Below are 144,179 nucleotides of genomic sequence, written 5' to 3'. Positions count from 1 at the left end.
ATATTTAGTCCTAATGTGTGTAAGTTCAGGTATTCAAGACCACTCAGGATGCATCACAAGAAAGACTGCGTATACAGGCAGTTGAGGCCTACAGGAGACGCAAAGGCTGGACATCAAGGCCCGGGGTTCAGCTTCCAGCTACTGCAATTTTGTCAGAACTTTCATAGTTCAATGCATACTTAATAATTCTCTTATTCTCTGTGCAAGCAAACACGTATGAACTATCTGTACCTCCTGTGAAAGGATGAAATATGTTTTACATGTTAGGGCCACCTTTACCAGATTAGATGGATGGTACCCTTTCAGTAGACATTTCCGAGTTTGGCTTTTTGTGGGAGGCATTGTCTGGTCCCTAACCGTTCATGTCAAGTACAGTGGCCATACCACACAAGTTGTGAGCTTGTTTCTTTGCTGTGCGTTCTTTTGCGAGGAAAATGCTTCACTTCTACTAAATTTTGTCTTGAACCTTTTATAGGATAAATACGAGTGAGTTAAGCAACCTTGTTTTGATTTTTTAGTTCTGAGCTTAAGAAGAACCGTCTTTTTCTTGTAATCTAGTGAATATGGGAAAGCAACAGAGACCACAAGATTTTGTTAGGCTTTCTTGGTCGGTTCACAATTTCAGGCTTTAAACCTGCGAGTCTTTGAGGTCTTCAGGAACATTAGTTTTTCAAGGAGCAGATTACAGAATGATGAACTTAACCTCCCGGATACAGCAATGTTCACAATTGGCACAGGAATGAATTAACTGCTACATGAAATCCAGAACGAACCATATTTCACACCCATCCCCAATATTTCCATCTGTTGCGATGTACCAGATGTGTTATGCTTCTTGCAAGTCATGGAGTAGAAACAGATCTTATACCAATAAAACATTTGTCCGTATTTTGCAAACTACTTGAAATTATTTCCACTTTCAAGCTTTCCCTTTCATCCAGGTAGTGCAAAGCCTGCGATCTAAAGGGAACAGATCTTTTGCAAGCTTTCATAGTTCTGACGCACAAACGTGGAGTTTTTGTCAATCGGAAGATTGACAATCTGACACACACACACACACACACATATAGTGGTCCTAGAAGCCATATCAGTGGAGTTTGTCGATTCCAATATTAACGATCTGAAGTATATCTGTCCTAGCAGCCTAATCTGTGGAAGGCACGAACATGTAGTCCCCCATCAATGTGAAGGTTAATCATTGTCCTATAGTTCACAGCCTTCCTCTCATCACCCAGTTTAAAGACGAAGAATCGCGATAGAACAGCAGCAAAGATCTTCATTTGCCTATAAGCAAATTCCTTTCCCAGACAAATTCGTGGGCCCGCCTGTTCATGATCAGATAACTGCTTCAGTTTTTCTATCTAAACTATAAGCTTGTTACTTCATGTTCAAAATGACTAGCCAATGGTTTTCACATCTGAATGTTCTGGAAGCTCCAATTTGAGGTCTACAAAATGGAATATGTTACAGAAGACGTGTAATCCATGAATGAACTTTAGCATACATGTTTGCAAGCAGTGGCTGTGAGAAAACAAAAATGAACTTAATGTCCTAAATATAACTGCTTTTAAAACATTATGTACAGTAGGAGAATTTGTTCCATGCTGCAAGGCTAACCTGGAAGGCTGTAAATTTAAATGGGCTCTCAGGCCGGAAGCAACCATTCACGTCAAGCCATCTCTCTGGTCTAAATTCTTTAGCATCATCACCCCATATGAATTTCATTCTCCCCATTGCATATGGTTGGAAAGCCACCATGTCTCCTTTCTTCACAGAGAAACCATCCGGCAGTATGTCATCTGACGAGCATATTTTTGCATCCTATCATGAAAACAGATGAAAGTTCCTAACTTGGTAAATCTTTCAAACTATGGACTGAATTGCCATCTGTAACAAAAGAATATGGGGGAATAGTAACAATATTAAGAGCTAGGATGATGCGAGATATCTAATGAAAAAGAAACCAGCATGTTATAGGAAACCACTTTAACACCACAAGGGCTTGGTCCTTGAACTAGAGGTCATAAAGCTTAGGAACCACTTTGTTCCTGCTGAGTGAGGTTTTACGTACAGAAACCAGATGTTACATATCATTTAATCCAGAAAAAGCCGAATAGTAGAATACCAAGGCATGCCTATATCTTAGAATAAGGGATGAACTTTAATGAGATCCAGTCCCAGTCAAATGAATCACACGAACATGTTTCCTACAGAACATAAAGGAAAGGACAGTGTAATACTTAGAGGACATGTTGTAAGAGAGATTTCAATACATTGAAGAATTATTTATTGGAGAACCTACTTCCAAATCAGATGGCACCAGAAAGACCAGGAAAATGTAGAAGATAAAGTTATCTTTTGGTCTTTTTTTTTCTGAGGTTGAGAAAGCAAAACATAGGTGTGGAAGTCAACAACTCATCAAATATAAACATGTCAGCAAGTATAGAGTGGCTTCTGTTTCATATGGAAAAATATTGATTACCACTGGAACTGCAGGATACAATCTTAAAGTCTCAGTCAATGCTGCATGAAGATAGTGCATCTTTTCTAGGGCTTCTTCACTCAATTCGGAAGTGTATTCTGCAATATCTGTCGTCTTACGACCATTAGTTTCTTCTTTTATTTCTCGTGCAACCTTCTCCTGTATATCTGGGTGCCTGCAAAGCATATAAATAAACCAGGAAAGAGTGGCTGCTGTCGTGTCTTTGCCTGCAATTATGAAATTTAGTATTATATCTCTCAAGTACTTTGAATCTGTTTCGGTCACTTGCAAGAATCTTGACAAAATGTCCTCCTTTTTCCACTGTCACAAGAAATAGAATAACATTACAAAGTGGAAACTTTACCCCAACAAAAAGGGGGGAAAAACCACACACAAACACACCCCAGAGGCATTGAACCATATACTTACAGAACAATCATCCGATGATTCGTGCATTTGCTCAGTCTTACTACGAATCAACTTATACACAAAATCATCAACCACTCTGATTTTTTCCTTCAACTTGGCCTCTGTTCCAATATTAAGCGCTTTTTTGATCTTCCAAAAGATATCAACATATCGTCTAAGACTCATAGCACTTGCATCATCAAATGCATTGCTAAACTTTTTGCCTTCTTCATTTGAACCACACATGCTGTCCAGCTCAACCCCAAATGCAACTCTGAATATAGAATCTAATGTTGCTTTCATGAAGAGATCCTGCATAAATCAATACAAGTTGTAAGGTACAGTCAAATAAATTTATCTGGTTTAGTTTTGTGGTGCACTTACTTGAATGTCAAATGTTTGATTAGAATTTGTAGCTTCACGGATTATGTTTGCTAGCTTTGCCACATTTCTTCTGAAGATGACACTGCTAAAATCCCTCAATACCCTTGTGGAGAATTCAAAGCTTGATATCTTTCTTTGTTCCCGCCATTTGTCACCATCAACTGTAAATATGCCATCTCCTAATAGGTCCTTCAATATGGTATAATTGTACAGTCCCTGTATTTTTTTGAAACACTTCAAATTTTAGTTCCCTTTAATATTATCATATAAGTAAGGTTGGAAAGAATATAATGAGACTTAAATTTTTTTTTAGTAACAGAAAATACAATCTGCATGCCAATATGAAGGGATCCAAAAATCACTACAAGTGAGAAGCATAAGAAGCAGAAGGTTCTACCTATGGCCCCAGCAGAAGGTACCTAAGATAACCAGCCTTTAAGTGACGTAGTTCAGGTCCACCATTGGTACAGATAATCATATTCTTTGAGAGAAAGGAAAACCAAAATAGCTCCTATTCTGGTCTCAAAGATGTCACCTTTAAAGGCAGAATATAAAGAAAAAAGGAGCATACATGATACGGAATATTAGCGCCAGTTGCTTCCTCAAATTTTCTTCCTCCTTTTCTATTCACGGTTAGGCCAGAGGCCTAATAAATTCTTGCCAAGGTTTGGATGTTCATGTCCGCAGGGAACTCGGAATTCATTCTTGGGCAAGGACATATTTATGATGCGAAGGACAGTAGAGATCACAGGGAAATACTCTCAAACAGGAGTTGCAGATTGGAGAAGACAACTCGAGAGAGAGAGAGAGAGAGAGAGAGAGAGATAGTATTATTGCAGAGATGAGAAAAGAGAATGGAAATGAATACAATTGGAAAGAATGTTCAGACTGTCTTTCCTCCCATCCCCCTAGCTCCTTTTATACACATTTGCTAACCGACTTCCAATTCAGGAACCTTTCTATTTCCGTAACAGACTTTCTGCACAGGCCTTCCATTTCCGGCTACTGACTAACTAACAGCATGGCTGACATGGCGTAACTAACCCAACCACCTGGCTGATGTGCCATAACAAACTCCTGACAGTACAACTCCAGCTGGCATCATTCCTTCCAGACGTAACAATTTACAGGAGAAGGAAAATGCTGAAACTAGCTATTCTACCTAGGCATGCCCTTATTTGACAATCCATTTTCGAAGAATCTGTGCCAATGTTATCTCAAAACCCTAAACCTCACATAACTTATAAAGATTCAATTTTTATTTAATGAAGAATACTGCACCGAAGCTAATCAAGAAAAACATGTAAAATTGAATACTTAAGCAGAATGTTTCAAGAATTATCGCTACATACCTTGCCATAATTTTCAAAGTTTGTTTTGAGGATATACTCAACATTAGCTGGATCAGAAGTATAAACTTCATTACGAAAAGGGCTGATCAATCTGTAAGTCTTGTACTTTGTAGCCAACTCAGTCATATAATGGTGCAACCTATTGAAATTAATCAGCTGGTTGAGCATGGTGCCACCAATTGGATGGTGCCTCCTCTTCTTCTTCTCAAGCTTTTCTGGAATTTTGCTAGTGATTATACGAACAGCAAAAGCAATAGTCGCAAGAAACAGAAAAGCGACAGCCACAGAAGCAGGACAACAACAGCGAGAATCCATAGATGTTGAGTTACTGACTAATGGCGAAGCTGCAACGTCTGTTCTGCAAAATGTACGGCTATTGGTTTTGGGGGTTTTGGGTGCCAAAGAGTAACACACCTTGCAAGTTGCTGCCCGAAGGCCCCGAATTAATTTTCTTTAGCTTCTTTTGTTCTTTTTTTTTTACCCGATCTTTTGTTCTTTTCCGACAGGGGTTTTTGTAAGGCAGCGCCATAGTTATTAAACCCATTATTAATCCCGGTCCGGGGAGTAACTTAACGAAGAAAGTGAATCAATGGATTACTGAGCAACTGATAGGTCATTAAATTATGGCAAACGTTGGTGATCAAGTGGGGTGGCAATCGGGTCGTTTCAGGTTGGCGGGTTGGGTTGAGACTCGGGTATAACAGAAAATTCGCTGACCCGAACCTAACCCGTCAATCCGAAACGGGTCAGAATACCTGACAGGAACCCGAAAATTTCGGGTTGGCGGGTCAATCCGAAACTTAATTTTAATTTATTAATTTATCACTGTAATTTCTAATAAAATCAATTTCATACAAGACTAATTACATAATCAAGTAATAAAAATTTAAATAAATAATCCCAAACCAAATCTAAAATAAATTAAAACACCGTAAAAGTATTTTATCCCAAAAAAAATATAAAATAAATTAAAACAGTATAAAAGTAAAAATAATATAATACATTATTTGTCCAAATATAATAATTTCAATTTCACACAAGTTAAATAAATTCATTTAGAATTAAGTGATTGATGCCTTTGGAAAAAAAGAATAACTTAGTTTAGTTAGATAAAATAATTTTTATATTTATTAAATTATTTTTAATTCGTAAACCGGTTATCGGGTTATATCAGGTCATCCACGAGTTGACCCATTTTCTTTTCGGGTCCATCGTGTTTGACCTGATTCTGACCCGAACTCACGAAATCTCAACCCAAACCCATTAATTTCGTTTTAGGTTCATATCGTGTTTTCAGGTCGTGTCGAAAATTGCCACCCCTATCTTCAATGACCCCTTAAACGACGTCATCCCTTAGAGCATCTCATGCAAGCACCACCAATCCACCGCGAAATCGTGACCTTTCCCAATTAAAATCTCGGGAGCCACGTATTCCTCCGTCCCCACGAATGAGTTGGACTTTTCTACAGAATCCGAATCCTGTCTCCCAGACTCACTGCTGAATTCAACCTGATGCACTGAGTCAGACTCAGTTATCCTCGATTTGCAGAAGCTTAAGAACTCTGGAAATCTATGCTTGTTTGGTTGGGTTAGAGAAAGGGAAGAAGATAGAGTTATTCACTTTTTGCTTAGAAGATGCGGACAAAAATGCCCTTCTTTAAAGCATACCACCATTCGTGTGATTTGGTTTTCCGGTTGCAAAACCGGATAAACTAGCCAAAAGGGTCACGGGTTCCCAATTTTACAAGTTCGAGGGCTAAAAGTTGATTACAAATAGTTAGAGGGCTTAATTTTACCTAAATTAAAAGTTCAAAGGCCAAATGGATAATTTGCCCTTTTTTTTTTAACCTGATCTTTTGTTCTTTTTCCGACAGGAGTTTTTGTAGGGCAGCGCCATAGTTATTAAACCCATTATTAAACCCGGTCCAGGGAGTAACTTAATGAAGAAAGTGAATCAATGGATTACTGAGCAACTGATAGGCCATTAAATATACTTAAATATTATGTCTCATAATTTTTTATATACTTGAAACTATAACAAATTACTAGGGAAGAAGTGCCCGCGTATCGCGTGGGTGTTTGGTGCATATGATTAAAGAGAATTTTTCATTGGACAAATAATAGTACATTCTGGAAAGAAATAGTCATCAAATATGACAGAACTAATACTAGTGCATTATAATTGCAACACACACTTGTACACCTTACTTTATCAATGCTTTTACAATTTTACCATTTTCAAAAGACCCTTACAGATGTCAGTTGAAAATCGTCCAAGAGCATATATAAGTTGTTTCAAACAAAAAAATATCCTCTAACGGTTGGTTATAGCAAAGTGTATTTGTGTTAATTACATAACAAAATTCACACTTCAATTAAATGTATTTAGAGCACTATTTCAATAATTACACCAACACATAAACTTATATAAGTTGTATTCGATACAAAAACTGTTGCAATATAATTTCATATTTTAGAAATACCCAAATATCTCCATAAATCAAAACTTTAAACGTACCAAAATGAGGGCATTTCAGTAAATATATTCAAACACATGTTGCCCTCAATTGTACAAAAAGTTTTAAAAAAACTACACAACATTTTATTTCCAAAAAACCCTTATCCATGCAGTTGAAATTCAAACTCATTCTTTGAATAAAACTCATTCTTATATAATATAAGGATACCATAGTAAATGTTTAGTTAGTCTAATTTATTATAAAATAATTAATTTGTTTAGTTAGTCTAATTTATTATAAAATAATTAATTCTTATAAGAATCAATAAAACCTAAATTTAATTAGAAATCTACCAAACGTCAAGTATAAAATTTTATCAAAGTGTAATTATCTAGTTTATTTACAAATTTTAAATACAAAAGGTTATTGAGAACAATATTTGCCTTTAAAATGATTTGTATAATATGTTATTTTTTAGATTCATTTCATAACTTATAGACTTTGAGGAATAATAAAATTTTATTAAAAGATTCCAAATAAATTTTGTTTTGAAGAAATAAAATAAGAATAAAAGTTTAATATATAATATAATGACTAAACAACCAACAAATGGACTATTGGTCTAATGGTGATTGTACTTTACTCCTATACATGAGATCTCATTTCCGAACCGTCGGTCTGTTGACAAGTCCATGAGTCTACTGCTTGAAATTTACTCGATCGATTGAACCGTTGGACTAGGCCGGGTTTTATACCACTAAGTTGCTTACGTGTTGAGGATAAGAAGTCAATATCGAAGCCAATATCAAGAATAAATATCGATTGAACCATTGGAGCATACGTGCTGAGGATAAGAAGTCAATACCGAAGCCAATATCAAGAATAAAGGCCAGAAAACTTGTACTCGTACATTAATTTGTACCTTACACGAGCCTATTTTAAATTCCTTTTTGTGGAGTTAAAGAAACTTTTAGCTTCATGGCTTCCCTGAAATGGAGGTGGGCAAGTTACATCAGCTCTGCTGTAGCATGCGAAGTAGCAACTAAAAATCCAAGGCGTAAAAAACCACAAAATTCTTCCTAGATGACCAACTAATCACCACGTATATTATTATCACGGTTAAATCATGACACATATATAAAATTTGAATTTTAAATTTAAATTTTACATAATTACTATAAATTCAATTATGATAAGATATCCAATGATGGTGTATACAAGATTGATATTTTTGTTTTGATTAATTCTTCCATTTTTTCCCAAGTCTTTGGAGAACTCTAAATCACACACTCTGGGATAGTATTTTGCTGGCGTCCCTTTTTTTTGTTGGGGAGGGAGGGGGGGTGTTTCTCACATATTCTGTTGTCGTTCAGAGTAAAGAGAATCAAATAGAATATGGATATTAAACGGTGTTGCGAGCGATTGAACCCCTATGTTACCAGCTCTAGAATTGCTTTTGATCATAATTTGCTGAAAGAGAAACTGTAATTGCCGATTCTTATGTGGTATTCAATTTCCACGATGAAAGTGCTTTTCATACGAAGCAATCCATTGCACGCCATCATCCAACTGCATTATACACATCGCCCCTGGTTCCTACATCATTTTCCCCCAACTTCTATGGCTAATTAAGATTTAAACTCCAACAATTCATGGCGTTTCAGATTCAGGGCCATGCACAACAAAAGCACTCAATGACTCGATAGAACTTACCTGTAGCTCTTTGGTATAACTTGTGTTCCGTTATTCAACTAGAGATTGCTCAAATAACAATCAACTTTTGTCTAAGACCACACAATCAAGTCTTATATATTGATGGAAGCTACATAAGTGCTTCATTGCCTCACGTACACTATGATTAATACTGTCAAACTGTACAACTTCATCATAGTATTTGGCTATAAGGTGCCTGCAATTATGTTTTCCTCAGGCCAGTTCTTGTAATAGCTTGAATATGAAGGCCTCCTTTGATGTGCAGTGTAAACATTGTTCTGTAAGTTACCCTTGCTGCATCATCACCTAATCTGAACTTGTAGTAGTAAAGAAGGGCCGCTGACAGTATCTTCATCTGGCGATAAGCAAAATCTTTGCCTAAACATGTTCGAGGTCCAGCCTGAGAAGGGAAATTTGGTAAGTTAGATGATCCACGATTGTTGATCAAACGACATGCCTAGAAAAATAAATTGTCAAAGGATGCTACATACATGGAAAGCTACGAATTTGTATGGCGATTCAGGTTGGAAGATTCCATTCTTGAGCCATCTTTCAGGTCGAAAATCCTCAGCATCTTCTCCCCAAATGTAAGGCATCCTGCCCATCGCATAGGACATGTAGTAAACACCATCCCCTTGTTTCACTTGAGAACCGTCAGGAAGAATGTCATCAGCATCTGCGCACCTTCCGTCCTGTAATTTACAGAATAGAGAGCTATCAACAGGACAGAGATGTCAATTCCAATGCAAGACTTCATGATGCAGTAGTACGAAGCGTCTGGATGGGAGAAGCATGTGTTAATCATGTTTCATCATATTGTGCAGGCAGTTGATGAGCTCAGGCAGAAATCTTCATAAACATTTGCATCTATTGACTGGATTTGTGTGTTGAAAATGTTTAAAGTGATTTTGTCATAGTTCATGAGCCTCTACCACTTTGCATCCCAGTTTCTATTCAAATTTCAAAGTCCTTTGTTTAGCAAACGGTTCAGAAAGTATCCGGCAGAAACACATTATAAGTGAAAAGAAACAATCATCCAATAGATTTCATGAAATTCAAAAGTAATTACCACTGGAACTCCAGGATATAGCCTCAAGGTCTCAGTCAGGGTTGCATGAAGATAATGCATCTTCTCTAGTATTTCGTCAGTAATACTTGCCATAAAATCATCAATACTATTTTCACTGCACTGATTGCCTGTAACATCTTTCACCTCCTCTGCAACTCTTTCCTGGATCAGAGGGTTCTTGCAAAGCATATAGAAAAACCATGAAAGAGTGTTTGCAGTAGCATCTTTTCCTGCAATCATGAAATTCAGAATAATGTCCCGTAGATATTGATCAGTCATCTTCTCTGGATCCTTCCTGCTTTCCACCAGAAACCTTGAGAGGATGTCCTCCTTATCATTCTTGAAGTAGAACATCAAGATGATAATCAGTTTCTAGCATGGTTCATCCTCAGCATATTCATTTCTCATGTAAATGTAACTACTTTACATGAATCCAATTCATGTAGTTACTAGATCTTTCCAATGTGAAATGTTGCCATCCCCCAGGGAAAGGAGTGGGGGGGACTTCAAAAAAAGCCTCCATCCTTAATGTTTTGCCTGTTTAAATCTAGTCAATATACTTCAGTTCTTTCTGACTGAAAAGCTAATGATTTACCAGTTCTTCCAGCATGAATGCATTTTGCTGAAAGGAAAAGGTTGATGTATTTTATGGTATTGACTGTTGGGATCCTGCATTAGAGGATGGTTGTCTACTGACAGTTTCCTTTTGTTGTGCTCACAATTTACAGCAAGTAATATATGAATTACAATGCGATTGCAGTATACTCACAAAATCATTTCGCAGCTCTAACAGTTTCCTCTTGGTCTTGATCAACTCATCTACGAAATGATAGATGACTTTGATGTTCTGTTTAAGGGACGCTTCACAGCCAACATTGAGGTACCGTTTGAGCTTCCAGAATGGATCGACATAGCGCCAGTATATTAGTTCATTTGCGTCATCAAAGGCCCTGATAAATTTGGTCACCTCGTCGCCTGATCCTTCAAGGCAATTCAGATCTACTCCAAATCCAACTTTGAATATTGAATCCAGCGTGCATCTCATTAGCAATTCCTGCAAGGAAGCAGCTCCACAGACAAGATTAAGTGAGAGGAAAAGTTAAAAGAAATTAAAAGGAAATGTGAATCTCAACAGAAGCTAACCATTTATTTTGGTTATTATCAAAATAATCAAAAATTTTTTGGTATATCTTACTCTTGACTAAAGAAACCAATCATTTCAGATTGGTTTGCATTTTTTAAATGAAGAAAAACGGAATAGCAGAGTCCTGAACATGTCATTCAGCATTAAAAAGTGAACACAGTCAGTGATTTGGAGTTTATCTTGATGGAGGAATTCCTTTAAATCTACAATGAAGTTTATGCAACAAAATGTTGAAGTGAGCAAAAATAACATGGATTTGCAAACATGTCATTGCTGGACAACTTTATAGGTTTTGATCACTGATCAGAAGCTCATTTAATATTCTCTTCAGGTAAGTACAGAAGGAAGTGTTGCCAGCTGCTAATCACGCAACCATATCAAGTAGCTAAAATATAAAGGCTCCAAAAAGAATCAAAGGCGAATTAACAACCAGATCATGCTAATTGTAAGGACCTTCGTAATCTACACTTCGTTGACTTACATGTATGTCAAAAATTTGGCTGGCCTGAGAAAGCTCACCAACTTTTGCAACCAATTTTGCTGCGTTTCTTCTGAAAACTGTGCAGCTGAAATCTCTCAAAACCCTTGTTGAGAACTCAAAGCTTGCTAGCTTCCTCTGCTGCCTCCACTTCTCACCATCTACAGCAAAGATTCCTTGGCCAAATAAGTCTGTTACTATATCTTGATTATTTGTGCCTATTGAATACTTATAAAAGTTGGTTTTAAGTATGTGCTCGACATTTCTCGAATCAGTTGTGTATATTTCACTCTGATCCGGGCCAAGGAATCTAACAGTGGGTTGTCTTTTTGCCAGTTCTGTTTGGTAATCGTAGAGTCTGTCTAAGTAAAAGAGTTCATGAAACACAGTTCCAACCACTGGCGGGTATTTCTTGTTTCTGATAAATTTTTCGATGAAAAATTTGAGTACCAAAGCTGCAACTGGTATCAATAGAACCAGCGTTAAGGTTAAAACGGTGATGAAGATTGAATAGAGGACATCCATATCTCTGCAGAAGGTCATCAAGAGGGGATAATGATACCTGAAAAGTCTACCAAGTACTAACAACTAACATTTTTATACAGAATTATGTGTCAAGACACGAAATAATCTATTTTGCCCACCAAGGACAAAGAGAACAAAGGATTTAGCGAGCAATGCCAAGTCTTAGGTTGCATCAGCAGGTAGTGAAAGGGACAATGACCCCAACTTTTTGTTACATAAAACAATCCAAAAAAACAAGGAAAAAAAGGGTAAAAAACTTGGGGAGTCCCTAAACTATTGTCGTTGTTTACATTTGGCCCTTTATCTAAATTTTATTTTCGATTGACCCTTAAACAATAAATATTATTAATAAACTAGTTGAAAATCACCAATTACAATTTGTCTGACAAAGTAATCTACGGCATAAAATAAATAGAATATATCACAAATATATCTTATCTGAAATCATTAGATTTAATAGAGTTACAGAATATGAAAGATTACATTGTGAATCACAAACTATCATATCTAACCAATTATAAAAACTGTTCCATAAATATCTATGCATACCTATTCCCTCAAATTTGCTATTTAACTGGTTCAGTCTCAAAACTGATGCTGAAATACAACATGTGAAAATCCGTTAACTAAGATAAAAAATAAATATTTTGCAAAAAAGTTTTTCCTTTAATTTCCATCTTCTGCTGGCTAACTAAGGGTTGAGCTTTTCCCACTTTATCTTGCTGCCGCCGGATGGTCTTACCTTAACACTACTACTTCCATTATTTTTATTTTTGATAGTTATAGCAGCAAAAAAAATTTCTTTATTATTTTGTTTAATGAATTTCTAAAAGTAAATCCTAAAAGTTATTTTTTAATACAATTTTATTTGGTAAGAATGCTTTTTAATCTTCTTAAAACAAGTTCAAAGTTAGTTTATTATCGTGAATAGAGGTCAGAAAGTCACGCAAAATAAAAAAAAAAAATTGTTAGAGACTATCACCAGGAAGCAGAAACCATGGTGTCCTCAACAATGAGAAAATTGAAAAAATTTAGTTGGATACTTGTAAAATTTTAATGCACGTTGCATTGCAAGATAACTTCCCAACATCCGACATCTTTAGCTTCCCTTTGTCTAAATTGTTATTAAAACAACAAAAGGATCATATTTTCTTTTGAATCGTTTAATTTTTCTTTCATTCTAGTCATTTTTTATTTGTTTTGTTTTTCTTTTTCTTCTGTTTTTCCACAATAGACAACTGTTTCTTCCTTGTAACATAGTTTTCATAAATTTAGTTTTCCAATTCATGTTTAGTTTCTAAATTATCCAACTAAAATCTCTTTCTTGCTTTTCACTAATTGTTGAACTATATTCATAAGATTCTATTCAAGATAAAAAATTTACTTCAATAAATTTATGTTCCTAGATAAAATTTAAAGGCCAGTTTTACATGAGTGGCCATAAAAAAGTTAAGAATAGAAAAGGATCCTGGAAACATAATGTAGTCATTAAAGGTATTAATATTAATCTAGAATAAATATATGCCAGCAATGTTCATCTTTGGACGTATCTTCTCGGATCAGTGAAAAAATATGGCCTTCAGGAGAGCCTTGAACTAGATCTTTGGCATCACACGCATAACAACTTGTTTCATCTTTCCCCTTTTTTTATATTGTTTTCGGGCCTCTTTTTAGTTAGAGAGCTTCTAAGTTTTAAAGCTGAAAACGAAGAAAAGAAGGATTTGAAATCAAAATAAAAAGTTGCCACTTAGTAATGTGACACCATATGCATTACACATTGTTTAATAATTTTTGGATAGATTTAATTAGTACCATTATCGAATCGAACTGTTCACGAGTAACTCAATCAAAAACTCAACTCGAATTCGAGTTGACCAAATTTGAGACGAGTTCAAATAACTTGATAGGCCTAACAAGTGGAGTTCAAGTATCCAGCAGCAAGGCTGGAAAACTCATGGAGCCTTATTGAGTTTTTTAATTTTAATTCTTCAATATATATTATTATTATAAAATTACTCTTGTGCTCAAAAGAGTGATTGAATTTATGAAATATTTCAGGTCATACGAAATTTTTTTGAAAGGCGATAATGTCTTTTCGCTAAAAAATTTTCAAGAAAAATAAAATTTCCAAATCTTCCTGATTCAAACCCGATAAGGCTCGCATTTACTTGAACCCATGCGAGTCGAGCTCGAATTCTATGAGCAATGCATTGAAATCGAGCTCCAATAATACTACTCGCTCGAGCTCGAGTATCCTTCTTGCATGTCGACTCAATTACATCCCTAGGTTCAATGTACAACAGTTGCATGGCAGGCTTTAAAATATCCCCCAAAACATTTGTTTTTGCTCATTTTATATCTTTAGCGTTTCTAATCTTGTGGATATATTGGCATCAATGGATCATCTTCTATGTCATCTAAGTAAGATGACTATTTTATTATATTAAACTCAATATGATTTAAGAAGATGCAAACCGAGTTGAGTTGAATCTAAAACATTAACAATGCAATTAGTAAACTAAAATCTGAAATAGAATGCCTACTCGGTAAACAACTCAAACACAAATTTTACCCAAGCACTATATTAGTAATGTGAACAGATGTGTGTATAAGATAAAGTACGTCATAATTAAACTCCCATAACTCCTCAATCGCACTTCAGTGAACTTGAACAATCTTTACCTTCTTGGTTGCCGGGCATGGGAGACTTCCCGGTTACGATGAAAGACCCTCTCAAGTCAAAACATCTTCATTTGGATTTTCTCCAAGGAAAATTTGATAAACTCAAAAATGCTCCTACATTCTTGGACATCAAGAAAGATTCTTGGACAAAGTAATCTACGGCATAAAATAAATAGAATATATCACAAATATATCTTATCTGAAATCATTAGATTTAATAGAGTTACAGAATATGAAAGATTACATTGTGAATCACAAACTATCATATCTAACCAATTATAAAAACTGTTCCATAAATATCTATGCATGCCTATTCCCTCAAATTTGCTATTTAACTGGTTCAGTCTCAAAACTGATGCTGAAAGACAACATGTGAAAATCCGTTAACTAAGATAAAAAATAAATATTTTGCAAAAAAGTTTTTCCTTTAATTTCCATCTTCTGCTGGCTAACTAAGGGTTGAGCTTTTCCCACATTATGCTGCCGCCGGATGGTCTTACCTTAACACTACTACTTCCATTATTTTTATTTTTGATAGTTATAGCAGCAAAAAAATTTCTTTATCATTTTGTTTAATGAATTTCTAAAAGTAAATCCTAAAAGTTATTTTTTAATACAATTTTATTTGGTAAGAATGCTTTTTAATCTTCTTAAAACAAGTTCAAAGTTAGTTTATTATCGTGAATAGAGGTCACAAAGTCACGCAAAATAAACAAAAAAAAAAAAATTGTTAGAGACTATCACCAGGAAGCAGATACCATGGTGTCCTCAACAATGAGAAAATTGAAAAAATTTAGTTGGATATTGTAAAATTTTTAAATGCACGTTACAATTGCAAAGATAACTTCCAACATACGAGCATCTTTAGCTTCCCTTGTCTTAAATTGTTATTAAAACAACAAAAGGATCATATTTTCTTTTGAATCGTTTAATTTTTCTTTCATTCTAGTCATTTTTTATTTGTTTTGTTTTTCTTTTTCTTCTGTTTTTCCACAATAGACAACTGTTTCTTCCTTGTAACATAGTTTTCATAAATTTAGTTTTCCAATTCATGTTTAGTTTCTAAATTATCCAACTAAAATCTCTTTCTTGCTTTTCACTAATTGATGAACTATATTCATAAGATTCTGTTCAAGATAAAAAATTTACTTCAATAAATTTATGGTCCTAGATAAAATTTAAAGACCAGTTTTACATGAGTGGCCATAAAAAAGTTAAGAATAGAAAAGGATCCTGGAAACATAATGTAGTCATTAAGGGTATTAATATTAACCTGGAATAAATATATGCCAGCAATGTTCATCTTTGGACGTATCTTCTCGGATCAGTGAAAAAATATGGCCTCAGGAGCGCCTTGAACTAGATCTTTGGCATCACACGCATAACAACTTGTTTCATCCTTCCCTTTTTTTTATATTGTTTTTGGGTCTCTTTTTAGTTAGAGTGCTTCTAAGTTTTAAAGCTGAAAACGAAGAAAAGAAGGATTTGAAATCAAAATAAAAAGTTGCAACTTAGTAATGTGACACCATATGCATTACACATTGTTTAATAATTTTTGGATAGATTTAATTAGTACCATAATCGAATCGAACTGTTCACGAGTAACTCAATCAAAAACTCAACTCGAACGAATCGAACTGTTCACGAGTAACTCAATCAAAAACTCAACTCGAATTCGAGTTGACCAAATTTGAGACGAGTTCAAATAACTTGATAGGCCTAACAAGTGGAGTCCAAGTATCCAGCAGCAAGGCTGGAAAACTCATGGAGCCTTATTGAGTTTTTTAATTTTAATTCTTCAATATATATTATTATTATAAAATTGCTCCTGTGCTCAAAAGAGTGATTGAATTTACGAAATATTTCAGGTCATATGAAATTTTTTTGAAGGGCGAAATGTCTTTTTGCTAAAAAATTTTCAAGAAAAATGAAATTTCCAAATCTTTCTGATTCAAACCCGATAAGGATCGCATTTACTTGAACCCATGCGAGTCGAGCTCGAATTCTATGAGCAATGCATTGAAATCGAGCTCCAATAATACTACTCGCTCGAGCTCGAGTATCCTTCTTGCATGTCGACTCAATTACATCCCTAGGTTCAATGTACAACAGTTGCATGGCAGGCTTTAAAATATCCCCCAAAACATTTGTAGTAGTGTTAAGGTAAGACCATCCGGCGGCAGCAAGATAATGTGGGAAAAGCTCAACCCTTAGTTAGCCAGCAGAAGATGGAAATTAAAGGAAAAACTTTTTTGCAAAATATTTATTTTTTATCTTAGTTAACGGATTTTCACATGTTGTCTTTCAGCATCAGTTTTGAGACTGAACCAGTTAAATAGCAAATTTGAGGGAATAGGCATGCATAGATATTTATGGAACAGTTTTTATAATTGGTTAGATATGATAGTTTGTGATTCACAATGTAATCTTTCATATTCTGTAACTCTATTAAATCTAATGATTTCAGATAAGATATATTTGTGATATATTCTATTTATTTTATGCCGTAGATTACTTTGTCCAAGAATCTTTCTTGATGTCCAAGAATGTAGGAGCATTTTTGAGTTTATCAACTTTTCCTTGGAGAAAATCCAAATGAAGATGTTTTGACTTGAGAGGGTCTTTCATCGTAACCGGGAAGTCTCCCATGCCCGGCAACCAAGAAGGTAAAGATTGTTCAAGTTCACTGAAGTGCGATTGAGGAGTTATGGGAGTTTAATTATGATGTACTTTATCTTATACACACATCTGTTCAGATTACTAATATAGTGCTTGGGTAAAATTTGTGTTTGAGTTGTTTACCGAGTAGGCATTCTATTTCAGATTTTAGTTTACTAATTGCATTGTTAATGTTTTAGATTCAACTCAACTCGGTTTGCATCTTCTTAAATCATATTGAGTTTCATGTAATAAAATAGTCATCTTACTTAGATGATATAGAAGATGATCCATTGATGCCAATATATCCACAAGATTAGAAATGCTAAAGATATAAAATGAGCAAAAACAAATGTTTTGGGGGATATTTTAAAGCCTGCCATGCAACTGTTGTACATTGAACCTAGGGATGTAATTGAGTCGACATGCAAGAAGGATACTCGAGCTCGAGCGAGTAGTATTATTGGAGCTCGATTTCAATGCATTGCTCATAGAATTCGAGCTCGACTCGCATGGGTTCAAGTAAATGCGAGCCTTATCGGGTTTGAATCAGGAAGATTTGGAAATTTCATTTTTCTTGAAAATTTTTTAGCGAAAAGACATTATCGCCCTTCAAAAAAATTTCATGTGACCTGAAATATTTCGTAAATTCAATCACTCTTTTGAGCACAGGAGCGATTTTATAATAATAATATATATTGAAGAATTAAAATTAAAAAACTCAATAAGGCTCCATGAGTTTTCCAGCCTTGCTGCTGGATACTCGGACTCCACTTGTTAGGCCTATCAAGTTATTTGAACTCGTCTCAAATTTGGTCAACTCGGATTCGAGTTGAGTTTTTGATTGAGTTACTCGTGAACAGTTCGATTCGATTATGGTACTAATTAAATCTATCCAAAAATTATTAAACAATGTGTAATGCATATGGTGTCACATTACTAAGTGGCAACTTTTTATTTTGATTTCAAATCCTTCTTTTCTTCGTTTTCAGCTTTAAAACTTAGAAGCTCTCTAACTAAAAAGAGACCCAAAAACAATATAAAAAAAAAGGGAAAGATGAAACAAGTTGTTATGCGTGTGATGCCAAAGATCTAGTTCAAGGCGCTCCCTGAGGCCATATTTTTTCACTGATCCGAGAAGATACGTCCAAAGATGAACATTGCTGGCATATATTTATTCCAGATTAATATTAATACCCTTAATGACTACATTATGTTTTCCAGGATCCTTTTCTATTCTTAACTTTTTTATGGCCACTCATGTAAAACTGGCCTTTAAATTTTATCTAGGAACATAAATTTATTGAAGTAAATTTTTTATCTTGAATAGAATCTTATGAATATAGTTCAACAATTAGTGAAAAGCAAGAAAGAGATTTTAGTTGGATAATTTAGAAACTAAACATGAATTGGAAAACTAAATTTATGAAAACTATGTTACAAGGAAGAAACAGTTGTCTATTGTGGAAAAACAGAAGAAAAACAAAAACAAAACAAATAAAAAATGACTAGAATGAAAGAAAAATTAAACGATTCAAAAGAAAATATGATCCTTTTGTTGTTTTAATAACAATTTAGACAAAGGGAAGCTAAAGATGTCGGATGTTGGGAAGTTATCTTGCAATGTAACGTGCATTAAAATTTTACAAGTATCCAACTAAATTTTTTCAATTTTCTCATTGTTGAGGACACCATGGTTTCTGCTTCCTGGTGATAGTCTCTAACAATTTTTTTTTTTTGTTTATTTTGCGTGACTTTGTGACCTCTATTCACGATAATAAACTAACTTTGAACTTGTTTTAAGAAGATTAAAAAGCATTCTTACCAAATAAAATTGTATTAAAAAATAACTTTTAGGAATTACTTTTAGAAATTCATTAAACAAAATAATAAAGAAATTTTTTTTGCTGCTATAACTATCAAAAATAAAAATAATGGAAGTAGTAGTGTTAAGGTAAGACCATCCGGCGGCAGCAAGATAATGTGGGAAAAGCTCAACCCTTAGTTAGCCAGCAGAAGATGGAAATTAAAGGAAAAACTTTTTTGCAAAATATTTATTTTTTATCTTAGTTAACGGATTTTCACATGTTGTCTTTCAGCATCAGTTTTGAGACTGAACCAGTTAAATAGCAAATTTGAGGGAATAGGCATGCATAGATATTTATGGAACAGTTTTTATAATTGGTTAGATATGATAGTTTGTGATTCACAATGTAATCTTTCATATTCTGTAACTCTATTAAATCTAATGATTTCAGATAAGATATATTTGTGATATATTCTATTTATTTTATGCCGTAGATTACTTTGTCCAAGAATCTTTCTTGATGTCCAAGAATGTAGGAGCATTTTTGAGTTTATCAACTTTTCCTTGGAGAAAATCCAAATGAAGATGTTTTGACTTGAGAGGGTCTTTCATCGTAACCGGGAAGTCTCCCATGCCCGGCAACCAAGAAGGTAAAGATTGTTCAAGTTCACTGAAGTGCGATTGAGGAGTTATGGGAGTTTAATTATGACGTACTTTATCTTATACACACATCTGTTCACATTACTAATATAGTGCTTGGGTAAAATTTGTGTTTGAGTTGTTTACCGAGTAGGCATTCTATTTCAGATTTTAGTTTACTAATTGCATTGTTAATGTTTTAGATTCAACTCAACTCGGTTTGCATCTTCTTAAATCATATTGAGTTTCATGTAATAAAATAGTCATCTTACTTAGATGATATAGAAGATGATCCATTGATGCCAATATATCCACAAGATTAGAAATGCTAAAGATATAAAATGAGCAAAAACAAATGTTTTGGGGGATATTTTAAAGCCTGCCATGCAACTGTTGTACATTGAACCTAGGGATGTAATTGAGTCGACATGCAAGAAGGATACAATCTTTACCTTCTTGGTTGCCGGGCATGGGAGACTTCCCGGTTACGATGAAAGACCCTCTCAAGTCAAAACTTCTTTATTTGGATTTTCTCCAAGGAAAAGTTGATAAACTCAAAAATGCTCCTACATTCTTGGACATCAAGAAAGATTTTAGGAGGGCGGTTGAACATCAAGAAGCCATTTGCAATCAATACCAGGCTCTGCAACATGAAGATGATGAGGATTATGTCAATATGGAGGAGCTTCATCAAAAGCTTGATGAGGCATGCGCTGCAACTCACCTACTAGAAATTGCGTACTCCCAGTTTAGCAGTGAACAAGATAATGTGCAGAGGGAAATTGAGGAGCTTAAAGACAGTGTAATGGCTGAGTTTGACCAGGAAATTAGGCAGGGAATGGTGCATTGCAGGGGGAGGGATGACGTGGTGGCTGTCAAAGCACTTTCTTCACTTGTAGGTTTTGCAGCCAAAGTGTGTGTATATGAAGGGCAAGACAACTATTTCGTTGAACTTGCAGCTGAAAATTTAAACTTAGGAGTGACATTGATTCATGCAAGCATGCAGTCTCGTGAGTGTATCCAGTATTTGGCTGACTTGGAAAAAGACGATGAATTGAGGATGAAACTGGAAAGAATGCTTAAAGAAAGTCCCTGGTAATTTACGCTTCTTTTTTTATTTTAACAAGAATTGGATTCTTGTTCTGTATTATTCTTTTCTTGATTTTAACAAGAATTTAATTCTTGTTGTGTATTAATTCTGCCCTGTGAGCATCATGCATGTTATATTATCTTTTGCCGTTATAACCTGCTGGACTCAGGAAAAGAAAAGTAGCGTTGCCATTCACCTCAGTGTAAAGACCAAGAATTTTGCTGGATTGGTGCATTGTTGCGGCATCTTTTCTGTTCTTGAGTCTCTTGTAGTGTTGTGGATTTCTGCCTTTTAGGATGTTTAGTATAATTTGATTATATCCTTGTCGATTTCATCATGGAACATCCTAGTCAAGGATCCGAACTGGAATGGAAAGAAACCTTTCTCTTTACCATTTCTGAAGGTGTTACTAAACTCAAAACCAAACTCATGGGCAGTGACAATCTCACTATTGACGATTTTGTTCGTGAATCAACGGGAGTAATGCCTTGAGTTTTTTTTTTTTTTTTGAGATTTTTGGAGTGAAAGTGATTAAGAATCAGCTGAGGACTACAAAATCCTGTCTTTGAATTGAAAAACAAAGTTCAGAAGAAGGTTGAAATCCAAAATTTGCAATTACTATTTTTTTTTTGACATTTATCTGTGGTTATGGTTATGAATGATGCTCTAGGTTTTAGATGCTAAGTTGATACCCCTGTATATCCACTTTTTTTATCGAGACTAATTTAGTCTGTTCAACAGAATCCCCTTGGGTGCTGTTCTTGCTGAAGGAAGTGACTTCCAATAGCTTCATACAATGTTATCAAGGACCATGAATATTGTGGAGAGATTCGAATTGGCCTTAATTTCACGCGTGAGGTATGGTACAAATTTATATTTTATGTACTCAAAGAACTTGTTCTTGGAAAGGCACATTAGATGTAAGATGAATTTAGTTTTACAGCAGAAGTTTACCAAACAATATACGACTAAACTGAAGAAAAATTTTCTTCTTTTGGCCATTGCAGGTAGGGAAATTATGGAGCAGATTAGCCAGAAAACAATTTTTTGAGGATTGTATGGCTCTGGAGAAAATTAACCAGAAAACAAGAAGCAACTTTTCAAATTAACCAGAAAACAAGAAGCAACTTTTCAAATTAACCAGAAAACAAGAAGCAACTTTTCAATGTTTTTTTTAACTGTTCAAGTATGTGTATGTGCACGATTTTTGAGGATTACTATGTGGAGGTCCATTGACGACTTTCTCTGTCTGAGCACAAGCAGAAAGCCATCAGCTAATTCTATAAGCAGACTCATCTAATGCAAGTAAATGGCAACGATGCTATGAAAGAAACTATAGGATTAGAACAAAAAATTGTTGTAGAGGTTTTTATTTGGGCCGTATAAGTTTTTTTTATCTGGTGTTTCACTTGTTGATGTTTTTTTTTGGGCGGTATAGTTCTTGGGAGATCGTGGCAGGTTTTCTCCATGTCGAAGTACTATTTCTTGCTCTCCGACAAGGACATATTATGGGGAGGGAGAGTGTTGATTGTCGCTTCTTTTTCTTTTGCTCTACATGAACATTGAGGGGGTTTTTTCAATGACAACCCAATTCAATTTATATTAACTTTAGTTGCCTCACATTTTACTCCGTAAAAATAAACGTACAAGATGTAAAGCAAGCTTCTCAATTTATTTATTTTTTTTCTCTAGTTTAGTGACTTGTCTGTAAGGAGCTGAGGTTAGCTCCTGATGATAGTCCTACCATCCTACACAGAATTTATGAAATTAATTTCGGTGTTAAACATGATGCAATCCCTCAAATTAACATATTGTTCTGCCTTCAACACATTTCTAGGTTTAGTGGGGGAATTGATATTGGCTATTTCGTTTTTCCAGATCAATCTAAGCCCTATCTGTTTGGATTTATTTTTTTTCTTGGTTGTTTTTACAAGATTTTTACGTATTTTCTAACTACTATTTTTTCATCCTTTTTTCTTTCCTTTTCTAAAAAGAAGAAAATGTTGTTCATACTAAATGTTTTTTCTTCCACTTATTATGTCTTTAATACAAGCGATGTGATTTTATATATAAAAGAAAATTGGTAACCGGATGCCATTTGGGGAAAATCATTAAAATCAAGTTCGAGGCTGCAGGTAACTTTCAACCTATGTTTTAAGACTCGGATCGGGTACCGACTTGGTCGAACTCAGGGGTCAGGAGTTAATGGGTTCGATCGGGATTGAACCAGATGATGTCATAAATAAAAATTATTTAAAATTAAAATATTGTATGTAAAATACCTAAGAGTATGTTAATATTAATAAAGGTATTTTCATATATATTTGATGTTTTAAATATATTTAACAAGAAAATACAAAGAAATTAGAATGATCAAATAAAAATTTATATATTATTTAATGAACATTAACAACTTTAGAATTAAAATTATGGACTTGATTGAAAGATAACATCAAATTTTAGGACAGCATTTATAAAATATAAAATATTTGAGATATATTAATAATTTTTAACAACTTAGGGGTCAAAACATAATATTGAAAATATTTGACCTTTTTTAAAAAATGGCTTTGACTGAACCGGTTCTTTCGATTTTTTCCGATCAAATCCGATTTTTGACCGAATTTTTACTCATCCGATTTTTTAGAATAACTCGGACCAGATACTTGGCGGTTCCCGGTCCAATCCGAGTTCAAAAACACAGCATCCAACGAAGAGAGAGAATGTCATAATGCATTATTAGTCAAAAGTAATCCCTAAAAAGAGAGGAAGAAGAAGATGACGATGATGATGATGATGAACGGAATAAGGTATACTCCTGGAAACACACTGTTTGGACCTGATGATGATGATGATGTGTTGATGACTCAATTGATTAACATAATTGGATATCATATTATTTTAAATAATATTTCGCTTGCATCATAAATACATTACATAACCAACCTTTTTATATTCTCAACCACTTTTTTATCTTACATATATCACATCACAAAAAAATAGTACAATAATTATTTCAAATAATACTCTATATAAGCACCATGTAATAAGGGAAAAATATCTATATGTTGTACTCTATATATGTACTAGATTATTGCCTGATGGCCCTGACCTGTAGGGTCAGGTTCCTAGTTGCACAAGTAGAACAACATCCTGTAAACTGTAAAGTTCGACCAATGTTGTGTGGTAGACTCAAATGGAAGGGCAAGAGGGTTGGCAATGCTGTGGAAGGAAGAAGTAGAAGTGGTGAGCATTAAACAGGAGAGTTTTCTCATAGAGATGAAAATAAATGATACGGAGTCAGGTAGCGAATGGTGGCTAGTGGGAATCTATGCTAGCACAGATGAGAAAACAAGAAAAGAACAGTGGAAAAAGATAGAAGAAAAAAAGAGGGAGTGGGGGGAATATTGGGTACTGGTAGGGGACTTTAACGATATAAGAGATGGAGAAGAAAAATGGGGAGGGAGAGGGAGACAAGAAAGTAGTTTTAAGGAGTTTAATAGATTCATTAAGGAAAATGAGTCGATAGATATAGGCTTTGAAGGGAAACCATGGACATGGTGTAATCAATGGGAAGGAGAGGGGGAAGTAAAAGAGAGATTGGATAGATGCCTTGCAAGTGTTAACTGGTACCAAATGTTTAAAGGAGCTGTGTATAACCACATAAAAAATGAAGCATCAGATCATAGCATGCTCCTAATGGATACCAACCCCAATTAGAGAAAGGTAAAAAAAAAAAAGTTCTACTTCGACCAGCGATAGGTCAGGAATGGGGAAATCAGAGGGGTGATAGAAAGAGCTTGGGGTTCGGAGCATCAAGGTTCGAGAATGTTTAAGGTGACAAGAAAGATAAAAGAGTGCAGAATGGCTTTGTTAACATGGAAGAGGAATAACAGCTTGAACTCAGGAAGGCAGATTACGGGGATAAAAGAGAAAATTCAAGAGTTAAAGGTTAGCAACAATTTAGGAGAGAGGGGCCAAATAGCAGAGCTGAAGTTGCAACTTAGTAAAGCATACCGAGAGGAGGAACTATATTGGAATCAAAAGGCTAGCACACGGTGGTTACAGGAAGGAGACAAAAACACCGCATTCTTCCATGCTAGTGTCATGGCGGCGAGAAAACAAAGGAAAATCACATGCCTGCAGAAGGATAATGGAGAATGGTGTAAGATGGAGCATGAGTTGAGAGAGAAGATGTATGGATATTACAAACAGCTGCTTACTACTGGGAATGTGCATCAAATAGAGAAAACACTGCAGGGGGTTCCCACTACTATATCAAGATAGATGAATGAACACCTGATCCGACCTGTGGAGGAACAAGAGATACATAGAGCACTCTTCTCAATGCATCCAAATAAATCACCTGAGACAGATGGTATGTCTCCACTTTTTTTCCAAAAATACTAACACATTGTTAGGATGGATGTGGTGAATGCAATGGCGAGTTTTTTTCACACTGGAAACATGCTGAAAGTTGTGAATGAAACTTTGATTACTTTGATTCCTGAGGTAGAGAATCCAATCAATTTGACCCAATACAAACCTATTAGCTTGATCAATACTCTTTATAAAATCATTTCAAAAGTGCTAGCTAATAGATTTTAAGTTGTGTTGAACAAATGCATTAGTGATACCCAGTCTGCCTTTGTTCCGGGTAAACAAATTGTTGATAACGTTCTCATTGCACATGAAGTGATGCATTTTATGAAAATTAAAAGAAAATGAAAGGTTGGTTTCATGGCTATTAAGCTTGATATGTCTAAAGTCTATGACAGGGTTGACTGAAAATTCATAGGAAGAATGATGATGCATATGAGCTTCTGTCCTATTTTTGTTAGGTGGATCATATCTTGCATATCCTCAGTTTCTTACTCTTTCAATCTTAATAGAGCTAAGGTGGGTTACATAAAACCTAGTAAAGGATTAAGACAAAAGGATCCCCTTTTCCCTTACCTTTTCCTTATTTGTGCGGAAGGTTTGTCCCATTTGATAAACACAAAGGTTGACAAAAAGATGATGACAGGAATCAAGGTAAACAAGAATAGTCCACAAATATCACACTTGTTTTTTGCAGACGATTCTTTGATTTGCTGCAGAGCTACGGTCCAAGAGGCTAAACAGGTACAATAGGTGCTAAAGAGCTATTCAGTGGCTTCTGAACAGTTAGTGAACTTTGAGAAATCAGCTGTGTACTACAGTAGGAACACCTCAAGGACAAGGAAAGCAGCCATCTGTGAAGTAATTGCGAACTTAAAAGAGGCAACTAACGGCAGATATATGGCACTGCCAATGGCGATAGGAAGGACAAAGAACCAAGTGTTTGGCTATATCACAAATGCAGTCACCAAAAAGCTAAAAGGTTGGGCAAACAAAATGTTGAGTATAGCCGAGAAAGAGGTACTTATAAAGTCAGTCATACTAGAGATGCCAAACTATGCCATGGCGTGTTTCAAATTGCCAAAAGGATTGTGCGAGAACATTTGCAAGAGCATAGCCAATTTTTGGTAGGGAAGTAATGAGCAGGTGTCACGCCCCATTTTTTAATAAGAAAAAAAATTTATAAAAAATGGATTTTAATTCAATTTTTTGGAAAATAAAGTCTGATTTGAAAAGAAAATGAATTTTTGAATTTGAGAAAATAAAGAAAATGAGCCTAAATGAGATTTGAAAGTGCGTCGATTTGAGCCCAAACTATAGTATAAAAAGGTTTTTTTGAATAAAAAATCGAAGTCGTCATTTGGTATAGAGTTAAGGTGTACCAAGTCATCTAAAAATAAATTTTTAAATAAAACTATGAAAAACCCTTTTTAAACGACTCCTAAGTCTACGAAAATCAGAGAAAGTGTTCGAGAGTCACATTTGAGTAAAGAGAAGGCAAGGATAAAATCCGATGCATCTTTTCGCCCTAACCAAGGTTAGTTGCATGATTTAGTCAAAGATTTTATTATTTTAACCTAAAGATTTTTCACATTTGGATATACTACATGAATACCAATCACATTAATTGTGATACCCAATAGGGATTCTCTGAAGAGGTCACGAATAATGCAAAAATATGATACTCTAAGAAAAGAAAAGAAAAATAATAATATACAAATATACATAACCTAAAGGGATGCATCATAACGGGTATGGGATACTAATGTTCGTGACTCAATTTTTCCTTTATTAGATGGAATACGAGCGTTTTAAAGTTAGAAAATTAAACTTGTCCATATCCCATACTCACGGAATTATCCCTAATCTAATCAGGCAAAATGCACTAATCTACCCCTAATTTCCTAAATGAAATATAAATCTAAATGTTATATATACATAAGGGTAACGGATATTTTATTAGGGGACATATTATGTGAAAATGATAAGGATCCTAAAAATGGAAGAATATGCATAACATGTAATGATTTTATCACACAATCATGATCTAACATGCGAAAAGTCCTAAGAGTTTAGCGTTGGACTAGCCCATGTCTATGAATTCTCACTAGCGTTGGACTAGTGAGAAAAACGGAAACAAATGGCTACAACTAGCGTTGGACTAGTATGGAATCGGGAAATGGATCACAACTAGCGTTGGACTAGTGTGATATCACGTCATACATTAATTATAACTAATTTAATCATGTAAACTTAATAAAAACATGTAAACACATAATATCACATAAACACATAACACATAAGCATGATATTTAGATGCAAAATCCTAGAAAAGCGATAAACACGTAACACATATGCATGCAAAAACATACAAGACAAATAAAGCAAATAAAACCCTAACTATTACATTAGGGAGGCCCTACTACAATCTAAGGGAGGAAGGAATAAATAAATAAATAAAATATTAACCTAACTATTACAACTTTGGCATTTAATTGCCTTCCCAAATAATCAAAATTAAACTAAAATAAATATACCAAATTAAAACAAATAAAGTGAATAAATAAATAAAATGAAATCATTCAAAAAGCATGCAATTAAGCACATAAAGTCGCATAGGGCACATAGGATCAAATTAAAGTCAAAATAAGAGATAGAGTGTACCTCCCTTGAATTGGTGCCCTAATGAAACGAAATTACATATTTATCCTCCAAAAACAAAAAAAAAAATCAAGGCATCATTTTAATTAACAAATAATCATAAAAAATGGAAACAAACATGAAATTGAATCAATTGAATCATGGAAACAACCTACTATTAAGAAATTAAAACAATCAAGGACTTAATTACAAAAAATAATAAAGTTTTGGAGGTTAAATTATAATTATCACAAAGATCCAAGGTCAAAAATTAAAAAAATAAAGTTTAACCTATTTGCAATTAAATTAAGAACCTATTGAAAGTTTTTAGGGCCATAGTGAAAATACTCAAAAGTTGGAAGAACCACCAGACTCCTTGACTTAAGGCCATTGGGCCCTTTAGGGCCATAGTGAAAATACTCAAAAGTTGGAGGGCTAGAATGAAAAATTGTCACCAGACTCCTTGACTTAACAGGCCATTGGGCCCTTTTCTTTATTTGTTTGGGCCAAAAACCCTCCTAGCCCAACCGAAACCCAAGCAAAACAGATGGGCTAGCCTAATTGTTTTGACCAATTGAACCCAAATGTAAAACCCAATAAATTAATCAAAACCCAACCAAAAGTGTTAGATGTCAATATCCTAAGCCCAAGTCAAAAACCCAGAAAATAAGCCAACAACTCATTTCTAAAACCCAAGCAAAATAGCCCAGTTTTTTATACCAAAACCCAACCAAACAAACCTCAATCCAACCCTCCAACTATTTATACTAAACCCAACAATATAAAAATCTACTAAAATTTATTGAAAACTGATTATACTCTAAGTTCCAGACATTATTTGCTCAAAAATGGATTTGAAATATGAAAAATAGGATTAGATCTCAATAGGGGCACAAAGGGTTCAATTGCAGAAGTATTCGGGCCATAGTAAAATTATGCAAAAGTTGAAGGACCAAAACGAAATTTCAAAAAGATCATGCAAATCAGAATCGAAGCTTTCTTCTTCATTCTACTTCCTGCAACTTCTGAACATGCAAGATTCAGCAGCTTTACACGGCAAAACACAACACCATTGCAAGATACAAGAACCGTAAAAATGGACGAAATCAATTTCAAAAGTTCATGGCTACTCTTCCTCTTCCCGACTAGCAAACGCACGGATTCTGGCCAGCTTTGGACTGGCCAGAGTACCTCTTGAACAGAAAAAGCACAAATCTCCTCTTTTGGTTCAAGATTTTCGTACGGGCATTTTACCAAACACTGAACGGGTATGAAAATTTCAACGATTCCCTACTCAAATGAGGTCTCAGTTGGCCCCAAAATTGACAGCAAAACCAGAAATTTCAACCCAATCAACAAATCAAGCAGTAATCTTTCAGAAAACGTAGGCAAATCCACCAAGAAATTGCGATAAAAAACACAACAGAGAGCTTCAAGCGTCTATGCTTAAAAAAAATTGAAATTTGAAGGGAGAAGATAGCTTACAAAGCTCTGGAGGTGATGATTGACGGCGATGATGGCGGATTCCGATGAGGTGGTGGCGGCTCCTGGCAAGTGCGGCAATTCCAGCGGCTTCTTCGCTCCATTTCTTCTCAGCCCCAAAGCCTTAGTTTTTTCCCCGTAGGATCTTTCTTGCCCATTTTTCTCTACCCTTTTGTCCTCCGCCCGTTTTCCTCTGTTTTTTTTTCTCCTTGCTCTCTGGTTTTTCTTCCCTTTTTCCTTAGCCGAAGACTTAGTTTTCAGATTTTTCTCCCTTGTTCCTCAGTCTCTCTCGTTTAGTCCCCAAATTTCGCACCCCCCCCCAAAATTCCAGATTTCCTTCCTTTTTCTGTTCTGTCCGCTGAAGCTCTCTCCCAATTTTTCCGTTGCCCTCTTCTCTTCCTCACTCTGCCCGAAAGCTCTCCAGTTTCCCGAACCTCTTCCCCTAGCTCCCTCTTTTGCTTTTTCCTTTCTCTGTATTTCCCCCAGCCACCGTTCCTTCTCTCTAGTTTTTCTTTCCAAACCCACACTTGGTTTTCTCCTCTTCCCTCCAAAGCTCCACCACCAGCTCTCGTAGCCTCTTTTTTTCCAACCCCAGCAGCAAAACCTTTTCTTTTCTTGGTTTTTTCCCTTGCTCTGTTTTCTCTCCGAAGTCCTCTCTCAATCTTCCCTGCTTTTCTTTTTTTAAGTCATCTTTTTTTTTCAGATTACTTCCCCAGCTCCCCTGTTTTTTCTTTCCTCCGTTGCAGAATGGTATAGCTGTGAATGATGCTATCTACAAAAGAACTGGAAAAGGGGATAAGGTCTGTACAGTTTGTGGGGAAGGTGAAGAAACAGCTGAACACATGTTTTTCAACTGCCCAATAGCACAACTAGTGTAGAAATTAGCACCGATTAGATGGGAGGAGCTGAGAGACTTACAGAGCAATTTGTGGAGATGGTGGGAGGCGGTTGCTCAGACAGGTTCAAAGGAGCTAGGTTCAAAGGAGCTAGGGATGGAACATATAGTTTTGACAACAAATATTCTATGGCAGATCTGGAAAGCACGGAACAAGGTGGTTTTTGAACAGCAAAGGAGTGAAGCAAATGATATAGTCCAGAAAGCACAACAAGAATGGCTCGAGTACGAGGGCGTGCTGCAGCAGGAAGGGGTGATCAAAAAGAAGGAGTCAGATGGAACAGGTGATGGTACCACGAGCTGAAGGAGTCATCCGAATCAGTACAGATGCAGCACTCAACGCAAGGATGATAAGAACAGGAAAAGGAATCGTGGCACGGCATTGGACAGGAAAGATAATAGGAGCTAAAGGAGTAGTAGAATGGAAGAAAGGTGAAGCTCTAATGGAAGAAACATTAACCATTAGATTAGCTCTCCAAATGGCACGTGAAGCAGGCTGGAGGAAGATAGCCATCCTATCAGATTGCAAGACGGCCACAGATCACATTAGATGCAACAATGTACAAGATGGGACTCTAGCAAACATCTTGGAAGACATTGCGGATCTAATACAGGTTTTTGACTACTGCACAATATCTTGGGTGCCCAAAACATTGAATATAGCAAGTCATAGGCTAGCACTTTTTGCATCAAAGCTTATTAATGACATAGATTGGGAAGGTGACTTTCCATGTTGGCTGATAGAAGCCAATAGATTAGATGAAAAAGCTGTTGCCCCTTTTGTAAGTAATTCTTGTAATATCAAGTGTTAATATTTATAAAAGCTAATATCGTTTGTTGAAAAAAAAAAGTAAATAGCATTAGGTTACTACAGAAGGACAGTAACGTGCATCAATGAGATTCTCTTAAAGGTTTCTCTCAAGATTTTGACAGAGCAACAGCTATGCTGGAAAACCCCAGCCACATAGCATCTACGAAAATGACGTATATGTAAAATAACTTGAATCTTGAAAGTGTAATTCTATCGCAGAAGATAAAAAAATATGAGTGATTTGAGGGGGGCAAGGTATTGGGCTGAATCCTCTGCTTAAAGATCAAAGGCTGGATAAGAAATTGTGAACTACATGTAAATTGGAGAAGCAGAAACTAAGTACCCTTTAACGGAGACAGAGAAACTACTTAGATGTCCAATTTGGCTCATCATATTGTCACGCTGACCAATCACTAGGCTCCATTAATGAACCTGGAATGATCAATACATCACGTCTAACATATTGTTTGCATTTTCTCATTTGAGATCATGGCTTTGCATTTGAACACTGACGATGACATAATAAAAATAATTACTATTATTAACATTGAAAATTATTTCCAAGAAACTGCAGAATCAATCAATATATTTGAAGTGCGCACGGGCTGTGTGTAGCACAGCTAGCTCCATCTAATTTAATTACACGAATAACTAGCAACCTCCCAAAAAATTTTCATATAATACCACTTATAGCGCGCATCAGAATTTACAAGAGCACCAATTTTGTCCGGGGAGATAATTTAGTTTCCACGATTCTGGCACCATTCCGAGCGGCCTCCTTGGTGGCAATTTCACATGGATGCCCAGGCAGATTATACTTCACCTTCTTGGCCATTTGTTGAAGGCGAGGCAGCGGTAATTCCTTCCATCTCCCAACCCTACTCGGATCTCGAGTGTCCAGAGTTAAGCTCTCCAGGGAAGGACCTGCAGCCTCTATCAAGTGCATGACAAACTCAACATCACTCTTCAACCCAATCCAACCCAAAAATTCCACCTCCTTCAAGCAGTTGTACTTCTGTCCTTCAACCCATTGCCGTGTTGTATCCCCAAATTTGAGCATATCGTCCCAAAACTCTCGATTCATTGACAGCTCCGTTGACTCCCAGCAGACAGTGTACTTGAGCACCAGTTTATGCAAACTCGGAGATGCGTGAATAAATGAACAGAGAAAAAGGATGCTCTGCTCGTATAGTGCAAAAAATTGCAATTCCAGTTGTTGAAGATTCCTAAACTGCGAAAAGGTCTTGGGAAACAGGTAAAATTCCATAGCAACCAGTAATTTCAGATCCAAAGCCAATGTCTTAAGCTGTGAGATGGAGAAGGGAACCTGGCTGAATTTGGTAATCAGTAGATCTTCACAAAGATCACAGCTGACGTTAGGTGCCCATTTGAGAGAAACTGAAGAGAGTTGAGGAACGTCTTTGAAGAGCATGTTTATCCTGCATCCTTGATACTCAAAAGAAAAAAGGTTCAAGGCTGAAACAACCTCGATAGCTTCCAAACCAAGACAAGATATTAATCCCAAGTGCTTCAATTTATTGTTACGCGATCGAAGCCTCAAATTATACAAGGATGGTGCACGACTAACGGACAACTTCTCCAGGACTGGACAATCAGACAAAAGATACAGGAGCTGTTCTTCAACAACATTGACGGAATTCAGCTCAAGGGAAGTCAGTGCCTTCCATTCCAAGTCCGTAGGGAAACAGTATATCTCATCTAAACTCGTTTTACGACTGTGAAAGGGTGATAAGTCCAACTCAAGCCTATGAACTCTCTTGGCTGCTGCAAAGCAAGTCCATGAATCAAGAATTCCAGCGTAGGTATTGTCCAAGTCAAAAGACACCCTAAATTCTTCAACCGTTTGAGCTTGATGGGAAGCCAACACTTGGTTTACCCAATCTATATATTTGGGCAATTCAACACGATCTCTTTTTTTATCCATATAAATAAGCGCTATGGTGTCCAGAGCATCGAAGTCCAAACAACCGGAATAAAACTTGAACAGGTTCTTCCACCGACGCGAAACAGCCCTCGTTTTTGCTGCTTCCTTCAGGGACAGACGGGATACGATGTCTATCAGAATGTCAACCGGTATTTGAGTTATGCAACCCATCCAATCCGTCTTTTATTAGGCCTCGCCTCTTTTTTGACCTTGCTACAGAGACCCTCCTTCCCTCCAAATTTGATGCTTTTAACTTATTCAGCTAGATCTAGATATAAGAAATAAAGTCCCTCAAGTGATGCTATCAGATGTCAAAGGGCAAAAGCGATGAATTATTCCCGAAGAAGATCAATAACAAGAATCATAAAAAATCCCTAGGAACGAAAGCTACAACAACACTAACATCATTCTTACTCTTCGCCGATGAAAGATCTGTATTAAATTTAACACATATAATATATACTTAGTAAAGGAGGAGGTAAAGTCGGATACTTACCAGGATAGGGCGTGCACATGGTTGAAACAGAATAAATCGATATTTCCTGTCGTGTCCCAGGCTGACTCTGATTTGGATTCGAAGAGGAGGTAAAGTCCGATACTTACGTTGAAACAGAACAAATCGAGATTTCCTATCGTGTCCCAGGCTGACTCTGATTTGGATTCGAAGAAGAGGTAAAGTCCGATACTTACCAGGATAGGACATGGTTGAAACAGAACAAATCGAGATTTCCTGTCGTGTCCCTGGCTGACTCTGATTTGGATTCGAGGGCTCTTCCCATCCTCAACGTTTAAAAGGATTTTTGTTTTGGGATTATTGTTACATTACTCTTTTAACATTCAGTATCACTATCAATTTTCCCTTCAATATTATCTTTTAGTCGCTTTATTTCCAAAATTAGCAGTCAAACTTAATATAGTTTGTTAATTAAAGTAAAAAGATATATTTAGCCCCTCTAACATATTATCGCTTTACCCCCATAAACTATAACATTATTATCAATTTACTCCCTAAAATTATTTTTTATATAATTTATCCCATTATTAAATCAATTTAGCAAGTTAAAAAACTTTAAAAGAAAGTACCCTCCTTTTTTTATAATAAAAATTTAGAGTGACTCTTATCCGTTATGGTATCAAGAAAAAGTCAAAGTATGAATTTCTTTCTTCTTGACCATTTTATTAATATTGATAAAAAAAGAAAGATGGGGAGGGGAAGAGAGAGAGAGAGAGAGAGAGAGAACTCAATTTTAAAAAAAAATACAAATAACAAAGAATTAAATACTTTTATTATTTTAAAATTATTTCCCTTTTCTGTTTACCAACAAATTTCAATTCTAATCCTGACAATATTAAAGTAATACAATAATGTTATACTCTTCTTTATCTTCTTTCTTTGAAAAATCTAATTTTTTATCTCCTTTTTTTTCTATCTCTTTTTCTTTTCCTAATATTAATAAGTGTGAAAAAAAGAAATTTGAGAAAACCTTTTATTTTTTATGTTTTTGAATCTCTTAAAATGAAAAAAAAAGGAAGAATAACCATGCCAATATTTTTATTTTTAATTATATATTAAAAAGGGAAATATATTTAAAAAATTTTGACCATACTAGTTAGATTAACGATGAGGTAAAATACCTAGAAAATAATGTTAGAAATTAAAATGATTGTACCACTATAATTTAAAGGGATAAAGTGATAATAACAATGTATTTAATGCTATGGAATTAAAGGATATTTTTATCCAAAATTTCTTAACATGTTGAGTTGAATTACTTATGATGTAAAATGACAAAAAAAATAACGTTAGAGCGCAAATTGATAGTAGTGATATAGTTTAAATAGATAAAATGATAATAAACCTTTGTTTTGTGGCCGTGAGAATTGTTGCGGATGAATGACTTGGACGTCCCACCCAAAACTCTGAAAAAAAAAAAAACTAGTAGTCATATGAGGGTCTTTCCCTTTTAGAGATAATTGTAGAAACCGCTCCCAGGAATTTTGATAGTTTCACTTGCTACCCTTAGATTTTGAAAAAAAAAAAAAAAAAAAAAACTTGCCTCCCCTATTTTTGCCTACCCTTAAACTTTTCGTAACATTGTAAGGGTTAATTTCAGAAACATCCCCCAAAGTTTATTCTAATATCACCTAACTCCCGAAAAGTTTTAAAAATTTCACTTATCTTCCCTATTAATATGATGTGACTAGGTGTCCCATCAGAGGCATTGAAATGATGAAGTTATGCCCAATATTTTTCTATCTTTTTTTAGTTCCCAATATTTTTCTACTTTATTAAGTAGGAAAAGGTTCGGGAAAGATTAAAAAAAACCTACAAACTAAAATATCTAAAAACAAATAACAAGAATGCCATCCAAAATATTATCCCTCTTCGTTGTAAAAATCTTTGGCTTTGTTTTGATTTCTCAATTTTTGAAAAACAAGTTTTTCATATACAATATTACAATAATACACACACAAAAACAACTCCAAAAACATCGAATCCATACAATATATCAAAAATAACTCCAAATATACAAAAAAAAACACCACCACCATCACCCATCACTCTCCATCACCACAGCCACCACCCCCACACCCACCACCCCCACACCCACGACTCTCTCTCTCTCTCTCCTCCTTTCTCCCTTCTCCCTTCCCTTTCCCCGCCTCCCAATTCTCCCTCCCCTTCACTAACCGCAACCTTCCTAGTCGCAATCAAATCTGATTGTGACCAGAAGGTCGAGCCCAAAGCCGTAACTCATGGCTTCCAGTTGCGACCTTTCCAGTAGCAACCAAGAAGATCGCAGTTAGAGTCATAGGTACCACCCAAGAGTGGGAGAGGGGTTTGGGGTTGGGAGAAAGTAGGGGAAGAGGGAGAAGGGAGAGAAAAGAGGAAGACGGAGGAGAAAATAGAAAGGAGGAGGAGGGAGGGGATGGTGGTGAGTGGTGTAAAATTTTTTTAAAAATATCTCAAAAATTTGTAAATTATAAAAATATCTCAAAATATATTTTAAAAATACTTCTATGAATAATCTAAAAAATATTTATAATAAAAGTTTTTCATTTACACAACTACAGTAAACTTTTTGAAAAATACTCCCAAAAATAATTAATCCAAACAGAGCCTTTACTTTTAATGTTTGTTTTTGTTACAACTGAACCTCAAAAATTTCATTCTAATTTACCTCTTTGCGAAAAAAAATTTTATGTCTCCTTGCTGTAAAATCTTTGCTCTTAACTTCCTCCTTGTTGCGACCAATTTTTTGAAGTTTTTGCCTTTTTATAATATTAAAGTAATTTTAGAAAGTAGCCTTGCACATAAATTGGGTTTGTTTGGATTGCTTCATATTTCCCCAATTTTATTTGCTTACATCATCTTTACAATTTCCAATACACCTTTTTATCTTCCCAATATCTTTTTATCTCACATACATCACATCACAAAAGGTGCTACAGTAAAAATATCCCAAATAATCCCAAATAACTTACAATCCAAACAGATACTATATTTATTACTCTTTTTGTCTTATTGAAAAAGTCATGTTTTACTTTTTTTATATGGCCCAAAATTATGTCATGTTACTAAAAATTGATAAATAAATTTAGTATATTTCCAAGCATTGCCTTTTATTCCCACAGGGTGAAGAGGTTTTAATAATTATTGGGGGTCCCGAATAATACATGTCACCTTTGCCAAAATTGTAAAAATAGAAGAGCATCCTGTACACAGAGCAATGATGATTCTAGAGCGTCAAAACCATGTACACGTTATATGGTTATCTACAGATTACCGAAGCATCTAACGCCCCACATAAGAAAACCAAACAAAATCAAGTGAATGTTGAAAAAAAAAACACATTTTTCGAAGTGCATCGAAGATATTGGGAAGAAAGGAGTACTTATTGTAGTTGCGTCTTTTGTATAGTAAGTTTAATATTCCACCTTATTTGTCTTTCTTTCATATTTTAAATTTATAAATCAAATTATACAAAGAAAAAAGCGAAAAGATAATATAATGTCTTTCCTCCAATTAATTTTTTAATGTTACTTTTACACATAAGGGGTGACTTATATAAATTGTCTGATGTGGAACAAATTAAGCAATCCTTTTAGGACAAGGAATAGCGTGCCAAGAAACCCATAGATGGTTGACTTTTGGCAATATCTATAATTGTTCATTTCTTTTTCTAATATTATTTTGTTTCCTAATTCACCTAGAATTTAGGATTTTCATGTTATTTCGTTTTCGATTTGTTTTAGGACTCTTGTATTATAAATATAGGTAGAGTAGGGCCTTATTATTCAAACATTCATCAATTATTATCAATTTTTCTTGATATTTACCAATTTGTCTCAAGTTCCTTTTGGCTCTCGTGACTTTTCGGGTTAAGATCATAGCATCTTTTCCTTAGTTGTTATCGGGAATCGTTCGTATAACAATTTCTTAAACACGCTTCCCCATCAGTTGGTATCAAAACAGGTTTCTCTTGTTCCGAAATAAGTCCAATGGCTGGAAAAAATCCAGAGACGAATCATTTGCCACAAAGATCGAGGTCCATGCTATGAGAAAAACTGTGGATCAAGTCAATGAGCATTTAGGCAGCTTGGAACAAGGTCAGAACGACTTGTTGACTCGTTGTGACCGTTTGTAGGCATCTATTGATCTGATTATTCAAAATATGGACCGTATACATCTTGAAGGGCAAACCCGATAAGATGAACAAGATGGGAGAGTTGCTTTTAACTTGGCTTTTGTCAATGTTGGCTAACAACCCCTACAACAAGATCAAACTAATTCAAATCCTCGTAGAACTTGGGATCTTGAGGAGAAATATTTATCTGACGATGAAGTAGTTCTTGCTTTTGGTAGGGATAACCCTAATCAAAGGGGTCCTCAGAGTCGACAGCAAGAACAGGATGAATTCAAATTAAAGGTTGATGTTTCGTCTATTAATGAAATTTTGGGTATAAAAAACTTCCTGGACTGGCTTGTAGAGATTGATAGATTTTTTGATTAAATGAATATCCCGAAAGACCGCAAGGTTAAGTTGGTAGCTTACAAGTTAAGGGTGGAGCGTCAGCATGGTGGGAGCAACTACAACACCAAAGATGTAGGCAAGGAAAGTAGCTCGTGAGACCCTGACTAAAAATGAAATGTCTCTTGACTGTCCGTTTCTTACTACTAGATTATGAGCAATTTTTGTTCTTGCAATTTCAACACTGTCTTCATGGTAAACAAAATGTTCATGTTGAGTTCTTACATTTATTGGCTCGGACTAATGTAATGGAGATCGAGATCCAATTGGTTTCAAGATTTTTAGATCAACTCAATTATAGTGTGCGGGATGAGATGTGTATTCAACCAATCTCTACACTTTTCAATGCATATAAATTGGCTCTCAAGGTTGAGATGAGTTTGGCTTGAAAAGAAAGCATTCGTGGTGAAGGATTGTGTAGAAATTTTGATTCAAATCGAACTAGCACCAGGAAAAATCTAAGGGAAGACCAAGATACTAGCAAGCCTAGATATCGAAATGAAAAGAAACCAATAAGAGATGAGCATGAGTTACTGAAGAAGCAACTTATGAAACAACCCCAACCTACCAACACAAAGACCCTTAATCCGTATGCAAAATATACGGGAGATAAGTGTAATAGATGTGAGAAGTCGGGATATACCTCCAATAATTGTCCTAACCATAGGCAAGTAAATCTAGTGGAGCATGTTGTCAATAATGAAGACGTGAAGGACTACGTATATGGAGCAGAATCTGGTAATGATATTACAGTGGAGAAAGAGTATGACTCCCCTATATTGGTGATATGTCGACTGCTCTTGTCGCCAAAACGAGAGGAATCCTAAAGTCATAAACTCTTTTGAACTAGGTGTCGAATTTCTAATCACATTCTCGATTTAATTATTGATAGTAGTAGTATGAAAAATATCATCTCTTAAAAATTGGTTGAACAATTAAAGTTGCCAGTGAAAAACATCATGAACCTTATACAATTGGTTGGATTAAAAATGTAGAACCAATTAAAGCGACCGAACATTGTAGAGTCATTTTTACTATTGACAAGTATTCTGATGAAGTTATGTGTAATATAGTTGATATGAATGTCTGTCACATATTGTAGGGTGTCCTTGATAGTATGATATTGATACTGTATTTATGTACAAAGATAATGTCTATAGATTTATGAAGAATCGCAAAATAGTCATTTTAATTCCTCAAAGTGAGAATCCTAAATCTATAGATAAATGTAACAGTAGTAGATGAGTTTTTACTGTCACGGGTTCAAAATTACTTACAAATGTTAAGAAGTCGTCACAGGCATATGCCTTGGTGGTGAAGAAATTTTGTATAGTTGAATCCAAATCAGAAATTCTTTTGGCAATTCATGTAGTATTAGATGAGTTTCAAGATATCATGCCTGAAGAGCTTCGGCCTGATTTACCTCTCATGAGAGAGATTCAGCAGCATACTATTGATCTAATTCCTGGAGCAAGTTTGCCGAATTTACCACATTACCGAATGAATCCCATGGAAAGTAAATATTTACAAGAAATTGTAGATAAATTGCTAGCAAAAGAGTCCATTTGGGTGAGTACGAATCCATGTGATGTGTCCGCTATCTTGACGCCCTAGAAGGATGGTTCGTGGCGAATGTGCATTGATAGTCGGGCTATCAATAAAATAACAGTTTGTTATAGTTTTTCAATCTCTAAATTGGAAGACATGATCGATTGTTTGTTAGGAGCATGTGTCTACTCAAAAATTGATTTAAGGAGTGGATATCATCAAATTTGTATCCGACCTGGAGATGAGTGGAAGACAGCGTTCAAGACCAAGGAAGGATTATATGAGTAATTGGTTATGTCTTTTGGACTATCTAATGCACCAAGCACCTTCATGCGCTTGATGAATGAGATCTTAAAATCATTTATTGGTAAATTGGTTATTGTTTATTTTGATGATATATTGATTTATAGTACTAATAAAGAGGAGCACCTTGAGCATCTGCATCAAGTGCTTCGAGTTTTGCAGGAAAATAAATTATACATCAATTTGAAGAAGTGCGACTTCATGTCTACAAGTCTAATTTTCTTAGACTTTATTGTTAGCAAAGATAGCATTTGGGTAAACGAAGGAAAGGTGCAAGCTCTCCGAGAATGGCCTAGACCCCGTAATGTCTTAGATGTCAAGAGTTTTCATGGCCTAACTACTTTTTATCAATGTTTTATCTGAAATTTCAGCTCTATAGTAGCCCCATTGACCGATTGCATAAAGAAGGAGAAGTACCTGTGGGGTCCGGAGCAAAAGAAGAGTTTCAAGAAGATCAAAGAAAATTTGACTTCTACGCCGTGCTTAGCACTTCCAAACTTTGACAAGTTATTTGTTGTGAAGTGTGATGCTTGCGGTGTCAACATTGAAGTGGTATTACCACAAGAAGGTAGGTTCGTGGCTTTTTCTAGCGAGAAGCTAAGTGATGCTCGTCAAAAGTGGTCTACGTACGAGCAAGATTTTTATACTGTTATGCATACGTTGAGGCATTGGGAGCATTATTTGATCCCAAATCAATTCGTACTTTACACGGATCATTAATCTTTAAAGTATATCAATAATCAAAAGCAAATTAGTAAGATGCACGTTCGTTGGATCGTGCACCTACAACAAATCCCTTTCATCTTGAAGCATAAGGTTGGACAGCAAAATAAGGTAGTTAATGTTTTAAGTAGGTGAGCGACTCTGCTAGTGACTATGAGTCAAGAAGTCATAGGGTCTGAAGTGCTTAAGGATCTTTATGCGGAAGATGATGATTTTAAGGAGACTTGGACCACGTGTAAGTCAAAAGCAGTGCAAAATGACTTCCATATTTATGATGGTTTTCTTTTTAAAGATAATCGTCTCTGCATCCCTCGTATTTCTTTACGTGAAATGTTGATTCGTTACTTGCATAGGGGACGTGTAAGTGGTCATTTGGGAGTGAGCAAGACTACCTCAAGTCTTGAGTCCCATTATTATTGGCCCTAACTGATGCGAGATATGCATGGATTTGTACGTAAGTGCTATACTTGTCAGGTTGCGAAAGATCAATCTCAAAATACTGGATTGTATACATCTTTGCCAGTACCTAAGGGTATTTGGGAAGATTTATCCATGGATTTTGTCCTTGGATTGTCATATACGCAATGAGGGGTGAACTCAGTTTTTGTAGTAGTGGATCGATTTCGAAAATGGTGCACTTCACTCCATGTCAAAAGACTTCAGATGCTTCTCATGTTGCCTGACTGTTCTTTTGTGAAGTGGTGCATTTACATAGGGTGTCCAAGTCTATTACTTTTGATCGTGATACCAAGTTCTTGAGCCATTTTTGGTTGACTTTGTGGATGATGTTTGACACTTCCTTGAATTTTAGTAGTACCGCTCATTCTCAAACGGATGGCCAAACGGATGTTGTCAATTGTGCCTTAGGAAATTTGGTGTGATGTATTTGTGGTGTGATGTATTTGTGATGAACATCCAAAAGGTTGGGATGATGCACTACTTCAAGCGGAGTTTGCCTTCAATAGCTTAGTTCATAGTTCTACTAGTAAATCACCTTTCTTCATTGTGTACGTCTAATCTCTCATGCAGTGAACTTGGTAAAATTACCAAATGTTCCAAGTTATAGTGCAATAGTGAAAAAAAAGGGCAAAAAACACAAAGGCTATTCAAGAAAAGGTAAAGGTGAAATTGGAAAAAACTAATGCAAAGTTTAAGGCAGCAGCGGACAAGCATCGCCATGCTTTGGAATTTGAGGTTGGTGATGAGGCAATAGTTTTCTTGCATAAAGAGAGGTTTTTGATTGGCAAGTACCATAAATTGCAACCTAAGAAGTATGGGCCTTACAAGATTTTGCAAAAGATAAATCCAAATGCCTATGTAGTGGATTTGCCTAGTTTTTGGGGTATTTCCAAAACTTTCAATGTGGCGAATTTGTCTTTGTTTCACCCATCTTCCAATGTTCCTATGTATCTTGATTTGCAAGATCACTCGAGGTCGAATTCTTCTCAAGTGGGAGGAATTGATGTGGAACAAATTGAGCAATCCTTTTGAGACAAGAAACAGCGTGCCAAAAAACCCATAGATGGTTGACTTTTGGCAATATTTATAATTGTTTGTTTCCTTTTCTAATATTATTTTGTTTCCCAATTCAACTAGGATTTAGGATTTGCATTATTCCTTTTCCGGTTTGCTTTAGGACTCTTGTATTATAAATATAGGCATAGTAGGGCCTTGTTATTTGGACATTCATCATTTATTATCAATTCTTTTTGATATTTACCAATTTCTCTCAAGTTCCTTTTGGTTCTTGTGACGCTCTGGGTTAAGATCATATCATCTTTTCCTTAGTTATTATCGGAAATCGTTCGTATAACAATTCCTTAAACATGCTTCCACATCATTGTCATTTAAGGGGAACTATATGAGATTTCTGAAATTTCAAAATGCTAGGTGATATTAAGATAAAGTTTAGAGTAGATTTCTAAACTTAGCCCACATTGTAAACCCATTGCAAAACGTATTATTAAAAAACTCATTTTTGAATAGAGAATGAATTTTCATTCCACTATTGTCCTTTTCAATTTACCTTTTCTTATTTTCATAACAAATATTGTTAATCCCTTAAACTTCTAAAACTTGGTTGATATGGTTTTATGGTTAAAAATTATAGGATGTTAACAAGATTGAAGACATTTTAATAGTTTCATATCATCAATCAATACAAGAAATATAAAATTTAGAAATTCAAAAATACTTTTTAGTATAAGAAGAGATTCTTTTGGCCTTTGAAAGCATCTCAAATGAGTTTGTAAATATAATTTTAAACATATTTTTCTAGTTTTTGAAAATTCTAATAATTTGAAAGAGCGTAAAATACAGAAATCGCTCTTATGGTTTGACTAGGAATTTTCGGCATGTAGTCAGACAGGCAGCACTCTGGTTTACTTTGGGCTGGCTCAAAGCCCATTGGTAGGCCAGCACATGAATATTGGCCTATTTGACTCCTCGATCCAAATTTGCCATTTTCCCTGTCAGGCCGGGCCACTACTTCTTATAGGGGCCTTTAGTTAATAAACTGGAAAAAAGTCCACAATGGCAGCCCTTTTCTTTCCCCACTACGGTAGCTTTCTAGCCTTGGATTCTCTGCTTCTTTTTTTTTTTTTGTTTCATACGATGGTATTTAATGCTGACTTATTTACTTCGCTTGTCAAATTTAATTGGGAACGAGCTTTAAATATTATTATTATTATTAGTATTACTGGGATGAGTGTTTTCAAGGGCTTAATCGAAACCTTAGGCTCGATATTCAGTTCCGATTATTCTTCGTCATCATCCTCGTCGTCATATCTATCCAGCGATCGACGCCCTTCAGGGATGGACGGAGTCTCCGGCGGCGTTGCCACTGGGAACGAGCGGGCAGCGTATAAGCTCAAAGGCTACTTTGACTTGGCTAAAGAGGAGATTGCCAAGGCCGTTCGGGCTGAAGAGTGGGGATTGGTTGAAGATGCGATCTCCAGTTATCAAACCGCTCAGAGAATTCTCGCTGAAGCAATTTCTATTTCTGTTCCTTCTTATGTCACTTCTAGGTATCCTAATTTTGCCCCAATTTTAATGGGTTAGCTTTGTAATCCGTAATCTGTATTGAATTGTTTCGGTATCATGTCTAGGTTTTTCAAAATTTCAACGCTGTTAACCTTGTTATTAGATATGCTTGTACTTTTGTTCAACCTACAGCTTTTATGTGTGTAATGGTCGTGTAGTGTGTTAGACAATTCGTGATATGTCTCTGTGCAGCTGAGCGTGGTGTGTGCTTTAGTTATTAGACTGGTTTTTGACTAGTTTCAGTGCTCCTATAATTAAATATGTGCGTGTTCATAGCAACTTACAGCAATTTGAATTAGAGAAACTAAAATAAGATATATGAATACGGCCTTTAGGTATTCTAATAGGGCGCTAGAGTTTGCAGCTTTAGAAATTTGGTTTTGAGGATTCAAAGAGTAGTTAGTTTGCTTTTGTTGATCATCAAAATGGCTATCTATGATTCGTGGTTTCTAGTTGATGTCTAAGAGAGGAGGAATAGGGGCTGCTGCTTCTTCTTTTTTTGTTTTTTATTTTTTTGTGTTGTGGGGGGGGGTCACTCTAGCACTTAACATCAGGACGCATAACTAGTTGAACTTTTGGTCAATTTTAAATCAGGATATTACCATTGGCAGTTGATAGAGTTGGATTATTGAATTGGGTCATGTATTAGGTAGAGTCTACCTAGGGTAATGTTTGAGATTAAACTGGGACATCTGGTGCTCAGGTGGACTGTTGATCTACCTTGGTTATCACTAATGTCACTTGGAGCTTAATTGATTCTATTATTTATTTTGTACCTTTTTTGTGCTCTTTTTTCGAGATTAAGTTTGAGCTTAATATTTGGTTTGCTTACTTTTCAAAAGAAGGCAAAAGCAGACAATTGCTAAGAATTTGGGGAGCTGGTTTTCCTATTTACTGCTTTTCCTTGTCTGCTTTGTGTCAAATAAGTGGAGTAATGTAATGAGTTGCTTTCTTTGTTGTCACTTCAATTATTTACCAACAGCGAACAAGAGAAGGTGAAATCCTATCGTCAGAAGATATCACAATGGCAGGGGCAAGTTTCTGAGAGACTACAAACTTTAAGCCGAAGAGCAGGTGGTTAAATTTATCGTTAATTTGAACATATTTATGCATTTCATCAATCTTAGGACACTTCTCGTGTGTACTTTTATTGATGTCTATCCTTTTTCTTCCTGATTTAGGTGGCGTATCGACAGTGAAGGTATGAATTGCTTCTTATCATGTGTAAGTTTAGGGTGTGATAGATTTCTTTTATTGTTTTACTTGTAATGTTTATGCACATAGAAAGATCCATGTAGCCCTTGTTATGATTATGAAATTGCGTTTTTTTTTTTTGTGTCTCACAGCTTGCAATTTTGGCTTTTCACTCAATTTTTCTTAGTCGTAAGATGATAGGAAGCTGAAAAGAAGATTTAGTGAAGCAGGGATATGTTTTTATAAATGTGTTATTTCATATTAACTAACAAAAACTTACAGTCTGCTTTATTTTCTGTTTGGTGCATTGCCTCCTTGTAGCAAATCTCTGCAGTATGACTTGGTTGTTATAATTTTAAAGAATATTGCCCTGCAGATATCTTAATAACTACACTTATTATGAGTACCGCAAGCTTGTTGAGATTCACTTTAAAGAAACCATCCCTTGACGGACAAGAAGCAGTGGAACTTTGTTCTTCGCTGTAGAAGTGTTGGCATGGTACATGTGAACATGCTTTTATGCACGTACTAAGCTGTTAGAAGGTTACATGATCCGACCATTTATTTCTGACCTCCCCATAAGATGTCAATTTATGCATGATGTCACTGCTGAGTCGGATGAAAATATTTGATTAATTAATGGCATGGGCTACTTAGTCTTAAGTTGTTAACTGTTGTCTCTGTGGATCCCTGGAAAAATCATGTCAGAATTCTGTAGTAAGTGAGAATGTCCATTTCTAGCATTGTTCCACCTTGAGTAATAGTGACAAGTGTAATTTTTTTTATTTTTGCTGGTCAGTTTCCGTAATACATCTTTAAATCTTCTGTCTAGAGTAGTGCACCTCAGTTGCAAAGTGGTGTAGATGCTCAAGCGACTTCTTATTCCAGAAAACCTACATCACAGAAGCTTTCTAGTAAGAATAGCAATGGATCTGTCATGAGGAATCAGAAGAATGGTGCCTCGAGTGCAAAACCTTCCCAGGAAGCTGATAGCAGTTATGATGCAAAATTGGTTGAAATGATCAACTCTGTGATTGTAGACAGAAGCCCTTCTGTGAAGTGGGAAGACATTGGTAGAAGCTTTGAAACATATTGTCTTTTGTAGATATGTTCTTTCAGCTTGTGTGTTTACTGAAACTTTGCTTGCAGCCGGCCTTGAAAAGGCCAAACAAGCCCTGTTAGAAATGGTTATTCTTCCAACTAAAAGAAAGGACCTCTTCACTGGCCTACGAAAGCCAGCTAGAGGTATGACAAAAATGTAGTTTATGTTGGTTTATATCCCTTGTAGCGCCAATTTTTTTTTTATTTGAATGTAATTTTACTTTTGTTTTGCAGGTTTGCTTCTTTTTGGTCCACCTGGTACTGGAAAGACCATGCTTGCTAAAGCAGTTGCTTCAGAGTCACAGGCAACTTTTTTTAATGTTTCTGCATCTACACTGACCTCAAAGTGGGTGTGTGTCTTTTCCTAGTGATTTGCTCTGTGGACTGGGTTTTTCTGTCTTTTTTTTTTTGTCAATTGCAACGAAAGAAGACCAGAAAAGCAGTTGCTTCAGAGTCACAGGCAACTTTTTTTAATGTTTCTGCATCTACACTGACCTCAAAGTGGGTGTGTGTCTTTTCCTAGTGATTTGCTCTGTGGACTGGGTTTTTCTGTCTTTTTTTTTTAAAAAAAAAAAGAGAGAAACCAGAGGTCATCTATGTCAATTGCAGGTTGGAGAGGGCGAAAAACTTGTCCGCACGCTTTTTGCTGTTGCTATTTCTAAGCAGCCATCTGTAATTTTTATGGATGAGGTATTTTACTAAATCAAAATGTTGCAGCTGTAAATGTGTTTTGTTCTCTTATGTTACACATGCTATTGCTTGCATTGCACTGTGGCAACCTTTGTCTCCAGAAGAACTTGCTGGGGAAAGAAGGAAACTGAAAGAAAATTAACTGAAAAATAGAGTGAAAACAAGTAAAAATAGAACTGTAGTTACACTACAGAGGGAAAATGCTAGTCACAGTAAAGTTGCTCATTCACCGAACTGCACCTTTTTATTTTTAACTCTTCATTATTTCTGTTTTGATTTAAATTGTGTGGTGATTGTTATGAGTTCATTGTAAGAAGTTTTACTTTGCATGTTATTCAGATATAAAGGGTGACAAGGATGAGCAAGGACTAGTGAACTATGAAATTTCCTAGGCTAGTGCAATTACCACATACAGTCCTTTGCTTGTCATCAGCATTTAACAAATGATATTTAGTTCTTACCCACCCCTTTTTTCATCATGCTTTCATGTGATTGTCCCCTCTCTCTCTGACATACACGCACACAATAATGCAAAAAAAAAGGGCACACTGAGACTTGTCCAAAAGTATTGACCAAGCGTTGTTTTTAAAATTTCTATTTTCACAGCAGGAAACTTACTAGCGTATTACATGGTTATCAGATCGATAGTATTATGTCTGTGAGGATGTCAAATGAAAATGAAGCAAGCAGAAGATTGAAATCTGAGTTTCTAATACAATTTGATGGAGTTACATCAAATTCTGATGATCTTGTTATTGTAATTGGTAAGTTTTGTGTTGATTGTAAAGTTTGATATATTGATCTGTTGAATTCCTTGGGCAAATGGCCATCTATTTGTATAAAAATAAACACATTGATACTTGTGTTTATGTTTTGGCAGGAGCTACCAACAAACCACAAGAGCTGGATGATGCAGTCCTAAGGAGACTGGTTAGTAGCTGCTGCATCAATTTTCTACTGCTAAGCATTAGGGAAAATAAGACTGCAAATTGCAAAAAATAATTGAATAACGAATGAGAGAACATATTATGTGTGCATCTCCAAGTATAGTAATTCTTATTCCTGACTTTAAAAAAATTGGTAATTGTGGCATGCTTTTAAATGGAAACCAGAACCTGCATTTTTGTTTCCCAATTGGGATATTTTGAAATTTATTATGGAAGACCTTTCTTGGATCACTTCTTCAGAAGATTACTTTGAAAAATGGAAAGAAACAAAACTGACTTGCTATCTTTTACACGAGACATGTTAACTGATTTTTATCCTTTGCTGTGTTGCAACAATGAAATCCCTAATCAGGTGAAGAGAATATACATCCCACTGCCAGATGCAAATGTTAGAAAGCAACTTCTGAAGCACAAACTCAAGGGCCAAGCATTTTCTTTGCCTGGTGAGTAAATTTCTCGAATGAATGCGGCATCTTTTTTTTAAGGTTTCAGGAGTATACTTTCAGAAGTATAAATTAAGCTTAGTGGCACTGAAGCCTTTTGTTATTATAATCTGTAAAAGTAAATCAATAAGCAAAAGCTAAACCCATTTTCTCCCAAACAATTTCATTAAAGGCGTTTTATATTCTAGTCAACATGATTGGATTTTTTGGATGAGGAAAAAGTCCATGCAGTAGAAAAGTGAAGATATTAAATTGTTAGTTATATGGCATGTTCTCGCTTCTTAATCTCATCTTTCTTTTTGTCTCATTGCATCAGATGGAGAGCTGGAGAGGCTCGTGAAAGAGACAGAAGGTAACATTACTGCTTTGTTGTCTTAACTTTTACCTGGGACTTGAGGGTGGGGTTCCAGCTTAGTTTTTGAAACAGACGGAAATTGATGAAAATCTGACGAGGAGGCCTGAATCTGGGGTTGGGAATTGAGAACCTGAAATTTCAGATGAGCAAATAAATTAGTCTGCTCAAGCCAGATTATGCTGAGGACATAAAAGATTAATTATTCTTGGTAAGTAGTATTTTATATAAAACTCACTTGCACAGGATACTCTGGAAGCGATCTACAAGCCTTGTGCGAGGAAGCTGCAATGATGCCCATTAGAGAGCTTGGTGCAAATATCCTAAATGTCCAGGCAAATCAAGTGAGTGAGTTTAAAATGTATTATTTTCAGATCTTTAGTTTCATGCCTCTGTTTCATGTTCCAAACCCCTGAGGTGGTATTTAATTTCATGGCTTGTCCAACTTCCTTTTAGTTTTGTGCATCTTTTTCTGCTAATGCAATTTCTGTGTCAAGGAGATGTGACCATTTAATCCTTGAAAAAAGTTTCATTCTCTGTTGCTGTTCTTTTTGTATAGCATCTTAAAATTTTCTTTCTCCTTAATGCTTCTTCATCCTTCTCTGGAAAGTGCCCTTTTTTTTTATTTTGGACTCCATCTGCATCATTTAGTCCGTTGCCAGATTTTTATGCTATGTATTATGTACCCGGGAGGAAAGATTCCATTAAGGTGTGCGTTTCAATGTGCAGGTAAGGTGTTTGAGATATGGAGATTTTCAGAAGGCAATGACTGCAATCAGACCTAGCCTGCAAAAGAGCAAGTGGGAAGAACTTGAACAGTGGAACCGGGAGTTTGGTGCTAACTGATCTGTCGTCCTGCTTACACAGCTGTTCTAAGTCAATTAGCTTGAGAAAGTTGCAACAAGACTTGAAGGAAAGTGCAGTGTAGCAAAGCTGCTTTGAGATATAAAGGTCGCGTGGTCTCATTAGTCGGACGTGCAGTTATTTATAGCTTACCTGAAACCCAAATTCATTGTCATTTATGTGTATATGGAATTGTAATTTAAGCCTTAAAATTCTCAAAGTAAAGCATGCATGTACATATATACGTCCAGAATCTCTCAATACTGTCTTGTGCATGTGCTAAGCACAATGGATCTGAATAACACGTACAATAGTTACTGCAGAAAACATGCATCTTTACCTATTCTGCGGCATTTAATTCTAGTGCTTCATATGGCTTTGAGCTCACAGTCCTCAGCAGTATAGTTCAAGATGCAAATTTATGGACTTGACTTGTATTTGACTGGCTCTATGGTTTCCATTCTCCAGTAACAGAAGATGCTTTTAATATTTTCGTATTTTTGTAATTTTCAAAAGAGAGACTTTGCAAATCTTTGTTGACAAACTTAGAACGCTGTGGTGGTCCAACTGTATTCAAAGGGTTACCATGTATTGACTTTCTTGTACTTCACATGTATTTTAGTTCGTCACAATAGCTTATCCTGTTGTTTTTTCAATTCTATTTTTTGGACATGGTTGATAACATGAACACTAATTGAATTTTCTATAAATTTAATGGTCCAAAAAAATCCCAAAAATAAAAAAAAATTATTACCAAAATCAAGAATAAGAGACGGACGAAGTAAGTCCCTAGATGAGGAAGTACTGAAGCAAGGAGCAGACAGGCAGGAAAGATCGCATTGGTCTAACAGCAAATATCTTGTGGCAAATATGGAAGAATAAAAATAGGAGGGAGTTTGGTGATCAGCACTCCCACCAGCCATTAAGAATCATCCGAAAAGCTCAAAGAGAATGGCTGGAACAAGAGGAAGCAATGACAAAGAAATAGATTGAGCACAACTGAAACAGCATTACCTCAGGAATGGCACCTGTAGGAAAAGGACGCAGAAGGAACCATAGTATTAAGGATTGCAACTCAAGGCGAGCAAAGATACCCCCCCCCCCCCTTTTTCTCTCTCTCTCTCCATGGGGAAGGGGGTTACAACAATGGAAAATTCCAATTCAATAACAGATTGCTAGGCATTGAAAGAAAGGACCTCTGGATGCAAGAGTGTAGATGATACGGTTGCTGCCAAACTGGCCATGTGTAAGGCAGCAAAGCAGCAGTGGAGGAAAATTAACATTCAAATCCAGAAACAAGGAATTTTTGGAACTAGTATCATCCCAAAGAGCATAGGACAGTAGGTTGGCTACGAGTGGTGGAAAACATCAAAAGTTTGAAAGTGTGGTTTCAAATGTCTGTCTTTTTGTTTAGTTAGAGAAGATAGAAATATAATTAGCCATAAAATTAGTAAGGATTAATATTTCCTATACTGACAGTGTATACACTATCAATATTGGATGAAAGATAACTATATAAAATTTGAATTTGAAATTCAAATTTTTGCATAGGTGTCGTGGATCCAACGGTGATAGTGTATGCACTGTCAATGTATATAAGATTTATTCAATTAGTAATTATGCTTTAGACATAAATTCTACGTGTCATTAAACACCTTTATATAGTTTTGATTGACCATTTGCTCACCAATATAAACTGTTGTACAATCAATACAAATCTCTTAATGTTTCAAAAAAAAAAAAGGAAAAAAGAAGTACTTACTAGTAACGTGATTAGCCATAAAATTAGTAATTATGTTTTAGATATAAATTCTATATGTCACTAAACACCCTTATATAGTTTTGATCGAACATTTGCTCACCAATATAAACTGTTGTATAATCAATACAAATCTCTTATAGCTAGTTTGGGAGATAAGATTTGAACAGAAAAGAAAGGAATAGAAGAGAAAGGCTGCATCTCCCATATTTGAGAGTTTTAAGTAAAAGGAAAGGAAAAGAAACCGACGGAATTGGAAGAAGGAAGAAACAGCTACAGTTTAAAAATAATTTCCGGCCCAAATCGAGCAGAAAGCAAAGGAAAGCGCGGAAAGGCAGCAAAACATTTTTTAAATTGCCCATTCTACCCCTAAAAAGCTGTTGAATGAAATATTTATTTACTTATGTGTCCAAAATCACCTCCTTTCTTTCATAAACTCCCAAACAACATTAAAATCTCTTCTCTTCTTTTCTTAGTCTTTCTTTTCTCTCATAACTTAACCTTTCTCTTCTTTTCTTTTCTATTCATCGTTTGAGAGCCAAAAAGAAAAGGAAAAGAAAGGATTTGGAAAGACTTCACTTCTCTCTGTGTATTGAAAAACTTTCCACCCAAAGTTGGGCGGAAAAGGAAGGAAGGGACGGTGCTTTAAGTGAATTTTTTGATATGACAATATTGCCCTCAAAATCAAGATACAAAAATTTTTAATTCCCGATGAGTCTCTCAACTTACTTGATTCACATTTATTTACAAAAAGGGCAATTTTGTAAAATAACCTATTTGAGCATCTTTTCTTTTCATCTGTTTTCAACTTCCAAACAAAAGAAAATCACTTACCTTCTTTTCCTTTTTAAAACTCCCGAACAACTTAGATAGAAACTCAAATCCTTTCCTGGGCCTTGTTTGGACAGCCATTTTTTGCCGGAAAATTGCGTAGTTTTCCGTGATCACATTTCCCTATTACCTTTTTTCCTCACATACATCAAATCGCTACAGTAATTTTTTTACAAAAAATCCTAGAAAATGCAATCCAAACACAATTCTTTTCTTTTCTAACTTACCCTTTCTCTTCTTTTCTTTTCTATTCTAAACTCCCAAACTGGCTATTAATGTTTCGAGGAAAAAAATAAAAGTACTGTACTAGTAACGTGTTTACTTCATTGAGCTTTGAGGGGGGAACCAATAAACTGTTGTGATGAGTATTACTTCGAATTGAAGGGTCCAGATCTCTCTTAAAACGTATCATCCGACCTGACGGGTATATTTTGTCCCTGTGCATTTGAAAACAAGACCGTTAATTCTACACTGGGAAGTGAGAAGCGAGAACCTCCCAACTAGATTTTTGAAAGCTCAAATTTTCTTCAGGCAGGCGGGCGGTGAATTCATCACAACTTCCATCGGATCATCCTTAACCGCTCCGGTAAATGACGTCATCATCATCTCAAACTCAAATCCAATCTCAGAAGCCCCCTAGAAAACCCCAACCACCACCCATTTCCACCACCACACCCACCACCTCAAAACGGAATTGGTCCCTCAACGATTTCGAAATCGGAAAACCCATCGGCCGTGGCAAATTCGGCCGCGTCTACCTAGCCCGCGAAGTCCAGGTAGAGAAAATTGAAGTCATTTCTGCAGAATTAAGTCAAGTGAATTTTATAGATATAAAATTGTTTAATTTATTTATTTTTGAATTGTTGGTGTGGGGGTAGAGCAAGTATATAGTGGCGTTGAAGGTGATATTCAAGGAGCAAATAGGGAAACATGGGCTGCACAGGCAATTGAGGAGAGAGATGGAGATTCAGTCTAGTCTTCACCACCCCAATATTCTTAGGCTTCACGGCTGGTTCCACGACGACCTCCGCGTTGTCTTGATTTTGGAGTACGCCCACGGCGGCGAGCTTTACCGCCAGCTCCGCAAGTCCGGCCACTTCTCCGAACCACAAGCCGCCTATGTATGTTCTAACCTTTCTGGATTTTACATAACCCTTTTGGCGGGTTACAAGAGTTGGGGTGGGATCACTGGGCTATATTTGATTTCGACTGCTTTACTTAATGCTAGCACATTTTTTTGCTCCTCTAATTTTTGTTGGTATATTTGCATCATTTCATTGGTGTAAGGTGTAAAATGTGTGGTTTAATCAGGATGTAAAAACCGAATAGGAAATTCAGTATCTGGGATGTGGACATGTTACCAAAGGTTACTATATCTGGAATCAACAGGATAGGAGGTAGATTTACAAACGGAAGTATGGCGGGGAAACAAGTGGAAATTTAGAAGATACTATAGCCTACAGTTATAGCTGAGTTGAGATAGTAGTAGATTAGGCTTTGATGAGGCTATATTCACTCTGCATTAGTTCACAGAAATCTTCTAGCTCTGCTTTATGCCAGTTCTGTTTAACAGTATACGTTGTCGTTTGTGTTGTTCATTTTTGCGTTTCCTTATTTTGCTTGATATTCTGTTTTGTATTTTGTTTAGCTGGATTCTCATTGTGGCCTTGTTTTAGGCCCCCGGGTTGGTATTCTGAGCGCTTTTGAAATAAATTCTACTTTCCCAAAATCTTTGATGACTATATTCCTGTAGTGGGCTCTCACTCTTGATGTTTGATCATTTTCTTTTTGTTCAATGTGAATTAGTACATTGCAAGTCTCACGCGAGCATTGGCATATTGCCATGAGAAGCATGTGATTCACAGGGACATCAAACCAGAAAACTTGCTTCTTGATCATGAGGTAATGCCCCTGAAATCGAAAATCTCAGCCTTATCAGCTTATGCATCATTTGTCTTTACTTTGAACCCTTGGAAAAATTTGACATTTGGGCAATTGTGAACTGACATAGATTTGAAACTTTGAACACTTTCATCGGAAACTCGTCTATCCATGTACACCTGTTGTAAATATAGTGAGCTTGATTCATACTTTGGCATTTTACTGGGGTCAGTAATAAAAATTAATTTCAAACCTTACAGATTGGGATAAGGGATATTCCAGCTATCCACTGCACGAAATCATCACCCCAGAGTGGAAAAATGACTGGGAGATATTATCATGGAAAGTAGTGGCATATGCCCACGAGGAATGCTTTGTGCATTTAAGTATTTTAGTATCAGGAGAGAAGCAGCTTTGAGATTTTCTTTAGATGTGGATGAAGATTTTGAACTGTCAAATGTTTCAATACAACCGTATGATGAATTATTGATTTGAAAAGCGTATACATTTGCAGGGCCACTTGAAGATTGCAGATTTTGGATGGTCCGTACAATTAAAGTCAGAAAGCAAAAGAATGACCATGTGTGGAACTTTGGACTATTTAGCACCAGAAATGGTGGACAACCAAGCTCATGACTATGCTGTTGACAACTGGACATTGGGTGTCCTGTGCTATGAGCTTTTGTATGGCGTTCCTCCATTTGAGGCAGAGAGCCAGAGGGATACATTCAGAAGGTGAAGGAGAACACAGTTAGTCACGTATTCCTATAATCAAATTTGTCATCTACAGATAATGAAATTGAATTAACCTCTACAGGATAATGAAGGTCGACCTCAGCTTCCCTTCCACTCCTACTGTGTCTGCAGAAGCCAAAAATCTCATCAGTCGGGTAAGTTTGCTGTATAATCTCTTTCTGTACCTCATAAAGATGATCAGATTTGAGGGAGTGAAACATCATTTTCTGTTATAATTCTGTTACCTTGCATTTGTTCAGCTTCTGGTAAAGGACTCAACAAAAAGGCTGTCCCTTAAGGAGATTTTGGAGCACCCATGGGTAGTTAAGAATGCTGAAAACACAGTTGCCTGCACAAATTAGCTTAGTCCCATTCTACTCCAATCTCTGAGTTGGAGATTACTTCTAGTTAAAGTAGTGAAGTTGTCTTTAGAACGCATATTCTGCTGGTCTCTCTCCTATAAGTTGACTAGTGCTGACTTGCATTTGTAATCTCAGAAGAAGAAAACTTTATTTCTTTTTCTCTTCATTCGAGCACTATACATAGCATTAAGTTGTAAATTACTACAAGTTTAGTGCTTGACTTCTTGCTAACATGCAAATGAATCTCACCGTCAAAGCACCGATTAATTAGTTTTATGAGTATAACATTTGGATCTTGGTCAATAGAGAGCTTGTTCAGCCAAAGAAAATTATGAAACAATAGCTATCTGAAACAGTTTGTGTATATTCCACAGCTCCTTCGCACCTTGCAGAATCTGTCAAATAAAAGTGCAGTGGCTTTTTGAGAAGGATTAGTTAAAATAAAAATAATGTGTATGACTCAAATCTGCAATTAAGCATCTAACATCAGCTGTGATCTTTGTGAAGATCTACATCAGGTTCCCTTCTCTTTCTCAGAGCTTAAGATATTGGCTTTGGATATGAAATTGCTCTGGAATATTACCTGTTTCCCAAGACCTTTCAACAGGTTCATTAATAGAGTCAAGTGACTGGTCAGTGTGATAATATGAAAAGCCAAAGTGGAAATCTATCTGAATTACTCTCTCTCTCTCTCTCTCTCTCTCAACCCGGCGAAATTTAATGGACGAGTTCATATTGCCTTATCTTTTCTTTTTTCTCGTTTTTATTACTAGAAGTCAATTGAAGCCCTATCGGTTTCTGGATTTTTTTTTTAAAAAAAAAATTGTTCAAAACGTCCTTTACATTTTACAAAATAATTTTTTTACGTCCCTTATAAACTCATATTAATCAAATTTAGTCCCTATCTAGATTTTCGACTAGTTTTTTGTTAAAAGCTGCCATGTGTCTTGCACATGATCATTTTTAAGGGTAAAATTGTCAAATCAAAATTTACATAATACAATCGATAGTCTTTTATATTTCATAAAATGAATTGTTTCATCTCTCACATTTTACAAAATAAAATTTTTCATCATTCACATTTTATATAATAAAATTTTCATCCCTCATTGATCATGTGTACGAATAAATTTTTTTTAAATTCATATATATATATATATATTTAATTTTGCCTGAACAATACAAATAGCGTGTAATATATCTCTATTTGATTTCGCCTGAACGTACTGTTTAGGTGAAATTAAATAGATATATACAGGGGTTTTAAAAAATTGTTAGTTTTCACTCATGTTCATTCCCTTTTACTCGAAAATTGAAACAAAGAAGACATTTAATCCTAAACATTATCAAGCATTTATATCGAATTAAATTTAGACAGAAAAATAAATAAAGGAAAAGTATGACAAAAGAAGTGAGTGATTAACATTTTCAAATTTTAAAACAATCACAAGGCAAAAAATTCAACTGTTGGTTTTAAAGATGACGAGCAAAAATTTCAAATTTAAACTGCAATTTGTTAGTATGACTATAGAATTTGAATTAGAATCGAATAATTAGATAGCCATATTACGCAAAACAATGAATGAATTATTACCAAAAGAGAAAACGTTACAAATATTGAATAGATTCACATGATGAAATCAAATAGATATATATATATATGGGTTTAAAACAAAATTGTTAAATTTAAACCCATATCTATATATATCTATTAAATAGCATGTGTACAGCTATAATTAGTCTGTTTAAGTGAAATCAAATAGAGATATAGTACATGCTATTTGTACTGTTCAGGTGAAATCAAATAGATATATACACAGATTAAAAAAAATTATTCGTACACATGATCAATGAGGGATGAAAAAATTTATTTTGGAAAATGTGAGAGATGAAAAAATTCATTTTATGAAATGTGGGGAACGAAATAATTCATTTTATGAAATGTAAAGGACTATAAATCGGATTATATAAATTTTTATTTGACAATTTTGCTCATAAAAAATGATCTCATACAAGACACGTGATAAATTCCAATAAAAAACTAGTCGAAAATCCAGGTAAAGATCAAATGTAGATTTGTAAAAGACGTAAAATTACACCTTTAAAAATAAGGGACGAAAAAAATTATTTTATAAACTGTGAATGATGTTTTAAAAGATTTTTCCTTTTTTTTCCCTTGGTGTTTTTAAAAGATTTCTACTTGGTTTCCAGTTACTTTAGAAAACGCTGTACATTTTTTTTTTGTTTGTCCTTCCACTTATTTTGTCTTTAGTACAAGTAATGCAATTTCAGAAATAAATTTTTTAGTATCTTTGCTTTTAAAACAAAAAAGGTAATGCAATGGAACAGAGGAAGGGTTGAATTGTAAAGTGAGAGACATCGTGAGTAGAAGATCCTGGTTCAACACCTCCTACTTACAAAAAAGATTGTTCGGAAAAAGATGGTGATTCTTAATTTGCTTAACGCGATTCAACAAGCGGAATAAGGGAAAAATGTCTTTAATGTTTCAACTTTTCAATTTAGCCCATTCACAACCTTCTTTGACACAGAAAACAGAAAAATTTTCAAGAATTAAATGCATTAAGAAAGGCAGCTAGAAGGAAATACAGAAAAAAAAAAAAGTAACTTTGATTTCCTAAATACTTGTCTGGGAACATTCATAAGCTTTGTCCACTAGCCATTCCGGGCAAAGAGTTTTGCATCCCCAGCACCAGCATGAACGATGAAATGGAAAATTTGAGTCCCGCATGGCCAAATACCCACCGCTGGAAAGCCAATGATTGTGCAGATGCCTCTGCTGCTGTTAACCTGTTGACCTACTTTTAAATCTTCACATATGCCTATGAATGTATAAACACAGTACTACTCTACTTGTTAAAGATAATTATAGCACCTTGATCATGTAAAACTCAGATGAAAGAGAGATGCAAATACTTCGTCTAGCATACAGGATAGAAGACAAATTCATAGACCACAACGCAGTCACAGAGCAATTACACATTCCACTATCAAAAAAAGACATGAACAAACATGATCCTGATTCTTCTTACATATAGTAGCTAGCTGGTGCTCCAAATGAGAACAGGGCTTCAGAATCGGAGTTTGGCAAAGAAATCATGGAGATAAAGTTAGAATGTGAGAACTGGTAACATTTTCATCTGTCACAGTTGTGGCATCACTGTTGCTGAAGCTGCTAGAATCGGCATCAGACATATGCTGGGGATTTGCTGCAATTGAGATGGAGAGATTGGTATTCAGCTTCTCAACTTTTGTGGCTGTCCCGCAAGTTTGAATGTTATGAGACGGAGGAGCAGCAGGAGCACCAATTATCAGTTTAGAACCTGCAACTGCCTTTTTTACACCCCTGTGTAAGTGCCTCTCACAATACTTCTTATCAGGTACCACATCCCTGCTGCATCGCCATTTTTTACCATCTGTTCTGCGGCATCTCAGTGGTTCCACTTCCACTTCTGTCTTACAGTCAAAGTTCAATTGATTGCAGTTGCTAGCTGTATAGAAATAAGACAGGCCTCATCTCATGTCAAGCAATAGATCAGAATACATATCGTCTTGATGTAAGATATCAAACACTTTTGCAACGATCAAAATCCATAATCCATTATCCAGTAGCCAAGAAAGAGTACTGCCCCTTTGAAAATTATTGAGAACATTACCATGAGATGGTATACTATATCTAATGTTATTTGTTAATTAGCAAGGCTTAAAGTTGCATACATAAGAACAAATGTCAACAAAGTTAATACAAAAACGAGATGAAGAGATATTGTCCTTCAACATGTACTTCAGCTTTTCAATTTCATTTTCAAAGCAAGTGCATTATCAAACCCAGATTCGCAAACAAATATAAAGATCAAATTTGCATTATCCGCGCAGTAAGATGGGGAGCTAGCCACTGGCAAAGAAACCTCCATAAAATGGTAAATGGTGGTCTAACGAGTAGCGTTTTCTGTGACTCAAGCTCCAATATCCAGTTGACTAAACAGCCATCAAACTGCATATACACGCCATCCAAGCAACCAAAAGAACCAGCAATTACAGGCAGGAAAGGCAACTCATTTTTATCCTCATTTTTGGTTTGCATAGTTTTCTTTTTTTTTTTTTCAAATTTTGGTATTACAAGGACAAAGCAGAGAAAATAATATTGACTCACAAAGTGATACAACACTTAATTGCCACCTCATTATGTGAAAAGAATAATGGGAAACAACTCTTACAGCTCGATTCAATCGCATTGGCATAGTCCACTCCTTGACCAAATGAATCCTAAAGCTCAACAAATATTTTTAAAAAAATGCATTTGTTATCAATAAAACACGATACAAAAAGGAATTATTGTTTTTACCTGTGCTACATTGGAGAACACTCTTTGGAGACAAACCAAACCCAGGAACAACAGAAGCATCACCAGATTTCTTGTTTCCTCCACTGCTCTGATCAATTTTGTTGGTACTAATGTTGGAACATTCGAAGCCTATGCCATCAGTGCAGTTACTTCCATATTTTGTGTTATTTTTGTCAGCTAGAACTCGGATTAAAGAACTGGTACTGGTGCCATTGTTGACTGTCATAACATTGTCACCTTTGCTTTCCCAATTCCCATTTCCAGTATAGGGTGCAGAGCTACTTTTAAGTGTTTCAGGGACACTTTTGCTAATGCTGGGACAGGGTACTGTAAGATTAAGGCTAGTAGAGAGCATAGCAGGCGTCCTGCTATCAGTAGTGGTAGCATTTGAAGTATTCATAGATGATGCAAAGATATCAGAGTTGATTGCTGAGGAATTAGCTTTCGTGTCATCTTCAGAAGTTTCCACATGCTTTCTTGAACGCTGACAGCCTCTATGCATGTGCCTTTCACAGTACTTTTGATTAGGAACCACGTCTCTGTAACACCTCCATTTCTTGCCATCAGTTCTTCGGCACCTCCCAGGTTCAGCATCCATCATGCTTCGGTAATCAAAATCTCTAGGAGTGAATCCTAAGACTAAAGGCAAAAATATAAAACAATATAAATCGAAATATATTTAAACAGGTGAAGAATGCAATCACGAAAATATTAACTTTGAATCTAACAGATAAATAATCAGAATCATAAAACATGAGTATTTTGAAGAGAATATAGCTCCAGCTAGACAAGCACCCATTATAATCTGAATGCAAAGACAACACTGCTTTCAAAAGTTGCTACCAATGCAATTTCATTGTATGGTCATCTCATAAAACTATACAGTTCATTATAATTCAACTGAAAAGCCAACTATGCTACATCCACTGCGAAATTTTCATCCTAGTTCATTCTTTGTCAAGGGGTGAGGAGGATGAAAGAGGCTAGCCAAAACATAACCGAGACTTCCTCATCTAGCCAAAGATGTACTACAAAAGAATAACAGATAATTTAAGAAAGAAAAATCAAGGAAATTACTTACAACTAGGGAGTTGGTCGTAGATTCCACTCTTGGAAGAGCCCAGGGAGGCCGCAAGACTCCGCCAAACAGGAAGAACAAGATCGATAGGCACAGGTAGTCCAGCAACTATGTACCTAAAAATGACAACTTGAAGCTGCAGCTGTTGAAGTTGCTCAGCTGTGAACACAAGCTGATCCTTTTCCTCCTTAACCACGCCTCTCAACCCTCTAGAATCGCCAATTCCAAGCTCAAGATTGCTCAATGGAGACCCTTCTCGCTTCTTTCGAGTTCCATCCCTACCAACAACTCCTTTACCTACATCATCTTTTTTTTTTTGGAAAAAAAAAAGCATCAAAAGCAAATAAAAATCAAGAAAACCCCTTAAAAAAATGACACTGTACCATTTTGGAGAGAGAGTAAGAGAAATAAAAACAAACCATTGATAGAAAGAAGCTGAGGCTGCATCTCTTGACATGGGTTTTGTGAAGGAAAGCCTAATAAAGCAACGTCCAAGAAAAGGCTTCTGTGGAACTGCAGATTTGACGGAAGCAAAACCAGAAAAAAAAAGGTGAAAAAGAAATTTCTTACTGAGCAGGAAACGGCAGGCCAGTGGGGCGAGACGGGGGATAAATAATAATAAGATAAGGAAGCAGCAAAGCAAGAAAGAACCGCCTAAATATAACAACAGCAACAACAAAGCAAGAGAAACAAGGGACAATGCAATCACGGCTTGTGACTGACATGCAAACAGCCCATCTGGCCATCTTTTGGAGGAAGAACGATAGATATAGAGAAAGGAAATATGAAAGAGACAGAGATGGGGTGTAGAGATACAGACAGAGAAAGGATTAAAAGTAAGTTTAGACTCGGCAGGCAGGTGGGCAGAGGGGTCTGACAGTTTCAGCCTTTTAACGTTGCAGCGTTTGCAGAAGAATTAAAGTCGAAACCAGAAATCAAAAGAATTTCGTGAACGAGGCCTGAGGACACTTGTGATGTTGTCCAAATCCTTACCGCTTGATGTCAGACTCTTTTGTCTTTCTTTTTCGTTGGGATCGCCCGCATTGAGGACGAAACTCCAATAGTGCCAAATCTTTTGTGTAGGTATCCGGGTAAAATATTGCGCATTTCATGTTACCGCAATCTTTATTACACCTTAGCTCCACCAGATGGCATCAATTTGTTTGGATAGAAATTTATTTGGACGATTTATTTGAGTTAATTACTGTAGTATTTTTTGTGATGTAATGTATATGAGATAAAAAAATAATTAAAATTTGTGAAACAAATTATTTTATCTGAAATTATCTCAATCCAAACAAATGCATCCTTCTTTAATATTTTAATTTTTATCTGTAGATGGTTCATAGATCGGGATACTAATGGCAAATCTCAGCCTAATATAAGTTTGTCATAGAAACTGTAAGAACAATTGTGTAACAAGAAATTGCATGCCATTTGGATAATGGTGATAAAAATTACAACCTTTAAGCATAATTTGATGTTTTTTCACAATTTTGGATCGTGTTTGGGTGTAGGCTGCAGCTTGGTTATTATTTTAATTGGGTTTTAACAAAGAAAGAATAAGTTAAACATGATTAATTTTACAGAAAAAATGTTTTATGCAACTCATTGGAACAACTTATAAGTTCATATCTCACTAGACTACCTTCACATAATGCATCTAATCTTGAGTTCCCTAATACTCTGACACCTCATGCTTATAGGAAACAAGCTCTTAATTTAACCACAACTCCTTACAAGTTGTTCTAACAGGGAAGATAAAGGAGATCTTTGAAACTATAAGGGTGCTAAATGATATTAAGGCAAACCTAAGGGATGGTTTGTGAAATTATCCTCAACTTTAACGTCTACTCTTGTCCTTATATGGTATCAGGGATGTTACCTGGGCCCTTAGCTCTAATCGTGGGCTACGGTTTTATTTTTGGGTTTCCCACACCTCGAGTTTGAAGATTGGTCTATTTCATAAGAAAGGTACAACTTAGAACATGCAGTATGTCTTGCTTCTTGAAATTATTGGGCTTTTATTGTGTTCGTCGAGTTGGGCTAATGTCAGCTCACCAAATTAAGGTGTTCTTAGTACAGTTACTACAGTATTCCTTGAGGACTCAGGGAGCAAGTTTATTGTAGAAAATTATTTACCAATCCACGCCACGGTGTCGGCAGGTTCTGTGCTTGGAAAATATTGAGCACTTCTGCCTTCGTGGGGCGAGCTGACAATAAATGGGATGAAAAACTGAAAATAATTACTACATTAAATTATGGAAAACTAGACATGAGAGATTCACAGCAAATATGGTCCTTGCACACTGTTAGATCCCATTTGCTTTTAGATCTCTTTATAGTTTATACACAAGTCTACCCTGATTTAATTAGAAGTAAGCTTGAATTTGTTTTTTTCAATCAATCGACAACATTTATACTATTCTGTCCTACAGGGAGGAGAAATCCAACTGAATTGTATAAGAAGTTTGAGGAAAAAAGATCCATTTAGGCTGATGGGGTGCTTTTTTTTTTTTGTCAGACTTTTTCAAGTTAGCAATTAAATCTAATCCCAAAGTTAATCTCAAAAGCCGGTAACTCTTGAGGCAACCTTGGGGACTTAACTACCCAACCCTCAAACCCCTTAGAAGCGATGTGGGACAACGGGAAGGTTAGTAGGGAAGGGGTGCTTTGATATAGTCTTTGAATCTTTTTTTAGTTGTAGGGTGCAGGGCTCAACCCCGAGATAAGCTTGTGCTATACTGTTAACTGATTTCGTAGTCTTATAACGAAATATTAACATTCTCGGGGTAATGGGAAGTCCTTGTTTGCAATAGATTTTCCACGTCACTTTGTATTTTTGTCCATTTGTCAAACTAGTAACTAGTACTACTACTTCTTTCATTCTTCTACATTTTTACTTGAGCTACAACGCTTCCAGAGAAAACCAACGGTCCGTTTGGACAGTTGACTACCACTAATAACTTAAATTTTTGGTGGAATGGAGTGGGAAGTTAATAGTTCAAATTTTGTTTCTTATCGTTTTGTCACTATATGGTTCCCTAAATCATAGTAGTTTCTCTAAATTTATATGGGTGTATAGTGCATGTGTTTGGTCCGATAATGGTTCAATTCCCGTTGGTTTTCTAATAAGGTCAGTTGAACATCTTCTATAATAGGTTAGAGTAGGAGTATTTTAAAATAGGTTGTCGCGCCCCACTTTTCGATTGATGTGAAATGAATGTGTGTGATGTGCGGTGTGTAATGTGTGAACGTGTGCAAAGTGAAAAGTAAAAGGCCATGGGACTTAGAATGCGACGATTTGGCCAAGTGAAGTTCAAAAGGGTTTTTTGTATCAAAAATGGAGTCGCCACTTGGTATAGAGTTAGGGTGTACCAAGTCACCCAAAAATGATTTTTGTTTTTGAATAATAAAAAAAGTAAATAAACCCTTTTTGAGAACTTTTGGGTCTACGTAACCGAAAGAGGGATCGGGGGTCACATTTGACGAAGGGGAAGGCAAGGATAAAAAATCCAAGGCACCCCTTCGACCTAGCCAAAGCTAGTTGCGTGACTTAAACCAATTTTTCCTAATTTTTCTACCCAAGGTATGTATCGCGTATTGGATATGTCTATATGAATGCAAAAACCTAGACCTAGGGGGACATGGGGGAAATTTCTCTTCAAAGGTTGAGCGGTGCCAATCACATTAATTGTGAAGCCCAACAATGATCCTTTCGGAGAGGTCACACCTAAACCTAAATGACGTGAAAAATGAGTGGAATGCATGTCATGTGAAAGTGTGAGTTTGTGTGAAGTGAGAAAAATGATAAAAGTAATAAGATATAAGTGAAGGTGTGCAAATGTAGATGAAAGTATTCGTGTGCGAGTGAAGATAAAAATGTTCATGTGCAAGTGAAGATAAAAAAGTGTTCGTGTGCAAGTGAAGATAAAAAGTGTTCGTGTGCAAGTGAAGGTGATAAAAAGGTGCATGTGTGCAAATGAGACAAAAGTGAAAGTGAAATGATAGAGTGGATTGAGAGTGCATGAGCCTAGGGAATTCATGCATATTGGGTACGGGGAGACCTAAATCGTGACTTGATTTTCCCTTTGATTATAAGGCAAAACTAGCGTGCTAAGGCTATCGAGTAGCCACACTCGCTCGTTTCCCTTATCGGAAGGGGACTCTCACGCAAATGTATCCTATAACTAGTATGAGATGCAAAAATCCTAAAATGAGGGGAAAAGGGGCTCGAGGAGCATGCCAGATGATAAAACTAAGGAAAAATGCATGATATGTAGTGAACAAGCAAATGATATGCTAATGAGGGGAAATCCCTAAGGGTCTAGCGTTGGACTAGCCCATTCTATGAATTCCGACTAGCGTTGGACTAGCGGAAACGTACATTCATCCATTCCATTCATTCATGGCTATGAAAGCAAGTAGACATGCCAAAACACTCATAAACACATAGCACATAACATTTAGCATGCTCGACTAGATGCAAGAGCCTAATAAAGCAATTAAACATGTAGCAACAAAAACAAGCAACCAGGGGGAAGGGGAAGTGGACCAAATGCTCTCCGAGCCCTATCTATTACAAGCCAAGAGGTGTACACATACCCCATAAAAACTTAAATAAAAGCAACCAAGGGGAAGGGGAAATGGACCAAATGCTCTCGCCCTATCTATTACAAGCCAAGAGGTGTACACATACCCCATAAAACTTAAATAAAGGTAAAAGCAAGTAAATACATGCAAGGAGGTAATGAAAGCGGAGTAGGCATGCGTATTCACATAACACGTAGGAGCACGTAGGAAAAATAACTCAAGAGTATAGAAGTTACCTCCCTTGCAATGGAAATCGAGTAAATGAGATTAGCTTCAAAATAATAAAAAGGGTCAAGGTACCAATTTATTGATAATATAAACAAAACCATCAAAATTCCCACAATTGCAACTCAAATGAAATCACGCAGTGCATAATTATCAAGAAGAGTGGAATGACCCATCAAATTCCCAAATATGGCAACCACTAATCTAAGCAAACACAATCAAAGCCAAATGAATCATTCAAGATCTACAAAGGTCCCAAAATAACAAAGCCCAGTAACGACTCAACTTGTACCCACCTTAGGACCCAGTTGGAAAGGAGAGGGAATACGAGGGGGTCAGGACATCTCAAATTGACCATTAATTACACGAATTTGGCCCATCGAAAGCATTTAAACAATTGCACAACTGGTGATTCACAAAATTAGGATTAAATTGAAAAAGAAAAGAAAGATTGAGGGATCACTTTGATAGATTTTTCAATGGTTTGGGCCATAGTGAAACAAAGGTATGCTCGGGGGGTCAAAGTGCAAATTCAGAAATTTATTTCATGCATGCAACGTGAACTAAAGCCTTCATTACTTCTGCAATTCTGGTTTCCTTTCCTACATGATGTGCCGTGCTTCATTTGTCAACAAAATGCATCACCAAAACAACTTTGAACCAAAATGAACCTCAAGATGCAACTCTAATCATTACCAAACTTAATGCCACACTTTTAATGCAACAAAACTTAGTTGATGACTGTCAAAGATCAAGAAAAACAGCAAAAAAAATGCCGCCAGAATTTTCTGCAAAGCTAGGAAGCTTGCTGCAATTTTCCAGATTTGGTTCACTACTATGGCAGGAGATGCAATTCTCAACAGAGAAAATGTAACTTGCAGCCGGCATGTCCAAGATGCACTTAGCCAAAAATCCAAATGAAATTGTAAACTCCAAAATTTAGACCAGCGGAAAAAGAAAACAGCAAAAATTTGACCCATGTTGCTGCAACAGGACCAAGAGCTTTAAGCTCATTGTAGCAGAAGTCATGCGTAGGTTTCTGTAACTTGTATCAAACAGAAACATAACTTGAGATTCTAAATAAGTGACACCATCCTAATCTTCTAACATGATTCGCCAACATCAACTCAGTCAACTAGTGTTTGTCAAACAGAAATTCTGGAGCAAAATGTGCAAAGAAATGCAAGAAAACAGCGAAAACTCCTTTTGTTTCATGCACTTGAAAGGCCAAAACAAGTTGCCCAACGGGTCTCCACACAGAACCAGAGATGAAATAACGAAGACAGGACACAAAACAGGCGTGCACAAAGCAAAAGTTCATGTAATGAACCCGGCACTTCTATTCTCCCAAACCCAGGCCCTACCTACAGGTTTTATCAGCCCCAACAAACATAGAACCTCATCTTTTTCGCACGACAGAACCCAGGCATAAACCCAAAGATGGTCAAGTGAAACGCAAAGGAAAGCAGGCAGAGATGGCTCTATGTTTTAGCAGCAACATGATTTGAAAAAAATTCAAGGCAACTCAAGCGACACACAAAGCAGCAATTTTTCAGAAACAACATAGGAATTCCACCAAATAAATTGCTCTAAAACACAGCCAAGAACTTCAGTCATCCGTATTTAACACTGGAATTTGAGGGCAGACAAATAGCTTACCCAGCTGTGTCGGTGACGATGGTGAATTCGTGAGCCACGGAAAATCTGCGATTCCCTTCTGGTTCCTTTAATTTGCAGCTTTCCTATGCTTTGTTTTCTTCACCGAAGCCCTTTTTCTCTCGCTCTCTCTCTCTCGCTTCTCAACTTTTCTTGGCCGTCCACACTCCCGAAATCTCCCCTTGATGTTTTCTATCTTCCGGATCCCTCCCCTTTTCAGGTTTCCTTCAGAATTTTTCCTTTCAGCCGTGCTCTCTATCCCTTCTCCTTTCTCTCTTTTGCCGTTCACCCCCTCTCCCCCCTTGCGGCTGACCTTTTTTTTCACCTCATCCGAGAACCTCTCCTTCTCTCCCTTTTGCGGCTGCTGCTTCTTTAGCTTTTATACCAGAAACCTCACAACCCTAAACACTCCCAGCCATCTTCTGTATTTGCAGCCCAAGGAGCCGTCCCAAACTTTCCTTGCAAGCTGCTACAAATGCAGCTTGCCGCGGCTATCCTTTTTTTTTTTTTTTTTCAACTTAATAAATACATAATATAAATAATAATAATAATAATAATAACAAAATGACAAAAACCATGTAATAATAATAAGAATGAAAACAAATAAATAAAAAACAAACTAAATAAATAAAAACAACAAAAATGTCCATTTTTCAAATTTTCTTCATTTTTCCTTTTTTCTCTCTTTTTTTTCAAAATAACTTAATAAAAATAACTAAAGTGCAAAAAGGTTGAATTTAAAGAAATAAACATATTTTTGTGAAGAAATTTCCCTTTTTCCTTTTTTATGATTTTTCTTTTCATTTTTCTTTCAAGAAAGCATTGAATAAAAACAAAAATGACTAAAACATATTTTTGATATTTTCCTTTTCCTTTTCCTAAAAACTCCATACTAATTTTAAACTTAAAAGCCAAAACTAAAAACTAAAATAAAAATAAATAGCAAATGAAATAAATCAACTAAAAGGGCGAAAATGAATAAAACTAAAATAACATAACAACTAATAGTGCAAAACACACAATAACGAACCAAAATGCAAGCAATCTAAAATGAAAATCATGAAATAGATGCTACATCAAATTATTCAAAATTTGGTGTCTACATAGGTTATAGTAGGAATATGAGCAGAGTAGATTATGATAATTGATAATAAAAAAAAACACCACTAAAGTAATCTGCATGTAAGATACATCAACAATCAAAATATCTAATTGATTAACTTATCAAATCAATATCTTTTAAATAATTGCAATAGTTTGGGAAGGGTAAGCATCAAGTCAAGTCAGCTTTTGAAGTCTTTTAGTGGTAGATTGCTTTTTCTTGGAATGTTTTTAGGGATAATTTCAGAAACCTCTCTTGAGGTCGGAGGTTTCTGACAATTTCACTGAGTTCCTTTGAAATTTATCATGTTATACTTACCCCTCTTGATGATAGACAATGACTATAATAACCTTTATAATTTTTCAAAAAACAAGCTATTGACAAAAAAAAGGAAAAAGATAACAGAAGCAAGGAAAATGAAAAAAAAAATTTCTTTTTTATCAGACCATATATTATGGCCACACTATTTCAGCCATGGCTATTAAATTGTAATCTTCTATCATTCAAATATGCTAATTAAGGTATCACTCAAATATGCTACTACTTTTGATGATGATGGAAGCAATCATCTTTACCAACAACCCAATTATTCATATTATTGAGCATAAAAAAACTTACTAGAATACAGAAAAATGTAATTTGATAGACTGTACTAAGATTACTACCCCAAACTTGTATTTTGTTGATGTTTTGCCTGATTCCTCTTAATAAACATCAAACATGTTTTCAATAAAATTGTGTCAATTCAGATAAATAATGTGGGTTGATTTAGGATAACCAACCCAAATGTTGAGAGTAGAGGTTAGAAGAATTTTGGTAACTGAGGGCTTAACCGTTTGAGTGGAGAAAAGGTAAGGATTGTAAGTTTTATAACAAACAGTTTGGTAGGCAATATATGGAAAAAAAACCTACAAAGATGTACAGATTGTGAAGGTAAGAATTACGACGGTGGATTTTGGCATCTAAGACAGAGAGTTTGTTCAAAAGAAGAAGAAGTGATAAGAGTTTGGAAATTTGGATGGATGCAAAAAATCATAGGGATGGAAAATATCAAAATATTGGCTAAATAATAAAACTCATAATTTTGGTAGTATACAAGTGTATTCTTTGACTTTTAAAAAATTTTAATGATTATTTATATTAAGGAAATTTAGATGAGGGCAATTTTGGGCATTCATATACTTTTTTTGGTCTCACATCATCAAAGTGAAACACAAACCTATGTTCTAGGAAAGATATGTGTAATTTTCAAAACATGAGGAGAGCTGTCTGAAATTACTAGAAACCTCAAGGGAGATTTCTGAAATTATCCCATGTTTTTTTATGTCAATAACTCTTTTCCATTAGGCATGCAAATCACAAATTTCAATTAGAAGGAATTCCAAATCAAGTGCTGGCATACTTTCTTTAATTCTACAAATTTGGCCATGTGATTCATAATGAACCGCAATTTCCTTGAAACGGTTCCTAATGCCATTAATGGATTATACAAGTGATTAACTGCACAGGGAAATAACTGTACACATGAATTCGACATTTTGGTCAGAGCATGCAACACCTCATCAAACTTAGGACACAAGTTGTGGAAAAGCGTTACCGTTGGGGGGCATATTTATTATTATTTTCTCCTGCCCTTCATTCCACTCCCTTTAAGCAAAACAAAAAAGGTCCCGAAATTTCATTATTTCATTATTCCATTTCCATTTCCTCCTTTAAATGAGTATTGACCCCAAAGCCAAAAAAACAACAGAAACCGGGAAGGCCAAAGGTCGCCCAACCAGACAAGAAGAGACAAGGACATTCCTGGCATTTTAAATCAAAAAAAGATGAGAAGAAGAGCACAAACAAAAGCCATCTACTCCATATTTCCAGCTGTTCTCCAAATAAGACGATCCATTGTCATCCTCAAGTTTCTATTCTACCCTGTTAGATACCCCACATGCCAGCGGCCAGCCAAATCCCAAAATTCCATTTCCAGACTAACCGAGGTTAACTTACCAAACCAATCTTCATCACTTTAATCCACTGAAAGAATTGCATTTTAAGTCTCTCAAGTTCTCAAATACTAATTGTTATTATTCTCATTCTAATACACTATATGCTTAATTACATTTGGCACGTCGTGTTTGCCTACCTAATAAAATCTAGACAAACCTATTCTTCTAGGATTTCAAGAATTATAATTTGGGTACATTACCTTAAAGTGAAATACACAAAATATATAAGTACATTATAGAAGTAGCTTACTAAGAATTTGGGATTTTAAAAGTAGAATTAATCCAAGTATGAATTTGGGATTTTATCAAATGATATGATGACACGCACGCGCTTATATTCTCTTAATGAAGACAAAATTACAAAAAATATTAGTACATATAAGGAACGTAAAACTGTAACTAACCTATAAAATTCAACCCATTTAGTTAACTTGTAGTATCGATTAATTCAACAGCTGATATTAAATTTATTAAACAAATTATAAACTGAACCACAGTTTATCACAATTTTTTTTTCTTCTTTCAGGGGATTTTTTCGACTAAGGATGACTTCAAATATAAACTAGTCTATATAGTCCGTTTGGATTAGTTGTTTTTGGGATTGTTTTTCAAAAACAGCACTGTAGCATTTCGTTTTTCAAATATAAGTCCGTTTGGATTAGTTGTTTTTGGGGTTGTTTTTCAAAAATTATATAAAAAACTTTTACTGTAGATGTTTTATGGATTATTTTTAGATGTATTTTTAAAACATATTTTCGAGTATTTTTATAATTTATAATTTTTATATTTTTATAACAATATACAATTATACATTTGTAAATATTTATAAATAAATATATTTATAAATGTGTATAAATTATAAATTAATATTATATAAATGTATAAATTAATATATTATTAATAGATATTAATATTATGTATAAATGTATTAATGTAATAAATATAAATGTATAAATTTATTAATATTATGTATAAATGTATAATTAATATTATGTATATTAATATAAATGTATAAATGTATTATATTATATATAATACATAATATAAATGTATATTATAAATATACATAAATATATATATATTATGTTTAAATGTACATTTATATAAATGTTCAATATATATAATATATATTATGTATATATTAAATATATATAATATATAACATTTATATAAATGTATAATAACATATTTATAATATATATAATATATATAATATATTAATATTTATATAAATATATAAAAATATATTTTATATAAAATAAAATATTTATAATATGTATAAATAAATATATTTAAATTAATATAATATATATATCCTATACATAATTGAAATATACAAATTGAAATAAACATATTAAATATGTATTTGGAGTTGTTTTTGATATATTGTTTGGATATGGTGTTTTTGGAGTTGTTTTTGAAATACACATTTACTGTAGCACTTGGATTGTGAAAAACAGTTTTTCAAAATCAGGCCCAAAAACAAGAATCCAAACGGAGCCGTATTTTCAAATACGAGAGACTAAATAAGAGAATAATATTTAATATAAGGACTAAAATTTTAAAATTGCCTCTAAATCGATCCTAGTTAGTTAACCTAACCTCGGTTAATTCTCGCTCATGAGTATTTCAGTGGTATTTCTTCCTCCTAATCTCCCCTTCCTTTTCTGTTAGCCGTTTCACTGATACTTTCCCCTTCACTTTCACTTCGCACTTCTCCCACTGCTCTGTCTCTCTGCTCAGCAATAGCAATGGGGGTTTTTCTACGCCTCTTCCTCTTCTCTCTCTTCTTCACATCCATCTACGCCCACAACATTACCGAAATCCTATCCGCATTTCCGGAATACAGCGAGTACAACAAGTTCCTCACCGACACAAAACTCGCCGACGAAATCAACAGTCGCGAGACCATCACTGTCCTCGTCTTAACCAACTCCGCCATGGATTCCCTCGCTGCCAAGCACCCCCTTTCCGTTGTCAAAAAAGCCTTGTCCCTCCACGTCGTCCTCGACTACTACGACGCCGGCAAGCTCCACGACATCTCTAACGGCACCACTCTCTCCACCACATTGTACCAAACCACCGGAAATGCCCCTGGAAATCAGGGTTTCGTCAACATCACTGACCTCAAAGGTGGAAAAGTCGGCTTCGGCTCCGCTGTTCCTGGCTCCAAGCTTGACTCCACTTATACTAAATCCGTTAAGCAGATTCCTTACAATATTTCTGTCATTGAGATCAGCGCGCCGATTATTGCCCCCGGGGTTTTAACTGCTCCAGCGCCGTCTGCTTCCGACGCCAACATTACTGCTTTGCTGGAAAAAGCTGGCTGCAAGACTTTTGCTAATTTGATTGTCCAGACCGGCGTTCTTAAGACTTATCAGGTCGCGGCTGGTAAAGGATTGACGATTTTTGCGCCGTCTGATGAGGCCTTCAAGGCGGCGAAACTGCCAGATCTGAGCAAACTCACTAGCGCTGAGCTGGATTCCTTGTGTCTTTATCATGCTCTCGGGAGTTACGATCCCACTGGGTCATTGAAGGCTCAGAAGGGTTCGTTACCGACATTGGCGACGAACGGAGCTTTCAAGTATGAATTGAGCGTTTCGAGTGCAGGTGACACGGTAACCCTCGACACGGGAGTGGACTCGTCGCGACTCGCTTCCACTGTGCTTGATACGCCTCCGGTCTGCATTTTCACCGTTGACAGTTTGCTTCTTCCGTCGGAGCTTTTCGGAAAGTCTCCTTCTCCGGCTCCTGGACCTGCACCGGAGACCTCTCCTTCCCCGGCGCCTCTGGCTCATAGTCCTGCTCCTCTAGCTCCTTCGCCTCTTCTCTCTCCTCCTGCCCCGCCGACGTCTTCGCCGGAGCGTTCTCCGTCCAAAGCTCCTACCGCCGACTCCCAGAACAGCACCGCCGACAAAAACGATGCATACGTCGGAGTTCCAGCATTTTTTACTGGTCTAGTCTCAGTGTCAGTTTCGTTAATTGTTTCCACTCTTATGTCCTAAAGTCGTGATTTTGTTGTGTTTGCTTAATTTATTTCGTGACCGTTGGTTTTCCACTTTTTATTTTATTTTTGGCTGGAGTCATGTATTTTTATTAGTGACAGCTTTTTAGAGAGGATTTTCATTTTAATTTTGATTTATGTTCTCAATTTATCGGGGAGATGATGAATTTGACATTTAGTGTGAATTTTTACCTTGCACACATCCTTCTCAATGTTATTGGTCTTATCGTGCATTATTGGATTTTATGTACGAATTTAGATGGAAGGGATGTCAATGAAGGGACGTTAATTTAGGTCCCGCTTGGAACTATGGATTACTACTATCTTTTAAAATTTTTTATATTAAAAAAAAAGTATAATGATGTATTTGACATGAAAAGGTAATTAAAAATATATATTTAAAAAATTATAAAAATTTTTTTGTTGGAGGCCTAATGTTTTCTAATTCGGGATAATTTCAAAAATCTCCCTTAATATTATCTTGTAACATTTAAATTCGGTAATTAAAATGTGATATTAGGGGAGATCTCATCTACTACATTATTTTGTTACTTTAATACCAATCCACATATTAAAAAAAATTAGAATTTGCTGATTATCATTAAAGATCCAATTACATATAGCATATAAAATAGCATATCATTTTATATTTTTCACATAATATAAGATCTAAATTATTCTTTGTAGTATATATCCAATGTCAAATATGATCAGCAAAAAATAATCAAAAAATTTGCAACCAAACTATTATAGAGAGCAAACTTTAACATCATAAATATTTTTGTCAACATATTAATATTAGTTGCTAATATCTTTATAGTATTAAAGTTCATTTTTTGTAATGTTTTAGTTATAGATTTTTGTTGATTATTTGTTGTTGATTATGTTTGAAAATACATTTGTAATTGGAAAGAGTAATTTGAATATTATATTAAGCGAAATATATAATATAATATACTATTTTTGATATCATACGTGATTTGATCCCTAATGATAAATAGCAAATTATAGTATTTTCTTTACTATTTAAATTGGTATTAGATTAACTAAATAATATAGTAGATTAAGGGTAATGGTGAAATCATATTGTTTTCTCTCTATGCTAATATTACTTTTTAATTGTTTGTTAGATATAGATGTTACAAGATAATGAATTTTACAGAAGGTTAGTGTAATTTTCAAAATCTAAAGAGGTACCAGTGAAATAGTTAGAAACATTAGGGGAGGTTTCTGAAATTAACCCTTCTACTTCTGACCCTAACTTCTGAAGTTTCCGGTAAACAGTGAGTTTGTTTGGATAAGAATTTATTTGGATGATTTATTTGATCCAGTTACTGTAGCACTTTTTATGATGTGATGTATGTGAGATAAAAAGGTGATTGGGAAGATAAAAAGGTGATTGAGATTTGTGAGAATAAATTTTGCAAACCAAATACTCTCTATCCAAACAAACTCAGTAATTCTCATACTACATAAATTTTGATGCGACATGGGATTCTTCGATGGTGGTGCAATGAAAGGGTGTGGGAGTGCGTGTTTGGGCAGAGAGGCACGTGAAGAAAGAATTGCCCCCAAATAAATAAATAAAAAAAAGGAGAGGTGGGGTCCCACGTCTTTGATGAATGATCAATGATGTGTATTTGTTGCCGTTGGTGATCTCTCAATCAGAATCAGATGGACAATAATGATGGATGGTGCTTCCAGAACACAGGATCCGGTCCCTCCCCCCATTGGATAGATATGATATGATATGGAGTTGTTGTTTGGTCACCCTTTTTTGTCTGTGCGGCGAATGGGAATGGGTTTCTTTCTTTCTCGTCCTCTTTTAACGGGCGTGGAAACTGGGAATGCTGCTTTTTCCAGGCGAAACTGAACGAAAGTTCTAAAGATAACGCTTTTATCTTTGTAACGGTTAGTTTAAATTTTGTAAGCATAATATTTGGATTGCATTATTGACTCTCTATCACGTCTTTGACTAATTTTACTTGAAACTGCATTCCTTTTTCAGTTTAGTTAGCTCAAGTAACTGATGATGCTTTTGCTCGGTTCATTAAGCTGTGGCCTAGAGAGTCCTGGGACCACCGATACATTGAGGATTGGTTGGCTGGCTGGGTCCCTTTCTCTACTATTGTTCTCCAGTGGCAATTCTACCTGTATAAAATTTACAGCCAACGCATGCTAGCTGGCTTAATTGGCCCATTCCCCCTAGAAAGCTCACGAGCTTATATAATGAAATCCCATGCCGATCGATAGCTTGTAAATATCACAACAGTACTTGTGATTATATACATACATATATATATATCGATAATATTTCAACATTAATAGTTACACCATCAATAAGAATCACGCAGGAACTAATAGCTGTTGGCCACTACTAAAGATTTTAAATCTTTGTGGGATGGAAGGTTAAAGGTTCAACCTTACCTTCTATCAATGTGTCACTATATTATACGTGAGTTCTTTTAAATTCATATGGATGAGTAGTGCACCTAAAATGATTTGATGGTGGTTCAATCTCCGTCGATTTTTTTAAGTCTCGTTGGGACTCTCCCTCCTTAATGCAGGCTAGAGTAGGAGTAGGTTATATTAACTGTTGCCGTCTGATAAAAAATATATATAGGAATCACGCAAGAACTTGTGGTTTTCAGAATCTGTCCTGAAGTACTGTGAAAGTATTTAAATATCGATAATGGAGGAAAGCTATGTGAATTAGGATCAAAATGTGTTGCACTGAGTGAGAATTATCAGAAGATTGAAATAGGTATAGTACAATCCTTTACACTGCTACTAAGTACTTAACTTCAAAGCTTTAAACAGTCTTTGTCTATTTACGAAAAATGGATGGTGGGATTAGGTGGAACGTTCTTTGTGGCAAATGTACTTGGGTCATGCTGCTTGTCAATGGCAGTAGCTGAGCCAAGAGTGATGACAAATGTGTCTTTACAAGTTGACTAACAATTGCTCTACTAAACTTTCATCATAGCGACCCTATATATGTTTAAACCATCTGGCATCTGTTGGAACTTCGAGGGCCGAGGAATCAGAATTACTTTGCCTGTCATGCTGTAACACCTAGTTTTTCCTTAGAAAGACCAGTTTTCGACTATAATGTTACAGTAAAATATAAATAAAAATAATTAAAAAATATCTTATTTATATATTATATCAAATATTTCAAAAAATCCTATAGTAAAAGTTTTTTTTATATATATTACTACAGTAAAATATTTTAAAAATATCCAAAAAAACAGCTAATCCAAACAGAGAAGAGATTGGTCTATTTTTTAAAGATAAATTTTTCAACTACAATGCAACAGTAATACACAAATAAAAATAATTAAAAAAAATCTCATTCATACATCATATCAAATATTTCAAAAAGCTCTATAGTAAAAGTTTTTCATATACATTGCTACAGTAAAAAATTTCAAAAATACTCTAAAAAACAGCTAATCCAAACGGAGCGCAGAATATGTATTATGTACTGGTAAGTTAAACCAATTCTTTATGACGTTTTGTTTGTGTACAGAGAGTAGAATTGTGCTACTCAGAACCAGAAGGTGACCTGCATCTCCAACGAAGGAGTAGGGAACAGCAGAAAAGAACATGACCCACGAATCAAAGCTGGATTAAATCATTAAAACTCCTTTGCGGGGGGTTTCACTATCATCAAACCGCAAGAGGCTGGAGTGGTTTCTGTCTTTGATCATTCGGTGGAAGGATGGTGGGCGATAATGCCAAATTGCCTTAGTTGGACGCTGCCTGGCAACAGCACTATTTAACATTCCAGAATAAGTTGAGCATCTTCTTGGTTGGCTGTTGTATGCATGTATGATTCAAGTTCACGTGTAAAGAATCTGTCGACGTTGTCCCAATGATCAATATGGTCCGTTGCAGTCTCTGACCTGAAAAACATCATGGGATTTTGGTTACATTCTCAGAGTTAACAAGATTAAGACACCATGGATGGACTTTTGTAAGAATTCATTGTGCCTAGACTTGGCCCCCATATGATATTGCTCTATTATTCCCTTTTTTTTGTGAATAATGCTAGAGTATCCAATGGGATAATAATCTTGGGCATCTTTCTCATGTGTTTCGCCATTCTTTTTTTTTTTTTTTTCTAATTTAGAAAATCAACAGTGATTCTCCATTTATTCTCCTTAATGACTAGAACCTATGATTTGTTGATAACAGGTAAAATATTTTACCAACCAAATTACGTTCCGTTGTCATGTGTTTCGCCATTCGGGTAACCACGACCATGAATTTAAGTCTAATATAGATACAAGCCATGATATATATTTTTTTGAGTGGCGAATGTGAGGTGATGGTGGGCAAGCTGTTTCAGATTTCTTTAAATTCTTTTATTTTTGTTGAGATTAAAGTAAAGAATTTTAGTTATTCCACATATAAAAAAAAATTGGATTGTTGCCCCCACTATAGTTTTATGGAAAAAGAATAAATTAAGTTACCTCTAATAACGTCCAATAAATCATATCATCTTGCCTCCTCCCCAAATGCTTACTGTGGTCCACCAGGACACTCACTCTTGTGGTCCTCAAAAAAAAAAAAAAAAAGATTTTGAATGCAATGGATATACTTTAAAACGTTACACAATAACTTAACTTTTGTAAATTTGCTTTGTTGGGATGCTTTCAAATTGTTGGAAAGAAAAACCTCACAAAATAAACAACATCAGAAACTGAAACGCGAGCTCTTTCTCGCACATTTTTTTTATCAAAAAATTTCTACATTTTCTGTGAACATATTTTTTAATTATCTTTTTACCTCACATATATCAAATCACTACGATACATTTTCTACAAAAACTTCAGAAAATTGCAATCCAAACAGGCAGTAAAGAGTGGGTGAAAGTTGAGCTCTGACTGAAAAGAAATGTATTGTAGACCATCCGGATTGAGTTTCAGTGCAAAAATAGTGGTAAATTCATGATTTACCTCGTGCAATAGTGTCATCAATGCTCCTCTTCCTCCTCAATCTTGAAGGGGCCAACGGTATCATTTCTGCTCCCACCCCACCCACCCATCAAGTGGGTTGTGAATTATGACCGTTTGTTTGTCTATCTTATGTGCATTTGCCAACTCAAGTAGGAATAAAAACCTTTCAATCAATAAAAGAAAGAAAAATGGAAAAAAGAAAAAAAGATGACCTAAAAAGAGAAATGAAACTGATTTGGGCTATGTTGCCGTTTAGGAAAAAAAAAAAAAAAAAAGAAACTGATTTGGGCTCTAGTAGGAAGGATGCAGAATACAGATGGGTGTTGAAATTAACTGGATCGAGGATCAACACTACCATTGTGGACTCTTACATTGACTACCAGCCTTCCACTTTTCCAAACCCAACTGATATCAAGTGGGCCGGCGTACTTGCATGGTTGTTGTGGCTATTTATAAGTACAGGGAGACGCACATTATAATTTACACCCGCATTTGAATGGTGACTTATATCGAACATTGGTACTAAAACTAGCTTTTAACTAGTAAATTGATTGCCGGAAAGTAGTGGAATTTAAAGCAAAAACAAGGTATACCAGCTGCTTGTATGCTTCAATGTTGTTCTAGTGATTAAAGATGAGTTAAGGCATTCGATTTACAATATCTAGAACAAAATCTCAATTCTCAAATGCCAAAATATTTCCAAAAAAAAGTGTTATATCGAACCTTTTTGCAACCCTAGTTGAAGATCTATATGATTTTTTTTTTTGTAGTAAAAAATTTTGGAGTATTTGGCTCTAGTTACTATCACAAGTCAGACATGTTTTCAAAACTATAAATTGTTTGCAAAGATTCTTACAGATTGTCTACCAACACAACTCTAATATTGATAGCGGGATTCGAACATGCAATCTTTTGTGAGAAAGTGATCCGTCCTTACTAATCGAATCAACTTATGAGGAAGATGTGTATGATTGCAAAAGCGTAAAGATAGATCAAACCATTGCCGCCTGAAACGGACACTACATCCCACATTTGAGAGATTAGTGAAAACTTGAGAATTTGAGAGATAGAAAGGTTGAGAAATCAAAATTAGAAAAAGTTAAAAATACCTAAAACTAATAGGTGGTGTTCCGAGCATATGCTAGGTCAAGCGGGATGGGCTTCAACTGTTGTGATTCTTTGCTTGAATTTCGTCACGGGGCCGTGCAAATTCATTTTGTGAGATAGGTTTTTTTTCGAAGGATTTTGTGAGATAGGTTGAAACCACCAACAATAATAACTATACCTGACAATTGTGCGGGTTAATATTGAATTTTCATTTAAATGGGTTATACCCAATCCGCCTAACTTAAATTTGGGTTAATTTTGGATTGGGTTATATTGGGTCATCACAAAACCATGACCCAAATATGACTCAATATATTAATTTAATAGATTTTGATACATAAACTCTCTCAAATACATTTTCACATACAACAAAAAAATTTCATACACATAAACATATTTTTATATAGATAGACATATTTTCACATACTAAAACACTCACGATACAAACGCACACTCACTTCTTAAATTCATTTGAAATACATTAGTGTGTTTGGATAGTAAATTATTGAGATAATTTTGTGAAAAAAATACTGTAACATTTTTTTGATGTGGTGTATGTGACATAGAAAGGTGATTGAAAAATGTGTAGATGATACAAGCAAATCAGTGTGTGTAAATAAGGTGTAAATAATATGCATTTCAAACACACTATTTTTAAGCATACAAACACACTAAAATACATCCTAATATACTTTTACAAATACACACACATACTAACTGTTTAAACTCTAAAAAGGTTAGTGAAATTGTTAGAAATCTCATCTCAGGAGAGGTTTCTGGAATTACGCTATATAAAAACGATGGCAAATTGGACCAAAAGCAGCAGCATAGCCTGCATCCATACATTGACCGCTTCCAAACTTTGAAAATTTGTTTCTTTTTTTCCCTTTTTTTTTAAGAATATACGGGACCAATTCCCCCGCAATGACAGTAGTACTTCGTAAAAACAGGAAACAAGTAGACATTAATTAATTATTTGGCTACAAAATACTAAATTTAGCAACTAACAAACAAATAATAAGAAACTAGATTTAAATTCTACAGGTCGACAACTTCCTAATGACCTTCATTGAGCAAAAAAATTAATTTGTTTATTTTTTTTAACTTAAGTTGGGTAATGGGTGCCCAACACAAATACCCAAACCACCCAAAATATATGTGGGTTTTTATTACCCAACCCAAATTTGACCCAACACCCAATTTACCCAACCCAATCTCTCAAATTAGTGGGTGGATTGGATGGGTTATTGGGTTTTGGGCATAATTGTCAACTCTAATAATAACACTAGTAGAAGATTGTTTCGACTCAATACTTGCCTAATTGTTCAAATTTCTTAATAAAATCATTGATAATACGAATCGAATCGTATTAGCAAACATTTGCCCGAATCCAAGTTATCACCCGTTTGTTTTTGATTAATTTGCTTTTGGAGCCCGGCGGCAAGAGAGAAGAGCTGAAGAGACGAAGAAGAAGAGAAGAGGGTTTGGTTTTGTTTCCTATTTTTCTGGGATTTTTTTTTTTGCCTATTTAGTCGGTCAAATGGAAGACAGAAGTCAATAGTCAAGACTTTAAGTTTTAAAAAAAATATTTAGGAAAAAAAAGGGGAAGACAAAAATCGGGTTTAATAGAATTAACTGATTCACCGGTCAGACCCGGGTTTTACCGAATTTATTACTCTCTAGCTTTTTAAGTTGGATCGAACCGATTATTTGACCTATTTTTTATTAGATCGGTTCGATCGACCAATCCGATTCAAGCCTGAAAACATAGACTATAACCCAAGACAAAAAAATTTACGTAGTTAGTCCAGTGGATTTTTTTTTTTTTTTTTGTCGACACAGGGGTGTCCGGGTATGTAGTTAGTCCAGTGGATATGACTACACGTAAATTTTTAAAGTCAGTTAACATTTTTATTTCTAACGAAGCTTGGGCTAATTTCCTGATGTAGACAAAATTGAAAAAAAAAGTTTTGGTTGGGACTGGGAGGTTAAATTTTCTCTTTTACATACACACAAAAGCATTAAATTATAGTAATAATAATAAAAGAGTAAATGACAAAAGTGACCATTAAATTATCTAAAATGGTACAGTTTGGTCACTGAACTTTTTTTAATCAAAGAGATTGCTCAACTCTTTAGAACAGTCTTTTGGATCATTTTCTGCTAAATTAATCAAAAAATGACCTGCAATTTAGGACACTTTTGTCCTCGAAAACCTACAATAATAGATTAAATGTGCTTCTTTCAATTTGATTTACTGACTAAATTGAATAATATGATCCAAAAGGCCCATTTTAAGGAGTTAAATAACATTTCTGACAAGGAAAAAAGTTAAGTGACCAGATTGTGCCATTTTAGATAGTTTAGTAATGATTTTCGCCATTTGCTCATAATAAAAAGAGAAAAATTTCAGTGTTCAAATTGTGCTATTTCAGAGAGTTTAGTAGTCATCATTTTCTCTATTTGCTCAAAATAAAAAGAGAAAGAAAATAGGGCGAGGGTGAAAAGAAAGAAAGAAAGAAAACAACTGGCATCCCAGCTTCCGACGTCGTTTGAGCCTAACATGTCCAGCCAAGGACTCGGAAGTCAAAAGGGTAAGTCAAAGACTGGAGGATGTGCTTCTAGTTCTAAGCCACCGTTGGTATTCTTCCCTAACTGCTAGTAAATTCTCAGACGCCGTAGACGACGATGGCGACCGAGGCTCCTTCCTCCACCTCTTCCACCGGCAAAGCCAATAATCCTTATCAACAGAAAAACCAACATCGTCAAGATGAGAAGTCGCATCGTTCAATCTTCGAACTTCCGGCGGATTTTTTTGACTCCTGCCGCTTCCTCCAATCTCCATCATCTTCAATAATAGTTCCCGCGGACGACGCTGCTCATGACGGTTTTTCCAGAAATCAAGAAGACGAATGTTTAGAAAGTAATATTAGTGAGAATACTAATGCAATTGGTGGTCGTGGTTCTATGGAGAGATGGAGTTGCAATACGTGTAAGGCCGAATTCGAGTCTCTTCAAGACCAGCGCTCTCACTTTAAATCCGACATTCATCGCCTCAATGTATATTTCTCCACTCTCTACCTTTGTTTATCTTCTTTGTTACTCGGGGTAAATTAATCAAACATAGGTTTTTTGTATTTTGGTGGTGTTATTGTCTTGCAACAAAATTGGGTATTTTCTTTCATAAGATACTATTTCGGTATTACCTCTTGTTATATTCTATTTTATTGGTTCCTGTAATTTAATCTATTTATGATTAATGTGGATTGTTCTGTTCTAAATTACTGTCAACCATTAGTTAATACTAAGTCCAGTTGATATTAGGAACTCGTCCTGACCCATTCTGGGGTTGATGGCATATTTCTCACTTGGAGTCATCGTAGTCATTCTAGAGCTGTGGTGGGTGGATCCTGGTGTGGTGTGGCATGGCTTGGGTGCAAAAGTTTCCTGCTTGGGGGGTTTGGTGGCGTATGATTATAGGTTTGGGGTTAGTTTAAATAAGTTTTGAATCAATATAAGTAGGCCAGCCCTTGGTGGCATCATTCGCTTGCAGTTTACTGTAGTGTGACACGCTCTCACTTTTACATCCTAGATGGCAATAGTGTCAAATTTTAGAGAAGTTGATCCTGAGATCGAGACCTTGAGAGAAGGGTGTTTTTAATGTTTACAATTGAGGTCTTTCTCCATTCAGACAAGAAAATAAAAATTCTGATATCATCTTTTTTTCCTTGTATGATGATGCAATGAAAGATGTAGCTATTGAATTATTTGCTAACTGGACCTAAAGACGTAATCGCTGCAAAGTTGTTCTTTTGTGGAGTTAATAATATGGTCAAAGACATGCCGTGACTCTTTTTTTTTTTTTTTTTTAACGTGTGGTTGGGATTCTTCTATAGTTTAGTTCTTATGCTATGTCTTTTTTTGGTGCATGTTCTAGAAATGCTCCTCATTCTGTTTTGTATATTGCTGATGATATCAGATAAAATAAAGCAACTTGCTTTGCTCTCATTCTTGAATTTGTAACTTATAATTTCGTGGACAGTCACCTTACTTCTGAGCTGTTGGTGTCAGATAAAGTTAAGTATTGCTGGAAAAGGCACTGTGAAGGAGGAAGATTTCAATGAAACAACTTCTGACAGTTTATGCAAGGATTATGACGTTTCAAGTATTTCAGGATCATCAGAAGAAGATGAGCCAGAAACTGGTCGTAATATGGGTTTGCATGGTAGATTGGGGGGAGTTCTCAAGCATAAGTTGTTTTTACAATTGCAGAATGGAGAGAGAGTGTCATTTTGGAAATGTTTGCTATTGAACGAGTCTGAGAATATTGTGTTTGAGATTGACAAATCTATTGCTGCAGACTTTGGTGAATGTTTCTTGACAGAGAAGGAGGTGACTGAAAAACTAAAATATGTCATCCATGAGCCCAGGGATGCTACCCGATTAAGAGTGATGTTACTTGCAAGGGGTGGGCATTTTGCTGGCTGTGTCTTTGATGGGAACTCCATTGTTGCTCATAAAACTTTTCACAGGTTAGAAGCTTTTAATAAACTCCAGCTCTTTCTGAATTTAACTTTGCTCATCACGTTTCAAAATTACTGCTAGCTATACTTCCAAGTATACATGAAAACAGAAGAGGTGTGTGTTAACATGGAAATGAATGAAAAGAGATGTGATGCAATTATCTTAATTGTCTGAAATGGTATTGGAAAAGAAATCTAGCTATTGCTTTTAACAATAAATAGGACAAAATACCATATTCATGTTTTACTAGTTAAGTCTGCAAAACAGCTTTTCATGTGCTCGATAAGTGACAAAAATAAAAGTGATGAGTAGACACCCATTTGCCAATATCATAAAATTTATGTGATTGGATTTTATAGACTTATTGAACACTCAATGCCTAAATAATTTTTTCTCTTAGAAATGCTAGCTAATGGTACTTTTTTTGTTTTGACAAAATCAACGACTGTGGTTGCTTAACAGCTCTATTCTGGATGGAGGCTACTTATATAGTATTCAGTATAACTTTGTCAATTGATAGTTGATGATTTCCGTGTAGACTTATGAATGAAGTTCCATCTAACTTGGCTATTTTATGAAGATATGTAGTGCGTGCCAAGTCTGGTAAACGGCAGTCATCAAAAGATGCAAGTGGCAAGACTGTCCATTCTGCTGGAGCTTCACTTCGCCGGTATAATGAGCTTGCACTAAAAAAGGTATAGATGGTTGAATTTTAAGATGAGTAAGATGTCATGTGCTATTCTATACACAGTTTGCTGGCCCACTGTTCTGATCTGTACCCAGTTCACTTGTCCAATGTTTTCTGTGTTTTTACCTTAGAATACAACGGTAGTGAATTTTAATTCTCTTATTCATATGATGTCCAGGAAATTCAAGAATTACTAGCAGCCTGGAAGCCTTATTTCTCTGTTTCATCTTGCGTTTTCCTTTATGCTCCTTCTAGCAACTATCAACTATTTTTTGATGGGGAAAGACCAAATTTCAACTGCCAGCATCATGTGATTCGAAATATTCCTTTGACTGTGCGGAGACCTACATTAAAAGAAGCTCGAAGGATATATAATTTGTTGACACAGGTTTCCTCTGAAAATGATGAGCAAATTAAGTCGTCTACTCCAACAAATACAAGGAAGGAAGCATATCTACCTGATAGTCTTGCAAGTGATGGCCAGGTGGAGTCTATGAAGATGGACACAGGAGAGAATTTGGATAATCAAGCAATTACTGATATTTGTGGGGTTATCAACAAACTTGAAAATGTGCATGTATCAAGCAGTCCTGAAAGTGAGAGTGAGATTGTTTGTGCATCCACACCTTTGCACGAAGCAGCCAAGACTGGGAATTCTCAAGAAGTCTTGGAACTTCTAGAACAGGGTTTGGATCCTTGTATTAAAGATGAGCTAGGTCGTACTCCCTATATGCTTGCTACTGAAAAGGAAGTCAGGAATACTTTTAGACGGTTCATGGCATTGAACCGTGATAAATGGGATTGGTATGTTGCTAAAGTTCCTAGTGCATTGACTAAAGAGATGGAGGAATCTCAAGCTATTAAGCAGGTGATGTGATTTTCCATTATCATGTTCGTACTTAAACTTTTTGTTTCAACAGTGTCAAGTTGTAAAGGTTTGAAATTCTGGCTTAAGTGAGTAACTTTTGGTCAAAATTGCTGAATAATTTATTGAGAGGTCACGCTCCCTGAAGCAAAATGGTGTTTGATTGATCTAATAACACTGGAGCGTCTTCCTGTAGATTCCCTATTTCCTGCAAATTGCTACTCCTGAAATTTGATACACGCCAGTCTAGCTGCAGATGATGCTGCTTTGCCTCTTTTACTTTTATTAGATTAGAGTAGTGACACGACCTTTGGTGTCAGAGATGCTAGCAGAGACTTGCAAGAGTATCATGTCCAGAAAAAGTTATAACTCAAATTTCTCTGACATTCTGCACAGGCTGAAAAAGATGCTAAGAGAAAAGCAAGGGCAAAAGAGTTGAAGAAATTACGTAAAGCAAGAGAAAAGAAGGCTCAGGTTCGTCTATTTTTCTTTTTGGTGACACTGATAATTTCTTGATATCATTAATAGCATTTAGTTTGCAGAATGGAAGATTGACCTCTTCTTTGTGGAACAAATTGTGCTTGCTGAATTGATCTTTCTATAAATTTTTCAGTTCAAATCTTAGACTAAGATAATTTATTCTCTCTTTATTACCTGTGAGACTCTGACCTAGACTTTTGTTTATGAGGTTCAGTCAATCTTTTCTGATATGTCATATATTTGTTATAAGCTGTTCTTTGACATTCTTTGTTATTCCCGAGGAATGTCACCAGTCTTTGGTTATAAAGTTTGTGTTATTGTCAATGTGTAACTATTGTGACTAAAATGCACAGGCTGAAGCTGCTCAATCCCAAAATGCTTCTCCCATGTTGCAGAATCATGGATCCGTTCCAATTTCCAGTTTCAAAGGACAGTTTGAATCTAGTAGTTTGTCTAAAGAGGTTATTCTCTGCCTCCTTTACAAATAACCTCCAACACCCTCCATCCCCAATAACACAAAGTAAAATAAAATAAAAACTAGTTTTCTTTTCTACGAAACAAAAATAGAAGTGGAAAAGAGAACTACAAATTAATCAGCTTGAAGTTTCATAAGCCATAATGTTATGTTTATGTTTTTTAATGTTAGTGCAAGATGGGGCCAGCCTGTGTCTATATTTCCCGTTGTTCACATCTTTTCTTCCCAAGTCCAGACTACTACCCTTCTGATATCCTACCCGTATTTTGAGCAGGAGTGTCTTAAAAGGGCTCAAGATGCAGAAAGGGAAAAGAGAGCTGCTGCTGCTGAGAGAAGAATAGCAGCAGCTGCAGCCCTCAGACCTCAAGGCACAGGATCAGTGGCTTCTAGTTCACAAATAAAAGTTACAGAAACTTCTGACAGTCTGTGTTCATGCTGTCATGTTTCACTGGCTGGGATTGTTCCCTTTCACAGGTATAATTACAAGTACTGCAGCGCATCATGCATGCATGTGCATAAAGAAATCCTTGATGATGGATGAGCAGCCTAATCTTATTATTGATTATTTTTACTATACTTGTAGAAAGTTGAAGGAACTTCAATTCTTGTATTAATAATCGAATATGGCAATTGATAAAGTGAGCTTAGAAAATTTTTGTTCAGAAAATTCACCCCCTCGCTCCCCCCCCCCCCCCCCCCCCAAAAAAAACCCGCGGAGAAAGTTTGCTATTTGCAATAGCAGTGCCCTGTGAAGAATCTGTAATCCTTAAATGGAAACCCTGCCGAACCTTTACCTGGCGCTCAACTTGCTCTTTCTTTTTCTTTTTTTTTTTGGTTTAAATCTGAAACAAAATTAATAATCGAGAAATTCTGGGCAAGCAAGTCGACAACTTTATATCTTGGAGAAATGACAAAAAAACACTTAACCAGTTAGTTGTTGGGGTTTAAATTCACGACGATCCTTTTAGGAGATTGTTGCAGCTACTTTGAGTGTTTTTTTATTTTTATTTTTTATCTTAAGGTTTGTTTTATACATCTCCTCCTTTTTTGGATTGATGGGTTCAAAAAATTTGTTGGTACTAACGTTTACGTACTATCTTGATGCAGAAGTAGGTCAATTCATGGGGGGCTTTTTCATTTTTCAGCTGGCAGAGACATCCATATGCAGAAAGGCCAATGGAAGTGGAAAAAAAAAAAATAGAAGAAAGAATATTAGCAGGACGAATATATCCTCATTTTGGCAAAACACAGAAAAAAAAATGACAAAGATAAATGACCAAACATATCAGGGTATGTTAGCCTCCTAACGATATTATCCTTTAACTTCTTTTGAGGAAAAAAAGAGAACTCTTGTTCATCGTTTTGGTGCGTTACATGGAGGGCAGTTTCATTGAATCATTAGCAGTAGGAGTCCGGGAGAATGATGGGCTTTTGAAAATCATCGTTGACAAAAATTTAGAACCTGAATAGCATTTGTTGAAACCAATTTTAGTGATCCAGCAGCTAATTCATTATATATTTATATAGTGAGAAACCCTGAAAAAATATGCCAAGATTATTTCATATTTTTTTGCATTTCTAACTTTCTTTAATATATTAGCACATTTTTTTATTTATCTGTTTATTTTGCTCGCAATAAGTGCGTGACCATAATTTTAAGTGAAAAATAATACACTCCTCCGCTAAACCCTAATAAACTACTTGGTCTTGTTATGCTAAAATTTAATACTTCGAAGGTAAATTAATTCCATTGATTTAACCAATTAATTTCTTTAAATTCCGATAGCTAAACCTTTAATCGTTAATAATGTTAAAGGTTAATAGAAACGCTTAGTAATTAAGATGCCAATCAACAAATTATAGGATAAAATGACAACAAGTATACCTAAACATACTTAAGAGCATAAATATTACGATAATTGAAGCCTTGCAAGATTAGTGTATTATTAGGAGCTTAATCTATATTCGGGATAAAAAATTTTGGAGTTAAGCTAGAATTAAGGAACTTAAGTGGATATTAGGAGGAGATGTGAAAAGACTAAAATGCCCTCCATACAATCTCAAAATGACCATGCAATCCAAACACATTTTCGGACAGCATGATCACTCACCACCTTATCCGGCCAATGCACTCTCTCCTCCAATTCCACACTCAACCCTCTCATGCACTCAACCTCCTCCATCCGCAAGCCATTTTCTCTCCTTCCTCAATACCGCGACACCACCACACTTCACCTTCACCTCGTTAACATCGACGCGAAAGAGTGAGAGAGAGGGAGATCAGCTTCATCCGAGAGCAAGAGGGAAAACTGTGAGCTGCACACATCTTCCATTTCTGGCCGCGAGCTAGGAGGAAGAGAGGGAGAGATATCATGGGAGTTCCATCCATTTCTGCACCATCAACCAGCTGCAATCCAGCTTCAACCTCCACCAATCGCAACCACTGAAATCCAAACCAACCTCCAGTCACGAGCGAGCTGAGAGCCGAGAGGGAGAACAGAAATATTTTTTCAGATTTCTTGTGCGTGAGCTGAGTTCCTAGCTGAGGTAAATTCGAAACTTAGATTAGTTAAGTGAAAACATGATGATTAGGACATGCATGCCATGTTTATATGCTCGGATGATGAAATGAGAAAGAAAAGGGAAATCTGTTTGGTAGAATAATTTCTGCCGCGAGCTTGGACTGATATGCAGTTATAATCTGCTTAAATTTGATAATCTGAACCTGTATTGGGGATTATACGACTAATCACTAGTTGATTTACCTGACTATGGCTTTGCATGTTAATTTTGTGCATTCGGATGATGAGTTAAGGAGCATAAGAAATTCTGTTTTGATGAAATGGAACTTCCGTGAGCATAAATTGGAAATGTAGTTCCTAATCTTCTACATTGTGATGATCTAAGTTGATACCTATGATTATCTAGCTAACAACATGATGATTGAGGCTTGCATGGGGCTAAGTAGCTCGTCTAACCAAGAAAATAAAAATGAAATGAAATCAATTTGCATTCATGATCATTCGAGGATAGCTGGGAAATTTCTGGAATTTTGGGGATAATTATAACCGTGTTTGAACTTAATTCTGAGCTAGAAATGTTAATCAATTGGTCAAGCATCTGCATGCTGAATTTGAGAGCTTAATAGCATTTTTAGCCGAGGAAATATTGGATTTATGGACATTGAAGTGCTGGAAATATTAATGACCGAGAGGTTGAGCAGAAATTCTTCATTTGATTTCTGGAATTTTCCCTTGGAATGTAATGGTTTAGAAATGCATGAGAGATGTGTATTTTAAGCAGTGTAAGTTGTTTAGCTATGGAACATTTGATATTTAGGAGGATTTAATCAAAAATGTTGAAATGGAATTCGTGATAGTTTGGAATGACAATTGCTGGAAAACGATCAAGTTATCCTTGTTTGTGAACAATAAAAGTTTGGTTGAAATGTTGGCTATATTACTATAAGAAATGATTGTTGGATGCTAAGGGTTAATGCTTGATGAAACCCTTGGCTATTTGAGTAAATTCTACGTGCATTACGGTTTTGATAAAATTATTTGCTGAGATTTTTCTTGACTATCGAAACAAGAAAAGAAAAATATTTTGAACTCTTAGAGTCATTTGGGACTCAAGCTGGATATAGTTCTCTTTTGTCTTGAATGGAGTTGTGATTTAAATTGAGTATTTGATGTCAAGGGCTAATGATTGATGAAGCTCTTGGCCATTTGAATGATTTTATATAAGCATTAAAGTGTGATGAAATTAACTGCTAGAATTGCTTGGAGGCCTTATATTTATTTTGATTAAGTTGAAATGTGATATGGGCTTGCCAAAACCAAGTGCTAATGATTGACGAAGCCTTGGTCATTCATTTTATTATTGATCAGAAATGAATTTATTGAAACCTAGGGCTAATGATTGACGAAGCCCTAGTGATTTGCTATTGAAAAGTGATTTTTATTTGTTGGCCAATCTAGGTTATAATGTGACTTCGAAATAGAATCGAACCTGTGAAAGTCGATTCGACCCTGTGAACTCGAGCAATTTTGATCAAGCTAATCAAAAATATTTTTACGCTAGTATTAATCGATAAACTTCAGTAATTAGTAGTTTGCCCTAAATTTTTGCCAACCGACAACTTTCCTTTAGCTTAAACTAGCCTTGATAGTTATAGAAAATAACTTTTCTAGCTTTTAAAACCCTAAGTCTTGTTTCACTTCCTTTTCTTTCTTTAAGACCAGTCCCTTGCTAGTTTTTTAGAGGAAATTTCCAAAACACGAGATTTTTAGCGATTTTAACTAAACGTGCAGAAAACTTGTTCGGCAAGAAACATTATTTCACGTAAAATTTGTTCTAGTAACACTTTTACAAGAAAAGTAATATTAAAGAAACTTTACAAAGTATTTTACTAGTTTTAATACTACATGGTTTGTTGACTTATTCCAAGCAAATAAACTAGCTATACTACGAATAATTTTCCTACGTAATCCTAGAACTAGTATAGCCAACTTATAGTTTTAAAATTTGGTATTTTAGGGTTTAGCGAGGACGCAGATTTTGATTCCCAGCTTGATCAGTAACTTCACTCTTGGTGAGTGTCCCTGCTTGTTCTATTCCTACTTGATTAAAGTGCTTTCTTGACTTGAAATGTGATACTCGCAAAACTAGTTTTGATCCATCGAAGTGAGCAGTGTGTACTTTAGCGCACTAGCTGTTCGAGTGATAACTTGCGTGAAACATTTTTTTTTTCCGTGAATTTAAATGTAGTTGCGTCGTTGGGTGAATCCCTCGACTCCTGAATCCAACTACGGTAACGTCGTTGGGTGAATCCCTCGACTCGTGAATCCTCGAATTTAAATGTAGTTGCGTCGTTGGGTGAATCCCTCGACTCCTGAATCCAACTGCAGTAACGTCGTTGGGTGAATCCCTCGACTAAATTGTCTAAGGGTATATCTCGAGTATACTGCTTCCTTAGTTGGCGTTCGGGCCCGGGACAGGGGTAAGAACGGTGACGGGTTAGGAGTAAAAATAAGAGGATCTACATGGACTATAAGTAGTGAGAGTTGACGGAGGGTCAACCACGATGAATGATGATCAAGCGAGGAAAATGGCTCCTGAGAGCCCCTGTATCCTACCTTGTGTTGTTATTCGCTTTCCTATTTGCTTACGTTAATCGAATTCAATACTTGCTATTTGTTTATTTGATTGCATGTTTTGGGGCACCACTGAGCTTTAGCTCACCCCACGTTTATTTGTTTTCCTTGACAGGTCTTGAGGTTTGAGAAATCTGAGCTACTTATATCTTCTTAAGAATGTATCTACTTCGTTTTGTGGCTTGTAATGTATTTGAATTAAACGATATAGTTTTGTTTTGGGATTGCCACTTGAAGTTGGAAAAGTGTAAACCCTGATTATAATATTTGGCTTGTATGTGTATATATATTCGGGCTGTATGAAATTTTATGTTTTGGAAACTGTAAGACTTTACCTCTTGAATGTAACGCGTGAGGTGTTTAGGAGCCGCCGATTGGCTAACTTCAGATGCTGTTATCTTTGAAGTTAATGTGATGATTAACAATTGGTTTATTTTGGAAGATTTGCTATTGTAATAGTTTAGGTTGTTAATGGAAAGGTTTTAGGTTAGATTGCTTGCTTGAGTCCTGGCGAGAGCTGGGCAGACGGCCCGCCAACCCTCTGGTTCGCCTTAGGGGGAAGTGGGGTCGCCACACAAGCTGCACCAAATTGTTCTCTTAGCTTGAAGAGGATGCTTACCTCTCGGATTGCAGCTGAAGAGTATATTTGCTGGGTTTTATATGATGATGTTGTGGACTTTTGGCTTGATAGCTAGTTAGGATCAGGTGCATGCATTATACCAAAGAGTACAAGAATTTGTAGATCATCAGGTTAGTGATTTTGTTAGACATGGAAATTGAAATTTTGAAATGTTGTAGTAGTAGTAGTTTCCATAGCGTGTCATCAGTGAGATTTTACGTGTTGCTGCCCCATCTTCAACTTGATCAAATAGAATGGTGTGGTCGCTATCAAGCACTAGAAATTTCTGCATTTACTTTTTAGTCATCAACCGCTGGTTGATTCTCTAGTTAAATTTGGAGTTCATAGCCCTTCATGTTGCTTGTGTGTTGTGTTAGCCCTCAATTGGAATCAGTAAACCATGTATTTTGTAGTGGTGAGTTAGCTCAATGTGTCCGGAATTTTTTTTGGGACTGAGGATGATGTGGTTGGTTGCATTGGGCACTGGTTAATTAAATGGTGGTTTTTTTTTTTTTTTTTCAAAACGATAGGAGATTTTCATTGCTTTATTGAGAAAGAGTACATATACGAGCAACGGCTCGAGAGAAGCTATACAAGAAGTGTTCTAAGAACACTGAGGAAACAGTCTTTCCTCATCAACAATAACGCCTAAAGCATCATCACTTAATTTTTTGCTAACTAACATATGTTCTTGTCTACACAAGTCAAAAGAGCACATGCAAAACAAACTCTGTAACTTAGAGATGTCTTCCAGTACTATTGCCATCTTAATGTCCGCAGGGCTCTGCTGTTTGATTTGTCTCCACAGCTCCTTGTTACAAAACTTTAGCTTAACCTTGCTCCAGTTTCGATGCGCAGCATTGCACAAGGCCAGCTTCAGAGCTAGTGCATCATCTAGTACTTTGTTTCCCAGACTGATCTCATTCATTATCCACCTTGTCATTCTATTCCTTGCATATTCCTTAACTGTGATTCCTATCCCAACCTTATGCTGTCCTTTTTTCTTTGTTGTTTCTATCTCCATTATCACAGCTCCCTCATTTGTATAATTCTAATCTTGCAAATCTAGTCTAGGGACTGTTTCTTCTGTGCTCTTTTCAACTTTCGAGACCTCTTCCTGCAGCTGTTCCATCCAATCCTTGTGTGCTCTTGCTATTGTTTTGAAAGGTGTAACTATATCTGATTTCTCGAATTCCCTCTTATTTCTTTCTTTCCACACCTGCCACAGGATATTAGCAGTTAAACCAATATGTTCCAACCCCTCTGGTCTATGCCTTGCTTCTGAAATCCTTAGCCACCATCGTTTGAAGTTCCCTTGTTGATCCTTTGCCCCATCCCACTGAATAGGAGCTGCTTTCCAAATGTTCGTCGAATGAGGACAAGTCAACAGGAGGTGTTCTACAGTTTCCTGTGCAGTTCCACAAGTTGTGCAAGTAGGATCACCCTGGCCCGTTCTCCTCCTCACAGCTTCCTTCACTGGCAGAGCTCCTTGAATGCATTTCCAAATGAAGAACTTGATCTTGTGCTTAATGTTTAAACTCCACAGAGTGTTCCACATTTGAATAACTTGAGGGCTACCTTCTGCATAACTGGAACTTGCTCCATCAGGATTACCCGTTTTTCTTTTTCTGCTTTGCTTCATCAGGAGTTGTAGCCCGAGTTGACAGTGTATTGCCCTCCCGCCTTTGGTTGCCAATAAAAGCTATCCTCCCTCTCTGAAATGCTCAACTAGCATTTTTCTTCTGGGTACTTCCTTTGTTTGTCTTCTGGAATTTACGGAAGGCGTGAAATCTTTCTTCCTCCAAGGTGAGCTGAGCTCGGTTCGGGTAGTTTGCAGGTTTACTTTTCAAGATGCTCGGGATATTTTATTCAGCTCAAGTGGTTGGTTATTGATGCTACAACTTGGCCAAGCTTCATTTGTTCTAATTCTAGATTATCTAGACATCTACGAGTGATGCGAGTTCAGTGGAAACCCCCCCAGCTCGTTTGGTGGTAAAGCTAAATTCTGATGGCTGTAGTAAAGGAAATCCGGGTATTGGAGGTGGTGGTGGGATAGTTCGAGATGATTAAGATTGATTTCCTTTTTTCTTTGGTTTGGCTTCAAGCCCGGCAGCTGAGATAAAAGCCTTAGTGTTTGGTGTCAAGTTGTGTTTGTCTAAAGGTTTCATGCAATTACATATTGAGTCGGACTCTCTACGGGTGGTTCAAATGATAAAATAAGAAATAGCTATTCCTTGATCGGTTCTGATAAGTGTCTATTTTGTGATTATTTTTGGGATTATTTCATCTTTCTTTTGATCAATTCGTGAGGGCATATGGTTACAATTGCTCAGTTTGCCTTGTAATTGAGAATAGAGTGGTTAGAATGGAAAACTTGTAATTACTTCATTTTACTCGTAATAGCTTTATGTTTTTGCAGGGTTTGTAGATCGAGCCTCATTTTGGAGCTAAATAGAAGATTCCTGGATAGTTCGAAGGAAATTTGAAGTGCTTGAAAAGTTACTAGTGTAATTGCACAGAGTTGCGGGACAAAGGAAAAAAAAGCGAAGAGTTGTATTTGAAGGCTCTTAGCAATCCGGCCATGGATTGGTTGAACGGATGCAATTCGTCCATGAATTGGATAGGGAGAGGAGCGGATTATACGAATGGATTCAAGGCGGTGAGTATCGTAAGTTGAGCAAATAAGGAGATACAATCTACTTGTGGATTGTAACTATGAAAACCGGATTATATCACAAGATTGCCAAAAGTCGAAGCAGAGAAAAGTAGAATCCATGCATGGATTGTCAGGACTTTAGTTGGATTGAACGCATGGTTTTGAAGCAAAATGTTCTTAACTTTGTGAACAATAATAGAGCAAGAAATTCGACCTTGCTGAAGGATACAATCTGTCTATGGATTGCAGCACCGCAGATTGATTACGGTTGAAACTTGACAAGATATTTCTATAGCAGCTTGTGGAGCTCTGGTTGACTCCATTTTGACTCTTTGGCAACAATAAACAACTAGACTCATCAGGAATTCTAGCATACTTTTCTATACAGTTCATAACTTTAGTCTAGTTTTCATTCTCCATTGGAGAATTCTTGGAGAACTCTTGATGCAATGTTGATGTATTGAAGACTTAAAGGAAGAAGGAGCTTGGAGACTCTTGTTTCTTCGTTTGGATGAGAAAATTCTCCACTCTCTATATCTATTTGTTGGATTTATGTTTGGTTGCATTGAAGACTTAAGCTTTTCTTTCTTGTCTAGTATGTCTAGCTAAATGTTATTGCTGTGGGGTTAGATAAAGCTATTTGTGCTTTAATTATGGATTGAATGCGATTGATTATTGCTATGTCTCGTACTTATTAGTTTACCTATTTCTTGCTTGAATATGTGTGGATGCTTGATCACCATTTGCAAATCATCCAGTTGTTGCTAACCAATGAAGTTGCTTAACAATGATGGAAATAGAGTAGGTGAAACTTAAGGAGTAGGCACATGAAAGTAGGTACACTTAGTTGGATTTGCTTCATATTTCTTGATTTTAATGAAGCCTTCACCTTGTAATTTCACCACAAAAGTAGAGAAATTGTAGTGTTGATAATAACTTCACCTTCTAACTACCAATTACAATTGTAGTGTTAATAGATATCTTGACTTAGGAAGTTGTTTGTGCATTTTTTCTGGTTATCATTTATGACTCTAGAATTTCTTGACTTGCTTTTCAATTTGATTACTAGAATAATCCCCTTTCTAGCACTATTAGCTGTTGATTTTTTCTTGATTTTTTTTTTATTAAATATGAGTGACACTAGCAAGAAGTTAATAATAATTTTGTAAATTGGTTATGCAATAGAATTATAAACTGGTAATGGATTCCCAAATGATGTATTTGATTTTAGCCCCATAAAGGAATGTTATGCATCTTACGGACCAAGTCAATAGTCGAAGCGTATATTTTTGTAGTTTTAAATGACAAGATAAATATGAATTCTACATGTTTAGATTACATTTTTGTTGGATGATAATGATAATATGAACTTTTTCTTTAACAAATTGGAACTATAGTACACTTGCTTTGTTATCAAATACCAAAGAACACGGTTGCTAAAGGTGCAGTTGTTGGCAAGAATCCAAAAGATGAAGTAGCAGGAATACCATTAGATCCTGACATTTACGAAGTGTTTGTGAAAAGAGCATTTGATCCCAATGATTACTTGGTGAGGCCTCAGCGAGGTGTGCTAACAGTTGGAGTAACTATTAATGAATGCATTGTTTGGCATTCTAGTAATGTACGTCTAAACTTCTAGTTTTTATCTCATCAGTAATTCATTATGGTACTAATTTTAGCTAATTAGTTGAATAAGTTGGTTTCTATAGTTATATTGAATAATTTCATATGTTTTACAAGTAATGGAGAGTAACTTTGAAGATCATTGGATTGTCATCCACTAGAACTAGAATCAGCATTTCATATCTTTAATAAAACATGTCTCAATACTTTAACAGTGCTTTATGTTGGTATACTGTAAACAATTATAGTTTTTCAAGATTCTAATGTATTGGGAGGATCAAGGATGTGTTAGTTATTATGTCTATGATTTTCCAATAATATATTTTGGAATTCCTATTTGAGTTGAATTGTTGCTGAACATTTTTATTAATTCAATAAAGTTCTATTAGTTCAATAAAATTCAATCATACAGATGTCTTATAGGTTTTCAGTAAATGCAATATAAAAATTATTTAATATGAATTAAAAAATTATTTTTGCAATGAAAGAAATAATTATAAAACATTCTTGACGTTTGTAATTGAATAAAAAATTTATTACAGGTTACATATACTACGCATAAATAACACGTCACTAAAAGTTTTAAATTTTTGTGATACATTTCAAACCATAACAAAATACATTGTTGACACGATACAAACTGTAGCAAATGAAGTTTTGCTTATGGTTTTGGCACTATTAGCAAAAAGTATCAAATTAGGCAACTTTTTACTGCATTTCTGAACTGTCCCAAAAGTTCTTAACAATCGTTATAAATACTATTTTTCAGCAGTTAAAAACTATCACTGAGTTTTTATTAAACCTCTTTTGCCAATGCTAAAAACAACTGTTATAAAACCATCACAATAACTTTTTTATGACACTATTATGATAGCCTTTTAACTGTCACAAACTAACTTTTTTTCTGGTAGTGCGATGATCAAGGTGCTGTACATGATTTGCAATTAAGGTTGGTTATGTTTGAAGGAGTGGTTGCTTTAGGACCAGCTTCAAAGTATTGTAACCACTTCAACGCGGTAGTGGTTTTGCTCAATGTTTTCAAACCCGGACCGGACCGGCCGGGTCAACCGGTTCGACCGCGACCCGGCCATGTGTCCGGTCCGGTCTATTGCTTATGTTGACTTTTATAAAAAACCGGTCAAAACCGTAAAAAACCGTTCAAATCTTCAAAACCGGGTCAGACCGTGAACCGCGGTTTTCCAATTTTTGAGTCAAAATTGGCAAAAACTTCAATTTTGACCGAACCCTAATCTTCATTCTTCATTTCTTCACTTCGGCACTTCGCTAGTTCGCTGAACTTCGCTCCAGAGTCCAGTCTTCCTCTTCGCACTTCACTTCGCCGCTGCGGTCTTCCTGCCGTTCCTGGTTCCTCTCTCACTTCGCCGCTTCGGTCTTCCTGGTCTTGCCTGCCATCTCTAATTCCTTTTCCCCTTAATGGCTTAACTCTAATCCCTTCTCCAAAGTGTGGTGTGGATCACTTTTGGGGAAACGGCGTAGATGACCACTGGTTGGCGGTGCTCGTTGTCGACTGTGGGCTGAAGGTGCGCTGGTGCGGCTGAGCAGGATGATTGAGGTGGTGCAGCTGCGGTGCAACTGGTGCGATTCTAAGCCAAAAAAAATTGTGGAAGTGAATTGAGGTGGTGCAGGCTGAAGTTTTTCTGCCTGGTGTTGCGATTCTAAGCCAAAAAAAATTGTGGAATTCCAAACTCGTTCACACTTCACACCATCTTCATCAGCTTTTCTCGCAACCCTGTCTCAGGTATTTTACTTCATACACCTGCTGCGCTTCTATCTTCTTTTTTCAATACGAATTGGTATGTGGAGAACTGCGTAAAAGTACTACTGTTCACACGGGCATATAATAATATGTTGCTGTCACCCTGCATCTTTCTTCAAACAAAAAAGTTGTCCATTTCACAGGGGAAAGTATAAAGAAAAGAAAGAGAAGGCAGCAGCAATTAGTCTGTAATTCCTTGAAACAAGTCTGCCGCAAAGATTGTAGACAATCCTGGTAATAGGCCCTATTGCGGCACGGGCTGGTGATTTCATATTCAATGACTTTTCAAGACTTGATCAAATGGCGAGCTGCCGATCCACTTACAAGAAATACTAACGGAGTGATAATTTAATAGAAAAAAATATGCAGTTCAATTCCTAAATATTCAATTATTGTGCGATTTTAGTCCTTAAAATTTTAGTAAAAATAAATTTAGCTCTCAATATTACTTAGCATATGTGCAGTTTAGTCCCTAAAGTTTTTGCAAGAGTAAATCTAGTTGTCAATGTATCCAATTTGAAGCAGATTTAGGACATTTGAAAATTTTTTCTCTATTACTGATACAATTTAGTCACGTCTAATAATAGTTTAGTTAAATTAAATTTCGAAATAAAGAGGCAAAACAGTAATTAACTTTAAGCAACAAGGAATAGCAACTCACATCACATGCTAACTAATTAACTAGTAAAAAGTAGGAAAATTTTTGTCTAAAGAAAATTAAAACTAGACAGAGCATCCTGTTCATTGACCCAAATTTTATTTTCATTCTCTATCGCTATTTGCATAGGTGTGTGTGTCTATATATATATATAAATATATATATATATATATATTTTATTTATTTATTTATTTATTGAACCCCGGTTGAACCGGTCCGACCGGTTGAACCTCGACCCTTTCACCTCACCGGTTCGATTGACGGTCCGGGTTTGAAAACATTGGTTTTGCTTCAGCCTAGCGTTCGTTAAAAAAACGTTTGTCATTCACTAACGGGCCCACAATTTGTACTCACCATTAAAGGCAGCACTGCCCTGCGGCTGCCCAATTCAATGACCCACTAACAATAAGATTAAGAAAAGAACAGCACAATAGCAACAATTTGCACATACATCCAAGGAAAATAAAAAAAAATCGGCCCTTCACTTGCCCCATTGCAGTCTCTTAAGTGACATCTTTTTTGGCAAGTGTTGAAAAGTTAAGGTTTCAACTCTTTATTTCCCCTTACACCAAAATTTAAAATTTTTTTTATGGTGATCAATAGTTAAAATGACTGTTGGTTCGCTTGTAGTGATTGACTATCCAATTACATGCAATGTTTTAAAAATCGGACCGTTAATTGAACCGGTGAAGTGAAAAGGTCAAGATTCAACCGGTCGGACCGGTTCAACCTTGGTTTAATGAATTTTTTAAAAATAATTTATGTAAATATATATATGCACAAAATAAGACATGTAATGGACTAATTTAATACTTTACATGATGAAATGTTTACTATTTTTGAATAACTTGGATTTTTAAAAATAAATTATTTATTTTTGAATTATAAGTTAAAACAAATAAATTTCATTTCAATTTCAATTATATCTACCAAAAAATCTTAAATCCAACCCAAAAATATCATAATATTTTGAAATTATACAAAATTCACGTCTATGAGAATTTAAATATTGTGAACTTAAATTTTAATTTACGTTTTGGGATTTAGAGATTGCAATTTAAAAAAGAAAGTTTGGAGTTCGAAAGAAGTCAAGAGAATCGAAAATAGAAATGTAAACTTGATAAGAAACAAAAAATGAGATAAAAGTAAGTGGTTGTGGCATTAAATAATTTGGGTTAAAAAAATAATTCTTTTTTAACTTTTTTAATTTAATGGACAAAAATAAAATTAAAAGATGTAAGAAAACATGAATAAATTAAAAATAAAGATGTTTGATTAAAAACGGAGTGACAAAAGAAAAGAGGATAGAGAGAAAGAGAGAGAGAGTTGAAGATTAAAAAGAAAGAGTCATGAGAGGTTGAGATTTTGTAAGAAAAATGAAAAAAAGAAATATCAATGTTTGTTTTATATAAATAAGTTATAAAAAAAAATTAATAAGATGTGATAGTGCAACGGTTACTATATTGGTCTTCTATTACAAAGGTCATGAATTCGAATCTTGAATGCTACATTTTGCAAAACGTATAAAAAAATAATAATAATAATCGAAAACCCGAAAAAACCGATTCAATCCGGTTTCGACGATTTCACGGTTGGATCGATTTTTGACCAGTTTTCTAGCATGGTCAACCCTAATATAGAACCGGACCGGTACCATGACCGGTTCGCGGTTCAATCAGTCGAACCGACCGATCCGGTCCGATTTTCAAAACATTGATTACATGTAAGGAAGCACAATGACTTAATCCAAGTTGAAAACGACAGATCATATCCGTAGAAACTTTTCCCATTTCTCCTTTCCTTTGCTGACGTCTGCTGACGTACCGTTGCTAAAAACATGCTTATATTACTCGGCATGCCTGGGCATGCATACACTGTATATAGTACCAGTAATGCACATCTCACACGTGCTCATATTATCCCTTTTTTTACTTTTTTTTTTGGAAGTAATTATTTAAATAAACTCTATTGTCCATGGTCACTCACTCACTCCTTAATCCGTAATGAACTCGTTCTAAGTAGCAACCATGCTAGTAGTAGTTCCGGTAGCCAAATGAATTAAGGTCCCGATGGTGGCGGAGAATCCATCATCCTCCAGTCTGTGTCGGAAAGTATCTGAAAAACATCCCAAAAGCCTTCATCTTCTTCCCAACTTGTACCTCCAGCATCTGCAGCAGTTGTAGTACTGTTTGTTGTAACTGCACTAGTATACTCCAGAGGCGCATTAACGGATAGCAGTGCTGCTGCTGGAGGAGGTGCATCTTGTTGTTGTTGTTGTTGCTGCGAGCCTGACGACTGATCATCATTAGCATTAGCATAGTCTGAGGATGGGAAATTAGTCTTAGCTCGATCTCCTCTAAACTGGATGCATTTCCTGTCGTAAGCTCTGGCTGCCTCCTCTGCTGAGGTAAATGTGCCTAGCCATACACTTCGACCTTGATGCGGGTCTCTAATCTCCGCTACCCATTTTCCCGCCGACCTTTGTCTCACCCCTTTGAAATGTACTCTCTTTTCCCCATCCAGCTCAACTTCCCTCTTCTTCTTCTTCTTTTTCTTGTTCTTTTGCTTTTGCTTCTCGTCGTTACGACTCTGATCATCATTGTCCTCCATCATGGTTCCAGTGCTGCTGCTGCCAAGGCCACTGCTTGCAGTCGCCGAGGATTGGGATAATGAGGTGGCACCCTCAAATTCAGGCATAACAGTTGGTTGCTGTTGGTGGGTGGGGGCTGTGGGCGGGGCTGCAGCTTCTGTGTTGCTGATGACGTGCTGGAGAGCTGAGACGATGCACTTGTCTACTTCATCTTTAAATAACTCTTCTGACGTCTGATCAGAGAATCTGTACATTTCGCTACCCAGAAATATTAAGGTTGTCTTTGCGATATAAAACCTTTTAATTGGGTGCACGACAGAGCAGGGCGTCCCGAAATTTTCGGAGAATCTGGAATCATGTAAGATGTAGTAGTTCTGTAGTAGTAATGCAACTGGGGGTTCAGGGTTCATTATTTATAGTGGTGCAGAGCCGATGCGTCTACATCCATTGAAGTGACAAAGAAAGGAAATATAGAAGCCGTAGCACTTCACACGTATCTATCATGAGCAGCTATTTATTAGCTGAAGGCGCGGTTTCGTGGACTGCAAATGCAAACGTGGAGAATCATTGTCGGGCCCAACTTAACAAAAACGGGTCCAAACTTAACACTCGTGCATGGGACATTTCTTTAAAGCCTTAGTTGTACGATGGACGGTGAGTATATACTTGTACATAGATTAGTTACTGGGCCTCAAGCCTTCTCTCTTTTTTCGTTTTCCTTTTTATTTTCGTAAATCACAGAGGAGAAAACGATTAAAGGAAAAGCTATTTTGAAACTAACCAAAGAATCTTCTTAATCCATTAAAACCTCATTTACAAATGCATAATTTATAAATGCACTTCAGAATCATGTCCACTTGAGAACACGGAATTCAATATTCTTCAAATTAAACTCATACAACTATATATTTGAAAAATCGAATCCAGCTTGTTCACCATGCAACGAAAAAGAACTGTGCACATTCCGCTAATGATGACACATAAAAGGAATAAAGAAGCTTGATTGCAACGCCAAAACCATACTCTGGGACATTGCAATTAGCAGTGCTTGAACTTCATTGAAAAAACCTAGTTGCAAGAGCATCGATTTGTTCTCAGTTGCTTCTTTTTCGCATGCATACGAAATTTTGTGCTCTTCGTTTTCGATTTTTACTTATTAGCGAGTTGCATGGTGAAAATATTTTTGAGTAGATTTGTGGTTTATCCTTGATTTAAGGGATGACGATTGAGAGAATGACAGATTGAAGGATGAATTTTATGGAATTAGACACCAACCAATTAAAGGAGGACAGAGATTGATAGGCTTGGAGAAATGGCAAGGAATAAGAGGATAAGCATTCATAGGATGCAAGTGCGAAAGACATTGCAAATGAAGTAAATGATTAGTTAATGAGCATAGCTATGCATGTACTTAATCCTTCCAAACGTATATGGAAAACTTTGAGTAAAAGTAGTTTATTTAATAAAAATTTAATTATACAACATATACATTAGGGCAATTTAATCATTTGTTAAATAAAAATAAACTCTTTGTAGCTTTTTTGGAGAACATCCATACACATTTGTAAGTAGCTTTTTAATCAAATAGCAAATGACATACAGGTGTTATATCGAAAAAAATCTTTTTTGAAAACGTATGCTATAATACTTTAAAAAGTCAGAATGAGTTGGGACAAGCCCTAAAGCACACCCACCGCTTAAGCATTCAATTAAATTTGCCCTAATAGTGGATGCTGTTCGACTACCTAGCAGGAAATAACCAAAGTTTACTATGAATGACAGTCCTCCCTTGACCACAACTAACCCGTCGACCTAATTAATTTCTCAATTTGTGAAAGATTAGTGGATGGTCATAAATATGTGATAAGTTAGTGTATTGATACAATTTCCACATAAACGCAACTTGTTTTTCCAAATCTTGACTAAATTCAAGAGCGTCCGCGTTTACGGCACGAGACGAATCACTAACGTATAACTTCTTCCAATGTGAGTGACATATCCTTTACAACATTATGGGATGAGAGTGATCGTAAAAGCGACCAGTCCTCGACGGATCAAATAACGTCCATTTTACAAGCAGTACAGAATGGTGGGTACCTTGGACTTTGGCGTCATTCTCAACTCTTGAGATTGGACATCTGAAGCTTTGCAAGTGTTTAATAGTTTATTTTCTTTTGGAGTTTTCAAAGTCTTTGTAGGAAAAAAAATTATTATTGTACTTTTTGAGATGTGATATATGCATGACAAAAGGTTCATTAAGAAATTTATTACAAGAATAATTGAAAAGAAGTGAAAATACTTTATCCTAAAGCACTAATGAATGAGAAAACTGATACTTTGTCAATTAATGTTCGTTTTATTTGAAAGGGTGAGTTGAGCATTTTTATTACATATAAAAAATACAAGCTCTTTTATTTTTCCAAAAACAAATAGAAGTTATCTCTTTTCTTTAAACGGCAAATCCGGTATATGGGGGAGGGATGCCACCCGTAAATTTTATTAATAATAATAAAATAAAATAATGAGGTGAAACAGAAGTTATCTTTAGCTAAATTTGATTATCATAATTTGAACATGAAATAAATTATTGATGAACTAGACTAGGAGCAAGCATGCTTGTTAAAGAAGCATAGTGTCGTTAATTTTGGTGAAAGTCATTTTGTCATTTCCATTTTCTTTGAGAAAATCTTACAAATGATGGCTCACACATGGGATTTGAACTTTTTACATCCTTCACATATAAAATGATGATTTTTCATCCCTAACAAATAAAAGATGCATATTTTTAATCCCTCAACTCATATCTGTTCATATTCTTATCGAAAAAAATCACACGTAGTTCATGCTTCAAAAAATTTAGGGGTAAGAGTAGAGAATTGCAAGAAAAAAAAATGCAAAACATTCCTCAAATTCCTTTCTTCGTATCTTAATTTCCTTGCCAAGTATGTGGCAACAATCACAGTTACTTCTGAGCACCGTACTTATGGTGTTGTTGTCGACGACCTCCACTTTTTGTCACAAAATTTTACAAAAATATAACTTGCCCTAAGTTGTTCGTGTAGAATTTAAGTTCAATATCAATTCTTATTAAAAAAATGAATGAATATGGGTGAAAAAAAAAGCACTAATGTGTAGAATCTGATTTTGACATAGTTTCGCGTGTTTTCTTCTAAATCATATGGTAGATTAACAAGGTACGTTCTTATATATGTATAAGACAAAAACTTCCTCGAATAATCCCGTAATGTTACATGAGACTAGAGGTGTCAAAATCGGTGACTTGGGCGGGTTTAAATTGGGTAAAATAGGTAATAGATATAAGTGAGTCAACCCATTTATGCTTATTTAATTAGATGGGTATAAATGGGTAAGTCAAAAAAATGAATTGGGTAACCCAATAATCCATTTATAACCCATTTATTTTAACTTTTTGTAAACTCATTTAAATTCATTTTTACAAACTAAGTTATCAATTTATACCACTCTTTGCATCCATCATTAGTTTTAAATATTTACTTATAATGTTCAATGAGCCTAATTATCAATTTTTTTCCTATCCGTACTCTATATCGCAAAATTACATAATATTTAACAATTGAATAATAAGAATATAAAAATTAACATAAAAACTTAATCCAAAAATTTTGAACCCCTAATATTTTTTTCATGTGTAAATTTAAATTTTCATTTTGGAAATGTAGGAAAAGAGATTAAAACTTATCATAAATTGGTAATGCTAAAAAATGAGTAAGTTAACAAATTAAGAGAAAATAAAACGATAAAATAAAACCAACAAATAATAATAATAATGAAACAAAAGTAGTTAACATCATAACAAAATGAAAAATTTGAAGAAAAAAAAATGGACAGGGGAAGAGAGGAGATTTGGGGGAAAACAATTCTAAATGGATTAATTAGGTTTGATGGGTTATCCAATAATACCCATTTATTTATCCAATAATATCCATTTATTTAAATAGATATTATTGGGTAACCTATTTATACTCATATACAAAAATTTAAGATACTCATACCCATCTATTCATAGATATGTATAAATAAATTTAATTAAATGGATTGATTTACCACCTATACATGAGACAAACATAATTTTCTTCTATTGTTATATGCAGTTGTTGTCGTAGACGTTTTAGTAATTATATAGCCTGCTTGTAAAGACTCTCTTGGCGATGCTGCAGGCAACCTGCGGCGAAGCGGAAGGGGCCGCATCGCAGCCATGTAAAACCAAGTGGGACCATCGCACCCACGTAAAATCCAGCTGGGTTAGCTGATGCCTAACAAGTGGGACCATTCTATGGATAAGAATTTAGTCAACGCTTTTCATGGGGTGAATAAATATGGAACTGGCAGCAGAAAATCACTGAAGTTTAGTTTACGTATTTGACCTGTTGAATTAAGCGTATCATGGGCTACCGTCCATGCCAGTATGTCACGATAGTTGACCTGATGGCATGCTGCAGAATCTCGCAGACCGCTTGACGGGACAGATGACCTCACTCGTCCGTACCCCTGCTCCGCTGGATTCATCTGTTGTAGAAATTGTTTCCCATGCCTGCCGTCGGAAGTGAAAGGAGGAGGCACACGTGTAAAAAATATTTTTTCGTTTGTATCATAAATATATTTTTTAATTTATTTTTTTTATATTTTTAATTATTTTTTTATCTCACATATATCACATCATAAAAAATGTTACTCTAATTATTCTACATAATATTTCAAATAATATTTTATCTAAACACACTCATTAATGCTGGGCACTTGAGCGACAAATTGCTTTGGGAAAATCCACGCCCATGATTGAATACTAAGAATTATTTGGAAAGGCATATAAAAACTGGTGAATCAAACTATTGATACTATGGCTGTAATGAGCATAGCCACTGCTCAATTTGAATCGGTAGAAAATGAAATCGCTAATAAGTGATTGGAAAGCAGAGGAAATTAATTTCTTATATGATTAATCAAGTGAATAATATATTGCCTAGACATATATCACTGGATAGCTGCTAAACACATGTTCAACCAATTACATACACTAATTGGCATGCTTTGTTTTATAAAAAGATATTAAAGTAATGAATGCTAATATAGTGCCAAGAATATTATTCAAATAATAACATATACATAATATCTAATATCCTAAAAGAAGTCCTAAAATCCCACGAATCTCCTATAGGATTTGTCCTTCTACTAATTTTTGCTTTAGTAATAAAATGTGTATATATTTGTTTGAAGATGTCAACCATCAAATAAGTGTAAACAGTCAAGTACACACTTATATATATATATAAGCATAATTACGTAATTCATTACAACCCAAATAGTCAAGTTATATGTAATATATAGGCAATACATATTCTATGGCTGGATCATTCAACTATTTGTTAATTTAATTTCATGGCTAGTTGACAATTTTGTAGCCACAGTAGTTACTAAGATGCTGAATACAAAAGAGTCTATCTGTAGTCTTCAATATGCAATGTGCAACGATTGCCTACAATATTGGTTTCAACCAGGTTGTTTGTGAAGATGTCAACCATCTAAGCTTAGGCAGGTGAAAATATATGATTAAAAGCTTTATAGATAGGCATAATAGAGTAGTTCAATATAAACCAAAGAGCCAAGTTGTACTAACATTTAGAATTCCTTACTTAATGCTACTCTAAATATTATGATCCATTAAATGTTGCGATAAAAAAATAATAGATCATAATATAGTGCAAATACAAGTGTTCATCTTGTTAAGCATAAGCAATGCAACTGTCTAGTTAAGGAACAAAAAATAAGTTGAAATCATTAAAGTTCCACTTGCCTTTGATCTTCCTGAACTATTTCAGTTGGTTGAGTAGTGATGGCTTCAGCTGGTTTGGTAGCAGTGCTTCCTTTTTGGCATGGCAAATTAGTTATAGGAACAGTGGGCTGGTTTGGTGTCTCTTGTTCTGCAGGAACTATAACCTGAAAGACTGCTAGGTACTTTCAACTGCAGTGCCCAGTTCTTCCTCTTCGACTCATGTAGACTTCACCAGTTTATATGTGACAGCCCCACCTCTCCCTAGGGTGAACCTTAGGGTATCAGCGGACTGCCTGCCCAACTCTCGCCGGGGCTCAGTCGATCAAAGTACTAATAACTCAAATGAAGCGGATGAGATATCTTCCAAGCAAGAGAGTGTAACCCTAATTAAACATAATCACTACACCAACAATCCAAAAGCTTAGTATACATATAGCTAAATGTCAACTTACCACTCCTCACATAACTTACATAATAAAAGTAGGGTCGAGTTTACATAACTTACATAACTATTAGGTTCAAGCTTTCAGGAGTCAAAAGTACGGTCTTCTTATACAAAAGATTACAAACTCAAAATACAAGTTCAAAACAAAAGAAAGCTAAGAAAGCTCTTGATCAATCCATCCCCGATCTATTAAGGAAAACAAAGGGAATGGGGTGAGCTAAAGCCCAGTGAGGTTCAAAGTAAAAACAAGTAAACACATAGTCACATAAGATCACATAATAAGCAAATAAGCATTGTACAGTAGAATAACAATTAATCACAATTCAATTCAAGGATACAGGTGGCTTTCAAAAGCCAAAGATCCACTTGAGATTGATCAAAATTGCCTCCTGTTGGCACTCCGTCAACACTTGTATGCACAGTATCATAGGGTCCGTAGAACACCACTTTCACCAGTCTCCGTCCACCAATCAAACCCCTACCGGGCCCGCACTCCATAAAAGTAGTTTGGTAATATTCGAGTATACCGATTTCCAGTGTACAGTAAACAGTCCTCAAGGTTTATCGGCCTTCTCGACCAAGCTTTTGCTGACTCGACACGACCGACTCACCTATGAGGTTGGGTACCCGAACAGTAACAGTAGTTGATGGGATATCACCCAAACAACTCAATCACAGGCATTCATAGAGATATCACATCTCATAATAACAATATATATAACTTCAGTGAAAACAAGAGAGATCGAGTGCGGTAAAGTACACACTCGCCTCCATTTTATCAAAACAGGGTTTCGCTCCAACAGTTATCAATCAAGTATTTCAGATATTTCTCATAACAGGTAGCAGGTAGTGGAACACTTACCTGCCAAGCAAAAGTAGTAATCAATGCCAAACGTCTCAGTTACGGTCACCTTCGTTTCCCAAACCTAGGTCAACGAGTGAAATCATTAACAATTGGATTCGTTCCTTACTAAAGTATAGGTTCATTAAGAAACCGAGTCAGTAGTCTAGGCTACTTAATTCAGCATGCAATAAGGTCCATAACATGATAAAATTTCATGAGAAAATAAGTTTAATGTGTACATGAAAGCTTGGCAAAAGAAATGTTTCATTTAGACTTGAAGGTTCCTTATTCGGATTAAACAGTCTTGCCAGGCAGTCTCGGGAAAATGGTTATAATTCACTGTAGAAAATTCAGAATTAGGTTCCGTTGGTGCCGTTAGAAACTAGGTTCAAAAGGCTATATTTGTGTAGAAGAAACCATTGCCAAGATCCAAACGTAAGTGGTTCAAAATTAAGCAACCAAATGAATTTTCTGGACAGTCTCGGATGAACAGTAACAACGGGCAGCCAACTTTCAAGACTCGCCACGAATCGCTCGGGACGAACCAGAAAATGAAATTGGTACCATTTTAAATCTCTAAGAGTCTACTTTCAAATGCCACAAATGGCACTCAAATCCAATCATTGAGTAAAACGTTATGACCTTCACAAGATCACTGGTCAGAAAATTCCTGGACCTAGTCCAGTTTTGCCTCTTTGCTCATAACTCAAGATTTATCCAACCAAATTGGCTAATTTTTTGTAGACAACCTCCACACACATAACCCAACATATATCCCTCACACTTGTAGCCAAATTAAGCATGAAATTATCAAAGCAAAACAGGGCAGCAAGCCCTTGAAATTTTCGGACAGCACCTCCCCAAATTTTCTAACTTTCAACCTTTCATGATTTGTACTCCAATCACATAACACGTATTAGATCTACTAAAAAGGGGTTCAGAAACATGTTAATACCTTATAAACAAACATGAACAAAGGTTAAGCATTTCATCAAACACATGGTAGGCATACTAACTAGCTTAACTACTACTTGTTTATTTCAAGAGATTAACCCCAAATCTCAACCAAAACAACTTGTAGTTTACCATTAAAACTTAAAGTAGATGATATAACATCATAAAACCATCATTTAAAGATTAGTTACCTCTCTTACAAGTTGCTTAAGTCACCAAAACAATCCACCAAAATGAAAGCTTCAAGCTTGGAACAACCACAAGGATTGGAGGAAAGTTTCTCACTAACTCTAGATCTTTCTCTTTTGATTTTTCTCTCAAACTCACACTAGGTTTAGAAAGCTTTAAAATGGAGTTTCTCTCCTTCTCTTGGAAGCTAAGAAGGGCACGAAATTATGGTGGAGGAATGGAGCAAAAATTGGTTTAAAATTCATCTAATCTTTGGTCAAACAAGACGCATGGCTAGGGTTTTGCCACTTGGCCCAATTCTTGTCCACAACTTCTCTTAATTCTTTGACTAATGATGTTTTAACCCTTCCAAATGTACCAATACCTAGTTAACACCTCTAATCTCTCATATAAAGTCCCTACCACAAATAAAAGCCACTTGGCAAAATATAAGTGGTGAATTATTTAAAGCCAACTCAAGAAATTGTTTTAATTCAAATAAAAAGGAAATGAAATGTAATGCATGGGAAATATTATAACACATAGGGAATATGATGCAAGGGCATATTATAAGTGGTCTAAGTCTTAGAATAAGGCATGTAAGGAAGAAAAAAATTGTGTTTTAAAGTGAGAGTCAATACAAGGGAATGGTTGTAACACATGTAAAATACAATGCTAGGGCATATAATGAATGGTTTAAATCTTAGGGCAAGGCTTGTAGTTTAGGGAAATTATATTTTAAAGTGAGGGTTCTCACATTATACACATCTACACCTCAATTTGTATAGACTTGTTGGAAACAACAAACTCAAATCCATCTATTCAAGCACTACGTCAGAATGTCATGCTCTTACATTGCTCCAATTCTAAAAATCCTATTGCCTTTAAGTTTTTTCCTAGAAAATCAGGAAAAAAGTCATTGGCTCATAAGGGTAAGTTGTCGAATCAAGAAATAGGTCTGACAATCTTCATGCTTCCAAATGTTTCATATTAGCACTTATACCATCAAATTGCATCGTATTTATTTTGTCTTAAAGGATTGTGATACATATCATCTTCTTTTAACTGGAAATTATGATCGTTTAAATAAAAAAAATTAGAAATTAGATTCATTAATAAAAGACTTCCATCAAATTACAACACTCAAAACATACCAACATCTGAAGCCTGATAAGAAGACAAAAGATAGAATGGCTTTACAAAGTTAAAATGGAAATCACAGTCATAATCAGTTCCCAAAATCATTTCCTCAAGAACATGCTCTATTTTCCACCTCATAGGGACTTCATATTTGAGAAAACAATTATTACTGTTGAGGTTCTTTAAGAGTACTATCCGTTGCTAATTGCCAGTGACTATAGTTGTATCAGTTGCTATAATTTAGTTGAGAAGCAAATTAGATTCAATTTTTATGATATATAACTAGAGAATCTATGGACTCAGACTAATCATTTCCCAACTTTATTTTATCAAGATAATGCTCAGTTTCCTACTTGATTAAATTAGTTAACTTAAGCATGCTAATGAACCTAATGTCCGCAAAGGGGCGAAAACCTAGCCCTCCTTCCTCCGTTAGGTAGCAGAGCTTCTCCTAAGACATCCAGCGTATGCCCTTGGACCGAGCGTCTTTATCCCATAAGAAACTGTTACAGATCCTGCTTAACTTCATTAGGACGGCTTACGGTGGGTCCAACACTTGCACTTCACATACTCAACTTCCAGGACAGATAAGGGCATCGATAGGTTTAGATAGTAGGGAATTCCCATTTCCACATTGCCGGAGTGTAAGGGGCTAGCTCCCCATCGAGTGCTCTTTAGCAGACTAGGTCCCCTCTGTAATTCCTCTCATTAATAAATCAGGGGCTGGCATCCCCACCCCATGGACGGGGCTTTGCCAAAAAAAAAAAAGCATGCTAACCTTGAAACTCTTCCTTTAGAATAAGTTTAAACATCCTCAGGAGTATAGGAAAAAAATAGCAGGAACAAAAATTAATAGAAGTACCAAAGCTTTTTTGTCAACGTTGGAGAGTAGGAAAGTAAATAGCAAAAAAACTTGAATAGGGCAATTCTTTGTTTCAAAGAACCTTCTCAAGAGATCCCAACACCTAAATCTAGATTTAACATAAAATTTGCAATCAACCAAAGAACTAATTATCCCAAGTTTCATATAGGCATTTCATCAAACAGTTGATAGCCATGGTTTTTGAGATCTCACATATTCAACATCTTCGTATCATTCTTATAAATCGAAGGCAATGTCAGGCTAAAATCATGTCTCAAGATAATGAAGCAAACATAAAGTAAGCAATTACTAGGATCATAATAAACCTTAGACAAGTGAGATACCGACAAGTGGTGTGCTGCCGACCATTCTTCCATGCTAAGAGCCTCCAAGACAGTCAATAACAACAACTATAAACATGAAAAGGCCAGCAGAAAAGGAAAAAATAAATATAAAGAGATAGACCTTACCAAATAGGTAAATAAAAAGTTGCAAAGTTTAATGGCTTTTTTACACCCCTTCATTGGCATGCAAAAAGAAGGGAGCCGTAACCTCTACTTCTTTCTTCTTCTCTTTGGAAGAAAAACTCTAAATTATTGATAAATTAGAGAAAAGCCTAAATGACTTAAATCAATATGCCGTTATAAATGTCGCAGAAGAGAACTACATCATGAGCCATACATTATTGGGAGTTGGAAGAACTCCACTGTGAGGTTATAGAAATGGGAAAAATAAATCTCACGTATTGGGTACACTAGTTATAACATGATACTCTAGTGTAAGAAATTTAGTAAACTGTTAAAGAAAAACAAAAATTAGGGCTTTGGCACAATTTTTAATTGTGAATCACAATCTCTAATTAATTCATGAAATCAATGCCACTGCTAGAGATTCATGTTTCTAATTCTCTGACATCCTTCAGAAATGATAGCAAATTAACATAGATTATGGCAGAAGTAAAGCAAACTTTGATTTAAGTAGCTGTCAGAAAATTTGGACAAAAAATTTGTTTTTTGTCCTACAATAGCCTTAGGTAAGAAAATTGAAAATAAAATTATACTGTGATTCTGCCTTCAATCATTAGAGTAATACAGGAAGCATCAAAACATGAGGTAATCATACTTAAAGTGGAATTAAATTTGTATGAAAATTTCGTAACAACACACTAAGCTACATGAAGAATCACTATACATTTACGTTGATTATCCCAACCGTAAGTATAGGAATTATTCCAATTAGGACCATATTGATCCAAATAAGGATTGTAATGTTCAAATTTATCATAATAATCAATATATTGTACTTGCATACATGTATGAGTAGTATGTTAATTTTCACACAAGTCACAAATCACATTATTAGAATTAAAATCATTAACATTCCTTTTTTGTTCAATTATATGGATAATGGTATTCAGTTGAACTTTTAACGTTTTATAATCAAGCTTAACCTTAGTGCTCCTAATGCCATTTTCAAAAGACATATTCGCGGTACTTTATTGGTTATCTCTATTCATGGAGTTTTGTACGTAATAACAATCCATGACTAAACTTCCACTTCTCATGCATTGTTAGCCCATATTTACCACTCTTCTTGAGTCCCTAAACATGCTTTCCAAGTAACTCAAAAATAAATTTATCAAGAAGAATAGGTGACTCGACACATACAAAAACAAAGACTCAACAAACATACAAGAAAACTAGACACAACAAACACAAGAAAATGAGTACAATTTCTAAACTAATAAAGTTACTTTTCGCGCTAATAATGCCACAAATCTTACCCGGCAATGGCACTTAAAACTTGGTGAACGCAGGGTATGCATATAAGAATTAGCTTAATTTACAGTCAAGTTTTATATTTATAAAATCCTAAATACCTCACACGCAATTTGTTACAAATATGTAGGTCATGATTGAGTATAGGATATTAAGGGTCAAACCCACCGGGAAGAATAGAAAACTATCGGTACTACTAAAACTCCTCTATTATTTAGACTATCAAAAGTGTAAGAAATTAAATCTACACTATAACATGTAACAAAATTATTAAAAACAACAATGGAAATCTTCTAGAGTCATGGAATTCCTAACTACTCTTGCAAATGAATCTACTGGTTAATTGATTGTTATTATCATGGTTAAGTATGGCGTAATTTTCTTATACATGTGAAAGCTACTCTTATAGTGAATCAGCTACACTTATAGTTAATCCATACCTACTTTCATGGTTATGAAATTAGCTATAAGTTCATTACCTCTGTGAAACATGAAATAAATCACTAAAGCCACAAAATGTGCACCTCTACTCTCATAAGTGTACTTCCTGGGTTTAGCACTTCCTTGAACTAGTGTTAAATCTCAATTTTCATTGCAAACTTAACACCTTAATATTATCACAATTAATGGCTAGTTAATCAAAATTAGAAAATCAAAAGAGCTAAATAACATAAGCAAAACAATAACATCAAATAACCAAATAAACATCACTAGCAAGATATGGATAGTTTGCCAAAATCCCAAGGTTAAACTTTAGAAGCACATAATAAGATCCAAACTTGTATTATAACTAAACATGAAATCCAATAAAAGATAGAAAATGATAGGAGAGATATCACCCTTGTAATATGACTTCAAACTCCCCATCTTTGCTCTTTAATCTTAATCCAGTTTAGCTATAAATTAGAGAGGATGAATCTAACTAATCTAAACTATCCTACACTACTCTAAACTAAAGAACCAAGAAACTAGTGAAAAGTTACATATTGTGTAGTGTTTCTTCCACTCTCCAAACTCTCTTAAAATGAATGATACAACCTCTATTTATAGAGAAATCTTCAAACCTTTAACTTTTCCATGTGAACATAGCTCTAAATAGTCAACAATTTTGGTTCCAAACTAAATCACATTAGTGTTGAAGAAATAAAGTCAAGAATTATTACTAGAATCTCATCTTTACAACTACAAATAAGCTTCTGAATGTTCCTCAAAAGATGTGAAATAATGAAGGTGAAAATAAGTTGCGCAAGTGGAAGGCATAAAGTTTGATCGGAATGACTATTCAGGGTACTTTGTTGGTTACCTCTATTCATGGAGTTTTGAACGTGGTAACAATCCATTGCCGAACTTCCACTTCTTATCCATTGTTAGCCCATATTTACTACTCTTCTTGAGTCCCTAAACAGGCCTTCAATCAATATAATGCAAGCTTATTTCTTGTACCATTTTCTTCCTATAATATTGTAAAAGTGACTAAAAGTAATATAAAATATCATACAAATTTAGTACAAAATAGTCATTTATCATATTTCATGAAATATGATAAAGTTACCATGGAAAATTAAAATAATATCCTTGATTGGTGACATGAAATATGATAAAGTTACCATGGAAAATTAAAATAATATCCTTGATTGGTGATATTTCCCATTTATCATGAGTTGAGATTGAAGATCCGTAGACTTAACTTGAGTTCTAGCATCTAGTTTTGTTTTTATAGAAGAAAATGATACTGCATATTAGAGTGATATTCTTATATTTTTTATATTCTTTAATTTTAATGGTTCTTCTTATTATGTTGTTGGTTTCAGTTCTAGGTATTAGGAAAATCTCTCACTTTTGGGATTTTCAAGTAACCCTAAAAATGTCATTAGCTGAGATTAATTTCTTTGCATATAATATCTTTTCAGTCTCTTAACTAAAGATAGGAATATATTTCAATATTTTGTGATTGATTTGACTTAATTAGCTGAAATCCTATGGTGGAAAGAACAAAAAAAACATTAAGAGCTCATTATATTAGAAATTCTATGAGTTGATCAATCATGCATGTAATGTCGATTAATGCACCACAGAAAAAAAAATTTGCAGCAGAAGTAGAAAAAAATACAATAAACTCGAAATTACAATATCTGTCAATGATTCTTGTATAAATAACATATTCAGTTGCTTTTTGGGCTAGAAAATCTAATGCCTCTTGTCATTGTTGTAGAGTATAGACTGGAAGGGTTGGTATCAACCAAATGTGATGTCTATTGTTTTGGTATTTTGTTGATGGAAACTTCTACAAGAAGAAAGCCTAGCAATGAAATATTTGATGGAGATTTCACATTAAGGCCAAGGATTAGTGATTCACTTCCAAATTCATTAATTTGGATTGTTGATGCCAAGCTATTGAGGTTTGAGTCTATGATAGACATTCCTGATAACAATCTAGAAATGTTGGAGAACATGTATTTAAGTGGAAAGTTCAAATGTGCAAAATCCATCATGAAATTGGCTCTGAATTGCTCTATGGAACCTCTGGGGGAAAATATAAATGATGTAGTAGTAGCTCTTCAAAAGATTAAATATCAGCTTCTCACTTATTTTGTGAACTAGGTGGCATTGCACCGAGAAATGATAGATATATACAAATGCCGTATAAATTAACATTTATATAATTACTAATTGTGGCCTTGTGATTTTATAGTGTGGTATGGGAAGAATATATTGGTGAATAAACTGAGGTATTTTAGAAAAGCAAAGATATGAATGCTTGAAGATGTGTTTGAGAAGTTAGCATGTCAAAAATGTAGTACATAACTAAAATTTATTATAAAAAAGACAGCATGTGTCCATTAGAAAGGACTAATAGATGAATAGGATGATATTAAGAAAGTTGCTGCCCCTTTTAAGTTTGCTTTGATTTGTAAATTCAGCCATGGCCAGCTAAAGTTAGAGGAAGTTTGCAAATTTTTCTTATCCAGAGATTTAGAACAATCGGTGACTGTAGACATATGGACTCTAGACATGTGCTTATCCATTTTAATGCTCAAATAGATTTCCATGGGTCTTGTGTTTTTATGTTCCTCGATCAATATGATTTTATGCATATTTTTTCTTTAAAAGTGCAACTTAGGATATGTTTTATGATTGGATAGATTGAAAAGCATTTTGAATGAAAATGATGCAAAAGGAGCTCAATTTAGAAGGAGAGTGCTAAGCCCACGAAGGCAACAACTAATGAGCACTATAATGGGGGCCAAACACAAGATCCATTCGAGGTTGAAGCTGATTTCAGTCAAATTGACAAGTGATGATAGGTGCTCGTCTTATGGTCCGACTTAGGATCCAACATTGCCTGGACATGTGTTTGATTTTAATGCAAGTATACAATTACTACTCAAAAACCCTACCTCCTAACACTATAAGTTAGCATATTTCATGGATATTTGTCGTTCTATTGTCAAAGGGTCCTTTCTTGGAAGGAACATTTTTTATTTGCAAAGGGGAAGTTAATTTTAATTAAGCATGTTTTATCATCTATTTGACCCATGTGCGAGCAGGTTCTAATATCCTCAAAGGTAGTTTTTGGATGCTTGAATGGATCTTTGCTACTTTTTTTATAGGGATTCTCAGCTGGTTACTTGAAATTCCACCAGTTAAAATGAGGAGATTTATATCTTATGCTAAGGGTGGCGTGGGACTTCGAGCCATAAGCATGAGGGATAAACGACACATAAGATTTAACATGGTTTGGCTCCATCATTGAACTTGTGTCCATAGAGAGAAACCTGCTCTTTATTATGAGAGGAAAACTCTATATAAGAATACAACTTGCTTCCAAAACCAACCCTTGTATACCATCTCTCATCTCCCAAAAATCCTCTCTTAACCCATGTATAAGACTACATGTTGCCCTTGTGTGCCACTTTGTAGTACATCAACTCCCACCTATTTGTAATCTACTTTACTTGGCCAGCATCCAAGTAATAACATAAAATAGGGATTCACTTCCATATATAACAACACTCATTCTCATGATGTAGGGGTTTAGAATAGTCTAGTTTTGTGACGCCTCCACTTCTCCCTAGGGCTAATCCAAGAGTATCTGCGGAACGCTTGCCTAGCTCTCGCCAGGACTCAATACAAGTCGAATTTAAACTTAACGATACACTACCAACATTAAAAGCCAAAATAAAGAAAAGTCGCTTCCTTAAATAAATATTCAAATCTTACATCATGAAGTTTCCAAAAGTATATCAAATCCCAAAAAATATACAACCACTATAAGTCAACTAATCAATTACATCCAAAATTCTAAACAGAAGGTAATCAAGTCGACTTCTCCAAAAATTCTTTCCATTCCGAGCTTCTGCTAAAGAAAACAAACTAATGGGGTGAGCTAACGCTCAGTGAGTCCAAGAAAAGCATGCAAGCACGTAATAGAGCAAGTAGAAGGGAGCATGAAAGAGAAATCGAGATAATAGTAAAGCTAGAAGTTTCAAGTAATTAACATTTCAAGTAGGAAAAGTAAGCAGAAACAATTCAAGGATATTGGAGCTCTCGGAGCTAAATCCACGCAGCTTGGTCAAGGTCTTAATCCAAATATCCCACGTTGACTCTTCGTCAACCGAGCGAGTACCAAATCCGTAGACTCCACTTTCACCAAATTTCATCCACTACACCCTCTAACCAGGCCCGAACATCAAAAGTTTTGATATTACTCGAGTATATCGTGGTAATACTACGCGAGCATGCCAAACAAAATCTCCACAAAAGATCAAGCTTTATGATTTCTCATGGTTTACCAAGTTTCTCGACCAGTCCCTGCCAGCTCGACTTGCAAAGTTAGCCAATGAGTTTGGGCGTCCCCCATGAGTACAAGTATAAGTCGATGAGATAGCTCTCCAATCGACGATGAGTCAAACACAAGTATAATTTCAAGTATGAGCAAGTCGATTATTCAACCAAGTAAAAGAGAATGAGTGCGATAAAGTACACACTCGTCTCGATAAGTTCAATTCACATATTCAACTAGAAGTATTTCAAGTATTATGCAACAATTCATGCACTTGACACTCACCAAGTCAAAAGTACGTGAGCAAATAAAATCTTTAGTTGTCCGCTCCGAGATTCCCTTCAAAATCCTCTTGAGCGCCCGAGACATGCATAATTACAAATCACCTAGGTATTCAACCAATATCTAGTAGTATTCCCACTACCCTCACTCAAGAGATAACACGTTTAGATCGAATGCAAATATCACTTACTAACTTAATTCACGAGGGTAGTATTTGAAAATATCTAAGAATGCATTAATTCAAGTCAAGTCAAGTCCAAGATTCTCAAATTTGAGAATTAAGCAAATCTCTAAGTTTTGGCATGAAAATCGAGAAAGATGGAAGATTATTTCCTTGTCAAAATTCCCTAGTTAAAGGCCCAAGTTTCAAGTATAAGTGAGTTTTCACATTTTCCAAACTCATTTAGTTAAAGTCTAGTAAAACCGTCACTAGCGGCTCATTAACTTCTTTAGCTACCACTTCAAGTTGTAAACGGAAATCGAGTGAAATTTCTCAAGTTTTCTTTTAGTAAAGGACTCACTTAGCATTCATTTTCAATGGTTAAATCGAGGGCGTAAACTTAGGAGACTATGGCGATAAAACTTTTGGCTTTCAAATAAGGAAAATGAATACATTTTTTTTTTACTTGGAAGCTTGGCCAAAGCATTTCGATTATTACTAATTAAGTTCACAAGAAACCTTTCAAATCATTCTTTTAAAATGCTTGTATGATTGCCAACTCTAGTACAAATATCAAGGCCAACATATGGACAAGTCTAGCGAGTAAGTTTCACTTGAAAATTCGAAAATGGTGGCTAAAAGCCAAGTACAAGTCTTGACCACTTTAATTAAGGTAACTTGTTAAAAAATGTAAAACTTTGAGGAAAGGAGAGATACATTAGCGAGAAAAGTTCAAGGAAGTGGAAAAATCAAGGTAAGAGGTTAGAAGTAGGCCATCCGAGGTTTTAAAGTTCAGAGAGACCTTGTATGTAATCATGAAATTAAACTTGAAACGGTCCAACAATTGCAAAGGAAGGTGGAAAGTTCTTAAAAGGTATTTTTGTTTGAAATCAGAAAATTTTCAGCTTAGAGCGGCACTACTTGGAAAAATCGTAACTCGAGTTCCGTAAGTCCAAAAATTGAAAACTTTATACCATTGGAAACTAGATTCAAAGTAAAAAAACTTTCCAGAAGAACCTTCTCTAATTCCAACTAGAAACCATTCGAATTTTGGCTCAAAGTTACTGTTTCATGAAGACAGGGTAGAACAAGTTCTTGTTTTTCAGGAAAGTTTGAAAATTCGGCAAAATTCACAGGAATTGAACCAGCCTCTGAAATTTATAACTCAGCAAGAGTTTCAAGTACAGTTTCAAACAAAATAGGCAGAACTAAATTTGGATTTTTGAACAACAAGATACAATAGTTTGAAGATGGCTGGATTTCACAACCTGTTCAGCAAATTTTCCAGTTACCAGCTTTGACACAGTTTTGAAATCAGATCATATCTAACTCTACACAAGTCCAAATTGAGAATGATTGATGGCATTAGAAACTAAATTCAAAATGCTATAATTATTAGGAGACATCATTTTGAAAATCCTTTCACAAGTGAGACAAAATTAAGCCAAAAGATACAGTTTCCCAGTTTCTCTCGGATAACAAGTAAAACAGGTCAGTCCACTTTGCCGGTTCGCTACGGCTCACTCAAAACGAATTAGCAGGGGAATTTTATACCATTGAAAAGGTCTTGGTGTCTAGTTTCAAATGCCACAAACAGTACTCAATTTTGACTTTTGTACAAAGAGTTATGTTCGGACAAAAATCACTGGTCGGCTGTCCTGGAAGCCATTTTCCAGATTTCTACCTTTCCTCAAAACCCAAGTTTTATGCAACCGAATGAAGTGATTCTTGAAAGGAAATTTCCACACACATAATACAACATATATCAAGCACTTTAGCAGCCATATATGCAACAAAATTCGAAATACAAGCAAGATAACAAGAAGCCAAGTTTCGGCCAGCACCCCCTTTGATTTTCTTCCAACTTTCACTCCACTAATCAAGCCAATATCACTTCACTCAACACAAAAAACAACAATAATCAAGCAAAAGGCCTCAAATCAGCTACCTAAAGGCCTCCTCGAGACCGCTAGCCTAGGATATAAAGCAAGAATTAAAAGTTTCTCAAGTCTTCTAGCCTAACTTCTTGATTAGGGTTTCAAACCCATGAAATTCAACCACTAATCTTTGTATAAATTTGGAGATTCAAAGGAGAAGAGTTTGTTACCTCTTGAAGGTCTCTTGAACCCTAGGTAGAGCCAAGGTATGCACCACTAACCACCAAGAATTCACCACAAGATGGAAGCTTCCTTCAAGTTAGAGCAAGAATCCAAGAGATTTGCTGGTTGGATCATGAATTTCAAGCAAGATTGAAGTTAGAAGATGAAGTTTTTCTTCCTCCCCTTGGAGCTTCTAGGGCTGGTCGAAAATAAGAGAGAGAGAGAGAGAGTGTTTGTGGTTTGATTCTTGGGGAGGAAGAATGAAGAAAAGCTACCCATAAAGTTGGTGCAAAAGTCAACTTTCAATAGTGGCTCAATAGTGTCGTGCACTACCACTTTCTCTCTTATTTGATACACTTAACTATTAATCCTCCAAGGTAGTTCCTCTAACACTACAATTACTTATACTCACTAGTCTAAAATAAATTCTCCAAGATTATTACACTCCCGGACCAATTTTGCCTCAAAAAACGTGAAATCGCTATTTCTTACTAAACAAGCAGCAGAAAAATAAATTTTGCTAAAGGGACGTTTTTAAAATATAAATGAGACATTGTTCCATGCAAATGGATTTAAAATGAATAAAATAAATTATTCGGAGAAAACGGATAAATAAATAATTAAATAATCCAATAAAATAAAAGTAAGTAAAATAAAATAAAAATTCGGGTCCTCACAAGTTTTTCCTATTCTCATAGTGACTAATTAGATATACTCTCTAGTTCTTCATGGAATGCAAAGATAATCCGCTCAAATGCACCTCTGTTTTCATGAGTTTACTCCTTAAGTTCCATTTATGTTCTTTCATCATTATTATTAATTTTCATTGAATAACAACAACTATTAACTTGCTATTGGTGATCAAGTAGCAACAAGTGATAAACATGCATAAATGGACAAGTTAATACAAGAGGTAGCAAGTGTAAATCATATTTAATTCATATCAAATAGCCATAAGTTTCATCTACTCCCTAGATCTAGAAATTTGACTACTCATGTGATATAAAGCAAGAAAGAACATAACTTCATTGCATGAATACATATTGAATTACAAGTAAAGAGAAAGATAGAGAAAACTTAGCTAAGGTGATGAACAAGCTGCCAAATCTTCTATTGTTTCAACAAAATGAGTTATACAATGAATTCTTCAAGAGTTTCTTACAAGTTCCTAGCTAGAGAGTAGGAAAAGTGATGAGAATATAAAGACCAAGGCCCATTCAAGCACATGGGGAATTGGAAGATTCAAGTGAAGACTAGTTGATTGCACGAATGCTTGAGTTTAGTAGGATTATTTGATTTTCCTCGTTGATTTTGGTCATTTCTCGTTTTAAAAAGTCTAGGTAATTAAGATAGTTTAATTGCGGCCCATTTGTTAGTAAGTAAGGCCCAAAATCTTTCTTAAGTATGTAGGGTAGTTTGGTCAACTTTTGGGATTAGGGTTAATGCTTGTAAGGGCTATAAATAGCCCCACTTCCTCTTTGTTTTGGGATCAGTTTTTGACTATTAAATATAATTAGTGAGTTTTCACTTTCTATTTGGCAAGAGAGTTGCCTTTGAATACTTGAGAATCTTCTCAAGTTATTCACCCGAACTTATCAATCGAGTATCTCCTTGATTGTGGCGTTCTACTACCTCCAATTTGGTTCGTTAATTCGAGTAGTTACGGGTTGAGATAATATCAAAATTGTTCGTGACTTCTAGGGATTAGTTGGGTCAAATTTCCGCTGCCTAAGCCATGGAGTTTTGGTTGTCTAGATCGGGGTTTCACATCAAAAAGACTAAAACTAAGCTCTTCAACTAAAATCTGATAATAACTCTCTCTTCTACTCTCTTTAATGATTCTTACATATATAGTGTTAAGAGAGTCAAAAAGTGACAAATAAAATGACATAAAGCTTTCTTTTCTCTTCCCTAAAGATTCTTGAGCATGTGCAACCGAAATTCTATGCTAGAATTGAGTTGAAAAGAAGTGTCAAAATAAAGCAAGTTGCAGAGAAACAGGGCACAATACACGACCTAAGCCTGTGTATTCAGAGGGTGCATTTTTAGTTTTGATGCGCTTTCTTGCTTCTTTTATGTTCCAATTAACCTCTAAGATCACATGCAAGATATTCATATTGTTGTTTATGCCTTTCACTGATAATACTTGCATGTGATGTCCCATTCTCTTTCCAATTTGTCATTGAATCATGCGCTAATAGAATTTAAACGATCTTGTCTCGATCCAGCGTTTATATCATGACTCAACTCCTACAATTATAACCAAAATTGCACATTAACCTGCTCAAATGAAACTCGCAAAATTAAGATTCTTAAAGAGCAAGTTACACCTTAAAAGATCTTATTTTACAACAAAAATAAACAAATAATGCTACAATAACCATATATAATAAACACTTATCAAATTCTCCCACAATTAAATCATTACTTATCCTCAAGCAATAAGAAAAATCACCAAACATTGATTTAAGAAGTGAAACAAATCAAGTGAACTTGAAATTCAAACCTTCTCAACTTGGCAAACTTTCATTATGCAACCATTCATATCACCCACGATACTCATCATATCATGTAAAAGAGAAATAATTATACCCAAAATTCATTCAAAGAAATTTAATCTCTCCACCTCACCTAATTTTACAAATGACTAACATATATAGTCACCTTGGAGATTTTCTTCCTTCAAAATGAAATGTTTAGCTTAATAAACCTTAAGAGGGAATTATCCACTTGCCTTTTCTTTTATTTATTCTAAGAACGATATTTTTAAATGAAGATTCCCGGTTACTCAACACTTCACTTATTCCTCCTCCTTATTCAAATACCTTGTTATGCGAAAGTTGACATTTGTAGATGAAGACTCTCGATTACTAAATACAAGAATTTATTGGAGTTTTTTTTATGAACAAGAATCCCTCAATAAGGTAGATATAAGGAAGGAAATAACTCTAGCAACTATATAAATCACCTATTTGTAAAAGTAAGTAAGATGAGAGATGTCATCTATCAATCAAAATTTTAGGCATAATTGTCCCTATTTTACTAGATATACTTTCTCACATGCAATAAGTCTAATCACATAATAATTGTTTCCAAGTCAAGTGAGAATTTAATTTTCAAATTACTTGAATCATCTCACCTACATAGGAGAAATTAACACAAAAAGACTTAAACTTCATGCATTTATGGACTTAGTGAAGTAGATTTGAAAAACTTGGGGCAAATTTTAAAATTTGGACAACATTTTGAAAAAATTTTGACAGAGTTTTTTCTAAATACGGGACAAAACTACCTACTAGCAAACCCAAAAATCAACATTTCCAAACACAGGCAAAATTTTCAACATCAAATCCAAACATTTCAAACAATATAAGCACAAAAGTAACTACTTAACACCATTTCCTCTCCCATACTTAACATACACATTGTCCTCAATGTGTAGGGAAAGAAAATAATAAAAAGTAAGAACAAGTTACTCCCCAATTTTAATGGCTGAGGTCCAGTTCAACCTTGAGTCATGAGCCATTGACGATCTACATCCAATATCTACTTAAATTTCCACAAGTCCCAAATGCAAAATGATAAGCAAATTAACACTTACAATGAAAAGAGAAAAAGAAACATGAAAGCAAAAATAAAGCATTCAAAGGTCGGGCGCGTTGTCTTCTTGCGTAGAACGTCACTGCTGATCTAAATGCAAGTGTTCTTCTATTCGATGTGTGCGAGCATCAATCTGGGCCAGCTGAGTCTCTATGTCATGAAGGCGACTAAAAAGCCATTGCCAATTGGATTGAGGTGGTAGAGGAGATGGAGCAAAAGTAGAGGGTCCAACTTCCTCTTGGCTATGACACGCCTTTTGTTGTCTTTCCTCTCGTGAAAGAGTAATGTGGTCGGTGGATATACTCATCCCATGGGGGGTAGAAAACGTCAGCTCTTCACTTGGATGGACAACCACTCGATCAACTCCAATCACGTTAACCCCAACATGCTTAAAAATGAGAGAAATGAGACGTGTAACCCCAAGCTTAAAAGAGGTAGTACGCCTTCTTGCTGTCAGCCTTATGTAGCTGATAATGATGTTCAGGAGCACGATATAGCCATAGGAGGATTTTCGATTGTGAAACATATAGTCCAAAAAGTAGATGTCACTTTTTTGGACCTCCCCGTGACCACTGTTCTTTGGAATCATATTGTGTGCCATAATGTAGATAATAAGGCGATAGTGAGTGTCGAAGGCACTAGCAACCATCGTCTCTTTCCTTGAGGAGCAAAAGGGCTGCTACTCGAGATCAAATCAAGACATGACATGTGAGGGATCTCATCTCTTATTGGGAGTAGTGAATCCTTTTTTTAAATCCACAACTAGCCCAGTGTGTGATGCCCTCACCTCTTCCTAAGGCAAACCCTAGGGTACCAACTAGGTGTCTGCCCAAGTCTCGTCAGGACTCACGCACTCATTCTAGTTTAAAAGAAATCCACAAGTCAACCATAGACTTAGGATTAAAGGAATACTTCAAATATACAATCCAAATTCTTCTAGGGCTACTATTTACAATTACAATCCAAAAGCCAAATATAATAAAGTTTACTCTTCCAAAGTCTCCAATATCATCCAAAAGATTCACTAGTTTCAACCAAACCGCTAGTCTAGAACTTCGTAACTTTCACTTCCAAAACCTGTTAAGGAAAACAAACTTAAAGGGATGAGCTAATACTCAGTGAGGCCAAGAAAATCAAGCAAGTAGCACAAATTAAATCAAATATCACACTTCTTGACATGAAATTTCATTTAAGTGCACAAATACAAAGTAAAACACACGTAAAAGGATACAGGAGCTCTCATGAGCTAAATCCACACTACTTCACCGATAATCTTGATCCACAATTTCCAAGTGTTGACACTCCGTCAACCGAGCAAGTAACAAGTCTGTAGAACCCCATTTTTCACTAAATTTTCGTCCACCGTTACACCCCCTGCCGGGCCCGCAAGTCAAACAAGATGTGATATTACTCGAGTATATCCAAGCAAGTCAAGTACATAAGCCCAAGGTTCACCAAACTCCTCAACCAAGCCCTTGCTGGCTTGAGTTGAATGGCTAGCCATTGGGTATTGGGCATCCCCACAAGTACGAGTAGTCAATGGGACAACGCTCCAATCGACTTAAAATCGGTTATAGTACTGAGTCGGTATGAGAGGCACCTCCTACCCGAATAGAGTGTGGTACATGCTGCCGCTCAGTACTCACGAATTACAAACATGTTCGAGTACAAGTGCAAGTCACACAAATTCATATACAAGTAGTAAGTATTCAAGAAGGAGAGGACAAGGGCGATAAAGTATACCCTCGCCTCGGTAAGTTCACAAATCATAACAATTTCGCGTAGCACTTGTACAAATATCATTTCAATCATAGCACATGAAACATGCACTTGACACTCACCAAAAGTCAAGGGCAAAGAAAGAGCAAAAGCAAGAGGTTAGACAAGCTCCTTGGCGTCCACGTGACCACCTGAGACATGTACAATCACGACTACCTAGGTATTCGACCAGGGCTAATAAGAGAAAAATAAATCCTCTTGCTACCACACTCAAAGCCATAAGCTCAAGTCAAGTTAAAAGAGACTTTCTTTGTTAATCATTGAAATAACACTCAAAGGAAACTCAAAAGTCATTTTCAAGTCAAGTCGTGGCAAGAAATCTTGATTCCAAAAAGGGGGTGCCATACTTAATTTTGGCATGAGAACCGGGGAAACGAAAAATGGTTTTCATAGTTTAAAACTTCTAATCCTATGCCCAAGTTTTAGAATATAAAGGAGCGTTCACATTTTCTAAACTTATGGAGTCAAAATCTATCAAAACGCTACTTATATTCATGGTAAATGTTGAAGTTAGAAGTTCCAAGTTTTGAATATAAAACTAGTGAAGTTTCTCAAGAATTATTCTAACTAAATGCTCCAATTTATGGTTCATTTTCATGGAAACCAAGCGCATAAGACTAGGGGGTGAAATCCATTTTCCAAGTATGAAATGAGGCATAAATAACCAAGAAAGTTAGACTTGAAACCTAGAAAATGTTTCCGAGTGTCTTTGGAGTTTTGTCACTTTACAAGGAACAATTCAGTTTTGGCAACCTTCTTTGAAAAATAATAACTTGAGTTCCATAAGTCCAAAATTTGTAAATCTTATACTGTTGAAAAATAGACTCAATGAACTAAAACTCTCTAGAAAACACTTTTTCCAGATTCAAATCCAAAATCAGTCAAATCTTAGCTCCAAATCACTGTTTCAGTAAGAACAAAGCAAAACAGTCTTGAATTTCAGTGAATTTTGAAAATTTGGAAAAATTCATAGGAATCGAACCAGCCCTTGAAATTTATATCACTGAAAGAACTCAAACACAATAATGGAACTTAATTTGGATCTTTCTACACCAAGATACAACAGTTTTAGGAAAGCTGGTTTTTGAAACCAGGTTCACGAAATTCCAGCCTTGGAACACTTGACACAGTTTGTAAATCAGGTCATAATTAATGCTACAAAAGTTTAAAATTAGCGTGGTTTACAGCGTTGAAAAATAGATTCAAAATTCTAAAAATCACTAGAAGAAACTGTCTTCAAATTCGTTTTGTAAGATGAGTGAAAACGAGCTACAAACTGTAGCTGTACTTGTTTCTCAGTTAAATTAGTGAGGAAAAACAGTCAATTTTGCCGGTTCACTGCAACTCATACAAAACAAACTAGCAGGTGTATTTTATACTGTTAGAAAACCCTCAGAGTCTAGTTTCATATGCCACAAATGATACTTGATTTTGACTCTTGTACGAAAAATTATGGGCTGTTGAGTGTGCGCTGGACGGCGGCACTGATAAGAAATTTTCAGGTTTGTTTTCCTTCCTTTAACCTAACTTAAACTCAATCAAATGAAATGCTTTTTGAGAGATAATTTACACACATATAACCCAACATGTAGCAAACATTTTGTGACGTCCCCATTTCTCCCAAGGGCGAACCCAAGGGTATCCACGGAACGCCTGCCCAACTCTCGCTAGGACTCGGTACAAATTCAATTCAAACTTAAAAATAACCAATCGATACTAAAAGTTAAAAATAAAAAAAAGGGTCAATTCCTTAATAATCGTTCAAGTCTTACATCATGAGCTACCAAAAATATCTTACATTTCCAAAATATATAGCTTCCAAAAGTTGTTTAAACAAATACATTCAAAATTCTAATCAAAAGGGCCATCAAGTCGACCTCTCCATAATTCCTTCCATTTCAGCTCCTGTTAAGGAAAACAAATCTAACGGGGTGAGCGAATGCTCGTGAGGCCAAGAAAATATGCAAAACACGTAGTTCAAATAACAATAGCACCTACACAATAATGAAAGCTATAATATTCAAGTAATTCACAATTTATAATAAAATGCACTTGAGTAGGATGCAGGAGCTCTTAGGAGGTAATTTCCAATTGCTTTGCCCAAGTTCAATTCAATACCTCCATTTATGGTTCTGAGTCGACATGAGAGGTACCTTCCACCCGAATTGGTGTGGTACATGCTATCGCTCAGGGAATCGACTATGTGTTGACAGTTCTGAGGCGACATGAGAAGTACCTCCCACCCGGATCAGTGTGGTACACATTATCGCTCAGTGGTCGATGAGACATCGCTCCAATCGACTTATACTTTGTTTATGATTCTGAGTCGACATGAGAGGTACCTCGCACCCGAATCGGTGTGATACATACTATCGCTCAGTAGCCGATGAGACATCGCTCCAATCGACTTAGAAAGGTTTATGATTCTGAGACGACATGAGAGGTACCTCCCACCCGAATCAGTGTGCACTACAAGAAAATTATTCATCAGTGACAACACAAAGTCATCACAGAACATACAAATATCGTCAGAAATACCTTTTATTGACGACTTTTTGATCGTCACAAAGTCGTCACTAAATCCCCGTCGGTAAAAGTAAACAGTGATGACCTAAAATGTCGTGACTAAATAGTTCTCATTAGTGACGACTTTAAGTAGAGTATTTTTGACAAAAGATCAAGTCGTCAATAAAACACTTCCAGATTGTCGTCACTAATGACAACTATTTAGTGACGACCTGAAATGTCGTCACTAAATAGTTGTCATTAGTGACAACAATCCGGAAGTGTTTTATTGACGAATTGACCTTTTGTCAAAAATGCTCTACTTAAGGTCGTCACTAAAAAGCACCGAAAGCCATTGTATATAACTATTTTACTGACAACAATTGTCGTCACAAATGTAGCTTAGATTTAGTGACAGTCTCTGTTGTGACAAGGAGTTTTTATTTTCTATTTTGTGACAACTTTTTTTTGTCATTAGACAATTTCTCAATAGCTTAATAGTCATAATTTGGCCTGTAATCATTGCTAAATCATTGATTTTAAACAAATCATACAAATAAACATGAACGATTGATAACCAAAAGTATTTGTATTAGATTACATGGTAATAATATAGCATTCTCAAATGCCAAATTCAAGTGTACATTACCCAACTAATGCCTACAAAAATAACATTTGTCCAAAATATCACTTGTACATAAGGTACATTTACCAAAGCAATCACAGTTTAAGAAATTGAAGAACATCTAAATGAACCACTCCTTGAGCAAAAGGCAATTTTGTCTTCAACATTCTTCAACCATAACCATAGATATCTTCCAAAAGCTAGTATGAATAGCATTTATCTGTCATAAAAGAGTAAAAGAAGTAGGTAAGGGGAGGAGTACAATAATAAAGAACAAGTAATGAGACTTAGATTATTAAGGCAAAAATTACAATTCATTAAGAACCTCTCCACATCCTAGCCAGGAAGCCAAATGTATTTGAGAGCAGCAGCAATCTTCGACTCTGTGATCGAATGCTCTATCGCTGTAAGAATGTCTATCGGGAAGATTTTAGAAATTTAAACATCTCTTCAGCTAAAGCATCTATGATCTTTTTTTTTTTTTTGGTAGGAGGCTGTTTGCCTATGTACGTTGCTTCTAACATGCTGCCTTTATCTTTCCTCTAGACCATTGCATTATCTGACTTTGCCAAAATCTCAAAATTTAACTATAGCTTAATCTTTTCCTTCCTATTCTTTTCTTCAGCTATCATTTTAAAAAGATTTTCCTGGTATTATTTTCCAGTTTCTCCAATATATGATCTTCAAAGGTCCCGAAACATTTGTCATTTTGAGATATCATCAAATCTTTCTTGTAATTTCACGCAGAGTTGGTGATTTTAAACCACTTTTCTAGAGGAAGAATATTTTACTTATACGGTTGAATGTATGGTTTATCAGTCATCTTTCCTTTGTTCATCTAAATATCTCCTCAATTTGACTTTCACCGAAGTGCAACTGTATTTGTTTGCAAGGTGTATATGTCCCTGAGGTTAAGAACCGTCAATCCAAAAGATGAGACCGGAGAAGTTTAGAGGAGACCGGAGAGCACTATCCCAAGAACTACCAGACGTGTGTGAACTTCATTCGTCTAATTTCGACTGCATTCTGGCTAATTGGTAGGTTTGATAACCAAATCTCACACTCTACGTTGACTTCTGGCCACTTCTAAATAGACAAATACTTATTTCCAACTCCTCTTGGAAAAGGTCAAGGTCCAGGTACAGAAGATCCAGAAGAGGGAAAAATGGAAGGTCAAGGTCTCTACTATGCCTTTAGTTAATTCCTGCAGTTTTCAAATTGTTTTGGTAAATGAAAGAATCTAGATTTCATCAAATGCAGAACATCGAGAAAAGTAACACTTAAAAATTTTGAATCATGGAAGAAAATAGCACAGTATAACAACAAAAGTTAACAGAAAACCAGTGCAAGCTCATTACTCGTGGTATTAATTATCTGGAAAACCAGTGCCAGACAAGTGTGAACCTCATTCATCTACCTTGGGCTGCATTCCGGATAATTGGTAAGTTTGATGGCCACGTCTTACGCTCTAATGCAACTTCTATCCACTTCTAAATGGAGCAATACTTGTTTCCAACTTCTCTTGGAAAAGATTCTGATTCGAGAGAAAAACCAGCAAGCACAGTAGACACAGAAAATCCAAGAGAGAAAGGAAGAATCTAGACTTATTTCCGAAGTTTTTAAAATGTTTGAACTTTTCTTCGAGCAAAATTGTTTGAACTTGTTTTTGGTAAAAGAATCTAGACTTCATCAAATAGATTTTGAATTGGAAGAAAATAGCATGGTATAAAAACAAAGCCTTACAGAATTTGATTTGGAAGAAAATAGCACAGTATCAAAACAAAACCTTACAGAATTCCATTACTATATCACTACCCGTGGTATTAATTATCCGGATAACTAACTACCAGACAAGTGGAAAATTCCTTCATCTAGCTTGGACTGTAATCAGGATAATAGGTACGTTTGATAACCACATCTCACACTCTACTTTAACTTCTGACAACTTCTTAATGGAGCAATACTTGTTTCCAGCTTCTCGTGGAGAAGATTCTGATTCCAGACAACCAGGCAGTACAGAAGACAGAGAAATTCCAATAGAGGGAAATCAAGGTCTCTACTACGCCTTTACTGATTTCCTGCAGTTTTGGAATTCATTGAACTTGTTTTTGGTTAACAAATCTAAACTTTACGACATGCAGAACATGGAGGGAAGTAAATTTTGAATAATGGAAGAAATAAGTACAGTATAACAACAAAAAGTAACATAAAACCATTACAACCTCGTAGCATCAGTAGCCTAATGGTTGACAATTCACAGTGATACACGGCATAGGGAATATTTTCTGAGGCACAACTTCTGCATGCCTTGTTCTATGCAATGCGATCAGCTAGCCAATTTCTGCACAAAAATATCATGCTAAGAACTTCTAAATTACTAAGATGCTAGACGCATACCACAGTAACAGTAATCACGGAGTTCAACACCCTTATGAGTTGCTTGTCTAATATATTTTACCTCTGTTATGCTTAACTACTGAAGGATCTGCATCAGTGCATCTGGTACTTACTTTCAAAAAGGAAAACATTATGTACTCATTTGTGGCCACTAGGGTATCTATAGAAGGGTGCGAACTGTGAAGATGGTATAGACTGGTTTGCTCTGTCAGCCTTGTGTCCTCTCCAATTGTTTAAATTCATTGCAGCTCAACTTACAGGATGCATTATCTTCTGGAGAGCCATTAAATAAAATAAAACTTTTGCAATTTAGCCACTATATATCAAATGAAACTATTAACATGTGAATTGGTCACATACTCTCGTGTTTAAAATTATTTTGAAAAAATAGAGGTGTAATTATGTAAAGAGGGAAGATATATCACAATACCAAAGAGATTCATTGAAACAAAAATATACTGTAGAGAATTGTTATAATAGCTAATGCTTCTACAAAGGAGTCCTTGTACTTTCAGGGATGCTGTGTTGCTGCAACCTAAGGGTTTATTTTGCCATTTTGATTTAAAATCATTCTAAAACATTAAGCTAGCAAAAGGGGAGTCTGGTATTTATACCCATATGAATTGACATAATTCTTTTAACTTCAGAATCAAGGGCTAATGTTTTTCTTTTGCTTTTCACGTCTCCTAGATGACCCAGTTCTCCTTGAATCTTTGTCTCAGGTTGACATGATTTTAAACAAGTTCACTTTTTTCTTCATGAATTACTCATTTCATCTGAGTCACTTGCCTGAAAGATATCAGCGATCTCAAGAACTCATCCATCTTTACACAGGAGGTACTAGCCCTCTTTGATTTTATTACTCAAAAGCATAATTTCTGTGGAAGTATTGAACAATATGACCTTCACATTTAATACTCAAAAGCTAATGGAAGTTCCCAACAAACATGTATAAATATAGCTTCTCAAGAAAGGAGGTCTCCAAATAGGCAGCATCTGCTTACAACTAGATAATTGTCGCGCAAGATTTAACAATCTTATGCTTGTTAAATGATACAAATGCTATACAGCACACTAAATGATGTGCTATGTCGTAATTTTAGCTCCCTGCTACTCCTGAACAGCTTTTGTTCTTATCAAGGCTATGCATAGTTTATATGGAAGATACACCACAACCACATTTTACCATCCCATTGTAACAAGCAAACCAAGTACAAAAATTGCTCTAGAATTTTCTCTTGCCACAAGCAGTAGGATAACACACTGCTTTTTACCATCTCAAACATCAGTTATTTGCAGAATAAACACAGTGAACAAGTTGATTGGCACAAACAGCTCATATCATCTAGATAACGAGTATCAACTTAGAATAGTTTTTAATGAAGGTAACACTTCTCCTACCAACCAGACATCACAGATAAAGTAGATCTTTGTGTGGCTCAATTTAGTGACAGCTAAAGTTATAAAACTCACAAGATCATGTAGTTAACATCATATGCTTTATAAGATTAGACATCAATAGTAACATTAGGTACCAATCAGCTAGAAGTCTGAACATTGACCCCACCAATAATAAGACCCTTGCATAGGAAAATCAACTCGAAACTTCTTTAGCATAACCCAAACCACCCCTGCAGCATATGCAGTAAAATAGTCATGCTCATCAATTGTCTTCAAAACACTATAGGATTATTAGTTTTTATGAGCATTTCTTAAAAAAACTAATTGGAATACATGAACCTTTTTGTTTCGGCTCCATTTTGGTAGTGAATGTGAAGATTAATACCTAATGGACAAATATTTACCATACATGGTCATCCCTTTGTCCCACAGTTGCCAATGCTATGCAGAATCAGTTTCCCCATCATACAAGTCACACATAAGCATGTCCAAATGCTTTTCCAACTTTAGATATTAAGTAGGGAAAGAAAGATGTACAAAGGGAGAAATCACCATCACGCTGCTCTGCTAAGATAAAAATATATAATGTTTTATGGTAACCGAAATTCCTGAGGATAATAACATGCTTCAATCAACACAGATGCCCATGCCAATAATGAGTATGCTTCATACATACCCTTGGACCACATTACAAAGCTTCAGTCAAACTGAAACTAAGAAAACTTGGTAGTCATAAGGAACATTATCACTCAAAATCTCATCCAATACTCAAAGTTCATTCAAAATTCAGAATTGGGCAGGCTCCAAAGGAACATTAGTTACACTATAGAAAGTATATTTTAAGGAAAATATGAGGAAAAAGAACAAAGTGGATATATCTATTTCGTGTACCAGATTGTGATAAAAAGAAACAACTCACTTTAACCGCTCATTCAAAGCAATTGCATTTAACACAAGGAAATGCTCACAAACACATCATTCAATAGTCAGATACATTATGGAACTTCTTTTACATCCTTATCTTCTGAATTAACAAAACTCAACAAAGTTATAATCTAATGCCTTCCAAATTCCACAACAGAAAAGCAAAAATCCAAAAGCAACAGAAATTGGAAAATAATCAACAACTGAAAGTGGATACTGTAATAATTTTTAAAACAATTAGCACAGAGCATTATGCAGACTCCTTCAACGGTCAACATTCAAATACCACAACGTACATCGCTTTATTATTCTCGTCTATGATTTTGAACAATTCCCTCTTTTTCCCTACCTATTCCTACCTTTGAGTCTTTGACCTCAATAATTTGGCAAACAAAAGATAAAGCCAAATAAACTCGAATAGACAGCTTCTCAAACCTGATCGATGAACCAATCAAGCGGACTCCTCTTCGAAATAACGGACATCCAACTCAACGACCAATCACGCTTGCAGAAATGAACTTGAAACAAATCAGCCACAGGTTAGATGAATCGAGTCGAGCGGGGGGAGTTCCAAGTACAACATAGCTATGATAGCATCTAATAATCAAGAGCTGCTAAAAGATTTTGGGCAGAAATTTGCAAAAAATATTGTAGAATATTAGGGATTTGGAAAAATTGGGGAAAATGTATAGGAGAGAGGAAAACGAACCTTTCCAATGAAAACCTTGCCCTTTAATGCTGGACAGCCATGGTGATGCTAGTGAGAAGCCAGAGAACGGATTTGTTGTGTGGGTGAAAGTATCAGGTGTCGTGCGCAAGCTCTGTTTTGTGCTCAGTGCAGAAGCTTGTTTGTTTCAGCTCAGTGAAAGTTTGTGTTGCTCAAGTGTTCCGTTGCTTTAACTCAGACCAAGTGTTCCGTTGCTTTTGTTTTCAGAATGTGTTCCGCTGCTTTGGTCTTTGCTTTGCTTTGGATATTGTTTTTGTTGCGCGGCACTTTCACTATGATTTGATCAAAATTTTGACTTCACTCATTTTCCCTCCATTTGATACCAAAAATCATGTTTTTTTCTGGATTTGTAATATGGTTTGAACCATAGATTTTAGTGCTATAGTATTATTCTTTATTTTTTAGCAACAAATAAAAATTTTCATCAACATATGTGGCAAAATTTGTTAATTTCATATAATTGAAAATGTACTTTTATAATTTGCTAATATTTTATACTAATTTCTTATAATTGCAGCACTAAAGAACATCATGTAATTGAAAATAATTAAACTCAAATTATATGGTTATAACATAGTTTCAATAAAAATAATCATTTTCCCAACATTTGAGACCAATCATCATGCTTTTTTTTATTTTTAATTTGGTTTGAAGCATAGATTTTATTGCTATAGTATTATTCTTTATTTTTTAGTACAAAAACACAAATTTTCATCAATATAGGTGGCAAAATTTGTTAATTACATATAAGTGAAAATATACTTTTATAATTTACAAATATTTTAGCCCTGCAATTTTTTATAATTGCAGCACTAAAGTACATCATTAATTGAAAATAACGAAAGTCAAATTCTATGGTTATAACTGACTTTCATTAAAAATAATCAAATGCTATTAATAAGACATTATTGTTAAGTCAAAATCAAAGAAAATTTAGTGATGACATAATGTTATCACTAATTTATTCAAGATTATAATGACAAGAAAAGTCGTCACTAATTAAATTGCTAGTTTTTAATACTTTTGTGAAAATATTGATAATGGTTGAGAAATTTTTTTTACATTACTGCAAGTGATAAATGTACTTTTTTTCTTTTTCAAACATTTATTTTAATGTTTAATTTTGTTTAAAACTATTATACTAGTATAGATTTGCAAGACAAAACTTAAGTTCTCAATAGTTAAAAAATTCATTACAGAGAAAACACAAAGTAGTAGTTGCAAAATGTGTATAAATTACAGATATTTTAATGTGTATAAATTACAGTTTATTTTAATGTTTAATTTTGTTTGAAACTATTTTACTAGTATAGATTTGCAAGACATAGATTTATGGGTAATTTCTTTTTTTTTTTGCTTTCACATATTTAATTTATGTTAAATACAAAACCTACCAGTTTCCCTTTCATAAAAATATTAGTGCAACACTTTTTGAATTTTACTTACAAACATTTATGTATTTAACATAAATTAAATGATTCAGAGTGAAATGCCTATAAAGAGCAGAATATTTGTTCATGTAATGGAGGAAACTCACAAAGAGTTGGTACTTTATGGGCCATTTCTTTTTTTAAAAAAATTTAATTTATGTTGAAAAGATAACCTGCCAGTTTTCGTTTTGTAAGAAATCAGTGTAACACTTTTTGAATTTTACTTACAAACATTTATAAATTTATCATAAATTATATGTTTGAGAGTAAAATGCCCATAAAAAGTTGGTACTTTGAATAGATAATGCTCATTTGCCCATAAACTACATTCCTTGAAGGCTACTTTGTTATACACTTTGTAGTACTTTGTTATTCCTTTGCTAATACTACTTGGCATGTAGTACAAAGGATAAATCTGGCATAAATTCTTATTCCATTGATAAAAAACCTGCCTGCCTTATAACTATTGTAATGAAAGATATATCTTTAGAGTTTATAACAAATTATTACTTAAGTTTGAGAAAATTATAAAATATTTATGCATAGTTTATCAAGATACCATTCGTAATTTTCTAATAAAAAAATAGGGGCTAAATTGTAAAAGCTAGGGTGCCATAATAAAAATAATAAAATTGGTGTATTACATATGGGGGTTAAATTGTAAAAGTTAGAGTGCCATAGTAGAATTAATGAAATTGGTGAATTACATATGGGGCTAAATTACAAAAGTTAGGGAGTAATAATAGAATTAAAGAAATCGGTGTACTACATATGGGGCTAAATTGTAAAAGTTAAGGTATCATAATGGAATTAATGGAATTTTTTACAACATTTGGGGTTAAATCGCAAAAGTTAGGGTGGTACAGTAGAATTAATGAAAGTGACTTAGAAATAAGTACTTTAAACAGTGACGATTAATTCTTGTCACTAAATCCGAATCGGTAGAGTGACAGTGACGATATTAGAAGTTGTCACTATATAGATCATTTTAGTGACAACTTTTTCAAGGTCGTCACTGAAGACTTAGTTACTTTGAGCAATTATGACAACTCTCCTTGTCGTCACTAAACAACCACGTTTTGTGACGACTTTTGTCGTCACTAAACAATGTTGTCACTAATGACCATATTTCTTGCAGTGTAGTTTGTGACGAAAATAACGGGTCGTCACTAAACATTTAGTTGCTTTGATGCAATTGTGGCAACTTTAGGTGTCGCGACTAAAGAAGCTCCTTTTGTGACGACTTATTGTCATCACTACAAAATGTTGTCACTAATAACATTTTTTTTAGTGATCAGTGACGACAACAAAAAGTCGTCCGTAAATAGGCCAAGCAATAGTGATGATGTTCTTAATGTCGTCACTATTGTGTGTTCTAAACACTCCCGCGCTCTTGCTAAATCTTGGCGGGAATTTACTAGTGACAGTCGTCACAAATGAGTTGGCTCCCATTAGAGGTTTGTGACGAGTTAGAAAGTCGTCAATAAAGGATCCACTTTTGTGACAACTTTTTTTCGTCACAGAGAAAAGTTGTCACTGATGACCAATTTTCTTGTAGTGGTGGTACATACTATTGCTCAGAGAATCGATTATTTATTTAGGGTTTTGAGCCGACATGAGAGGTACCTTCCACCAGGATCGGTGTGGTACATGTTATCGCTCAGAGATCCGATTATACGATTATAATTATAAGGGTTAATGACATTCAGTCCAATCGACAAATACCTTTATAGGCCAATGAGCGAACTCCAATCGGCAGTCATACAGTTCAATTATGAGTCGAGGAGATTCACACAAACGACATATGCAGCCATAACATATAATTCAATTCAATTTAGGCAATTCAATTACAATTCATTTAAATAAGAATGAGTTCAATAAGGTACACACTCGACTCAGCAGTTATAAATCATCCATTTCATAATAAGCAATTTTCATAATTTCCAAATATTCATGCACTTGACACTTACCTAGGCAAAATAAGAGAGTGTGGTGCACAATTCAAGTGTTTAAGTGTCCGTTGTGAGGTCCTCCTGAAGGTCTCCTTGAGTGCCTGAGTAAATAATAATTAACTATCACACACAATCCCTTAAAAACCCTTGGTTATCAAGGTAGATTGTACACTTGTACATCCTAAGAAAATATTATGAAAATGAGCCTTAATTATTCGTAAATCGAGACTCAAAAGTGGGGTTTAATAATACAAGGAAAAACTGATTTTCATCTTTGAAATCAAGTGTAAAACGGTCAAGCAATATCGAAGGGAAATGGAGAGTTTCTAAAAACTTAATTCCCTTTAAGTTCAGAAATTCCAGATTTGAGGTACAATCTTTGAAAAATCATATCTCACTCTCCGTAGGTCCAAAATTGGAAAACTTGGTACCGTTGGAAACTACTTCCAAAGTACCAAAAGTTTATAGAATACACTTTTCCATGATTCTAAATGGAAGACACTTAAATTTTGGCTTAAGGCTACTAATTTGAACTCCCAAGACAGATTTGGGGTTGGTTTTTTGGCAAAATTTGGAAATTTGGTCAAATTTACAGAATGCGAACTAGCCTCTAAAATTTGGAACTCAATTAGAGTTACAATCAAAGTTTAAAACACAACAAACGGAACAAGAATCGGAGTTTTGAGCGCTAAGATATAGCAGCTCAAAGTTGCTGAAAATTTCTCACTGAACAAGGATTTTCCAGATTTGAAACATGAACTGTGAGACTTTGGTTGGGCATTGAAATGAACTTCGAATGGCACCAAATTTGGTAGTATTTCACTACCATATGAGGGCTATTCCTCTGTCAAATTTCATGCAAAATTTCGTACGGAAGGTCAGTTAAGAAAGCCACTAAAGTTTCAAGAATTTCCAAGGCAAATCTGCCTTGTACTTCCATTTTCCTTTTTCTAACTTTTGACCAATAAAATCATTTCAAATATGGTCCATTTATAAAGGAAAGGTCTAAGAAACATCCAATACATATTTGGTAGGTGATTGACATCAAAAGATTCAAAATATCAAGTCCCAATTTGAGCTAAGCCATTCGGCTAGCCAAAATGAGGGTTTTCCATCACCGAGACAGTTTCGTAATTCGACCACAACTCACTCAATTCAACTTGGAATTGGGCTTGGTTGATTGCGTTGGAAATTACATTTATAAGGCTATAATTTTCAGGAGAAATTGCTTTGAAATTCTGTCCATAGCTAGCTCAAATTCAAGCAACAAGTTCCAGCACCTCACCGTCTCTCTAGCACAGTCGTGAAACAGGATAGGTAACTTTTGAAGAGTTGGTACGGTTCACTCAGGTCGAATCAGGAGATGCATTTTATACCGTTAGAAAAATGGAAGTATCTAGTTTCTAATGCCACAAACGGAACTTGATTGCGACATCGAAGGAAAGAGTTATGATCATTTAAAATTCGCTGCCAGAGTAACTCTGGACACATTTTCCAGCTATGAAGAATTTTTGAAATCCAAACATTTACCCAACCAAATCAAGTGATTTTTGGTGGAAACTTTCCACACAACCTATACAACATATCTAAATCAAAATCAAGACAATTTGGTCACAAAAAAATCATACCAACGGTCCAACAAGAACGGGGCAGATTCGGCCCTTCTTGGTTTTCAACCTACAATGTTTTTCTTTCCACTTTTTCAACTTATAACCACTCATTTAACACTTAATCAACATAAACAACATCCAAAATCATCACATCAGCCCAACAAGTTGATTGTGGGATTTCATAGAGCCCACTCACATGATTTTCAACCAACCAAAGTTACCCACATGAAGTTACAAGCTTCCAAGTGAAATTAAACTCACTATAACTAAGATTCAAGGGTTGGATGATTCACTACCTCCTTGGTTGATGAACTCAGAATTTTTGGCCACTAGAAGCTCCAAGAAAACCGTGGAAATGGTGCTCCTCTCCTAGTCCAAGATGATCTCCAAGTTGTTTTGAAGTTGTGGTATGAATTTGAGGTGAAAAGGTGCAAGATTTTGGAGTGAAATGGGATGAAGGTTTTTGCTCCTTCTTTGGCTCCAAGTTTCGGCCACAATGAGAGATAAAAGAGAGAGTGAAATCTGATGATGAAGCTTCTTGCGGAAGCTTGGTAGGTAGCTTTAAGGTGCACAAAAGTCAACTCTCCATTCGCGCGCATGCGCGCCCGTTTCATGTCCGTTTGCTCTCGGGTTTGTTTCACTTGTGCACTAAACCACTAATACATTTTCTTAAACATTATTATTATTCACTCTTAGTAGTCTAGATTAAGTTTCTAAAGTCCATCAATTAGTCGCGCGTGTGAAAACGCGAACTTCCGACTCGTGCGCGATAAAGCGCAATTTCAAAGAAATTCTTGTAACGATGATATAAATAACTAATATTAGGGTATATAATCATAAAAATAACTATTTTAGAAATAAAAACATGATTCCTCACATGAGTCTAGTATTAATTTCTTAAATCTCCAATTAATTTGTATCAGCGCGTATTTCGGAAAACTTTCAACGCTCACACGGTATAAGGTTAATTTTAACTTACTCACATCTAATCTCTCAATTAACTTTTCTTAATCTACTATTGATCATTATTAATTCTCCAAGACTAATGTACTCTCGGATCGAACATAGCCTCGAAAAATGTATACTCCTTATTTTCCACTAAACGAGCCCTAGAAAAAATTAATTTTACTAACGAGACGTGTTAAAAATATAATTAAGACATTATTCCATGTAAATAAATTTATAATGATTGAAATAAATTATTTGGAGAAAACAGGTGAGTAAATAATTAATTAAGCAAGTAAAATAAAATAAAATGAGAAAAATTCGGGTCCTCACAACCTTTCCTCCTTAAAAAGAATTTCATCCTCGAAATTCATACATTGATTTATGAATAACCCCAAATACTTTTTTTTTCGGTCTCCTCTTTAACTGCTCAAATTGCTTCCTCGATTTCATAATGTCTCTATAAAACCTTCATTAGAGGGGTCTGCTTGGGTTTTAACTTCTTCGCTTTTCGATCAAAATCTTTACCAGCCCTATTCTCACGTGACCAATTTTCATCACTTTTACTTCTCCCCTTCAAAACTCACACTTATTGAACTTAACTACTCTCAGGTGCCATTCATGAGCTTATTACAGGTCTAGAGGCTTGGAGCAATAGATTACATATACATATAAACCGTAAAATCAATTAAAAGCAAGGTAAATTTTCATATGCTATAAAAGATCATAATGGTTACACTAAATTATAATAAGTTCATCAAATCGTTTCAAAAGAAAAGGAGAACAAGATCAAAATGTGCTAAGTCGCAATATACAACAAAAGGATGTCATCCCCTATACAAAAAATTACCACCTCTAAAAGTGCCAGTCTATGCTAGGGTAAACCTACGATCCCTATTTGTCGAGTGGAGTCAGATTCACCCCTACTTGTAGAGTTTTCACTACTTGGATTCCTCTTACAATCATCAGCATTAATCACTCCTTCTGGCACTCAAATGATTTGCAGTGGATTTAGGAGGTTGTTGAGAATTTCCTTCTCCCTTAGAAGCTCTAGGGCAATTCGAAAACTTATGCTCGGTACTACCGCACCTCAGACATTTTCCTTGCTTTCTCCAGCACTCGGCCTCAGTGTGGTTAATCTTGCCACAGTATCCACAAGTTACGTGAGGAGTCACGGCTTGACTAGTTTGAGATTTTCCCTTTTGTTGACCTCGCCTACTCTAATTTCCTTCTGGTGGGGCTTCGCTTGATGGAGTTTCTCCGGATTTTTCGGGCATCTTCACTCCTCCAGCCCTTTTTCCCATTTTAAGGGGTTAGGTAGACCTCTCGGACTGTTTAGGGGTATCGCGTGGGTTACCCCTCTTTCTAGTATGAAAAGTCTTAGATTGAGATTTAGCACTTTCTACCCTCTGTGCTTGATCCAAGGCATCCGTAAAAGTGGTAATCTGGGCTGCTGTTAGGGATTCTTGAATTTCTACATTTAACCCCTGAATAAACCTTCTTATCCTTTTCCGTTCGGTGACTACAAGCTCAGTGGCAAATTTGAAAAGTTTGGTGAACCGCTCCTCATATTCGGCCACACTTAATAAACCTTGTTTCAATTTAATAAAATCATCCTCCCTCTTTTCTTATATAATTGGCGGGAGGAACTTGACATTAAACTCCCTTCCAAAGTTTACCCAAGTCCAAGGGGTTTGTTCTCTTTTCCACTTTGCACTAACAACATTCCACCACGAGCGTGCCGCCCCCTCAAATTGAAAAACGGTAAAATTCACTTGCCTTTTCTCGGTATAATCTAAAGCAGCAAAAATATCAACCATCCTTTCAAACCAATTTTCCGCTATCTCGGGATCAGACCCTCCATGGAATTTAGGTGGAGCGAACTTCAAGAATCGCTCTAGGGCTCTATCCTCGCCCCTCTCTTGGTTCCTAGGTTGGTTGACTGGTTCAGGTCCTTGGCGCTCGACTAAGCGCTCAAGAATATCGGTCATGCGATTAATGGCCATAGCCACTTGGTCACCCTTTTCATTTCTAGGGTTTTGGTTTGGTCCAGTCGTGGATCTCTCACCTCTCTCGGGAGTACGGGGTTGCCGAAACCCACGCCCACGCCCCCGTCCGCGTCTTCGCCGATCCATTTAGCAAGATTCTAAACGCATAATAAAAGTGAAAAGTATAAGCGCATGAATTGAAAAACATGTACACATTGCAAGAACACTTTAAATCAAAGCATAGCTATTTGCATAAGTTAGAAGTCATGTCACATTTCAATGTGCATACAACGAATTAATAATATCAAATACAGGTCATAGGCAACTAAGTGCCACAAATATAGGAGTGCATATAGGCAAAATACAAAAGGTCTCACGGCGAGCCCCATCCTTACTATACTAGGCAGGATCAAAAGAAAAATCATAAGCCTAGTTAGGGACAAAACTAGAAGAATCCATGATACCAAGCCACATCATTCAAATGATTATAAACTCCAAATTCCATCCAAAAGCCTAAGCTACTTTATAAATTCTTAGCCGCCTCACTAGATTCAAGGTGAAAGTTCTTATACAAGTTAGAGTAATAAGTCAAACCAAACGGAATGCAATAGATGTCTCATTTTCAAGTTCAAAGTGGAGCCCAAAATTGTTTAAATGATTCAACCTTTCTTTCGGAAAGTTCGGCAAGCAAAATAATGGAGGAAGCAAGGTTCTTAACCCTTAAACTCACCAAATGGCTATTTAAATTTCCTAATCTTGACTCATCTCCAACCTAACTTAAAGAGTAAAGTTTTATAGTATTTTTGAGCAAAAATGGTGCCACAACCTCAAGCACCAAGATCACATTGCATGCAATATACAATCAAATCCCACAGTTCGGCATCCTAAACTTTTAAGGCTAGGATACTCTACAAAGATCTGAAACCTAAGCTCTGATACCAACTGTGACGCCCCCACTTCTCCCAAGGGCGAACTCAAGGGTATCCGCGGAACGCCTGCCCAGCACTCGCCAGAATTCGGTATAAATTCAATTCAAACTTAAAAATAACCAATCGATACTAAAAGTCGAAGATAAAAAAAAAGGGTCAATTCCTTAATAATCGTTCAAGTCTTACATCATAAGCTACCAAAAATATCTTACATTCCCAAAATATACAGCTTCCAAAAGTTATCTAAACAAATACATTCAAAATTCTAATCAAAAGGGCCATCAAGTCGACCTCTCCATAATTCCTTCCATTTCAGCTCTTGTTAAGGAAAATAAATCTAACGGTGTGAGCGAATGCTCGTGAGGCCAAGAAAATATGCAAAACACGTAGTTCAAATAACAATAGCACCTACACAATAATGAAAGCTATAACATTCAAGTAATTCACAATTTATAATAAAATACACTTGAGTATGATGCAGGAGCTCTCAGGAGCTAATTTCCAATTGCTTTGCCCAAGTTCAATTCAATACCTCCATTTATGGTTCTGAGTCGACATGAGAGGTATCTCCCACTCGAATTGGTGTGGTACATGCTATCGCTCAGGGAATCGACTATGTGTTGATAGTTCTGAGGTGATATGAAAGGTACCTCCCACTTGGATCGGTGTGGTACATACTATCGCTCAGTGGTCGATGAGACATCGCTCTAATCGACTTATACTTTGTTTATGATTCTGAGTCGACATGAGAGGTACCTCTCATCCGAATCGATGTGGTACATACTATCGCCTAATAGTCGATGAGACATCGCTCCAATCGACTTAGAAAGGTTTATGGTTCTGAGACGATATGAGAGGTACCTCCCACCCGAATCAGTGTGGTACATGCTATCGCTCAGAGAACCAATCATGTATTTAGGGTTTTGAGCCGACATGAGAGGTACTTCCCACCCGAATCGGTGTGGTACATGCTATCACTCAGAGAGCCGATTATACGATTATAATTATAA

General features: G+C 35.5%; 10 protein-coding genes across 14 annotated transcripts in view; 5 read left to right on the top strand and 5 right to left on the bottom strand.

The window, feature by feature from the left end:
- Positions 1-517, top strand: part of LOC113771276 — a 2,310-nt gene extending 1,793 nt beyond the window's left edge. The window contains exon 4 of the mRNA XM_027315875.1: positions 30-517. Within this exon, the coding sequence (XP_027171676.1) occupies positions 30-167 (138 nt within the window). The 3' untranslated portion in view covers positions 168-517. The remainder of the gene's footprint in view (positions 1-29) is intronic.
- A 328-nt stretch (positions 518-845) lies between these two features.
- LOC113772303 (cytochrome P450 704C1-like) lies at positions 846-5,048 on the bottom strand. Of its 2 annotated transcripts, XM_027316893.1 has the most exons (7): positions 4,627-5,048; positions 3,275-3,490; positions 2,912-3,202; positions 2,748-2,803; positions 2,483-2,657; positions 1,618-1,821; positions 846-1,325 (listed from the first exon to the last, which is right to left on the bottom strand). In XM_027316893.1, the coding sequence occupies exons 1-7, from the start codon at positions 4,939-4,941 to the stop codon at positions 1,137-1,139; spliced, it is 1,446 nt and encodes a 481-aa protein (XP_027172694.1). In that variant the 5' UTR covers positions 4,942-5,048; the 3' UTR covers positions 846-1,136. The 2 variants fall into 2 exon arrangements, with proteins under 2 accessions (XP_027172694.1, XP_027172693.1); XM_027316892.1 differs by having other exon boundaries at positions 2,483-2,803.
- A 3,650-nt stretch (positions 5,049-8,698) lies between these two features.
- Positions 8,699-12,036, bottom strand: LOC113772123 (cytochrome P450 704C1-like). Its single transcript, XM_027316682.1, has 5 exons — positions 11,493-12,036; positions 10,637-10,921; positions 9,868-10,206; positions 9,290-9,490; positions 8,699-9,198 (listed from the first exon to the last, which is right to left on the bottom strand). The coding sequence occupies exons 1-5, from the start codon at positions 12,030-12,032 to the stop codon at positions 9,001-9,003; spliced, it is 1,563 nt and encodes a 520-aa protein (XP_027172483.1). The 5' UTR covers positions 12,033-12,036; the 3' UTR covers positions 8,699-9,000.
- Positions 12,037-31,804: 19,768 nt separating this feature from the next.
- LOC113771275 (F-box/LRR-repeat protein At3g58900-like) lies at positions 31,805-33,214 on the bottom strand. The gene has a single exon (XM_027315874.1). The coding sequence runs from the start codon at positions 33,212-33,214 to the stop codon at positions 31,805-31,807; it is 1,410 nt and encodes a 469-aa protein (XP_027171675.1).
- A 10,106-nt stretch (positions 33,215-43,320) lies between these two features.
- Positions 43,321-49,699, top strand: LOC113769847 (spastin-like). Of its 2 annotated transcripts, XM_027314150.1 has the most exons (14): positions 43,321-43,676; positions 44,675-44,766; positions 44,874-44,893; positions 45,719-45,959; positions 46,036-46,131; positions 46,222-46,275; positions 46,431-46,492; positions 46,597-46,677; positions 47,318-47,441; positions 47,558-47,607; positions 47,977-48,067; positions 48,384-48,419; positions 48,666-48,763; positions 49,149-49,699. In XM_027314150.1, the coding sequence occupies exons 1-14, from the start codon at positions 43,354-43,356 to the stop codon at positions 49,263-49,265; spliced, it is 1,485 nt and encodes a 494-aa protein (XP_027169951.1). In that variant the 5' UTR covers positions 43,321-43,353; the 3' UTR covers positions 49,266-49,699. The 2 variants fall into 2 exon arrangements, with proteins under 2 accessions (XP_027169951.1, XP_027169950.1); XM_027314149.1 differs by lacking the exon at positions 46,431-46,492 and having other exon boundaries at positions 46,222-46,337.
- Positions 49,700-52,353: 2,654 nt separating this feature from the next.
- LOC113772164 (serine/threonine-protein kinase Aurora-3-like) lies at positions 52,354-55,093 on the top strand. Its single transcript, XM_027316734.1, has 6 exons — positions 52,354-52,628; positions 52,731-52,973; positions 53,659-53,754; positions 54,248-54,468; positions 54,551-54,623; positions 54,729-55,093. The coding sequence occupies exons 1-6, from the start codon at positions 52,443-52,445 to the stop codon at positions 54,828-54,830; spliced, it is 921 nt and encodes a 306-aa protein (XP_027172535.1). The 5' UTR covers positions 52,354-52,442; the 3' UTR covers positions 54,831-55,093.
- Positions 55,094-57,424: 2,331 nt separating this feature from the next.
- Positions 57,425-61,121, bottom strand: LOC113772506 (growth-regulating factor 9-like). Of its 3 annotated transcripts, XR_003468556.1 has the most exons (5): positions 60,691-61,121; positions 60,275-60,577; positions 59,194-59,832; positions 57,881-58,339; positions 57,425-57,638 (listed from the first exon to the last, which is right to left on the bottom strand). XR_003468556.1 is itself a non-coding variant. In XM_027317118.1 (4 exons), exons 1-4 carry the CDS (start codon positions 60,716-60,718, stop codon positions 57,945-57,947), a joined length of 1,365 nt encoding a protein of 454 aa, XP_027172919.1. In that variant the 5' UTR covers positions 60,719-61,121; the 3' UTR covers positions 57,771-57,944. The 3 variants fall into 3 exon arrangements, 2 of the variants coding, with proteins under 2 accessions (XP_027172919.1, XP_027172920.1); XM_027317118.1 differs by lacking the exon at positions 57,425-57,638 and having other exon boundaries at positions 57,771-58,339; XM_027317119.1 differs by lacking the exon at positions 57,425-57,638 and having other exon boundaries at positions 57,771-58,339; positions 60,275-60,568.
- Positions 61,122-71,496: 10,375 nt separating this feature from the next.
- On the top strand, positions 71,497-73,081 carry LOC113770743 (fasciclin-like arabinogalactan protein 8). Its single transcript, XM_027315312.1, has one exon. The coding sequence runs from the start codon at positions 71,596-71,598 to the stop codon at positions 72,847-72,849; it is 1,254 nt and encodes a 417-aa protein (XP_027171113.1). The 5' UTR covers positions 71,497-71,595; the 3' UTR covers positions 72,850-73,081.
- An 8,461-nt stretch (positions 73,082-81,542) lies between these two features.
- On the top strand, positions 81,543-86,644 carry LOC113772564 (ankyrin repeat and zinc finger domain-containing protein 1-like). The gene is made up of 7 exons (XM_027317189.1): positions 81,543-81,979; positions 82,991-83,451; positions 84,024-84,138; positions 84,310-84,999; positions 85,393-85,470; positions 85,830-85,937; positions 86,226-86,644. Exons 1-7 carry the CDS (start codon positions 81,608-81,610, stop codon positions 86,490-86,492), a joined length of 2,091 nt encoding a protein of 696 aa, XP_027172990.1. The 5' UTR covers positions 81,543-81,607; the 3' UTR covers positions 86,493-86,644.
- A 13,854-nt stretch (positions 86,645-100,498) lies between these two features.
- On the bottom strand, positions 100,499-101,284 carry LOC113771274 (ethylene-responsive transcription factor 4-like). Its single transcript, XM_027315873.1, has one exon. It carries the CDS (start codon positions 101,282-101,284, stop codon positions 100,499-100,501), a length of 786 nt encoding a protein of 261 aa, XP_027171674.1.
- Between the last annotated feature and the right edge of the window lie 42,895 nt (positions 101,285-144,179).

This window comes from Coffea eugenioides, chromosome 5, assembly GCF_003713205.1.
Source record: "Coffea eugenioides isolate CCC68of chromosome 5, Ceug_1.0, whole genome shotgun sequence".
In the NCBI taxonomy this organism is placed as follows: domain Eukaryota; kingdom Viridiplantae; phylum Streptophyta; class Magnoliopsida; order Gentianales; family Rubiaceae; genus Coffea; species Coffea eugenioides.
The sequence above is the reverse complement of the archived record's forward strand: the minus strand, read 5'-3'. Positions and strand labels throughout refer to the sequence as shown.

What these genes read in the sequence shown, in the direction of transcription:
- LOC113772303 (XM_027316892.1), bottom strand. Translation starts at nt 4,941, where the DNA reads ATGGATTCTCGCTGTTGTTGTCCTGCTTCTGTGGCTGTCGCTTTTCTG. An exon ending in ATCAAACATTTGACATTCAA is followed by an intron (nt 3,203 to 3,274) that starts GTAAGTGCACCA and finishes TGATTTATGCAG; the next exon opens with GATCTCTTCATGAAAGCAAC. An exon ending in TTAAATTTACAGCCTTCCAG is followed by an intron (nt 1,326 to 1,617) that starts GTTAGCCTTGCA and finishes GATCATGAACAG; the next exon opens with GCGGGCCCACGAATTTGTCT.
- LOC113772123 (XM_027316682.1), bottom strand. Translation starts at nt 12,032, where the DNA reads ATGACCTTCTGCAGAGATATGGATGTCCTCTATTCAATCTTCATCACC. An exon ending in TAGAGCTGCGAAATGATTTT is followed by an intron (nt 10,207 to 10,636) that starts GTGAGTATACTG and finishes TTCTACTTCAAG; the next exon opens with AATGATAAGGAGGACATCCT. An exon ending in TATATCCTGGAGTTCCAGTG is followed by an intron (nt 9,491 to 9,867) that starts GTAATTACTTTT and finishes TGTAAATTACAG; the next exon opens with GACGGAAGGTGCGCAGATGC.
- LOC113771275 (XM_027315874.1), bottom strand. Translation starts at nt 33,214, where the DNA reads ATGGGTTGCATAACTCAAATACCGGTTGACATTCTGATAGACATCGTA.
- LOC113769847 (XM_027314150.1), top strand. Translation starts at nt 43,354, where the DNA reads ATGAGTGTTTTCAAGGGCTTAATCGAAACCTTAGGCTCGATATTCAGT. An exon ending in AACTTTAAGCCGAAGAGCAG is followed by an intron (nt 44,767 to 44,873) that starts GTGGTTAAATTT and finishes TTCCTGATTTAG; the next exon opens with GTGGCGTATCGACAGTGAAG. An exon ending in GTGGCGTATCGACAGTGAAG is followed by an intron (nt 44,894 to 45,718) that starts GTATGAATTGCT and finishes TCTTCTGTCTAG; the next exon opens with AGTAGTGCACCTCAGTTGCA.
- LOC113772164 (XM_027316734.1), top strand. Translation starts at nt 52,443, where the DNA reads ATGACGTCATCATCATCTCAAACTCAAATCCAATCTCAGAAGCCCCCT. An exon ending in ACTTGCTTCTTGATCATGAG is followed by an intron (nt 53,755 to 54,247) that starts GTAATGCCCCTG and finishes ATACATTTGCAG; the next exon opens with GGCCACTTGAAGATTGCAGA. An exon ending in CCAAAAATCTCATCAGTCGG is followed by an intron (nt 54,624 to 54,728) that starts GTAAGTTTGCTG and finishes GCATTTGTTCAG; the next exon opens with CTTCTGGTAAAGGACTCAAC.
- LOC113772506 (XM_027317118.1), bottom strand. Translation starts at nt 60,718, where the DNA reads ATGCAGCCTCAGCTTCTTTCTATCAATG. An exon ending in CTACGACCAACTCCCTAGTT is followed by an intron (nt 59,833 to 60,274) that starts GTAAGTAATTTC and finishes TTTTGCCTTTAG; the next exon opens with TCTTAGGATTCACTCCTAGA. An exon ending in TGTTCTCCAATGTAGCACAG is followed by an intron (nt 58,340 to 59,193) that starts GTAAAAACAATA and finishes ATTTCTATACAG; the next exon opens with CTAGCAACTGCAATCAATTG.
- LOC113770743 (XM_027315312.1), top strand. Translation starts at nt 71,596, where the DNA reads ATGGGGGTTTTTCTACGCCTCTTCCTCTTCTCTCTCTTCTTCACATCC.
- LOC113772564 (XM_027317189.1), top strand. Translation starts at nt 81,608, where the DNA reads ATGGCGACCGAGGCTCCTTCCTCCACCTCTTCCACCGGCAAAGCCAAT. An exon ending in ATGAGCTTGCACTAAAAAAG is followed by an intron (nt 84,139 to 84,309) that starts GTATAGATGGTT and finishes TATGATGTCCAG; the next exon opens with GAAATTCAAGAATTACTAGC. An exon ending in CTAGTAGTTTGTCTAAAGAG is followed by an intron (nt 85,938 to 86,225) that starts GTTATTCTCTGC and finishes TATTTTGAGCAG; the next exon opens with GAGTGTCTTAAAAGGGCTCA.
- LOC113771274 (XM_027315873.1), bottom strand. Translation starts at nt 101,284, where the DNA reads ATGTACAGATTCTCTGATCAGACGTCAGAAGAGTTATTTAAAGATGAA.